The following is a 144179-nucleotide window of genomic DNA, read 5'->3' as shown; positions in this document are numbered from 1 at the left end:
TTGCGTCCCATGTCTGTTTTTGGAAAACTTTATATTTCTGGAAAGCTGGTTCTGTGTACTTTTCAAAACTGTCATCTTTTTTCCTCACTTTTGGCCTTTTCTCTTTCTATCATAGTTTTGGCGTTTTTGCTCTATGGTGGATATTTTGAGTGTTTTAGGCCCGAGGATCGTTTTCCTGGCATGGTTTGCTTTATTTTTGGCTGTACTTTCTTTTGGTTCAGCTCTTTTTCAGTTTTGATCATTGTAGCTATCCTTTTGAAGAAATTTTCTATTTCGCACTGAGATAAAGTGTCACTTTTGCATTCTGGGAGTCATGAACGTTGTTTTGAGTCAGGTGTACTTGCACTATTTTCATAAAGCACCATGGGGGGGATTATTTGTTTGCTATTTTAGGCATTCTCCCTTTGTCAAGTGAGTGTCCCTTCCACGACATTAGCCCATGCAGAGTCAGTTAGACCGTGTCTTTATCGGTGTCTGTACCTCTTTCCCTCTCTCCTCGTTCTTGGTTCGTTTGCAGAAGATTTTGGCTCACCTTCTCAGTTGCCTGTCATCACACCCCATCTGCATTAAGGGGGGATTATGCTGTGTTCTAATGCATCCATGGTTCGATGGTTCGATAGTGTGAACTATGTATTCAGTGGTTGATCCTACATACAAGGCGATTGCAGTGGCTGGCTACCTATGCATTTCGGTGAGATGGATCATCTACCATATAGACATGCTCGGCTCATGCCTTCTTCTTCCATGGAGGTTTCTTCAGATCAGCAGTTTGACAGATTTGCGGCTCTTCATGCTTCAGTGATGCTGCTTCTTCATGATCACTCATTGTTCCTGTTTTAGGGGACATTTTCCCTAGTTGGAGACTTCTTCAGCTCTTCACTGGGTTCTTACCTCTTTTTAGGGGAGGGTTTTTCCCATGTGGTTTTCTCTTTTTCCCTGCTTACAGAGGTTGCATCTTCTTGCATTGTACTTGGGTACCTAAAATGGCCTCGTTGCCGGGACCCATTATGCATTCATCTTAGCTTTGTGAGCTTAAGGCATTTCCCTAAGTTGCACTTAAGGGGGGGTGTTAGAGTAAATAATTAATATTTAATTATTTATTCTATTTCTTAAGCTTACTTAGGTCATGCATTTATTTAATACTTTTGTATTTAATGCATGTAGTGGTTAGTTGTTGACAACTCGAGAGTTTTCTCCTTTTTTAGCATATTCCACTTTTTGTGGATATGTGCTGAGTTGTCATTTTTGTCCTCTACCTCCTTCCAGCTTGTTCTACAAGCTTCCTGGAGCTCTTTATATTCGGGCTCTCTCTCATTGTAATATATCGATCATCATATCATTTCTTATTGTAAATACATTTCTGCTTGTGTTTGCATTATGATGGCTCTCATGTCCGTTTAGGGTTTTTGCCCATGCTCCATGCTCTTCCCTTCTTTGGCTTCTCTTTGACAGGTTCGCATGCAGGTGATCTTGGCGTCTTCGGAGTTGGCTTTCCTCAACTCCAACACTAATAAGTGGGGACACACAAATATCTCCCTCTAAATACTAACCAAACAAAATCCATGAATTTCACAATAAGAGTCAATACCCTTTCTACAAATTTTCTAAACTTGTAAATCAAATATGTCTACACCAAGGCCAACTTTTTTATTTTCCACATCCAAATTCACAATAAAAATGAAGCCAAATCTTGGGAGGACACACCCAGTAACATGAAAAATGCCCCATTAAAATTGGTAAACCAATTCTTGGGTTGGTATGGATTCCAATCAGCCATAAAAAAAAAAACCCAATAGTAATGCAACAAAGACTAACACCTATTATAAGGCATGCATATTATGTGAATGTGAATAGAAAAAAAATGGGCAATTTTCATTCATTTTTCAAGTTATGCACTTCCAATTAAACATATTGTTCTAAGATCAACCACTACTTTTCTTAAATCAAAATATCTTGCATTATATTATAAATGAGTTTTCACTTCTAAGCACTTTCCAATGCTGCCAAAAACAAAATTAGCACATATTATTAACTAAAATGCATAAAACTAAAAAATATCAAAAGAGCAAAACAATCAGCAAGCAACAAATATGTTGGAGACTCTATCAAAATTGATTGTTTTGCTCCAGTATATAGTCACCAGGAGATAGATACAAGGATAAGTACAGGGACAAAGTATGCCATTTCAAATCAATTGTTTTGCTCCAGCATATAGTTACTGGGAGATAGATACGAGGATAGGTACAAGGACAAAGTATGCCATTTCAAACATAGATGGAGCAGGATGCTTGGAGTTGGCAATTATATATATATCAGACACTGGATATCTTCAAAGAAGGCTAGATGTGATATCATAATTTTTTTTCCACAGACCACCTATGGTTCAAACCTACAACCTATCATATGTATGCCAGAATTCCCTACCATTGAGTTTTTGACATTCTTTGTGACCAAGGCTTTTTGTTAGGCTCCTTATCTTAGTTTCAATGTGGAAGAGCTATGAAGAAGGTGCAAGGGAAACTCAACCCCTACAAGCAAGGAATAGTGGAGAAGCACAAGGAAAAGCCACCAAAAGAGAAGGAAGACAGTACAATATGCTTACATCCCCTTCAAACATACATCAAATTTCCATATACGGATAAAAAACTACTCATATCAAATCTTCATATAAATATATCTTAAACACAACAAATGTCAAGGCAATTTAAGCAGATCCATACTATATGTCATGGAAAATTTGCCTTCCTCTATTTAAGTGCAAATAAATGTTCATGATTTGTGGTGCAATTAAGTGCGAGAGTTGTAGTCTTCCCACATTCTTTGAGCTATTTCATCTCAAAAAAAATTCAAATCATCTCTATCTCATTGACTCATCCCATAAGTCTCAAGAATTGGCACATTTATTGGAGCACAACCATCATCGTCTTCTAATTCCACTTCGGATGGAACACTGTCTCCACCGTAATGAAATTGGGTAGTATGGTGCATGCTAATACAATCCTTGTTTGGGTCATAATATTATAAGATGTTGTATTCTTTAGGATAGGAAACCATTGCTTCAAAATACCAAATATATGCTCTATTACATTCCTAAGGGAGGAGTGTCGGTGGTTAAATAACTCTTTAGGATTGTTGATCAGGTTTTCTCTACAAAACTCTTTTAGTTGGTAATGAGTATAGTGATATGGAGCAAGAAACCTAGCTACAATTGGATATTCGACATCAACTAAATAAAATTTCCCTACATAAATAGAAAAAAAGTTATAGTCAAAATATTTCATAGAAGTTTAGATATCATAGAATCATATAAAATATGAATTAATATACCAAGAGGAAACACAAGTGGATCCGCTCTAGAGAGAGCTAAAGCAAGCACCTGACTATCTACAACAGACCCTTCCCAACCAATAAGAATGTATTGAAACTTATAGTCAAATGAAAAAACACCTAAAACATTCTGTGACAAGTTGCCTTTTCTATCGTGATATTTTGCTTGGTTTTCCACTTCTACGATAATTGGCACATGGGTTCCATCAAGTGCACCAATATAATCCTGTAAAAATTAATAATATTATCAAATAAATATTAATATTATTGATTATATAGCAAAGAAATACATGTCATTACAATGTTTACTTTGAAGAAAGTATCAAAACAGTCCTTCCCAATGATTTCCAGAGGAGTGGTCGGAGCAGAGGGTAACAGATACTCTTTATGTAGTGCTAAGATAGCCTTCAAGACCTTGTGGAAGTATCAACTCATTTTCTCTCCCAAGTGACCAAAGTTATGGCCAATCATACAGTTCCTTAAATTGTGGCCAAGTGTATGCAAGAACATCACAAATTGTTCTTCTAATGTTATGTTTACTGTATCTTGAATGCTCCCTTTTTCTCTTAGAATTTTAGCCAAGTGAAAGAAGGCTATTCTAGACATGCGTATTTGGTCATGGAAATCTATGTGATTAGAATGAATAATACACTTATAAAAAGGACATGTGGCTCTTCTTCGCTTACGCCCTTGTCTTCTACCTTCTTCATAAGATGCCACTATGTACATAGCAAGGGTTGCAAGCAAAATAGAAAGCAAGCACATGACCTTCAACCTCCTAACAATGGCTCCTTGAACTTGAACATCATCTTCAACATCATATACCTAGAACCACAATATGGACTACATATTTGAGAAATATACAACACAAACAGAGAAAGATTATGACAGTAAGGAAGCATAACTTCTTCTCCCAACATCCAACATCCACTATGACTTATTCTAAGATGGAAGGTAAAACTATGAATTTATGAAGTTACATGATCAAATGGAATGATAAACAAGATAAAATGATGCAATTCAACTAGAATGATGATCTTTAAATGTAAGTCTCATAGTAGCCTAATCTCCTTAATAAAAAATGTTGTATACAAATGACTTGGTTTTAATGTGGATTTATAGATTCTCAAGGCTTCAAAGAGTTGTGTTTGTAGATCAATGGTCAAGATCATTCATTTAAAAGGAATGGTAGAGATAGAAAAGGCACATGAGTGATCATTTTGCTTTGCTCTTTTAGTTTATACTCATTTACTTCAATTTCTTTTTGGATTTGAAGACACATCATGCATCTTTGTTTTCATTTTCTATGTGGTGTACAATAAAAAAGTAGATGTATTTATCCCATCTCTATACCTGTTTGATATGTAGGTTTAAAATAAAATACATACAAGAATGATTAGATATATTATTTCTTATGTCCACTCATTGTCCTATTATAAGTTGCAGTCATCGATATAAAATGTTATCATTAAAAATGTTATCCCTAGAATGCACTAGAATGAAGTAAACAATTTTAATGTCAAAATCTTTGAAGCCCTAGAAAGAGGGAAAACATGGCATCTAACAATTAAAACTAAAATGTTTAAAATAATTTAATGTCAAACCGTAGAGGTCCTAGAATGATGTTATGTCTATGATTCCATAAATTGAACCTTGGCTTGTCTACTCAAGAATCTAGATTAATCAATTGAAACCTAAAGGCTACATATGTTCTTGTGGGAGAGGATTTTGAAGCTTTCAATATAGATTATTTGTTGACAAACAAAGCTATTGCTAGAGAAAACTAGTCTTTTTTTTGGAAAAAACAAAAAAACATATTGTTTTAGATTGATGTTGTTGGAAATAAGTGGTCTGCCTCACAATAGGTGTTTCATAGTCATGCTCTAGGCCATGCTTAGGAATAATATATTCAAACTAAGGACTATTTTTCCACTATGAGGTGCATTTAATCTTGTCAATCCAGGGACATATACTTGAAATGGTTGGCACAGTATGTGCACTAGGTCTCTTAATGAGTCACTAAGCTTATGCTGCAGGAAAGTAAAATGCAAGGAAAAGAACTTACACTATTGCTACAGGAAACTAACACACTTAACTCTATGAATACTAGAATTAAAATGAAAGGATAACAAATATTTCAACTCAGTTCATCCACTATAACTATTCTCACATATGCTGCAGGAACATTCACAAAGTGCGATGCTATAGGAAGGAACTTACAACTTCTACTTATGAAACTAAAAATGCTTGGAAATAAATCTATTCTATCCTAATCTAATCCACCTTCCAAGTGGGCCCCCTTGGTTGGATTCACTAAACTACTAACATAAAAGAGAAGCCAAAAACTATTTCATTAGATTTCAGAAATTCATTACATAACACAAAACTGTAAAAACACAACTGTAAAAGTTAATAGTCTGTTCTCATAAACTCTTTCTTTTAACTAGCTAAACTAACACACTTGGGTGGATTCTTATATATAGGAGATCAACACTTATTCCATAACAAAAAAGTAAATAACCTAGCTTTAAATCTGCAAGGGAAAAAATAGGAGGATAACAACTAAGAAGGAATAACATCTTAAGGCAGGAATAATAAAGTCTAAACATCCACTCACCATAGAATAAATGCAGAGAAGGAAATAAGTCTTCATAGTTCCTCCTTACTTTTTGTCATGTCTTCTAGAATCGTTACAACTTTCCTCCACCGTGGTTGCTCCTTAGCATTCTCTTCTGCTTGAATGTTGTTGGCGGTCAACTTTTGAATTCCTCCAATCATCTTTCAGTCTTCATCAATAGGTTAGTTTCAATACAAAGACATGTTTGCAAATAAACATTTATCCAATTAAATTCAAATAGAATAAAATACATTTTGATAACTATATGAAATATTGCATAATATATATAATACTAGCAAAAGATGGCATAGTTTCTACATATAGGTTTATCATAGGTTCAGTAAACATAGGTCCACAAATGTTTCAACAAAGATAAAATATAGTATCAACAAAGTATCTTAAAACTATCATGAAATAAAGGCAAATTTTGGTCTCATCAATAAGAACAAGGAGCAAAACCCTATTGGAGCTCTTGTGAATCAACATGAAGAAAATAACATTGAGTAGCCCAAATCCATTAGATCTAGCCAAGCACTTCTATGTGTGGACATGGTAGTCTTATTATAGCCACAACTTTTGGAATTGGAAATATTGTCACTGCTATTAACAACATGGTCAGATTGGGCAATCTTTGGAAAATAGTCCTACGAATATCAACCATTTATTTCTCTCATCAACATATGGAACTTTATAGGATGTATAGTATATGGATACATGTTGAAATGTATCTTGCATAAGTATAAATTTCCAAGACCTTTGTTGTTTACAATAATAATGTTTATTTCTTGTATTGGGCATACTTTTACATTTACCATTCCTAGATCACTGTATGTAGCCTTAATCATTATAGTTCTGAGGTTTTGCTAACATTTTTAACACTAAAATTTCCTAACATGGACCAAACCTTCATGAATGGAAACAGTCCCTACTATTTTTCATTTCCAAAATTTTATTTTCTAATTTAAAATAACTTTTCATATATTAATGTCTAGTACTCCATTATTTCAGATTCATGAGCAATGTAGTAGTTGTGATCTTCTTGAGGCTTTCTACTATCATCCTTACCACCTAGACATTCTATTGAAATAGGATCTCTATGTGTATCCATAGAAGTAGGCCATCCACCTATTCATTCTAAAACATATTGTTGTGGTGTCTCTCTTTATGCAAGCATATGACCTAGTCAATGAAAGATTCTTCCATTCATTGTATCCAACAAAACTAACAAGTTAAGTATTGAATTTGATCCTCATATCACTCGAGATTCCCCCTAAACAAGCTCAATCAAAAGCTAGAAAGCAAAAATCACCTCACAGCTGCTAATTAAAAACAATCAGAAGCTAGAAAATCTTGTTAAAAGAAGTACTTAAAATAGAGTTTAAAGTTTATTTTCTTCAAAGCATTACTTAGAGTAGATTTTCTTCAGAGCATTACTTAGAGCTGCAAAACAAAATCCTATTAAAAAGAAGTGCTTAAAGAAATATATGGCCTCTTTAACGAAGTCAAAACATATGAGGAACAAGGTAAGTTTCATGATTAGCAATATAAACTATATAGCAAACAAGGTCTTGATTTAGATTGCAATGTCAAGTAGATTTGTGAGACAGTAATCTCTCAAGTAGCTAAGGAAAGTTCATTTTATGGTTTCATGATATTAGTCATGTGTTATTGAGCTTACATATTGTACATACCCTACTCTCTAGAAGGGTTTGAATTAATAATATTTTCTTTTCTGTAACTTTAGATAGAAAAAAAAAAGTTTCAAGAGAGATTCAACCTCTTTTAAAATATTAAAAAATACGATCATCATTATACTTTAAATATGAAGATAGCCACAAGTATCTCCCTATTTCATCACTACAAATCATTATATGTCCTCGGTACTACCAAGTAAAGGATTTATGTAGACTTTAGGACATCTTCTACTTATTCTTCACAAGTAAACAGTCTAACATTCCATATTTCAACTACTTCATAATGCCCTCACATTTTTAGCAAAAAATAAATTGGTCTTCTAAACACTTACAATCTTTAAAATGAAAATAGATATGCATCTGTGAGCAATTGTGAACTAACAATGAAATTTCTTTTGCAATGATACTTTGGTAGACTTCATAAATGCCCACAACCCTGTTTATTACACCTTACAGAAATTCCAAAGCAGTGAACTCCAGAATTCAAGTTCCAACATTCTAAAAAGAAAAATTTATAAACTTAAGGCCTTAAATAAACATACAAAACCCTGCCTCTAACTTGATAGTATAGTACAGTATAGCACAGCAGAGGAGAGTTTCAAAATAATGTATTTGCTAAAGCGGTATAGTTAAGTGAGCCAAAAAGCCCTCTTTGGTATGAAGAGGTTATAGAGACAAACCAAAACTTAATGAAAACTACATCCAACAAAAAATATATAATCATCATGGAATAAGAACCCTTGAAGCTAACAAATGTATCTTCTCAAAAATTGATGTAGAAATAAACAAAGCTTGTCAAAGAGAGATTGTAATTATAGAAGCATTGGGCTTCTGTTTTTGATAGCAAAATCCTGATCAGAAAGCCCAATACATTTAATTGATGCTTGACTAATATAATGTTTTTGTTGGATGGTGTTTAGAAAAAGTAAAATTAGTTTAGAAGGCTGGGTGAGCTTTCAAGTTGGATACGAGATTAGGATAGTTTGACCAGAGTGGCAAAAGCTTCTCCCTTTCTTTTACTTTACAAAAGGAATATCAATTTTGATTTTTTTTTGGCAATGATGCTTTATCCAATGTATACTAGAATTTAGTACCTCCCTTAATAGCCCCCATAAAAGCGACAGCTTTAGACTTATCCAATCTAGAATCCTTGAAGCTGGCATATTCATCTTCTTGAAAATCATTTATCTGCAAACGTACAAAAAAGCGAAGTAGGAAAAAGAAAGATTGTAGTTTACAAAAATTGATCTTCTTCTTCTACAAACAATTATTTGATCGGAAACACAGCATATCAATTTTTTGGTTTTTTGTGGTAATGATCCTTGACCCAATATATACTAGACCCAATGTAATCTACACCCATGCTTTTGATTCTGTTTTATTTGGAAATGCATCACAAGGAAAATGCATAAACAAGTGAAGCATCAACACCCATGGATACAGTACTTTACTAGAGCTAATGCACAAAGAATAAAGGCAATAAAATAGCATACACACTAGCATAAGCCATGAAAATAGCAAAGAGATATTAAAATAGCATACATACCAGCATAAGCCATCCTCCACAACATGACCAAAGCAAAAATCCTCCTCCACAAACTCAGCGGGAACTGTGAAAATAATGGCATCGACCGTCCTCCATAATGCGAGCACAACAAAAACCCTCCTCCAAAAAATTGGCGGAAACTGTGAAAATAATGGTTCTCGAGTGCTAAAATGAAAATGACAGATTCTAAATAATTGTCAAATTTTGAAAAGTATTATGTGGAATAGGAATGGGCCATTCCAATAATAGCTTTTTTTTGGAATGGACATATCCTTGTTTTTGGATTAAAATTGGAATAGAATTCTGTATTCCCTATTTTGATTTGGTAGAGCAAACAGAGAATATCGAATCAATTCTAATTCTCCTATTCCTATTCCCATAAACAAATGGGCCCTTAAAGAAAAAATTGAATCCAGTTTGTAGATTCCACATAAATAAGGAATATCCAAACTAAAATATAAGAACTTTGTTTCCATATATAATATATAAATGCACTCTAATTTAAGGTTTTCCATGGTTACTGTTGGTGTTTTAAAATGTCAGGTTTCAAAAACCTAATGATGAGAATAGAATACATCTAGGGGTAGATAATTCCCTTCTATAACATACCCATTCAGACACTAAGGCCAACTATAAGGCTATACTCCTTCTTCAAGCTCCATAAGACCTAGGCAGGTAAACCTTAGATTCTTCACATGGTACTAGTATCAAAGCATTAAACTAAATCTTATAAAGCAGATAATACCCCTGAATCTTCTATGCTTATGCAAACAACATAGACATGAAATAGCTAATGACATGACCTATGAAGCTGATAAGTTAAGTGAGGGAAACTCTTTTCAGCTCCTAAATTATAAATTTGATTTCAGAATAACCAAGACATGAACAACACAACACATGGATCATGTAGTTGATCAGTGCCTTATCTATTGGGAAATTCCACAAATCACTAACACGCATCCTTGCAAATCATTGAGACATTTCATGTATGAGGACTTCTAGATCTATCCATTCACCTTGTGAATCAAACATCTGCATCTTTCTGAATCTCATACTCAACCTGTCCCTTCATGAAATCTACAACCCTATTGATGCAGAGTCTATAGCCTTAATCCACCAAAACCTTCTTAAGTGCCTAGTAGCACCCAACCCACTGCAAGATGCCAAGAAAGGTCACCAGCCTTTACCCAATGCTGAACTCTATCTCTCCAAGTGGACTCCACTTCTCCAAGGTCTTACCCCCTCACCAGGACTCTTAGCAAACTTGGGTCAAATTAAGGCTTTACAGACACTAGCCCTCAACTAGGCCAAATAAGGAAAATTAGGCCAAATGCTTTCAAGGGTTCAAAAAAAGACTTTTTTTGTCATTCCTAGTCCTATCCCACTAGGATTCATCCACTTTCAAGGTTCCAACACCTTCAATAGACCTATTTTCCAAATCTAGGCCTAGAAATCCTAGTAGGTCTATTTTTAGTTTTTCAAGGTTAACTCTCAAACTCACCAAACAATGTGGAAAAATAAACAAATTTCCAAATAACCTTTACCAGGTTCTTGAAGATTCCAAAGTCTCATGGGCTGATCCTACTCTAGCATATCCAAACACCAACTAGGTTCATAGACCTAATAGGCCTAATTAGGTTGGCTTTCCAAAGCAAGTGTCAAGCAATGGGTTCATAGAATTAGCACAACCACCTGGGACTCTTCCTCACCATACCAACATTCCATTCCACCCTTCACCTTGGTCATTACAGCAAGTTTGGGATTTTAACACCAATTCTTCTTCAAAACTAGCCTGAACACATGAGGATGTTTAGCCTAGGGCTTGCAAGAAAAAATAGAAAACCATCTTTTTTGCCCCTAAAACTCTACCATCTAAAATACTACACCCCTAACTTTCTTCCCTCCAAAATACATCAAGGTCCCACCATTGGGTTGCAAGTTAAAGGCCCATATGTGCAAACTAGTCAAATTTCAGACTTAACCAGGTAGCCCTTAGTAAAATGGCAATATCTCAAACAAATGAATAGATAAAACCCTCAAACCAAATGAAATTGAAAGATACTTCAAATATCTATCTAACCATCTCAATTTTTTACATGTTCCAATCTGTACACATCTATACAATACCAAAAATAGTAAAAATGGTAGAAAATTAGGTTTTTATTGCTCCAAATGATCTCAAATACATACAACCATCTCCCCCTCTGGCTTGTACGGTGATTAGATACATATATTATTCCATTCCAATGGTTATAACCACATTTTAAATGGTGGTTGCAATGTTCACTTGTTTTTGCAACTAAATTGCAAAGTTGTCAACATTTTTGCAATTTTTAACATTTGACCTCCTAGACACCTAGGACTTGACCAAATGACCCCAAGGATCATTAAAACTTCCTAAGAAACACAAAAATCCTATTTGAAATGAAAAATCACCTAAATTTTCTCAATTTGGACCCCTTAGTCCAATTGACCTTACAATTTGGGTCTTATTACATCATTTTGCAACCATGTTCCTAATCTACAACTAGGATCCCTATACATTTTCCTTGGTGCCTTGCACCACACTCCTCAGGCCAAGAAAACTCAAGTCTCTTGAGTTGGAAAATCCTCCACTCTAGGTCCTAGTTTGAGCAAATTAGCCTCAATTAGCCATGCTGCATCTTCCACATGCTGGTTTCTCCACTTGATAAGATACTAATATGTGGTCTTTCTCCTAGTCTACCTCAATAACTTGGTGTCTAGGATGCATTCAACTTCTAGTTGAGGTTGTTTAGAAAGCTTTGCAGGTACTTCTACTTCATGGCTCTGACCTATATCACAAGCAATAGATCCCTTATAGGGATAAAGACCAACAACATTAAATGTATTAGACAAACCAATGTCAACAGGTAGCTCTAGTTTGTAGTCATTTGTGCCACATTTTTGCAAAGCTTTGAAAAGTCCCTTTTTTTTCATCATCAACTTAGTATATTTTCCTTTATGCAACCTTTCAGCCTTGAGATGAACCATAACCATGTCTCCTTCTTTAAATTACAGATCCCTTCTAGTTTTATCTGCATTTTCTTTGTATTTTTTAGTAGTCTTCACCAACCTATGTTTGACCTCTTGATGTAACTCCTTTATGACTGCAGCAAAATCCTCTGCTTGTGCATTTTTCTTGGATTGACTCTCTCAACTCCAATACACCCCTGGGATGAGTTCCATAAACAATTTGGAAAGGGCTGAAACTAGTGCTCCTATTGACTAAATCATTATAGGCAAACTCTGCCTATGCCAAAACCACATCCCATGTAACACCATAGTCTTTTGTAAGACATCTTAATAGGTCCCCCAAGAACCTATTTATGACCTCTATTTGGCCATCTGACTGAAGGTGGTATGCTGATGAATAAGCCAAATTTGTTCCTAACTTCCTCCACAATGTTCTTCAAAAGTGTCCTAAAAATGTAGGATCCCTATCTGATATTATGGATAATGGAAAACCATGTAACCTTACTATTTCCTTGAAGAATATCCCTACAATATGTGAAGCATCATTGCTTATGTTGCAAGGAAGAAAATGGTCCATTTAAGAAAACCTTTCCACTACAACAAAAATGCAATCATAACCTTGTCTAGTCTTGGGTAGTCCAAATACAAAATCCATGCTGATGGAATCCCATGGCTTGTTTGGAATAGGAAATGATGTGTATAGACCCGCATTAGATGTTGTTGCTTTTTATTTTTGGCATACCATGCACCTTTCAACAAACTTTCTAACCTCTAACTGCATTCTTAGCCAGTAATAAAATCTTTTGACCAACTCCAAGGTCTTGTCCAGACCAAAATGTCCTCCAAGCCCCCCACAATGATTCTCCTTTATTATATTCTCTCTTATGGACCCCTTTGGGACACACAATTGGCTGCCTTTGAAGAGAAAACCTTCTTGTAGTATAAAGTCTACAAAATCAGTATGGTAACGATCAGTCATTTCTTTGCATACATGAAATGCTTCAGAGAAATCATCATCTCCTTCATACATATCCTTTATTGCATTTATCCCCATGCTTTCCAATCTAGTTTATTGAATGGTTAAACTCCTCTTGCTAAGGGAATTTGCTACTTTGTTAGCAACTCCCTTCTTGTTCTTGATAATGAAATTGTATGCTTGGATGTACTCCACCCACTTGGCATGTCTATGGTTCAGTGTATCTTGTCTATTGAGAAAACTTAAAGCATGGTTATCTGAATAAAGTACAAACTCTTTAGGCAACAAATAATACATCCACTTCCTTAAAGACTGAACCAATGCATACATTTCTAAATCATATGTTGAATATTTTTGTTTTGCCTCATTCAATTTTTCACTAAAGAAGGCCATTGGTTTACCTTCTTGGCTTAGGACCCCTCCTATGGCCCTATTGCTTGCATCACATTCAATGGTGAACACCTTGTTAAAGTCAGGAAAAACAAGGATAGGTGCCTCTACAACCTTCTTCTTCAAATAGTCAAAGGACTGATCTACTTCTCTAGTCCATGCAAACTTGCATTTTATTCCTCCCTTGATGGTATCAATCATAGGGGCACACATTACTGAAACCCTTAATGAACTTTCTATAAAAAATTGCTAAGCCATGAAAACTCTTTACCTCACTTGCATTCTTTGGTGTAGGCCAGTTAAGAATGGCTTCCACTTTTGTTGGATCCATATTGAGATTTCCTTTGGAGATGACAAAGCCTAGGAACACCAACTCTTCCTTCATGAAGTCACATTTGTCCAAGTTGATCCTTAACACCTTCTCCTTGAGTTTCTTCAATACCATTTCCAAATGTGTGAGATTCTCCTCCCTAGAATGATCGAAAATCAATATATCATTAAGATAAACAACAACAAAATGGTTAATAAAAAGCTTTAGGACCTCATTCATGAGTCTCATGAATGTACTTAGGGCATTTGAAAGGCCAAAAGGCATCACCATCCATTCATAAAGTCCCTCATTAGTTTTAAAGGTTGTTTTCCATTCATCTCCTTCCCTTATTCTGATTTGATGGTATCCACTTTTCAAATCAATCTTGGAATAGAATTTTGCTCCTCCTAAGTGATCCATCAAGTCCTCCATCCTAGGCATTGGAAACCTATACCTGATAGTTATCTCATTTATGGCCCTAGAGTTAATACATAACCTCCATGTACCGTCTTTCTTAGGTGTCAACAAAGTAGGGACTGCACAAGGGTTGATACTCCTTCTTATGAACCCCTTTACAAGCAATTCTTCAACTTGTCTTGCTAATTATTTGTTTTGTTCTATAGTTAACCTATATGCAGGCTTGTTAGGAAATGTAGAACCAGGTATAAAATCAATACAATGACTTACCTCTCTAAATGGTGGCAAAGTATCAGTAGTACAGTCTAAAATAACTTCCTTGTACTTGTCCAATAGTTGTCATACTTCCCAGGGTTCCACATTCCTTTCATCAGGTCTGCCTTCCTTCTTTTTGTCTTCAAGTTTTGGCATCACTACAATGGCAAAGCATGGTGTATTCTTCACCTTGAGGGTCTTCAAAAACTCCTTCTCTCCAACCACCATCACACTATATGCATGTTGGATCTCCTTCCCATCCTCTGGCAATGGTCTCATAGTGTACTCCTTCCCATTTTTTGAGATGATTTAGACATTGCTCCTTCCATCATGCTTGGAATTGACATCATATTGCCATGGCCTACCTAACAACAAATGAAAAGCATCCATCTCTGCAACATCACAAATAATTTTGTCCTTGTACTCCCCAATTTGAAATTCAACATTAACTTGATCATTAACTACAACTTGTTGCTCCTTATTTAACCATTAAACTTTGTAAGGGTTAGGATGAGGTAACCTCTTAAATCCAGGCTTCTCTACCATCTCTACTTGTGTTATGTTATCAATTGAACCAGAATCAACAATTATCTTGCAAACTTTACCTTTTACCTTGCATAAAGTTCTAAATAAGGTCTTTCTTTGGGGAGGTTCCTGCTCTACTATAGTCTTCAGCAGGGTCCTATTGAACATCAAAGATTCTCCTCTCTCTGGATCAGCATTCCCTCTTTCCCCTTGTTCACTTTGTGCATCCTCCTCTTGTGCCAAGTGAATTCTTGTTTCTCCATCTTTGTTGTTGCTGCCCATTTTCTTTGGACATCTTGAAGACCTATGCCCAATCTGATTACAATTAAAACATTTGCCAGCGAAGACCCCTGGAGTTCTCCCTCCAAATCTACCTCTTCCATTAGGGCTTCTTCCTCTAAATCCCCTTCTTGGATTTGCTTCTCCTTCTAATTTTTCTTGACTGCTGCTAGGTTCACCTTGGCATCTATTTGATGAACCTCTATCCCCAAATCTTCCTTCACTTTTTTTATTTCATCCTTTCCTTCTACCATGGGAATCATTTTTCCTCTTGAGTTTTTCCTCAGTCTTGAGGGTCATTTGATCAAATTGATGGACAATCTTAGGATTGAACAAAACTAGTTCATCCTTGATAGAATACTTAAGCCCATTCAAGTATCTTACCAACTTTTGCTTTTCATTCTTAGGAACTTGAGCCCTTAGAGTGAGTTTATGAAACTCCTCTGTATATGCCCCCACATACAAGTCTTTTTGCCTTAGAGTTTGCAACTTTTGATGCATTAGGACCTCATTGTCCTCTGGTATAAATTGTTTCTTGACCTCTAATTTCATCCTCTTCCAAGTGGCTATGGTCTCCTTTGCTTCCTCTATCCTCTCATTTCGAAGAAAATTCCAGCAACTAAGGGCAGATCCTTTCATTTTAGACTTACCACCTTTACCCTTTGGCTCTCAGGCACATTATCACACACAAAGTGATTTTCAAGTGCTTCAATCCAATCCATGCATTCCTCTTATTCGATTTGCCACTAAACATAGGTGGGTCTAATCTCTGATCCTTTCTTCCTACCCTTTCTAGGGCCTCTAACATGACTCTTTGATCTGCAGGCATCCTGTCTCCCTCCTGCCTTGGTTCTCTTTCATAATTCCTGTCTTCTTCTCCTTTAGAGTCCTCTATAACTCCTCTAGCCATCTTGCCCTTCAACTTTTCCAATTCTCTCTTCATGCTTCTATTCTTCTCTCTTACTACTCTACTCTCTACCATTTGCTCCTTGACCAACTTGGCCAACTCCACATTAGTGATTCTAAGAGGTATCTCCCTCTCTCCATCTTCATTTTCAGACATCTCATTGCCTCAAAAGGTTCTTAGTGGCTCTGATACCACTTGATGCAGAGTCTACAACCTTAATCCACCAAAACCTTCTAAGTGCCTAGTAGCACCCAACCCACTGCAAGATGCCAAGAAAGGTCACCAACCTTTACCCAATGTTGACCTCTATCTCTCCAAGTGGACTCCACTTCTCCAAAGTCTTACCCCCTCACTAGTACTCTTAGCAAACTTGGGTCAAATTAAGGCTTTAGGGACATTAGCCCTCAACTAGGCTAAATAGGGAAAATTAGGCCAAATGCTTTCAAGGGTTCAAAAAAAGACTTTTTTTTTCATTCCCAGTCCTATCCCACCAAGATTCATCCACTTTCAAGGTTCCAACACCTTCAATAGACCTATTTTTCAAATCTAGGCCTAGAAATCCTAGTAGGTCTATTTTTAGTTTTTCAAGGTTAACTCCCAAACTCCCCAAACAATGTGGAAAAATAAAAACCTTTCCAAATACCCTTTACCAGGTTCTTGAAGATTCCAAAGTCTCATGGGTTGATCCTACTCTAGCATGTCCAAACACCAACTAGGTTCACAGATCTAATAGGTTTAATTACGCTGGCTTTCCAAAGCAAGTGCCAAGAAATGGGTTCATAGAATCAAAACAACCACTTGGACTCTTCTTCACCATACCAACATTCCATTCCACCCTTCACCTTGGTCATTACAAAAAAATTGGGAGTTTAACACCAATTCTTCTTCAAAAATGGGTTGAACACATGAGGATGTTCAACCTAGGGCCTGCAAGAAAAAATAGCAAACCATCTTTTCTACCCCTAAAACTCTACCATCTGAAAGACTACACCCCTAACTTTCTTCCCTCCAAAATACATCAAGGTCCCACCGTTGGGTTGCAAGTTAGAGGCCCATATGTGCAAACTAGTCAAAATTCATACTTAACCAGGCAACCCTCAGTCAAATTGTAATATCTCACACAAATGAATAAATAAAACCCTCAAACCAAATGCAATTGAAAGATAATTCAAATACCTATCCAACCATGTCAATTTTTTACATGTTCCAATTTGTACACATCCATACAATACCAAAAAATAGTAAAAATGGTACAAAATCAAGTTTTTATTGCTCCAAATGATCTCAAATTCGTACAACCATCTCCCCCTCTGGCCTATACAGTCATTACATACACATATGATTCCATTCCAATGGTTATAACCACATTTTAAATGGTGGTTGCAACGTTCACTTTTTTTTGCAAATAAATTGCAAAGTTGTCAGCATTTTTGCAATTTTGCTTGACAACTTTTGCATTTTTTTATAATTTTTAACATTTGACCTCCTAGACACCTAGGACTTGACCCAATGACCCTAAGGATCATTAAAACTTCCTAAGAAACACAAAAATCCTATTTGAAATAAAAAATCACCCAAATTTTCTCAATTTGGACCCCTTGGTTCAATTTGGCACTCTGGCTTATAATGGCACCTAGAGTCCAATTGACCTTACAATTTGGGTCTTATTACATCATTTTGCAACCATGTTCCTAATCTAAAACTAGGATCCCTATACATTTTCCTTGGTGCCCTGCACCAGAAAATTAGGCCAAATGCTTTCAAGGGTTCAAAAAAAGACTTGTTTTGTCATTCCTAGTCCTATCCCACCAAGATTCATCCACTTTCAAGGTTCCAACACCTTCAATAGACTTATTTTCCAAATCTAGGCCTAGAAATCCTAGTAGGTTCATTTTTAGTCTTTCAAGGTTAACTCCCCAAATAATGTGGCAAACTAAACACCTTTCCAAATACCCTTTACCAGGTTCTTAAAGATTCCAAAGTCTCATGGGTTGATCCTACTCCAACATGTCCAAACACCAACTAGGTTCACAAACCTAATAGGCCCAATTAGGCTAGATTTCCAAAGAAAGTGCCAAGAAATGGGTTCATAGAATCAGCACAAGCACCTGGGGCTCTTCCTCACCATACCAACATTCCATTCCACCCTTCACCTTGGTCATTATAGCAAGTTTGGGAGTTAAACACTAATTCTTCTTCAAAACTAGGCTTTGATTTCAGCATAACCAAGACATGAACAACACAACACATGGATCATGTAGTTGATCAATGCCTTATCTATTGGGAAATTCCACAAATCACTAACACGCATCCTTGGAAATCATAGAGACATTTCATGTATGAGGACTTCTAGATCTATCCATTCACCTTGTGAATTAGACATCTGCATCTTTTTGAATCTCATACTCAACCTGTCCCTTCATGAAATCTACAACCCTATGATGATAAAATAAGCATTTACATGACTCCTTGAATCACAAGAAAAATAAATCAACACATACAACCCAAAATAGGATGCAACTGAGTTGTCTGCTCTTTGTTCACAAAACACAAAAGATTACACACAACACGAATAGGATACAAGATTCAGACTGAAGATAAACTTGTTGTTGCACTTTTATTTACTTCCTTGAAACAAATACATAAAGCATGCATGAAAATAACTTCTGAAATTGTTGAATAAACTAGAACTATCTGTATTTTCATTAAATATTGTTCATTACATTAAAAAAATGTTGAATAATGGTGGAACCACATCCATGAAAGGAATTTCAACCAAAATGGAACCATCTTTGTGGTATCACAGCAGTGAAAAATGTCCAATAATTGGAACCAACCCTAAAGAAAAATAAGAGATGAGAATATAAAGATAGGAAGCAATCCCAAATGAGATTAAATGTTGCCATTTGTCCACTTGAAAAGCTTTCATTTGTTGATATAGAACTTCTCTCTACTCTCTCTATAACTAAAAATCAAATCTTTTTCTTGTTGTTGAAGAATACTTTGAAAATATCTCCAAAATGATGGAACATGTAACTGATTAAGATGCTAGCTCTAATTTTAAGACAAGGGCAAAAACACCTGCCAAATGACCCTTAGAGTCAAAAAGAAATTCTCAAAAATATTTTCCTCCATATGTGGAGCCAAAAAACTTCCATGTCTTCCTTCTAACTAATTTTTATGCTCAAACATCAAAATTTCTCATTCTACTAAGAGTTCCCCAGAAATCACAAAATTGCTTATAGCCCTTACCACTGAATACATGTGCATTTTTTGACTACATATCTGGAAAGCTTGTCTTCTCTTGATTCCAATGGTATCCTGCACTCTATCTTTTTGATAAAAAATTCCCCTCTGGCATGCATTTTAAATTTCTAGGCCTAGCTCATGTTTAGACATTTAATTGAAATTTTTAAAAATTGAAAAAGTTTGAACTATGGAAAATCTTTGAAATTAATTAAATTTTTTAATCTATGGTTTGCACGCTCAAAATAAGGAAAAATAATAATAAAATATATTTTTTGTCATTCCATATTTTTCCTTTATCTCTAAATTTGGGTCAAACCCTAGTTGACCACCACATGGGTGCCATGTGTCAATCTCTGACTGGCCAGCTCCTCTGCACAGCCATACCACCTCAATGATCCTTGTCACATGTCACTTTCTTGCATCATCAGACCTCTTAACCTTAACCATAACTTAATCCTAGCAACCTCACAATTAACTCCATTTTGCAACTTCAAAACCCTCTTGCCACAATCGTGGTTAAGTCGTGTGACCATGTGAAATGAAGCTTTTCACAATGTCGGGGCAATTTTCTCAGACTAGCATTTGATGTTGCGACCTCGCAAAGTGGTTAACGTTAGCATTTTCATGCCATCGTGTGGTTATCCTCTAACTATGCATTTTTCATTGTGACTATGTGATTTGGCACTATGTGGTACTACTGATGTCATCATCTCCATGTCTGGTTGTTGATGGGTTTGGTCAAAATTAGATTTGACTTTGTGCCATTTCTTTGTCCTCGGGTGGGCCCCCACATGAGGCTTGGGCTTCCAAAAGCCCTTGTATCTTTATGATATTTAGTATTAGAGTGTGTGTATAAAATTAATAGCAAACAAAACACTCCTAGCATCAAAGTGGGACAACACAATTTTCATATATTCTGCAAGAATACCCCTTACTTGCACACGGCCTCTCATAGAAATGGTGGTGCCTTGCTATCCAAGCAGATAGTGGGCTTTTTTAATCTATTTGATGCAGTTATTGTAGTCAACCCTTTTGTAGGTTCATTATCTATTAATTTTGCATCATTTTGTCTTGATTTGTGCATATAGCACCATTCAGCGCCATCATGGCTCGTTACTTGAGTCAAGATTGAAAGAAACATATTGGAGTTATTGATACCAACTACAAACACGCATACACACCTTTCTTCCACTAATGGCACTAGCTCCTCTGACCTCTTTGAATGAACAATGCTTGCCTTGTAATAATTAGAACCAAGCGAACTTGCGAAAATAATTCTTTATATCTCCAATGTGACATAAATCAGAAAGTTACCCTCTAGACCTTGTCAAAACTTTTGATCTATTCTACACCTAGCGTGGAAATTTCTTTCATATTAGGATTACAACTGTGCAAAGGCAACTTTTCAACAACACTGGATGAGAAGAGTTAATGTGTAAGCATGGCATGTTACCTTTTAGGGGCATACCAACACTAGAATGCCAACAAAGTCACCAAAAAAAAAAAATCCACTCATCCACACAATTTTTGGCTCTTTCATAGTATCTAGCATACTACTAATGATGTTTCATCCTTTCCTCTTCAGCTTGGGTAGGCATCAATCCCCAGTTAGCAAAGAAAAACAAATATCCAAAAATATTCCTTGTGTAAACGACTCCAGCTTCTTATACACAGAAGTAATCAAGATGTTGCCTCATTCATGGTGCAGACTCTCTATACAAGCAATGATAGATTGACTTTCATTGTAAAAAAAATCCTTACTCTCGCCTCAAAAATAGGGCACCTATGCTCCATTCGCAATGCCTTCCAATGGTTTACTTCATATTTGGAAACATCAAGTCCATTTCCCCTCCATCTTATCTTCCCTTAAAACTTTAGTTCCCATCATGAATGTAGATACTTTTAATTAAATGACCATTTAAAAATAGTGAATATTCTTTAGACATTATTTGTGAGAGGCCAAAAATTTTGTGAAGAAGGAACCTCATGACATTCTCGTAAAAGATGCATTTATAATATGTGGAGTGATTGGGTAATCACTCTAAAGCCTTCTCTCTATATACCATTCTTCAATCAGGCTTTCTAACAAATCAAGATGATGAGACTTCACTGGAATTCTTTTGAGCAACTACAAGATACTCTAACCTAGAAAGAAGATCATGTCCAACCCTTCTAGTGAACATTAATGCAAGGACATCCTTCTGAGAAACATTGGAATGTCACTTATACTCCCATTTTCTTTCTTCATATTTGAGCATATCTACTTATTTCATTTGATCTCCAATAATGATATATCCACATGAAAACATTATATTTATTTGGATTATTATAATCACCTATGTTTAGCATTCTCAATTCCCATTGTCTTGTCTATCAAGAAACTTCAGTTGGGCCCCAAAGTGGGTCTAATTTAAAAAAATCTGCATTTGAAATAATAGATTCTCCCAAACTAATCCAATTTACATGACATATTGATGTGATTCAAATTTTACCACTGATTCAACCCTTAAATCTCATTTTTAACCATTCAAGAAAACTACCAATTTTGTGCCAAGGGGTCATCTGAGTGGCCTTAAAAGCTGATTGAAAAAACCTAACTGAGCTCTAAATCAGACATACCGATTCTGTGTTCGACATCTCTTACCCTGAAAAATCTTGTGTCATGACAACACCTGGGTCAATGTATATTGACCGTTAAAGTTTCCTTTATGAAAGTGCCTACAAGAAAACATGTCAGAAAACAATAAAATGTGTCTAGTTTTGGCTTTGAAAATAGGTCAAACTAGCAATTGGGGGTGCAAAAAGTGGGGCATTAGTTTACTGTAATGCCCCACCCGGAGATCCTTGGAAACAAGGATTCAAATCAAGCCAAGATATTTTTTTTTTTACAAGTATGAATGCACATGACAACATCATACAAGGATCACAACGATCACAACGGAAGACTTCACCACCATCCTGGCAACCAACGAATCTCCAAACGCCACCACCAAACTGACACACACAACCAAAGCCAACAACAACAACACACATGATGAGGGCACAAGAAACAACCACTCATCAACAAAACACCAAGCTGGGGTAATATGCAGAATCCCGAAATTTGACTAAGCCTGAAATCCTGAAGCTCTAAAAATTGGCTAAGTCTGGATTTCTGAAGCCCTGAAATTTCCTAGAATCCATAACTTATCTCTAAGAGGTCTGAAACCTATCTCAAACGATTTGTCGCATATATTAAAATATATCTTAAGTATAAGGAATTACGATATATTTTAAACCCCTAGGAAATCTGTTTTGAACCAGGAAGGTGTAAAAACCAAAAGGGTGTCCAAAACCAACTTCCGAACTTTCATCCGACAAGCCTAGATAGCCCCTATTTCTCGTGCGAGAAAGAAAATTGGTCTCGAGTTTCGCGCGAGATCTTTCATCGCTTCGTGCGAGAAAGTGCGCACTTCGCGCGAGGACTACTAAGCTTCGCGCGAGGACTACTGAGCTTCACGCAAGGATTCACATTCTCGCGTGAGGATTCCCTATGCGCCGTGCGAAGATCTACATTCTCGCGCGGGAAGTGTATTCTTTCGCGCGAGGAAGAAATCGTCTCGCGCGAGGAGAAAACAGTCTCGCACGAGGAAGAAACAGTCTCGCGCGAGGAAAATATAATCTCGCGCGAGGAAACAAATCAACGCAGCACAAAACACAATCAAAAAGCTAAACAAACAAGGAAACCTCCACACTGGGGAGTACCGGATCCACGTAAATCGATGAATGAACACTCGAGAGCACTAACAGCAAGGAAAGAGGAACATCTAACCATCTAAAACATAAAAGCAAAGCACATACTGAAATAAACATCGCAATGAACAAAATACATTTCAGAACTAAACAACCAAATAAATGCGCAGTTCCTCCCAACCGTCAATAGCATCATAAGACCATCGTGGGTCCTAGCCATCCCCCGCACGTAACATCCCAAGCCACCGACCAGATCGTCAGTACTATCGTAATAGGGACGTCACTACTAAAACATGCATAATAACAGCATAAGAAAATCTAACATGCTAGTGATAACACATAAGATAATCTTGCAGTAGATAACATCACCTATCACACGCTAAACAGCAGTAAGCAATAGATATACTACTAAAGAAAATCACATCATCTAATCATATGCTAAACATCATAATAAGGGAATGCGCCAAATAAAATAACATCATCTAAACATGATATACAAGCATCCCACTGAAAGCATAAATCACAAGAAAGCATACTCCGGAACCCAAAGTACCAAGTGAAGACATCCAGCAACGGTCGCACTAGGACAAAAGATCGTCTCTGTACACCGATCCTTAGCAGTGGTGAAGGTAGCTACACCTCCCAACCACGTGGCACCCGTAGGTCCACACCCATCGTGCTGATGGAGATAATGATCCAACCACAAACACACATAAAGCACAACATCCAAGGCTAACACTCACGCCAGACAGTATGATGGCTGCAACCAAGAACCTAAGACAATGCAAGGAGTACAGGTCCTGGTCAGACACTCAATAGGCTACTAAGTAGGGGCTGACATCATGGAGAGTCGCTTGGCATCGACAAGCCCAAGCTAGTATAGGCAGCTACTCTTCTCAATAGAAGGCGCACAACCTAGGGCAGCTACTCTTCACGACGAAAGGCGCACAACCCAAGGCAGCTACTCTTCTCAACAGAAGGCGCACAACCTAGGGCAGCAACTCTTCCCGACAGAAGGTGCACAACCCACACATTTTAATTATCTTGTATTTATTACCACCCAAAGTTTTAATTTAATTATCACTTATTTAAAACTTCCTCTGCCAACCCTATGGGACTAAGGTCACCAGGCTGCAAGATAGAAGCCCCCTCCATATGCTACCCTACCCTACCCATGCTCATCCTACGACAAGTGCCCGTGGGCATGCATACTCCCATCCCAACCCCAATGATCATAACTTTTGGCAAATCCACGGAAGATCGGGCCTCGCAAGTCACCCAACAAACGTACGTGTACGTACTCGTGTGTGGCGCACCACCATCACAAAGATCATAACACAAGGACAGGAATGAGAACACAATGCAAAGAAAACACCCAACTGAAAGCAACATGGGAAGGACGGATTCTACAGGAATCCCAAAGCCAATAAAATCATACATCATTAAATCACTCAATCGGCCTCAATCCAAGAGTATGGATTCTACACGAATCCCAATGATGCAACAAGACCAAACTTCATGAACTCACTCAACCGGCCTCAATCCGAGAGTATGGATTCTACACGAATCCTAGCGTTCACAAACAAAGGCAAAGGTCTAAAGGAAACCATAACACCAGGTACAAAATCACTCAACCAAGCACAACGTCGGGAGTACAGATGCGACATGCATACCAATGCAACATAATAGTGCAAAAGTGGTCTGACTGATATCCAAACGGATCATCAAGGTCCACGACCCACATTGTGCCAAGAAAACTCGAGAAAACAGGGCGGCACGCAAAACGAGGTAAAAACCCCAAAAATTTAAAAAACTTCAAAATTAAAACCCATTTGGCCTTTGGGTTCAAAAACTCCAAAAATCCAAAAATAAATGGAATCGGACACCGTATGCAAAAACGGCCAGCATAACAGTGCAAAATCCCAAACCCTCATCCCAAAAATCAGGGAAATGTTCATACCCGCCCAACCAGGTAGAACTAACATACAGAAACAGAGGGGAACACTAGTTCTCAGCCTCCAAACAAACAGCTTCCAAAAACAGAAGCAGAAACGGAGCAGAAACAATAAAACAGGAAAGCCCTACCTCACAGCCAAAAGGGCAAAATGGGAATCTGAACCATAAAATAAATATCTTGCAGAAGTAGCTGAAAATTGCGGCAATCCAAGGTTTTCTCGAGCTGGATCCAACGAGCTCAACCTCGCGACGATACCACGCCCGTACCTCCCACAATGAACAAAACAGTAAATCCTCATGAAGAGGATTTTTGGGTTTTACTCTCCAACTTTCCAATGTGAAAGTGAGAAGTGAGGAATTAAATTCCTCTTTGGATACTTATTCACTTTTTGGGTGAATAATCGATTAGGTCATTTAACCAGCCAATCTAGTTAAACCCCGAATCGACCCAAACGAAAATAGGCTATTCCTATAAATAGGAATTCATCTATGGCAAAGCTGCCAGAAATTAAAATAAATCAATTAAAAAGCTCGAAAACCCAAAAACACATAAATCTCCTAAACAACTTTCGTGACAAAGCGAAACTCTAAATGCACAAACACGCTTACTGGTCTAATCACATAATGCAAATGAGTTCGGATTTAATAATCACCGATAAGTTTAAATTAAACATTTAATTAAGGATATGTCGACCATACAAAGGCGACATTGGTAAAATATGAATAGTTGAATCACTAACTCCAAGTGCCACTGCCAGGGATATAATCCTGCACACTAAACAACACGATCAAGTGCAATTGCATATAATAACATAGCCGAAGCAATAAATGCATTAAATCACCTAATTTAACCATTTATTTAATTATATTAAAATAATCTATTTACATCACTCACGTTCGCAAAAGGCATAGCAATGCAGGAATGAAGTAAATAACCATAGCATTAAATCCATCACATAACATAATTAGAGGTATGTCCAAATACCAGATAATCAGATAACATCATAAAACACACTATCATCTCAAAATGGCATCATCATGCAATATGATTAACTGAACAGCATAGTAGTCTAATATCTATGATACTGGAATCAAAGAGTAACATTTGGCCCTCAGGTCATCTCAAATGTAAAACATCACATAAGAACAGATACCTCTCAGATCAAAATAAAACAAGGTAAATGTCCGCAGCACATAACCAAATAATCCAACAAGAACAATCTATTCTAATTACTTAAGCATTTAATAATGATTGATTACTTTGCATTAGAAAGGCATTTAAAACACATAAGCAAACACAATCATAAACATGACTAACCATTGCTACAGGAACCCAGTCCAGTGTAGCATGGTAATAGTACACAGTGCAATCTCTGCACACATCTCAGGGTAATCATAGAACAACCTCATGATACCACATCGATCCTGGTAACCACTGGCACAAACCTCAATGAACCAAAAATCACATCATAATCTCAAAGATCAGTCAAAAGAATAATCAAAGAAACTGATAAAGAAACATAAATCCAAACACCTCAACGGTGTAGACCACTCAGGGTCACAATCATGATCCCATCACAACAAAAGATCATCAAGGTTGCATCCATCAGGACGACTTACAAAAGTCAAATGGGAGAGGCACTACATTTACCGTCATGAGGAGAGTATAAGTCTATGATTTGGGCTCATGATGAATAACAATGCGCATTTGGCAAGTGGTCACAATGAGGTACATGGATTTGTAGAACTAGGAACACTAGTAGGACATTGATTTTTGCAAACAGAATAGACCTGGAAAACTGCGCATATGGATTTGCCAAGACTCCAAAAGTGGCACACTTTAAAAAAATTGGAGTAGAACACAGTAGTACAATCCATTTGATCTCATCTATCATGGATTCAGAGTTATGACATCCCAAACAAGGGTACTAATCAATCTACACTTTATGACACAGGTAAAATTTCACAAATTGCATTTGGAATCACATTTGAAAACTAGTCAAATAGATTTTTCATAGGCTCAAATTTGAAACATAATAAGTGTCTGACCTCTAGAATATAATGCAAAAGGAAAATTCTCATATCAGTCAACATGGTCAAAGTTACAATTGCTCAAACAAGACCTCCTTGAATTCTGAACAATTTACATCATCATGACACCAACAAACAACCAACTTTGAGAGATTCAAAACCTAATCAAAACATATCAAAACAACTTGAAAATGGAAAAATAGGTTCTTTGATATGCATATTAAACTCTCCCAAAGCAGCAAGACATGAATCATAGCTAGGTGCAATGTATTCAATTGTAAACTAGACCTCATGTCAGTTTTTGACACTTAAGCAAAAATGCAGATCTGAACATTGCTCAAAATGAAACTTCGCGGAATGACTCGAAATGAAAATTTATCATCATGGGATGCATAGATATACTAAATGCAAATTTTTAGAAACATGAATCACCTCATAGGCCTCAAAATGAAAGCTGAGAACATATGCATTAAATGCACTTATAGGGGCTCAAATTGACTTAAAAGTTTAAAATGGTACTCAAATCGAGGATGCAATTTTGAGTCCCATCAGTTGCAATGATTATCTTGTAATTGGGTAATTATATGTAAATGCACTTTATATGAAAGGATCTAGTTTTCCATGAATTTGATATATATGTAAAATCAACTAGCTTGTTATCTATTATCAAGGTATGTTTAAGTTTTTATTAGTTAATTTGATTCTAGATTTAGTAAGAAAGTTTTATGGTTCCAAGAAATTGAATGCAAACATACAATGCTTTTGTTCAATTATTAGATAACTCGCCTAAAGAGAAAAATAATGTTATTCATTTAAGATGTTGTCCATAGCTTTTATTACACTACTCTATATACATGGTTTATTTCTATAGTTTTCTCATATTTATTACCATTTGTATTAGGAATCCTATTAATTATATTTAAAGTGTTTTATGTGAAGACAAAAACATTTTTTATTTCACTTCATATTGACACATGGTACTAGAATATATATTCATGAACTGAAAACCTAGACATGTTAATTTCTTATAAACACATAATTGAGTTTATGTATTACATTTTTACTAGGTAACCTATTAATTGGATTGAACCATAGTCAATGCTAAATGTCTCACTCATTTAGATAGAAGAACCATACTCAATTCTTATGTATCTAGAAATGATTGTGATAGGAAGTCATAACTCAATTGGCATTACTTCAAAATTATAAAATTAATCTTCTACACAATCTTAGATTAGAGTATAATGCATGGGCTTCACTTTGGATTCTTGAATAGCTCTTAGATCTATAGATTTGGCATGTTTGAGTGCATTCTTCTTACGGTGAAATATCTAGATCATTAAATGTCCCAATTGTTCTTTCACTATCACTTGACTATCTTGTACACTTAAATAGTATTCTTTGTCTTCGGATCATTTGTTTATGCATCAATATCACATTACACTCATAGGATGCACTTGTATTGGCATTCACTAGATCTAATCAATGAATCAGTTGTACCAAAAGAATAACCAAACACACCCAAAATACATAGAAAAATTATTGCTGAGATTATTATTATTTTTAAATTCTTCAAATAACATTTTTTTAGTACACATTGTTGGGTGTTTTTTTTATTTTCTTGTGTTGCATTACACGGATCCCATGAAAACATCAATTGGTAATTCCATTAGTCCTAATTTTAGATAAATTAGTATTTAAGAGCCCTACATGGCTATAATTTATTGGTTCATCGCTAGTCTATTCAGTGTTGGATATGGAGATATCCATTCACAGAATACGTAAGAAATGATTTTTGGCACAGTTTATATGGTGCTCAAATTGGATCTTATTGCTTAACTGATTGGGAACATGACAAGAAAACTTGTAAGCTCCCAATTATCACTGCTCTCCATGTGGTCCTATAAAAAGGTAATCAATGATTATCGACCTTTTTAATAAATTTAAATTGTGTTCTTTTATGTTATAAATGTAGAGAAACATGATTATACAAAAGATTCAAGTTGTGCCTCTAGAAATCAATTTTTGAACGAATTGAAAAACCCATAAAATCTTCATCTTCGAAGTAGCCAATCTTTGTAAGAAATCTATGAAATAGGTATAGCTGGAAAAATTATAAAATTATTTATAATCTTCCCAAGTCTATGCAAACCATGTTGAAAGTGTAAAACTAATGTTGTACCAGCATATTTTATTTGACTGACCAAAGTTAACTTACACAAAACTCCACATTCTCTCAGCTCCCCAGAATAGTTTCATATCATAATCCCCAATTTGTAGCATGCCTAGTAGAATGTTTATTTGGGCTCACCTAAACCTATTGAATTTAAATATATGAAATATGTAACAACCTTTAAAAGGTCCAACAAATTAGATTTCAAGATTCAAATTCTCAATAGCAATTATATTAGATTTCATGTGATTATAATGTATTAATGTTTAAAATTCCCAACTTGAAGTATTTAAGTGTATTATAATAATATATTGTACAACATATTAATCATAAGACATGTGATGATCCAAGCCTTCACTTGAAATCTTATAATTGAGCTCAAAACATAAATAATCTCTACAAGAAATAAAATAAAGTTAAATAAATTTGTAAAAATAAAATAAAAATAATAAAGAAAGAATTTTAAAATTTTAAAATCAATAGAAATCAATTATTTTAATTTTTTGAATTTTTTTTGTAAATGTACATAGATTTATATCCATAAATTTAATTTACAACAATAGAGCACATAACTAAACATGAACTAATCTCAATGGGCTTAAAGGTTGCAGGATCTTGCAAAAAGAGTAGGAACCAAATGAGGAAAGAGAATATTTGTTTCACATGTCACAAGGCATGGACACTTGTTCATATTTGTGAATTAATAAGGGAAAAACTATATTGCATCTAAGTCCTGATGAGGGAAAAGATATGTGAGAGAATGATGCCATGACTCATGAGGAAAAAATAAAATATATAGCTTTGAATGCATCTCTTACTAGGTGTGTTGAAAGAAAACATATAATGGTTTTCAATCAATTAAGGTGACTAATGTGGAGGAAGGAACACTCAACATAAGTGTGGAGTAATCAGAACTCTTTGTTGGTGACTTTCGAATCTATATTAATAGAATATGTGACAAGAGAAGATTATTTGATGAATCCATGTATGATCATAATGTTATCCCATTTGTGCTACATGAGGAGTGCATGACATCTTCTAGACAGACAACATAGTGTAACAGAGATAATTTTCTCGCAATTGATAACTAATTGGAAAATTAAATGTGTGATAGCTCATTTACCCTAGATAATTTTGTACATGGGCCCTTAATAGTGCAAGATTTGGAGGATTTATTACTGCCATCATAGAAAAGGGTTGTGCAAGTAATAAAAAGTGTATATGAATCTCACATTTATCCATTGAAGATCTTATTTGGAAAATTCATATTGATGAGATGCAAAAAAAATGCATGTGGTGTTATTAGTAGTCAAGTGTACACATTCAAAGAATCAAGTATGAAAGGATGAATTTGTATTACTTGTAGTTATATCAATAAATAGGGATCTTGTTATCAAGTTTGGAAAATGTAAGTAAAAAGAGGTTTCTTCTCTTGGCTAACTAGTATGGACCATTTACCTCTATACAAAGCAGAAAATTAAAAATCTACTTTAACAGATTAGGAAGTTACTCCTAAGACTGTAGAGATCATGCAAATTATTGAAGGGGTCATTTCTCTTAGTAAGGATGCAATGATACACGATGTTTCAAAATATTGTTTTTTAAATGATAGCAACAAAGAGCAACACTAGAAAAAATCATACTCATGAATGATCCAGTTTGCAACAATAAAATAGTATACATGGTAGATTCTATTGGTAATTTTCAAAGAAGTTTTATTCATGGGGCAGAAAGGATTAATGATCTTTCAAAGTTATTAAGATTCTCAAACAAGAAAAAGACAATAAGAGCTACATCATTTAAAATAATAGTGTATCAGTTGGTTTTGATAAGCATAAGGAGATGCAAGTATCTTGGTAGGAAGAGCCACTTATATAAAGAATTTATTGGTATATATGAAGTTGTAAGTATGAATTCATTTGCTTCAATGGTTTTTTCAATGAATTTAGCAATTGATGGCATGATGGTGAGTGTTAAATAAAGTCATTTTTAAGGGAAGTGAATGTTGACGAGCTCTTTAAAATGGGTGATAGGAAATGTATTCTTGAAGAGGTTAAAAATTAGATTATTTGGTTTTATAAGTTGATACCATCTATCATAGTAGGTTTGAAAACTTGTTTTTATGTGATAACAGGCTTCCAAATTGTATTTTTGATAGAGTAGAGCAGTGAAAGCATGATGGGTATGAATATAATAGATGTGAGTGCCATTTTTTTTAAAAAGGAAGGTGATAATTATAATCTTGAATATATTCTTAGGAGTGCATATCATTTCTCTTTAATCCCACAATTTGATGAGTTGAATATGCTTATGAAGAGAAATAAGAAGAAATTGAATGTTGGTATAAATACGGTCATGCTTCATCATGGTTTCAGATGCACTCTCCTTTGAGAAGAGGATTTTTGGCATATAGGATTTCTAGATTGTATTTTATTAGTGAAATTTACGATGGATTACAAATATGTAAAACTAAGAATGAGTTGAAGACTTTAGGTGATGGGAGTGATAGTTCTTCAAATTGGCCTTGGGATCCAAAGGTTAGATTCATGAATGAGTTGTATTTGAACATATTACTCCATAGTGTGGAAACTTTTGATTTCAGTTTTTCATAATGTTTTATAGAGTCACTTGTAGATTTATATGGGATCTCAATATTGGTATGTAGATTCATGTTTTCCTAAGGACAAGTAATCTCTAAGGAGGAAGGACTATAATGTCCCTTTTTGGGGGACATCAGAAGTTAAATGATAATTTAATAAAGTAGTAAAGTTACTTTAATGGATATTTATCAATATTAATAAATTTATTTTAATTTCAAAGAAGGTGTTAATAAAAAGACAAAGAAAAGGAATTCCAAGAAATGGGCATAGGGAAAACGAAAAGTCACAAGGATGTGCTTTTAAAGAACATGGTAAGCTCATTTTGATTATGCTTGGTATATATTTGGTTAGTATTCTTGTGGATAATTTTGGGAAGCTTTGGATTTTAGTTCTAAAACCTTAGGATGAAAACTTTCAAGATTTCTCAATTGATTGAGCAAAAACATGTTTCACTTCTTGGTGCATTTGCAATAGAGTTAACAACTAGGTAGATTTTTTATAGAGTTATTTTGCATCCATAAAAATATTTTAATGGTTCATATTCTTAATTAATTTTTAGATCTTATTAGAGCCTAATTTTATAAGATTTCATATAATTTGTTAAATAAAGTGAATTTGGTTTGCATACATATTGTTTTCTTAAATTTATGTAAAATATTTGGGAACATTCTAAGATATCACAAAATATCTACTTCATCCACATGACCTAAGTGTAGCAAAAAAAATTATTAGTGTACTTTGTTTGTGTAGTAAGGATAGTGAGCCTTGTTTCTCACTCAACCAAGAAACTAATCTATCTCCTTAAAAGAATGCACCTTGAATTGTATATTTTCTATCATCAATGCTTCATACCTAGTCAATATCTAAGTAAGCACTAAGATTAAAGTCTGCATATTTCTTATACCATAAATCATAATCTTTCATTCCCTTGAGATACGTGAAGATGTTCTTTACTACCTCAACATGGGATTCCTCAAATTAGCCTAAAATATTGTAACCTCCAATCATACATTTATACTTATTTTGATTAAAAGATGGATTTACCATCTCTTCTTAATTTATAGTTATTAGTCATACGAGTTGCAATTGGATTAATATTTTCTATCTCATGAATCTCCAACATTTCTTTGAAATATTTAGCTTGAGAAGTAAACATTTCATCTTTCAACTGACTTGCTTACAAACCAAGAAAGTAAGGCATCTCCCTTATCATTGACATCTCAAATCCATTCAGCATTTCTTCTTCAAACTTTTTACTTAGATCATCACATCCTCCAAATAGGATATCATCAACATACACAAAAATAATTAACAACTTATCATTTTCCGTTTTGAAATAAAGATTGATATCAATGATACCTTTTCTAAAACCTTGTTATATCAAGTACATGTCCAATCATGCGTACCATGCCCTAGGGCTTTCTTGAGACCATAAAGTGCCTTTTTCAACTTGCAAATTATATCTAAATCTTTTGAAAAATTGAACCCAACTAGCTACTCAATGTATACTTCTTCTATTCTCCATTTAGAAAGGTTGATTAAACATATGTCTAATAGACCTTGTAGTCTTTGTAGGCAAAAAAGGAAAGAAAAAATAGACCTTGTAGTCTTTGTAGGCAAAAAAGGAAAGAAAAATTTTTATAGATTCCAATCCTTCAACTAGAGAAAATACCTCCTCAAAATAATACATGCAGCTTGTAAATATCCTTTGCATACCAATCTTTCCTTGTTTCTTGTCACAAGTCCATCCATATTTAGTGTTTTCTAGAATACCCACTTATTTTTTATTACATTTTTTTCTTTGTTTGTGGGTACTAGTTTGCATGTCTATTTTTTTCTTGTATCTAATTCAATTCTTCTTTCATAGCATTTACCAAATTTTCATTTTCGTTAGCTTCTTCAAAGAATTTAGGTTAAACCTATAACACGAAGAAGTTTACTTGTTCTTTAGCCTCAACATCTCTTCTTCTTCTTTATGTTCTTTTTCTTTGTCCTTTAGATTTATTATTTTCCTTCTTATCTACACACATTTTTTTCTCTTATCATCTAGTCTTCAAACTATTTTTTCCATGCAAAGCTAGTTAATATTTTAGGTGAATTTTCAACTTCTTCTTTCTCTTCTTCATTTGGCATATTCTCTTCCTTTTTTTGGATCATCTTATCTTTCTACAACCATTGGAGTGACTTCTATCTTAGACTTAATCATATATTCTAAAGAAATCATGTCTCATTTCTCATGGATCTTCACATTATCACTCTCAACTACACCAATCTTTTGCTGTGGCATCAACAAGCCTTATTATTTGCAACAAATCCTTTTAAAAAAATCATTAGCTCTTTCCTCAAATCTTCCTAGATTATCCTTATCCTTTTTAACGTACCACTTTCTTCCAAAAATCCTAAATTATCTCACAGTATGTGGTCTTACAAACCAAAGTTCATAGTGTGTTTTAGTGTGATTTCTTCTTATTTGTGTTTTATTAAGAATATGCATAGCAATACGCATAGCATATTCCTAATATACAAGTACATCAGCATCATTCAACATTATTTTGTTAATCAAACCATGGTCATATTCTCTCTTCTAGCCCCTCCATTCTATTATGTAGGCCTAGTTGCAAATCAATGTCTTATACTTCCATGTTCTTCAAAAAAGTCAAAAATTCATTTAAAGTAAACTTACCTCATCTATAAGACCTCAAACATTTGATTTTAGTATCTATTTAATTTTCAAACAATTATTCGACAACTTTAAACCTATCAAAGCTTCATATTTTTCTTTCAAAAACATAACCCAAGTCATTTTAGAGTTTATCATCAATGAGAAACATAAAGTACCTCTCTTCATTTATTCAAATGTCATATTGGGTCAGCATAAATCTACATGAATGAGTTCTAATGGTATCTGTTTTGAATATTCCTTGTTCTTGATTTTGCTTCTTGTTTTATGCTTAACATTATTTTAATATTTTATCAACTCATTTAGTAATTGTTGGTAAATCTCTCACAACCTTAGTGGTCCTAATCTTAACCATATTATCAAATTTTGATTCATCCCAATCTATTATGGGACAACCTAGTCTTGTTTCTCTAATTTCGTGATCATTTTTTTTCATTGCTTTCTTTGATATTGAAAATATTTCATTTGTTCTAAATTTCATCAATAATTTGCCTCCTATTGTTACCTTTTTAAAAAAAATTGTGTCCATATTTGTGAAAAATAACTTCATAATCTTTTTTGTGCATCTGAGTGATACTTAGAAATTTATGTCTTGGTCCTTTTAGATAAAAGATACCATTAGTTTATGATTACCATCAACTAAGACACATAATATCGCACATGTAGAGGCAACTTCTTCTCATGCAAATCTCACAAATCCTCATCATGCTTCTCAAGATTCATAAACCTCTTTTTATCCCTTTCCATATGGTTTGAACATCCAAAATCAATCATTTGTGTAGTACATTCCACTTAGCATGTGGTGCAATCATCTTTACTTCATGTCTTCTAGATCCTTCTAGAAAAACTTCCTTTATGGCAAAAAAAAGGGCTTCATTTTTTAGTTATTGTCATCCACATATTTTGAAGAGTATTCCCCCATAGTCCATAGACTTCTCTTTTATTACATTTTATTTTTTTATTATCAAAATCTTTAAATTCATCTTGGTAAGGACACTTAGAAGCAAAATGATAAATTCTATCACAATTTAATCATTTTAAAGGCAACTTACATTTTGTTTGTCAATTCCTCTCACCATTCTTCTTAAAATGTTTCTTTCGATATCATCCATTTCTTCTTTAGCTCTAGCTTTAGGTTTGACTATTACTTTGAATTTTCCTTCCTTCCTCTTTGTCTTGATCTCGTCCATTTCAACGGTATCAAAAGTGAATAGTGAACCAAGAAGTTAATCCAAGGTGTAGAAATTCAAGTCATGACTTTCTTCAATTCCTTGTTTCTTTGACATATAGTGTTTAGGTAGAGTTGTTAATAATTTTCTTACCACTTTCTTTTCTACTATTGTTCCACCAGCACCCTTAATGACATTCAAAATTTTATATATCCTATGAATATATGCTTCAATAAACTCATCATCACCCATCTTCATATTTTTAGCTTGAGCTTTTTTTCTCTTTTATTTTTAGATCTCCTTTATAGACATTGAATAGTTATCCCAAACCTCTTATGATATCTTCAATCTAATGAATTTCCCAAACATCTCATCACTCAAACAACTAGCAATAGAAACCCTATCCTTCAATTTTTTCTTCATCCTTTCTTTCATCTAGAATTTGTAGTCTGCCCTTAGGTGCAATATAACATTTTTTCATTCTACTTTTGGAAGAGACTACAATGAAACTTCATTTTTTTTCTTCCATTGGACATAATTTTTACCTTCAATTTCAGAACCTTGAACCTAAAATCATATGCCCTAATGGATCTCCCTTGAGAAGTTAAGCTTCCCAAGAAGGGGACATTATCTAATACCAATTGTTGAAAGCACAAAAGGATTGAGAGGGGGATGAATGAATCCAAACTGCAAAACCACTTAAACAATATCTCATCAAATTAATATAAGCAACATACTTCAATGGGACCACAAAATACAAAGAACATTCAACACAAGAATACCATATTTGCATGGAAAACTCAAAACTAGGAAAAACTACAGTGAGATATATCTCTCAATATATGTATTAGGTCTCCAATTACAAAGAGCTCTCTACTTGAGAGCTCATTTTTTTGGACTTGCCACTAAGTCTCACTACCTTTAGGAAAGATGCAAAAGAAATGTAAGTTTACCAAAAGATTCATTGTCATCCGGCAATAGCATGAATCTCAGAATAAGAAGAATCTCTTGAACATGAATTTTGACCTTGAATATCTGCATCAAGCAACCAAAATCATGGAATACATCTACCATTATCTCAATACATTTTCTTCGAATGTATTTCTTTTAAGATGTAATTTTCACACATTCACCCACACACTTTGCTTCTTTATTTTCTTTACACCACAAACCACTTTGTATTCATTTCTTTAAAAGGTTGAATGCACTCCTTAAATAAGAGATAAATATTTAAAATTTGTATTGAATTTCAGACCTAACCAAAAAAATTATAAAGGTCAGTTGCAACAAATTATTATTATTATTATTATTATTATTACTTAAAATAGGTCATCGAGATCAAAAATACATGACATGGTCCACTCTAGGAGAAAAGGGGACCCAAATATACAACACATTCTCCTAAGAAGGATTTAATGTTATGTAATCAACCAATCCTGACCAGAATGAAAATATAGATAGGAATTAAATCTTTTTGAATAGTCGGTCAAGAAACAACTTCTAAAGCAATTTTAAACTGTGTGGATATCCACACACCAATGTGAGACCCAGATCAACTTCTCAACATTAAATGTAAAGTATATATGAACCAAAGAATGATTCTAATCAATATAGCATATATCGACACACACAAAATAGTGCAACTAAATACATCATGTAATGCCCCCGTCAAGGAACCTAATAAAATTAAGGTAACCTTCCTCAATTTTTCTCAATTTTTTTTAAGGTTCCCTTATTATTTCCACTTATTCTAAATAAAAACATAAAACTTAAGAAAGGTATATATTAACCATAGCATGAATAAACTTAAGAGCATAAGATCACCGAAGTAAGATGGCATAAAACTTATAAAGAAACATATCATTACTTCATGTTCACAAGGAATTATAATTATTCATATACCAAAATTGCCTACACAAAAGATATATAATAACATTTCCCTTTTAGGATACAAAATCTCATCTCTAACTACCCAACCATTTTACATGTATTTTCATTTAAATAAATAAATATTTTCCCTCTTACATTATACATCATAGATTTTCAACAAGATACATTTATCCAAATTTACATCATATTAATTGCATCCATCATTCATCTAGCATAAGCATCAAGCACATCATTAGTCTTCTTCACACTATCCAAGTATCTCTCTCAAAAGGACTCTAATATCAAGCCAAGAGCAAGCCTCAAGTTTTGTCACCAAACCATGTGGACCCTAAGGAACCACCCCACGAGCTATGAGGAAAACAATGATCCAACATGCTTAAGATAGATCTAAGGTTTAACCCCAAGAAATATATGATAAACAATAAAGCATAAAGGATCAACAGAGATTTCAAGATAACAAGAACAAGAGTGAAGGGTGTATCAGCCACCAGGTGAGTGTCATTGTACATCCCTATATGTTGGGATCTACCCTCTTGGCTTAAGATTGCCCTGCCACATAGAACATGTTTTTGTCAAGTACTCCAACAGTGATAGGCACGGCCAAGTAATGTTGGGATCAACCACATGAGCTTACGGACCTATAGAATGTGCAGTGAGTCCCTACTCTGAGTACTCCAACAAGACTTCCACAATTATCTTATTAAGTGTGAATACCCATGTGCACCCAACCCATAGTTAATTTGTTAATTATGTTATCAAGTATTTACTTACTCGCATTGGAGCCAGCTTGCATAGGGCTCTGATCTCTTAGCATATGATTTCCTAGCCACCACTTCCGAGCCCCAGCACCTATGGTGATCCAATCACCTAGGGTTTCTACCCTACTCAACATTTACACTCAAAGAATGTTCATACAAGAAGTGTCCTCACATTAAAAAACATGTACTAGAATAACAAGTATGAACCAAAAAACAATCAGAAGATCCACTTCAAAATATGCCCAAATGACAAATCAACTATAAAATTGTGCATCTATTATCTATATTTGCGCATTTGTTGCATTTTGTCACGCATTCATTAAACATGTGCATGTATTCAGCAGAAACTCGCATTGGTACCATAAGTCTGTGCAAATATTTCATTTTCACCAGACTTGCACATCCATTCAACAAAACCGTGCATATGTGACGCTTAATTGTGCTTCAGTTATAATCGCGCTTTGGTTCAATATAATTACATGCATACATTAAACAGGGTTGCACATTTGTTTAACCAGGCTACAGAAAGGTTGATAGGTTGTGAGTTGCAGTGCTTCACATATAAACAGTATAACAGTGCATATGTGCAATATACTGGCACATTTATTCCAATGGACTCAAAAATATAAAATGAAGGCTATGAATTGAAATTTGAGACCTGTTAGGATGAGGGAGGGTTTCTAGTACTATCTGGGCTGAGATCCCAGGCCAGGGAACCCCACAACTATCCTCACTTAAGGAATTCAGTTCCTAGCATTATTAATTACATAAGACTCCCATAATTTCACTCCATTAAGAAAGCATAGAGGCATTCATTGCATGGGTCTAAACACAACATACAGGAACACATTTGATACTATTTAATAAGAAATGTATTATTCTTCACGAATTATATAGTTCCTAAAAGAGATAATTAGAAAAACCTCCTTGGCTTCATGTGTCGAATGAAGATGAGGCCTTGAATATATGAGGGGATGGGAGATTTGAGCCTTCAACTTTGATCTCGGTGTCCATGTTCTCCCTTTTTCTGAGTACCTAGTGTCCTTTGTGCAGGTTCCCTTCTGAGTTTTCACAGACATCTATTTTCTAGATAAATTTCACTATAGTTTTTTCCAATCTTTCCTATGTTTTTGGTTGTCAGAAAAGTACCTATTTTATAGGAGGTTGAAGTCATTCATTAATGGTTGCGCCCATTCGAAATGGCTTGTCTAACGTTTGATTAGATAAATCTATTTTATTTGTGTAATTTATTGCGTAAATTAATCAAAGTCTCACATAGTTTCCTAGTTAATAAACTTGTGTGTGTGAGAGAGAGACTCAAGAAGGTTGTGTGATGTAGTAATTGATTTGTGATGTTCTCCTTTCAAAATCTTGAGTTCAAATCTTTTGCCATTCATGTTTTACCCTTTTTGAAGTCTATTGTGGATTCATCTCTTTATCATAAAGGAACCTTTCGAAGAGTTAAGTAGAAGAGTTGGTTGACGATGGGTTTGATGAGTGATAGGTTTGAGGTTCAAATCCTCAAATAGATTTTTATTTTATTTTAGCTATTTCTTTACACAAAAGCTCACAATAACACACACATATAATATATATATATTTATTAGGGCATCTACGTATGTACCCGTATATACTCAGATAACTTTATACATAAGAACCAAGACAACATTCAAATAAAGACCCAAAATAAACATGAATCTTCCCTAAACTCCCAAAACAGGGTAATCAACTCTCTTATGAGGAATTTTCCTAGTCTCGAGGTGCCCAAATGGATCATGGTTCTATCTTTGAATCAATAATTATTACTGAGGCTTTGTACCTATACCTGCACACACTGACATCAAAACCCTAAAGTACAAACCTTTCCATATGACCACATGATAATCACCATACAATATTGTAAGTATCGAATGGGTTAGCAGTGTTAGAATCTGTAAATCTAGTAACACAAGATAAATCACATCTATATATGTGCATGAATAAAAATAATGTATCTCTAGTACCATATGTAAGGTGACATCGCATCTCCTATCTGTAGTGCAAAATAGGAATCCAGTACATAATAAATCAAGTCACTAGGGTGGGCACTACACATCACATGTAGATCATTAAAGCTCACTTTCAAACCATAAATATCACCATATAATATATTGTATGATCAAGCATGAGTAATATAATTATTCAGTAGCTTGAAATAATATCCAAAGGACATCAAATATATTTTGAACTAGGCTAGCAATACCCCTTACAATATTTGAAGCATTGCTAACCAATCTAACAAGTTTGTCATTAATGACAACAAAAATCATACATATTTGCAACATAATTCTAATAAGGCTTTATACATACCACATAAGAAGTCATGTGCAAAGAAGTGTTGAGCTTCTCCCATCTCTAAGGAATGATTGCCAAATGTTCTCATTGAAAGATGCTAATGTGGATTCCTCTCGCACAACCTTCATTTGGTCTTATATAGTATCAATGCACTTGTACATTTCTCCAAGGCCAGGTGCATTGACATCCTCATATCTATTCACGTAGAAGACTAGAGTATGATGGAGATAATAAATTTTGCATCACGCCAAAACAAATCTATTCACTACATCCCTCACCCTCTTTTACATCATTATAACCATTAGTTGGGATACCTTTTGTAACTAAAGCATCCTCTCCAAGAGAATGAAATCTAATACATATCTTGTTTTGACTTGTTTCAAGAATTCATTCTTAGAGAGTTTCTAAAGAGTGCATGTTAAGTGTGGTGGTTGCACATAAACTACAAATCTCTAGTACTATTGACCACTAATTTGATCCAATCAATATTTCTCATGTCTTTGAATGCATTATTCATGAAATGCATACAACAAGAAGTCCACAAAATATGTGTGTAAGCTACCTCAATTACCTTATCTACAACTTTGTACACATGGGTCACATCTATCACTACTAAGAGGACACTTTTTGGCCCAACCTCCTCTATATATCTTTGAGCATTTGAAACTAAAACTTGGAAGAAAAGAAAATTGATACCCTAAACAATCAACTACTTTATGAAAATAAGAACCCTCTAAACATTTAACAATGGTATTAATGCATGGACAATGTGTAACCCATCCATGTTTCTATTGCTTCCACTTGTGACACTATAGTCTCCACTAAAATGTTTATCTTGGAACAATTTTCATCCTAGATTATGGCCCTCATTTAGGTCTCTTTTAGTGGCACATATGATGGTCTTGACCTCACAACCTTTATCATGAACTCCTTACAATAAAGAAAGAAAGACACATGAAGTGGAATTTCACTGGTAGGGAAAAATATGCTAATGGTATTATTTGCCTCATTTTTCAAATGCACATTAACTAATTCTGATAATAGGTTGTGAGCCTCACTTGCATCTTGTATTTTCCCCTAACCTCTATTTCTCGTAAAGTGGATGAAATTGGCATATGTGCAACTAACCTCAATAAAGAAGTACAAGTAAAACCTTTTTCTCTTTATTAACCCCTCAATCTTTGAGAAAATGAAGTAGATATGAGTATATTGCCTTCCTCACCTAGGCCACTCCATATCTTACATATCTCAGCCCTATAGTTAAATTGTTTGCCAAGGTCTCACACAATTTTACACATTTTACTTATATATAAAGGAGGTGGGTATTAACTTAAGCTTACGAAAGTGCCACAATCACTGCCTAGTTCCCTCAAATTTCCTAGATTAGACTAGTAAATTTATTGCAAATTATCTTAGAGGAGACTTAAGGTCAAAGGGAACCTTGAGAAATTTTCCCAATACTTCACAAAGGTGGTTAATATTCACACTTGCAATCAAACTAGTTCTATTGGTTACAATCATCCTCTTTACATTTTCACTTTCATCCTCATTTGTACCATGAGAGCTCAAAGTGGTAGTCTAATAAATAATATAGAATTTATACATTTATAATTTTATAATTAAAATTCATACAATACATAATTAAAAGAATTAAGCCTTTGTTTTTGTTTTTCTTCAAGTCACACAAAGCATGAAGCACATGGTACACACAATAAAAAATGATCTTAATATTTGTCAATCAACAATTTCATGTTTTCATTTTTACTTAGGTTGCACGAAGCCTAGAAGCAAAAGGATACAAAAAAGTTGTAATCTTAGTTTGACAACATAAATAAATAAAAATTGATCATTTAAATGTATATTATTAAACTTTAAAAAAATGTCAACTTACTGTTGTATAATTATTTGGAAAAAATTGTAAAAATTAAAATTCAAAACTAAACTAATAATTATTGAACTTAAAATTTAAACTAAAATTTGCAATTTGACTTATGATTTACTTTCAATGTTAATGACAATATGCTACCATTGTAGATCAACACTAATGAATATATAGATTCCATCAACAGAAATCATGAAACTAATTTCAAAAAAATAAAATTCAATCATAGAAGCCCACCTCCTACTTTAAAAGTGTGCGCAACTTATCAATATTTTTGTTCCTCAACCTTCTTACTCTTCACTCACTCTTTAATATATTTAATATTAAACTCTCTATCCAACCATCAAACACTTAAATTTTACCAAGGGGAGAAATACTAAATTTAATATATTGAAATCCTGTGCTTATTCAAGCTACAACATGAGAATTACAAATTTATTCAAGTTCCTTTCGAGCAAAATACTTAAATTTTAACAAAATGAGAGTTAGAAAAATAAGAGTGGGTCCCCATGTTGTTGCTTAGCTTATTTTTGCTTGTTGTGGTACAAATTGTCTAACTATTGGCCCCTAATGTCAATGTTTAATGGTGAAGATATGTCTCTTTTGTCAATATGCAATTGTTACTTATTTCTAGCTCTCCCTTTTTTTGCACAACTTAGGGGTGGTCTCGTGAAGGAGGGCTTCCTAAAAGAATTATCGTGTTGTTAACAATTTTTAAAATTATTCTAAAATAGGAGATCCCATAAAAAAATTTAAAGCCCACGATTTTTGAAAGCAGATGGTCTTATGACTTATTTGATTTAACATATTCAATTCACTTGACTAAACGAAAAAAATTCTAAGTCTTTGTCAGCGCTCTGTTTGGAACAATAGCTTAAATGGTAGCAGTGGAAAATATTAAAAAGTACAAAACCCTCCAAGTAAAATTATAGAACTATAAAATTAAAGAAACACAAATTTGAATTTTAAGTTTTATATATAATTTTGTCATTCACATTAAAATTGACTTTTATCAAAATCAAATATAATATACATTGAAACTTCATTTTCTATTTAATTTCAATATATCAATTAATTCATTACTTGAATGTAAAATATCATTTGACTTAAACAAATAAAAAGTTGAATGTACATATTATTATATTTAACCTAAACATATTACTATTATAAAAAAATTAAAAATATTATAAAATTCTATAACATTTTTCACTTTCAAAATTATATTATAAATTTAATCTTCTGAAATTCAATAATTATCTTTTATTGTAATTTTATGAGTACTTAGTCATTTTATTAATAGTTTTTATTAAAATTTTAAAATATAAAATCATTAACAACTAATAGAAGTTATCATCTTTAGATAAAAGAAATATTATATTCAAAATATTATTTAATTTTATGATAAAGGTATTAATTTTATTCAATTTCTTTATTCTTATTTTTTTAAGATAAATGAATAACTTTAATTTTGGAGAAATATTATTCTTAGTAAAATAGTTTTTATATGGTTAGAGAAATTAAATTGACTTCTCTAATTAATTAATTTGGTTTAAGTAACAATTTTGGTAGTTTTTAAGTGAACTATTGATATAAGAACATAGTGGGTCTCAAACATATAAAGACATAAGAATTTTTTTTGCTAAAATCTAACATATTGTTTAGAATCTACATGTGCAAGAAGTTAGGGTGTGAGGGTACATGTCCTTTTCCCTAGCACTTTTTGTTTCTTTCTAATTTAAAAGTTAACACTCCCTTACAAGCTCCATGGAAAGATTTCAAGGGGTGATTAAAACATACTATATGTTTTCAAACTTGATTTGTTTCTTTCTAATTTAAAAGTTAACACTCCCTTACAAGCTCTATGGAAAGATTTCAAGGGGTGATTAAAACATACTATATGTTTTCAAACTTGATTTGTTTCAACCTTCATCATCTATTATCATTATCACTCTCTTTCTATTTGTGAAAGAATATATACTACCATCATCTTTCTTATTTCTTTATTTTCTTTGAATTTAATAATATAATCTTTTAACTCTTCTAGGTTCAAATATTGATAGATTGTTCTTATAAAGAATTAAAAGATTAAATTATTAAATCTAAATAAACAATAATTAAGTTATTTAATATTAAATTATCTAACTTTATTTAACAACATGAAAACTGCAAAAATCAAAATCACAGATATTTACTACGTGGAAGGCATGGAGTTTATTTTATGACCAGCGTTTTTTATTAATCAATTCTCATTATAATCATAATTTTAGAAAGTGCATGATAGTTGTTACACCAATTTGTATTGGACGGTAATTCAAGGGCCCACACAAGCCATCTTAGAACTTTAACCGTACAATCTGTTTATTCTAACAAAAACACATATGTATAGGCATAGGCATGGGATACGCGGACTGTAGAAGACCTGCGTTTTATATTCGGCTATTTAGCCGATGCCTTTAACAATAAAAAAGAAGAAAGGAGAGTATGTAAATAAGAGAAGAATCGAGTTGATTAATCTTGGTAAAAACAACCCCAGAAAGTTTTGGAAAGAACTTCAGCAGAGAAAAACTCAATTAGAAAACAACATAACAGGAACCAAATGTTTGGAATATGCCAAGACTCTCTACAAGTGTGATCTAGGAGAACGTAGAACCATGGAAACAGGGCCTATAGGGGAGTTATTCAGCGAAAATGATATTATCCAAGGCATAAGGAGGTTAGCTGCCGGTAAAGCGCAAGATATAGATGGGCTTCAAGCTGAATATTTAAAATGGGGTGTTGAAACCCTCACACCACACATCACTAAAATTTTCAACAGTGTCAATAGAAAAGGTTTCCCTGTAAAATGGACAAGTGTGGTGATCCCACTCCACAAAAGTGGATATATAAATAATCCTTCTAATTACCAAACCATCATGATCAATCCACTTTTTGGCAAGTTATTTGGCAGCTTGGTAGAACAAAAAATCAGCAACTGGGCTAAAACAGAAGGCAAACGTGCAATAGGGTAAACAGACTTTAGACCGAAGCACTCTACTATAGATCATGGCATCACTCTTAGATACTTGATTGAGAAAGTTTGGGACACTCCGGGGAACGAGGCTTTTTGTTGTTTCGTGGACTTTAAAAAAGCATTCGACACAATGCCACGTAATAAATTATGGGATAGAATGGAAGAGTTGGAAGTTCCTAAAGAACTTAGGTCAGCAGTTTACAGATTATATGAGTAGGTCAAAGGTAAAATCAGAACGACAGAAGGGCTATCAGAAAACTTTGACAGCAACATCGGAGTTAAGCAAGGGTGTCCGCTATCTCCAACTTTATTCGGGCTCTATATTGACAAATTAGAAGAGGGGATAAACAAAACCAATAGTGAGGGAGTGCAGCTAGCCCACTTTGTGATAGGATTGCTCTTATATGCGGATGATCTCATAATTCTTGCTAGAACAGCTAAAGGTTTGAAAGAGCACTTGACAGCACTAGAAAATTTTTGTCATGAAGTTGGAATGCAAGTTAACACTAGTAAAACCAAAATTATGATCTTCTCGCTGAAGAAGAATAGGAGCATACAAGACGAGTTTCTATTGGAAAATAGCCCACTTGAGATTGTGGAAGAGTACAAATACTTGGGCATCGATTTTCATAACAAACTCAATTGGGATACTTGCAGATCAAAAAGGATCCAAGGGGGATGGAAGGCGTTATACTCTTTACAAAACAAGTGCAGGAACGCGGAATTATGGGATTGGATGACCATGAAAACTCTTTTTGGTTTGCTGGTCACTCCGATTATTTTATACGGATGTGAAGTGTGGGGAAGTAGTATGTCCAAACAAAAATGACAGCAAGTAGAAAGAATTCAAAAACACTTCATCACATGCAATCTTAAAGTCAAGACCACAGTTCCGTATGAGATCCTTTTGGCGGAGGTGGGTTCCTATCCATTAGAAGCCGTTGCTTTGGTCCGAATGATAAGCTACTTAAAGAAAACCCAAGGTCTGGAAACACATCGTTGGCCCAAGTTGATCATAAAGGAAAAACTTGTGAGGCGGAAAAGCACATGGATGAAGCAAAATGACAAATGAATGCGAAAATGGGATATCAACATCCAAACTTGCCCAGATAACATTATAGAAATAAAAAAGTTTGTTAATAAAAAATTTCACAATATTCTGTGGACAAGACGCATAGGGCGGAAAAAATCCTATTACATTAAAGAATTTAATCCCACTTATAGTCATGATGAAAAGGCCTATATAAGAGCACCTATTAACTGGAAAGCAAAAATGTTGATGGCACAACTTAGAACTAGTTCACATCAGCTGCGATGTGAAACTGGTAGGTGGCAAGTTCCAAAAGAAGAGTGGGCAGACAGAACATGTTTATTTTGTAATATGGGAATAGTTGAGAAAGAGCAGCACTTTGTCAAAGAATGCCTGGCTTACAATGACATCAGATCTGGTTATACAAAAATGTTGCAAAACAAAGACTTCAAATATTTATTCGAGGAAGATCAAGTGAAAAGAGCAGCGGATTTGATTACCAAACTTCAGAGAAGGAGAGACAAGTTATCCAAAACTTTACAACTGACTAGTTCCACTCCTGACTCGGGAGGGTGATTGCATGGGTCCCATAGACTACTTTAGTCTCGTGGACATCATTAAAATCTATCATATCATATCATATCAATAACAAACAAACAATGGTTTTCGTGCATTGCTATTACATAGATTGATAGATAGATAAAAATATAATGTCCGCAAAACTAAAAATAGTCTCTGGGACAGAACATGCTAATCTATTATAATTGACGAGAACATATAATGTACACCTATATTTTTTCAAGAATTTGGAGTTTATGAATGAATGGGTTAATGAATGAAAGAAAGATTTTAATGACTTCAACAGACCAACCTCTTATGGGACCACCAGCCAAAGAGACCTAAACTAACTCCATGTTCTTTTTTAGCTCAGATCTCCTGCTATTTTGATAATCAAACTGGCAGTCAGCCTCACTTATCCTCTTTAAATAAACTATGAAAGTCATATTATTTGCCCATAGACTTTGAATATATGTTGAGTCCAAAAAACATTACGCCAGAGAAATGTATTATCAATTATGCGAGGGAAAACAAATGGGTGGATCGCTATTAATCCAATCTCTTACAAGATTTTGCGGCACTAGTAACAACAGAAAGGAAAATTCTCTTTTCAAGCGTGCATTCTCTTTGGAAGATGTAACTCTGTATGAGCGTAATCGATTGGAACCCCTAACTGAAAAAAAGGGACTGGAAATAATGATGTTACATGATACGAGGCCAAATAATTGGCTCAGCTTCTTGAACAAATCTACTTGCTAGAAGAATTGTTTATCAAAATCTCTCCAAAGCGTTTCTCTGCCTGGGATTACTCAACGTGATTAAAAATATTGACATTTTTAGCTGCATGAAATCTGCAGCTTTAACAGAAACATGAATATACAGGATGATCTTTTTTTGTCACGTATCTTGAGAGGCTGTCTGCAACTCTCAACTTGGAAGCTGAATTACGCTTTAAAATTGGAACAAGTATTTGTGTCTTTCCTGATGCTATACGCTCCCCAGCACTAACTGAGTAGAACATGCCTGGAATCACTGGAATAAAAATATCACTCTGGCTGCAGATGTAAAAGTCCAGAGCTTTCTCAAATTGAGTTTTGCCTGTGTAAAGAATTTGCCTTTCTTCATTGAAAGGCATGCTATACTCCTGCGAGCACAAAATTTAACGAAAATAAATGATTCTGAACAGACTTGAGTTTTTGTAAATGCCAATCAAGGATTGCAATTTGAAAATTCAAAACTAAAAATTATTACACCAATAGCAGTCTGCCTCTGCATTTATGCAAGGGTGTTCTTATACATCTAAGCCTTCACTAAAATGCTAGGAGACAACAAAACAAGATAAATATATAAATAACCTGCCCTCAAGGCTCAAAGTAACCATGCTTCACAAGCATACCTATACCTATACCCACTCAGACCTCAACACTATTCCACATTTCTTTTTTATGCAAATCTCATGGATGATTTTCATGTCCCATCTCTTAAGGATGTAATTAACTCTTGGACAGGTCTTGGGAATCGATTTACCATCAGTGAACAAACTTTTCTTAAATAAGGTTAAATAAGGAGCTGTTGACCATTCTGTTATTAATCAGCAATAAACACAGGCAGCATTATTGATTTAGATTGTACCCAATGCACATTAACTCAAACAAATCCATAAAGATGAGGATGATGACATGTTCAGAGGTCATCATTTTTTAAATATGATGCTGATGAAGCTGAGAACTCGACCTCTATCAAGCACTTATTAGGAAGTTTGATCAAAGTTGGATTACAAAAAAATTCCCAGCAGATGATACATGTCAGTTAACTATGGGCATGCAATACAATTAATCCAGGGAATAACGATAATTATAGGAAGAATCAACTAAGCCCTGTTCATGGTAACAGACCAATTATCTTACCTTTGAGTACCCAAAAAGAGAGGGTCTTGCCTATCTGATTAGCCTTGGCTTGAAAATACATCCCATTAACTATTGTATTGGTTCCTCATGACGATTAAGGTTTTACAGTATTTATAATTGAAAGTTTTCATACTCGGTACCAGCATATAATGCTACATTCAGTATTGTCAGATATTAATGCAATCCTGCAATGATCTTCTGCAGCTGTCCCAAGAATCTCCAGGCATTAAAACAGAAAAATAATATTCAGGACGCATTATGGCTTTGATGTGATATGACATCAAATGAGTATTTTAGTCTTATGTGCAAACCAGGTGATCAAGAAGTTGCCACTCCAAGGTGTTTGTAGTCAGAAAGAAAGCAATCATAAGTAAAATAGAATACACATCTAAGAAAGCTAACAAGAATTGTACAGTTTACCATAACATTCTATGAAAGCTAAACCATACATGCAAATTTGTATCGAAGCTATGTTGTATTGGTCCTAAAAAGAGGAAGGGGAAGGTGACTTTTTTTTTTTTAAGTATACTCGTTCAGAGCTAACAGATATAGTCATGGAAGCAATATGCTTACTCAAAAGACTAGATGCCAAGGATTTGGTATCATCAAACTGTATCATTTAATACTTATTAAAAAAACATGTGTTCAAAGAAGAATGAAGAAAAAACATACCTTGGTGTATATATTTGGAAAAAGCTCTCTTAATGGATCCAGGGTAGGATCCCATCGGGATTGTGTCAAATATATCGCTGTATTAGTTGGGAAGCCGAGCTCTTTCAGAAATTGCGCGAATTCTAAAGGATTGACACACTTGATTTTCACTTTATTAGGCTCACTAATGTTGCTATTGCAACCTTTCCGCTGTAGCACTCCAACTCGTAGATCCACGGCAATGAAACGCCCATCTGACATATCACCTGCTTCTCTCATACGGTTAAGTATCCTACCTCCAAGCTTAATAAGCTGGGAATGGAATCGCAAAGCTTTGTACATAACTAAACACCTGACTGCATCGAGCCCGGCATCTTCTCCTTCATTTTCTTTTGAATTGGTATTTTGAGAAAAACTCTCTAGAATAACAACTGGTTTCTGGTTGAAAATGGGGCGAATATGTTTATCAATGTAATCAAGAGTTACCTTGTAAGGTACACGTATTAGTTCTGGACTTGTAGAAGTCATCTCATCAGGTAGTCGGCCAACAACTCGCACTATGTTCTGTAAACTTGTAATGAAATTGCTTATATCATAAATCTTCTCAAACTGTCTGCAATACAAAACTTTAAATAGTCAGGAAAGAACTTCCACTCAAATATATGAAAACAAACATGATTTACACGAGAAATGAAGAGAAAATCCTCAATAAAAAGATATATGTAGAACCAGCGTCAAAATGCAACCATCATAAAGTCTACAAAAAGATATCCACGTGAATATTATTAAATACAAAGTTAAAACATTACGGCAACATAATGAAATTATAAGCTTTAACATTAATTTCACTGTCTTGGTTAATGCGTAAAGGAAGACTTCCAGACTGATGAAAACTGCTATAATTAATTGTACAGGAAAAAAATTCAAACAAAAGAAGCCAATGAGGTGCACGAAATTTCATTAGCCAATTCAGAGTCTGTCTACTTTTTCTCCATTTTTCTGTGAGTGTCAAAGTATTAATTTATGCCATGTTACTGTTAATTATGTTCTGCTGTGTACATTGTTTGCATACTCCACAAGTACTTATTACTTACTCGCTGAGTTACTTTTCCTGAGGAATGTAATATCCTTGTCAACTCTGATCTCAAAATGCTGATTAAGAGGCTCAAGGATTATCATCAAAAAATTTACGTACAACTTCTTTACTTTCTGTTTCAAAGTTTCAATCTAATAATGATTGCTTGAAATGATATCAAATGTGATTTAAAAGTTTACAAATGGTTACAATATGTCTGGGCAAAGAAACATAATGCAGATGCAATTCTTTTTGTCTTTTTGAATGCATATAAATGTCCCCCACAATGTAAATATGCACCTACAGCAGCTAGACATTAATACAAACAATTGGCATGCAAATTAAATATGAGAGAGAGAACTCTTGACATTCAGCTCCTTCTGGCTCCAAGGATATTAGAATGTAGTGAGATTGATTACAAACCGAAATGTCAAACAAGGCCAAAATTCTTGGCTTACAATGCTGTATCTAATGCAAGTACCAAATGGATATGAATGTGCATGTACAGCTGCTTACGACGGTGACTAATATAACTGAAGATGATGTCAACTGATAAGTAGGAGATTATTGATTGATGAGCTTAAGGGGCTTAGTAATGAATGGTTCATAAGGCACAACACTTGGTGAAGGTTTTGCAAATGGAGTGCAAGCAAAGTGGGTTTAACCATGGAGGGAACTCCGTAGTTAAGCGCACTCAAGCTGGAGTAGTACTGGGATGGGTGACCTCCTAGGAAGTCCCGGTGCTTCACCTCTGTGAGCATCACCTAGATCCAATGAGTGTTTTAAGTGTTCCATTTATTCTCATGAGAGATGGATTCATGTTGAATCACTACTCATGAACCATGGGTCAATGAGTTTGACTCAAAAATTACACAGTTAAATCCTGATAGCATTATCACAATATCACAATGATGTCAACTACACTAGAAATAAACATGAACAAACCTGTGGCAAACAAATGTCTGAAGCCCTTCATGATTTCCTTCAATCCACTCAAACTTTAACAGCAGATGAAGAATTTACTTCAATGAAACCCTTCAGCCGAAGTATTGTAGCGTTTTACTGTTCATACATTGATAAGTAGGAGATAATGTCCACAGTTAGTCAAATTGTGATATTGCAATCAAGATTTAATTGTGTGATTTTGAGTCAAACTCATTGACCCATGTTTCATGAGTAGTGATTCAGCATGAATCCATCTCTCATGAGAATAAATGTAACACTTAGCACTCAATGGATCTAGGTGATGTTCATATGTTACTATAGCAGCAAGATTAAGGCTTGAAATCTGAACAAAAATGGTTGCCAATGATAACCCACGGGACTCCAATGAATAAGCATCAAGTATATGCATGAACCCTTGATATTTCTTTCACAAATCTGCACAGTTCAGACCTCTAAATGAAGTCTTTCTTTAAGCAATAATTCAGTTGCTCGCTTACAACCTCAAAACTGTTAAACAATGAAGATTGGACAATCTCCAATACCTCGGTACAGCTAAAACCCTTGTTTCAATTGCACAAACTCCAAGACACCAATTTGCAAAGACAAATGATCATCCTTAATGAGTTTGACTTTCTTTTTTTGAAACCCTTTATATCCTCTCAACTCTTAACTACCTTTCATTCCCTTTTGAAAATCACTTTTAGGGTTTCAATAAAACATTATAATAAATCTCCAAAGAGGGCGTCCAAACCAAAGTCATAATAAATGCTCCATAATATCATTAATGACATTTGCTTGGTCACTAAAGTGGGCACTCATTCCAACTTAAATGTACCTTATAATAACTTGACTTTATAATCAATAAATGTCCTTTTATAATAAAGTCATTAAATGCTCTCACTTTATAATTTGACTCTATGATATTAAATCCCCTTTAATTATAAAATCACATAATAATTATTATTACACTTTGATAATAATTAAATGTCATAACTCCATTAACCATTATATAATAATTATGACATCATCACTCGTTGACCCATTGCTCCCATTGTCAATCTAGATGCCTTGTTAAATATAATAAGAGTCCCTCTTAACACCCACTCGAATTGGATTCCTTACTAAAAATAGTAATGACCCCTCTTTAACATACACCAACTTACTATAAATAGTAAGTCCATCAAAATGGAACCAGAAATCTCTGAATATCAATGTCTCAAAACAAATGAAAGATCTAGTGAGGTAAACACTTACAACAGCCACCAGAAGAGCTCCAGATTTCCCAAACTCAACCCTCTAATCCACCATACTTGCCTATGAGGGTCAAAATAATAGGATAATCCCTTGAACTTTGATGATCACGAAAATGGGACATTACAAGGAACTCGCCAGGTGTTTGGCAAGTACTAGCCAAGACTCGCCAAAAAATCTGAGGTATTTTCATTTACCTCAGCAACATGTCAAAATTGAGGGAAACAAATGCATTAGACACTTGAAGAATAATTTTTTTGTTTGATAAGCATTGGTTTTTGTCTTTCGAAAAATTATGACAATGGTGTGCATCAAGGTGTGTGATTTTGAAGGTCTTCATTTGGACTTGGTGGTCAAGGCTCTGCCCATCAACCTCACCTCATATCATAGTAGGAAACATACCAAGGGAACATGTCAAGGGCACTACCCCTCAACCAATTAATGCATTGCCCCCGATCCTTGCAAGTACACTGCCCCTTGACCTCATAGGAGGCATTGCTCCCAAGGCCCCATTAATCCCATTTGGCACATACTGTAGCTACATTTTGAGTAAAATTTATAGTATATCTTCAAAAAAGAAAAAATATTTTTTTTAAATATGTTTTCTAAGATGCTGTGCTTTGCAAGTGTTTCTCAAGTACCCTCCAAAATATGAGTTTGCAATCTATGTCTATGCATACTCTTCTAAAGTAAACATGGTGTCAAAGACAAGCTAGCTTCTAGAGGGACTCTGCAATAGTTGATTGAGAGAAGACCATGTTTTCTAAGTATTTATGTTTGTTGAGGAACAATTCAGGGGAAAGAGAGGACCATGTTTGGCTTTTTTATGACTAAGACATTGTTATGATTGTTACCATGGAGGTCTCCGTTGCAGTAGCAGCTAGAGCGCTGATTCTCTTCTTGATATGGAGAACTAAAAATACATGGAATTGAGAAAAAAGGTAGTATGCATCATAGTTGATGACACCATGTGTAATGCCCACCTTAGACAATACTTGATATTCTTGCACAATGGTATCATTTAGATCTATGATTATTAATTTGTTGAAAATATATCAGTACAAGTGACTATTAATTTATTCTGGATAATATTATAGTTAGGATAATTGTACCTTTATTACACGCCTTGATATAGATAAAGTAACTATTTTTTTGTTATTGAAGCACAACATTATCTAGGATATGTTATTAAAATATATTTCAGATATATTAATTTTTGTATTGGGAAGAACTTTGGAAGGAAACAAATTTGTTCCTTTTAAACAAAAGAGAATTTTGGAAATTGGATAAAATCGTAATTATATAATATCCCCAACAATATGAATAGAAGACTGGTTGCATGTATTTCGTCAAGGAAAATTAGACAATAATGTAAAAAGAAATATTTTCTAGTAAAATTAAGAAAGATCTATGATTAAACAACATGTGTTTTTAAAAGAGAACTGAAAGAGAACTATTAAATGATTAATAATTCAAAAACATATATCTTTAGTAGAAAAGTTGTATGATAATTTATAAAAATAAAATTAAGATTGTATATTGGTGATCCAGATTTGATAAGAACTACACTCCTACTAGAATGGAAAATATTGAAAAGAAGCATGGTGGTGAACTGCATTAAAATAGAATATAGCCAATATTAAAAGACACCTAGGAGTTGTGCTCCATCGGGACACATCCCTTGTGAAATTCCACCCGCACCTGTCCCAGGGATAGTACGGGAACGGGAATTCACCATCCACAAAGGCGTCCCACTTCTACCAAATCAGGTACTGTCCCCAAAATGCCATTCTTAGTGCACTAAGAAACTTGGGGATGGCACTCCGCAACATAGACGGCTTTGTTATCCCTCATCTGTCCACGTGACAGAATGTCATCCCCGAAAGGCCAGCCAAAATGGCAGTCTCCAAACTTTTTATAAAAAGGTTTTTTTTATTTGTTCTTGACCACGCAGGCCCTATGTGGGTTGAAAAAGACAATAAAAATTTATGAAACTCTATTTAGGCCATTAAAAGACCAAAAGAGATGAACACTTGCTCATTTTAGCCATACTTGCCAAGAAGAAAACATTGAGTTGCAGGAGCAGTGAAGAAAATTTTCATTTTAGAGTTGCAAGAAGAGCTTTTGCCATCAAATCTTCTTCATTCCAGGTATGTTTTTCATTTTCCATTTGCTTATTTTAATTCTGTGGCCTTTGTTTTCCATTTTTCATTTGTTTTATAACACACAAGGAGGGCATTTTGAGAGGAAAAAAAATTTACTTGCAGCACTTTATTACATTGCATAATCGTGAGCAGCAGTGAGAATGAGGAGTGTAGTGGTAGCATGGATGTTTTAATGCAAGAAGCTCAAACATCTGAAAGAAAGGCCTAGTACTAGAGCAGCCATAGGGGTCTTCAACTGATGTGAATGTAGTAGAGGCAGCAACCTTTGACCCATTTAAGTGCCCTTTCCAAGCCCTCAAAAAGTTTGCAAAAGGCCCATTCGACCCCAAAAAACCTCTCCTACAATTTGCCACAAGAGTAGACAGGGATAACAAATGACATTCCAGGGCTAGTAGGGAATGGGAGTGTCATTTGTGCCACAAACATTATTTTGGGAGCTATACTAGAGTCTATTGTCATTTATTGTGGATAGGTGATCAAGGGGTCAAAGATTGCAAAAAAATTAACACAAGAACAAAAACTTGAGGCAACTAAACTGCACACAGAGGGGTAGGCATTAAGATCAGGGACTTCCATAGAGAATGTGCAAGCTAGTATGCCTTTGACTCATCCTTTTCATAGGGAAGAAAGTAGCACACGCACACCCACTCCCATTCCTACTAAAGGAAAGGGAAAGAAGCCCAAAGGGATAACAATATTGCTGATTCAGTGATTTGTTTAATTTGCAAGCAAAAGAGGTGGTTAAATCGCCTGTTGCCAAATTTCATTTTGCTTATACTAGACCATTCCATGGGTCACATCCTTTGTATTTTAAACAGATGTGCAAAGATGTCTATGTTGTTGGTCCCTCATTTGTACTACCTAGAGAAACAAAACTACACACCACTCTTCTTGAAAGGGAGTGCTCAAAAGTGAACATTTTGGAGGATCTGAGACAGACATGGTTGAGGGATGGATGCTCCATCATCAAGGAGAGATGGACCGAAATCAAACATCGGTCACTCATCAATCTTATTGTCACTGGTACAGCTAGCTCTTATTTTCTTAGAGATATAGATTGTTCAGGGAAAAGGAAGGATGCTGCCTTCCAATTTCAGATTTTGAAAGATGCTATAGAAGAGGTTGGACTTGCTAATGTTGTGCAAGTAGTCATTGATTCAGCCCAGGTGTGTCAGTTGGATTGATGGTGGAGAGTGCTTATAAGCACGTTTTTTGGACTCCATGTTGTGTACATGCATTGAACAACACGCTGAAGGACATTGTAAAAATTTGGATAAAGGCAATGGTATCTAAGGCTAGAGATGTGCAAATGTTTATTTGCAACCATTACGCATCTCTTGCATTATTCAGATAATTTTCTAAGAACGAATTCGTCAAGCTCGAGGCCGAGGAGACTAGATATGCTATCTACTTCATTCAGTTGAAGGGAATGCTTGAGGTTCAAGAGAGCCTACAATCCATGGTGGTCAATGCAAAGTGGTAGATGGCATGAGTCCAGCACGCCAAATGGAAGAAGTGTGAAGCAAAGAGTTCTTGATGATGACTAGTGGTCCACAATGAGGTAAGAAATTGTTATTGCTGATTTAATAAAATTCAGTGTCACCCCAAGTTTCCAGGATGGAGATGGCAAGGGACGGGGGGACGAGTTTCCAGCATGGCAAGGGGACAGCAAAGGGAATAGCTATATAAAAATAGGGAAATTTGCATGTATACATTACATTCATATGAAAAAAAGGATAAAAAAATTTAATTTAAACATCATAGAACCTTAACATACAACAATTCAATAGTCAAACTTAATAATCGATATGCATTCATAATTCGGAATTCACTGTCAATATGCTTGTAATATTATTATAACATAGAAATAAAATACACCCATCGAAATTCATTGTCAATAGCAACAAAACAATAACCCACCTTCCAAACTCAAGCATACTACTATAATTTAAGTCTGATCTAAATTATCAGTGTACACATTATAGGCATAGTGTTATAATTGCTTTCTAAGATAATCATTTGCACATTAGCATTTGTACATGAAATAACATTCTTATTAAATAATAACATGAAAAACCTTGGAAATCGTGTTGGAGTTGATTGCTACAGGTTTGACATTAACTCTAGAGCACATTCGCCAATGATCTAAATTGGGACTACACCATTACACCAGTAAAACTACACCTCCAGTTCATTGTAAGTGGAATGATGTTAATACAAACAGGTCTGCTATATAGTTCTGAATCCTGATCATGAGATAGGTTTTTACAGCAAGATAGCACCTTGATGCAACCTTCAACATTCACCAAATCTTCCATAATGGACCCAAATCACACTGGTGTATTGCCACAAAATGACATAAAGATATGTGTTCCAGCTCTGTAATGCACTTTCCATACCTTCTGCAAACCTTGCAAACAGTATGCTATATGATTTTGAGCATGTTGCATGATTGTAAGTTGTAACAGCATTCTTCATTTCATGATTCTTAAAGTAATGCTGTTAAATACTAATCAGAGGACCCCAAATAGCAAGAATTAACTACCAAACAATTATATGCATAATCGGGCAAACTAGGAAGAAGGGGCCCACTTTAATATTAAAAAAGAAAAAGTTTCATAAAAGAGAAATGTGTTTTTTTAAGCTTAGATACAGTCTATCCTATTGGTGACGCCTATAGTCCCATAGACTTCCAAGGCATCCCCAGCTATCTCTAGGACGTACGAACCTCCACACAATTTTGGGCGTCACCAAGTTTCCGAGACATCCCCTGTCACTTTTTGAAAATCAGGAACGGGGTGGGGTCGTTCCCCCGTCCCAAAAATGTCCTGAGTATGGGGACGAGGGAATTTGGGCTCGAGAAGTGTCCTCAAATAACATTGATAAACTTCTGATTTTGGCACTTTTTAATTTTATTATTTAAGCTTTTAAGCTTTAAGATGTTTCTAACATGTAACTTGCTTGCACTTGCAAATACATTCGCTCCTTCATTGAGCCTAGTATGGGGGTCATTTGATATGTTGATACAGACTGTCCTAGCCTTGGAGAGATTTATGAGACCTTTGGTAGCATGCTTGAGCGATCAAACCCTCTTAGGCCCATGTTGACATGACAATGGATTATTATGAACACCCTACTTTACATGGCAGCCTATGCTCTCAATCAAAATGTATGCACTAAGACCTGGGAGAGTGGCTCCATCTGTTGATGAGGAGGTGAGGCTCCAATCTGAAATCTCAAGTTTTCAATTTAAATTTCCAATAGCAAAGTAGATATCTTATGATTATCTCTTCATTTTGATTTAACATTATTTAACGTTTTTTTTTGTGTTCAACTCAAGTGAGGGAGGTCTTCTTTGAGGCCCTTGATAAAATGTATTTTGGAGATTATGCTACTAAACTTTGGAGTTAGTGGATTGCAATCACCAATCTTCATGCTCCAACTTTTGGTAGACCAGAGGTGAGGACAAATATTGCTATGTTAGCTCAAACTAACCCTACTGGATGGTAGACATGGCATGGTGGGGATGTGTTTGAGCCAAGAATACTTAGCATTAATCATCTTCTTTCAAAAGTTACTAGTTCCTCTATTGCAGAGAGAAATTAATCCGCATATAGCTTCCTCAAATCAAACAACAGAAACGATCTTACCTCTAGATGAGTCATAGAAGTTAGTGCCTATTCACAATGCATTGCGGCCATAGGATCGACAAACTAGTATCTGTTAGAAATAGATAATACTGAGAGGGGGGGTGAATCAATATTCTACAAACTTTTGCCCACAACTAGATATTATTAATTACTTTACAACATGCATATGTAAGTAAACCAATAATGTTGAACAGTAAATAAGAACCATACACATAGACAACTCATAACATCATTATTTGTTAACTAGGGAAACCCTGGCCAAGAGAAAACCCCGGTAGGGATGGTACCCACAAAATGATCCACTAAACAATAGAATCCAGTTAAGGATATTGACCTTGTTAGGAGTCTATCAAATACATATAGTGTCTCGAGTCCTTGTTAGAGGACTAGGCCTTGTTAAAAGCCTCAACCTTGTTAGGAGGTGGTAGAACAATTACAATGTATGCAAGAAGAGCCCACCGCCCTAACATGCAATATACAAATAAGTTTCTTCAACAAGAATAGATGCACATACAATATTGTCTTACTGTTGTATTTCACACTTCCTATGATCATACACTAGATTTTGCATTATACAAAGCTCACATATCACATATACTTCCTTCACAATAATTCGCATCAATATTCACTTCTCTTTAGCCGCGCAAGATATGATCTTTACTTATACCTTGCAAATTATCAAAACTCTTGATCAGTCGGCCTTGAAGCTTCCACACGCTTGGCTAATTATAAAAATAACTCGAAGTTAACATCTAGGATGTCATCCATCATAGTTAAGTAGTTATTTTGTTACCAAAATAATTCCTTAAGCTGTACAATTCATTTTACTGCCGTGCCCTGTTTTGTTCTGTTAATTACTTGTACTGGTAATTCATCTGTAACTATCGTCATATTGTCTGTACAAATCTGCGTACTAACATACGTCCTCATGACACAATCAACTATCAGTCCTCAACTACGCATGAGCTAACTCGGACTCTGTCATCCATATATACGAATCTATCTCTGTGCTGCTGCAAACTGTCCAATACTTAGACAATTTTTTGTCTCCGATTTCACAATGAAATACCAAAATATATATGTTGCCATAAATGAGAACACTCATTTATCTACCTAGCCATATTGCCAACAGTATCGTCAAACTCCAACCTTATGGTTGGATGATAATCTTGAGGATGCTAGCAAGTGGAGGAGTATGACACACCTCCAAGATGCTTGGAGTTCCATTGGATGAGGAAGACCCTCATCCTACCAATCAGAGGCTGACTCTGATAATGATTTGGATTTAGATTCCTAGATCTACCATGTGCTGCTTATGGACAGACATATATTTGCAAATACATTATTGATTTTGATTATTATGGACAGCTGATTATGACTTATATGTTATTATTTACTGTTTAGTATTTTAGTTATAGACTTATAATAGTATGTCCATTGTTTACATTTCAATATTTTATGTCATTTCATGTGTAAGAACACCCCTTGTTCTAGGCCTTATTTTCTGCTCTTTGTCCTAATGTAATCTTTTCAAACTGTTGGCTAGCAAGCTGGTCTACTGGTTCTTGTTTTTTCGTTTAATCTGATGTAGAAATAATAATGCAATATATTCAACAAGACATGGCTGGTAACTAACAATTGAGAAAATATTGCAAGCAGCTACACAAACTGAATCAACAATAAACTCATTCCCACTAACTTGATAGTCTTTCATAGAACAAGAAAAACTGATCATTCACTTGAGCAACCAATAAGATGAGAAATCTGCAACAAAATCAAAAAATCAGGAACTTGATGGTGCCCTTCCTTAGCTGAAACCTGAAACTTGTAAGACCAATATGATTTTTAGAGGAATTTGCTCAATAATTCTTCTATGTCTTTCAACAGAGAGAAGAATGCTATTTGTGAGGGTTTACGTCCTCACAAACCTTTGAAGAAAATTTCACCAATTTAATATATTATCCAAGCATGCTGAAAGAGGGCAATACCATCTCTTTTATAGCATGCTGAAAGTTTGAGCTTGATTACTCGTGCCTATACAAGATTTTTTCAATGTGCTCCTGTCTACAACCTCCCGTCTCCTACGACCACCATTACCCACGCGAATTTGGCTTCCTCTTCCTCGCATGGCTTCTTCTTTGATCTCTTCGCGCTTAGGTGTCCTTCATCCTTCATTTCACATTTTTACTGGTGTGTCTTCTCACGCGTTTGTGCTCAAGCGTCCTCCATTTCGTGATTGTTGGTGTGTCAAGTCGTGCATTGTCAGGTTTGTTTGCTTGTTGCAGTGGCTCGTTCATGCAAATCTATGCTTGTTGTGTCGAGATGAATAAGACACGAGCCTGTGTGTTTCAAGTTGTAGCAGCTCTCTCATGCGAGGTCCTCTCTATCCCAGTGATTGCTCCGGCTCTCTCACGCAGGATTCGTTCTGGCCTCCTTCACTACTACTTGGTATCTGTTCACATTGATCAAGGGTTTTTGCTCCGACCCCCATCCGTAGTTAATTGTTCGAGCCTCCTCTGCAACTATTCAATGTTTGGTTTTGCTAGAGGGTTTATTTTGCCTCAAATTCAGGTTATTGTTTGAAGATGACTGCAAATGGAGATGCAAGCACATCACAATCACAACCTCTAACCTACCAAAGGCTCTACGACGGGGTTACTAAGCTGGAAATGGATAATTAAATGCTCAAAGAGAAAGTACTATCATTGACCGAGACAATTACAGAACTCAAACATGCCACAGGCTCGAATACCTCTCAGATCAAAGTCTTCTCTGATAATTTTACTTCTGAAATTGCAAGCTTAAAAACCATCTAGAATCCATTACCAAGCAGCTTGAGGGATTAGATACAATCAAAGTACAGCAATCAGAAATTGTAGCAAAGCACTCCTCTTTGATTTCGGAAACTGAACAGAAAGTGAAATCATAGGCCTCTCTCTGCAACACCTCAACTACTACTGCCTTTACCGAATCTGGATAAGATTGTTCAAGGGAAGATTGAGGATGAACATGTGAGACGTGCTTGTGATCTCAACCTGCAAGTCCGTGGTCTCCCTCCCACTTCCAACCCTCTCTCTACTGGACGTTCTTTCCTTAGTGATCAGCTTGGTCTCTACGACATCACGCTGGATAAATGTTGGATTGGTCACAAACATCCTTTTCATCCAGTTTCACACAATCTCAGATAGGCTTCGTGCTCTCAGAGCGAAGAGGAAGTCGTTCTCTCCCTTTTAAGATTTTTCTAGATGAAGATCTCATGAAGGCTCAGGTTGCAAAGTTGAAACATGCTCGTGGTATTGTGGCGGAGGCTAGACGGGCTGGGAAATGGGCCGTTATTATGAATCTCAAAGCAGTTATTTGGGATTCCCCCCCCCAGTGGATGGGAAGCGAGATAGACCCCAAGACCAAATAACGGTCTTGCTAGCAATCGAACAAGAGGGAGACCCCACTTGCTCTCTTCTTGTTACTTGTTGGAATGGTAATGGTTCTCTATGGTCATTACCCGATCTATTCCACGATGTGGTGGGGTCCGCTGATATACTTGTCATCACTGAGACCCACGAGAGTCCCATACATCCTCTTCCAGGGTTTACAAGTTATCAGTGGTTATCTGTTTGTGGAGAGGAGGTTCGTGCTTCTAGTGGGGTCCGTGGGTCTAGTGGTTTGCTTGTTTGATTAGAAATGATATTTTCAGCTTTACTTCTGTTGTCCACTCTGATACATATGCCAGATTCATGTGGGTCAGTATTGACCATAAGAGTCACCATTAGAGGGATATCTTTATTGTTGTTTGCTATTTCCTGCCAGCTTCCTCTCTTTATGCTATCCATGGTATCGAGGACGGAGACCCATATGTTGACCTTTGTGAGAGTGTCTCTCAGTTCGCTGTTTTGGGAGACATCATCATTCTTGGTGATTTCAATGCGTGGACCAGAGAACTCCAGACTCTGCTTTATGACCGATGCTTTGATTCCATCTGCACCACAGAGATTGATCCAACTACTTTGGGACTTCAATGTATTTCTGATGATGCTCTCGAGCCGATTTCCTGTTATGGTCGCCACCTTCTACAGCTTTGTGAGTCCTCTGGACTTGTGATCTTGAATGGTCTTTCATGCTTTTTGGGTTCCGAGCTCTTTACCTGTTGGCCTCATTGTGGGGGTGCTAGCATTGTAGACTATGCCCCCACCTCTCCCTCCTTCATCCCCTTCATTCACAGCTTCATCATCTTACGCCTTCCTCTTGCAAACCATGCTCTCAGTATTCGCATTTCTCCTCCCTCATCGCCTCCTCTCCAATCTCCTCACCTCTTACCTCCCGCTAGCCACCCCCCTACTTGTTTCTGCTTCCTTGACAGCAACAATGAGCTCTTTTCCTCTCATCTTGCGAGGCTCCTTAATATTGCTTGTTTTAGAGATTCTTGAGAGGCCTCCTCCATGTTTGATTTGCTTGTTGCAGCCATTTGGAAGTTCGCCATCCTTTCCATTCCTCACCACTCTTCGCTCTCCCTCAGAACCAAATGTTGTAATACATGCCCTATGAACCAATGGTTTGATGTTGACTACAAAGCCTTCCATTGCTCAATGTGTTATGCTTTTGAGGCTCATTCCCCCGCTTTTTCTCACCTTCGTTTTTCTTACCTTTGTTTTCTTCGCTATAAGAAACTATCCTTTATCGCATCCCAGTGTAAAGCCCTATGCTCCACGCTTATGTGCAATCCTCGGCTTTTCTGGTACACCTTGTTCCCTTATTGTCCCCCTCCGCCTTCCATCCTTGACTTTCGCCCCCTAACCTCTCATGCCGCAACTCTTTATGGCATTCTTAGGCAGGCATCTATCCAACCCATTCCACCTCCTTATTGTCACTTGTTCACCCCTTCTAACATTTACGAGGCCATCAGATCCATGAGATGCAGCAAAGCGGTTGATGAGGAGGGGTTCCAGGTTGAACTCTTCAAATTTGGTGCCCTAGTTCTTGGCCCCAATCTCTTTATACTCTTTAATAGAGTGGTTTGTACTGGTTTTCCTGTTTCTTCGCCAAGGCATCAAATTTATCCGATTCACAAGACTGGTCATGTTTCTGACCCTGGTAACTATAGGACCATTATTATTGGTCACACGTTTGCCAAACTATATGCTACAGCCCTGAATGTTATGTTATCCAAAGAGCTTGACAGGAGAGGTTGTAGAGCTAGAGGGTAGGCTGGTTTTTGGGCTGACTACCAGACCATGGATCACACTTTCACTTTACGGGCTATTATTAAGGCTAGACACAGATCGACAAAAGTATACTATTGCTTTGTTGATTTTCGCAAGGCTTTTGATTTTGTTCCTAGGATGGCTCTATTTCAGAGGCTTCATGTGATTGGGATTTCAAAGATGCTACTAATTGCTCTCATGAGATTATATGAAACTGTGGTGGGTAGATTCAGGACTCCTGAGGGATTCTCAATTCCAATCCATAGCACCATTGGGGTTAAACAAGGTTGCCCTTTGTCCACCACTTTGTTCGGTTTGTATATTGACGAGCTTGACGACTTCCTTTTGAAGTCCTCACTCCGAGGAGGTGGATGCTACCTACATCAGCTTTTGATCTTCATTCTTCTTTTTGCGGATGACGTGGTTCTTCTTGCTTCTTCTCGAGAGAGTTTACAGAGGCTTCTTGATGGTTTGGCTTCCTTTAGTGAGCAGCGACAACTTGTGGTTAACCTGGGTAAGACTCAGGTTATGGTCTTTAATTGCTTAAAGAGCTCTCATCTTCACTTCTTTCAGGGACAGAAGATTGAGATTACTTCTTATATTTATCTATGAGTGAAGTTTTCTGGACCCCGCTTCAGTATGAGACCGACGATTCAATCTAGAGTTAGTAAGGGTATGGGATCTCTTGCTATGCTTGAGAAACAGTGTTTCAAACACCATTTTCAAGATACCTCATCCAAGTTATCCCTCTTGGACTCCCTTGTTTGGCCGATTGTTCTTTATGGCTCAGTGGTTTGGGGGCCTTCTCTCCTTGTCTCTGATCGGGCCTCGATCGGACGAGTGTAGGCATTGCTTCTACGACATATCATTAGATGTCACAGGTTCACTTCTCATAGTATCATTCTTGCTAAATTCAGTGCTCATCCCTTCAGACTTGTGGCCATATTTGACCTAATTTGATTCCTTCATCGCCTTCATGGTTTTGCGGATTTGGTTGGAGAACGAGATAGATACTCCTACCTGGTGTACTGCTCTTCTGTTGCTACTGCAACTTCTGATTACTAGTGCTCATGCTCGTTGCCGGTATACGCAAGCATCCTCTCTAATGAGCTCAATTGGGATTGATATTGACCACCACTCTCCATATCAGTTCTCACTGAATACCCTTGCTCATCTCCTCCCCTCATGTCAAGAGTTAAATGAGCATGTCAGATAGGATATCTACAAACAGTACATTATCACCACCTGGACGAACCCTCCTGGTGGATTATATCCGAGGATGGCCTTCTATGCTTAGCACTTTCCGAAGATCTGTAATGGGATTATTGTTCGTCCTAGTTACCTATATCGATGTTGGTGCCATGCCCTGCGTATCTCTCTGGGGTCCTTCAGAGTTGGTTATCACCGTCTTCAAGCTCAAACCGACCATCATATTGATTGTGGAGAACGGATTTGTAAGTTGTGTACTTTAGCAAAGGTCGAGACAGACTCATTTTATTTTCCGTTATGAGATCAGAGGGAGATTTTATTGTCTATTTCGAAACTATTTTTCTCTTACAGCTTTCTTCAGTTACATTGACCAACGGTGTCTCGCGCTTTATCTTCAAGAGGCTACTTTGCTCCGCGATAGTACCTTACAATCACTACTTCCTTACCGGCATACCTCTGATTAGCTCATTACTGTCTTTTTCTCACCCTTATATCTATTACGTGGTGTGAAAAGGTCGTCCACTTCTACCAATTCTACCTGTCATTCTAGGTTTGCTAGACCCCATAGCAATTTCTTCCATCAACAACACTCCTCGAGGAGCTCACAGAGACAAATCGGGGCTCATGTCCACCCGCAGCCTTATCCTTCTGTGACTGATTTCTTTTCGCCAACAAAGGGCTCCTAATCTTTGCCTTGGCATTTCTCTGTGCTTCTCTTTTCCTCTTCTTATTTCTTGTTGTTTTCTTTTCTCGAACACCGTTTGGTGCTCTTGCTTTTGTCAGTTGTCTTGATGTAAACTCTCAGTCCCATAGACCTTTTGTGGTTTTTTGTTGGACATTAATATTATTATCTTATCTTATCTTATCTTATCTTATAGCATTTTCTAAGAGATTTTTCACTCACTTTAACAATGCGGGATAAACAAAAAAAAATTGCCCTTTCCTATAAGTTTAGTATCTTTTCTTTTTCAGCCCTATTTTCTAGCGGCTGCTTTTCCAACCCTTATTTTATTGTGAATGTTTTTTATTTAATATTTCCATGCCATATAACAAGACTTTCCTTCACTTAAGTCCCCACTAACTTTTATTTATGCTTCCAATGTATAATAGAATATTTCCCACAACTATAGACTATACATTAGGAAAGCTAAACTATTTAAAATTAACTTTATTAATGCATAATAAAATATTTCAATGATAAATAGATGAACTTATTAATATTAAACAATTCATCATCAACACGTCTACCAATGGATGTCTAATTATTCTCATAATGACTTACTATAAATATTGAATGTGCCCAAAACTGCCTTTAAACACCTCAAAATGAACTGCAACTAAAACTACCTAGGCCAAATGGTCTCTACATCCCTTTCATTAACTGGTTAGCCTATAGGGCCAAGGGAAAATAGGCTAGCAACAAACTCATACAACTTGTGCTAGAAAAGGGGGCATTACATCATGCATGAAACTTGGGACCTTTGGGTATTTTTTCTATCTATACGTCATATTTTTACAATGACAGTATTGGAATTTTGTTAATTTGCTATGTATTGTGCTTCTAAAATGTCTATGGCGAATGATTTATCAATGTTATGATAAGCATATTTGAAATCTCTCTCTCTCTCTCTCTCTCTCTCTCTCTCTCTCTCTCTCTCTCTCTCCTGTATATATATATATATATATATATATATATATATACATTCCCTTGTTATTTTTAATACTCGTCCCTTATCATCCCCTAAAAATTGGCCCTGAACCATACTTGTATGAGAAACATGTCCATGTCCCATAAAACATCCTCATACTCTAAAATATCCTCGTCCCTCAAACTCCGTGAAGCATAGAAAAGGAGCATTTTTTAAGACATACAAGCATGGAGGGTTTATTGAATACTAAGGAACTCAAAACAAAGATTAAGGATTTAAAGCTTTTGAACAAGTCTAAACAAGCTTTTGAAAAGTGTCAAGATATATGGTCATAAGTTCTAATCCAAAAGAGATCTTTGCTCATAGGAATCTTGTGCTAAATATATAATAAGTTGAATAAATCAAAATTTATAGAAGAGCAAAATTGGTGAACTCTTCAAAACAAAAGCATTCTAGGAAAGTGACAACTTCAAAATGTAGTGGAGCAAATCAAATTTATAGAAACTATGAATATCAGAGTAAATTTATTTCAGCTAATTGAAGTAAGAATTTAAGCAATATCTGAAAAACCTAAAGACTAATAAAACTTGGGAAAGCCGAAAACCTAAACCCTAGTTTCAACACTAAAGATTTTATTTTTCAACAATATACGATTAACTGAATCAAATGTACATCCACATCAAAATTGACTTGTTAAGCATTGTGTGAGCTGGTTAATTGTCTAGATTCAACCAATTTCAATATTTTTACCTGGGAAATATGCTTTTATGATGTTTTATGTGATCTTGTATCTTGGTACCAAATGCGAGTGAATGGAATTACTTTCATGATTGTCAAATTTCTGTCTGTTACAGTGCTTGTTTGTGATCAGTTCCTGTCTCCACCTTGACGATTATGCTTTGTACACTTGTTGAAACTTGTTTTTCTTATTTCCATTCTGTTTGATGTCAAGTACATATTCTGGGTTGACCAGTTTATAGTGGAATCCTTCAGGAAGTGATCTGAGAAGCTATCTTGCAAGACTACCTTACAATATCCCTATTGCACTTTGTACGCCTTTGATTGTGGCCTTCAATTCAGTATTACACTTTGTAGTTTCTCCTGTAGAAGAAATTACTTTAATTATATCTTAAAATTGATGATCTGGCTGTTTGAGATCTTTCCATATGCAGTCCTAAACTACTGGTAGAACATTCTCGCCAAGAACTAGCCCTGCCCATTTTGGAGATTTTCGACAATTAAGCAAAAAATAGGTTGTGTTTTATAGGTCGTCAGGGCCACAACATATAGGTCAAGACTTTGCTATTCAGGTCATCACTATAATTTTTTGTATTATTGTCTGAAAATGCATGTTTTTAAGTCCCAAAGTGATTTTTTTTGGATTTTAGGTTATATTTGTCATAAAAAAAGAGCTTCCCTTACTAGAATTAACCTGAAAATATGGATAAGCTTCGCTGTATCTATTTAATCTGAAAATATGGATAAGCTTACACTGATTTCCATTGAGACGGAATTTGAAATTTATCAACCAGAGTTCATTGACCAACTTTCTCTGAGTTTAGAGAGTAGAATAGATACTTGATAGAAAAGTGGAATTGATAATCTTTGAACACTTTTTTGAAATTCTAATTACGAACCATCATATTTAATCAACAGGGAAACAGAATGGGAGAATTACATGTGGTCTTTATGACAAAGGATGTCTAGATCAAATCAATATACTAGTGATTCAAGATTCTTCCATCTTAAAATTAACATGGTTTGATAATCTTGAGTAAAAGGGAATGTTTTCCTTAAAGATAAAATAATGTATTTATAAACTATGACATGACATAGCAAAACTACAAATCATGAAGAGAGAGGTTTGAACCAAATGTAATGGATGGAACCTTGCTTGTGTTTAGCTGATAGAGTAACAGTTATTTGATAACTGATAGAGATATGTTCTCCTAATTTATCTAATCCTACTATATATTTTCTATCACACATTTAATTGAGAATCTCAATTCAGTAAAGCTTGAGTAGGATTATATACATGATCATTTACATTGATTTAGGGTTCGTTAAAAGTAGCATGGTATGACAATCTTGAGTAAAAAGTAATGTGTGCTTCTTAAAGATAAGAAATGTACTTATAAATTATGATATAACACAACAAAATTAAAATCATAAAAACAGATATAATTGAACCAAATGTATTGGATAGAATCTTACTCTTCTGTTTGGCAGATTGATAGAGTGAAAGATACATGATACATGATAGAGATGTGTGCTCTACAAAAATAAGTTTGTTCAATTATATATTTTAATGTTTATCACACATTATTGAGAATTGCAATTCAGTATAGCTGGTATAGAATTATATACACGGCCATTTATGTATTGATAGTTGCATTTAGACAAAGACTAGGTACTCGGTCCATTATAGAAGCAGATCCTATCATATTTCCTTTATTAGTAGACATAAAATCCAGAGCAAGAAATGCTTGACTACATATCATGAAGAGATAAGATCTCAACATAATCTGTCAAACATATATACTTAGTGTTGCACATGAATGCATTTCCACCCCCCACCCATATCCATCCACTCAGCTGTTTCAAAGGCAACAGAATGTTAGGAGATGTTCCCTTGCCGTCCCTCCTCATCTGCCAAATATCAGGAACATTTTGAAATGTGTCCCCAAAATTGAGAATGTCAGGAAACACAAAAGGAGCACTTGGTCATCCCCGAGGCAGTCTGGTACATCTGAGACATCCCAAGAATGTCTCAGGGATGACCAAGTGTCCCCCATAAAAAAGAAAAAGTTTTGCATTGTTAAAACAATTATCTTTATAATCCTTTTCATTGGATTGTAAAGGCGTATGGGAGTCCTAAAAGACCTCCCATGATTTATGCCCCCTATCAATGACAAGTTAAAAAAATTATGTTTATAACATTTAATAGTGAGTGTTGCAGCACTGCTAAATGCTATGCCATTGGTATTGCCAGTTACAAATGAAGGGGATTCAATGGATGCAGACACCTCCCCATGTGACACAATTACAAAATATGCCCCTAAAACTTGAGCCTGGATAATAGTTGAAAACTTGAAGCCTAGCTACTAAAGTTCAAAGAGTATATAACAATATCAAGGTATGTTAGTTCACCTTTTTTAGCTTTTAGCTTGTTGGAGAGGGTTTGTAATTAGGTTGATTTAAACTTTTAAAAGGTTCTGGTTTCAATTCGTTATCACAAAGAAATGCCACAAAATAGACACTCTGTTATCACAAGGAAATGCCACAAAATAGACACTCGCAGTACTGATGCCAACATGAATGAGGGCAATGAAGAAAATGAATTAAACAAGATAAACCTCTCATCTCATTCGAACTCCAAAGGACTGTTTTGCATGCCCTTCACACTCTCTTGAAAGTTTGGAAAAGGCCATTTCAACTCCAAATAATCCTTGCTTCAATTTTTCATCAATTTAATTAAACATCAATAAGGGTAAAAAATACATTGGGGCAGCAAGCATTGGTATGTCATACTTACAAAAATAATTTCCATTGAAGCTATGGCGTGGTTACACACCATCTATTGGATGAAAGTGGACATGGGGTTAGAGTTTGTGTAGATATAACATTGATACAATAGGTTAAAATGGCCCCACTGGTTGGAGTGAGAGGAAAAAATAATAGTACTACTCAAACTAAGAAATGGTCATCCAAAACAATGCAATCTATTGATTGCTGTGACTATTTTAATGTATCAATTGGAGAGTGTTGCGATAGAGGAAAGCAGGTCACTTCACTGCAAGTGAAAACTCAATAGCCAATTTATTCTATGCACATGCTATACCACTTCATGAAACTTTAAAAAGTGGAATAGATTGTATTAACAATACACACTTAAGTAGATTTTTACAAATGCTTAAAAAAGTGTTAACTAAGAAGCAAAGTTGCCTATATAAAGACAAGGTCTAGAAATGGACCAAATTTTTTTTTTAAACTAAAAATAAGAATAAATGACCATTAACTAAGGTTCTAGAATAATGAGCAAAATATTGCAAGAACTAGGATACTAAAACTATTCTAATACCCTCACTTAATGGTCATTCTATCAAGTTATCAACTACCCTGCAGATGACAGTACATGTCTTGTTGTCATAAACCCTTCAGAACATGCTGCTACTACTAAGACCCTCCCTGGATCTGCAGAATATCAATGACCAAGAGTAGCCAAAAAAGAAAGAGAAGGTTGTCCTCTTCTTCGAAATGGTCTGCAACAACAGAGAATAGCCTACCATTAATTTGCCACTGAGATGAGTATGTCATGTCACAAACCTTCCCAAAATCTACAAAACCACTAACCAGAAATAATCACAGAACATCTAACTTGATGTTGTATAATTGAACTGTCCTTCCCTATAAACAAAGATACAGACTGAGGACAGTTATCACGATTTTGAGGAAAAGTCAGCAAACCCTCCAAACTTTTGCAGATGAGTTGAATGCCCCGAAACAGACTGCAAGGTACCATGATTTAAAGATAACAAAGCATCATTTTTCAGAAAAAACAACAAAACTCCAAAAATAGGAACACCTAACGAAAAAACTCATATGAACTTCATGAATGACAAAAACCAGAAATGATTTTTGAGGAGAAAAATCAACCAAAACCAAGCACGTTTTTTGAGAAAAATTGACCAAAATTAAAATCATTTTTTTGAGGAAAAAAAAAAGAAAAGTTCAAAACTCAAAGATAAATTTTGACGAAAAAAATATTAAAACCCTCCCATGAGTCATACCCAGACCGGCTCCCGCTCTGATACCATGAAAGTTTGAAACTTTAAAAAATGGAATAGATTGTATTAACAATACACGCACTTGAGTTTACAAATGCTAAAAATGTGTTAACTAAGAAAAAGCAAAGTTTTCTAAATAAAGACATCTAAAAATAGACCAAATTAAGAAAACTAAAAATAGACCTAAATGATCATTAACTAAGGTTCTAGAATAATGAGCAAAATATAGTGAGAACCTAAGATACTATAAATATTCTAATAGTTTCAGCGGTGTGTTCAGAGATGGAATGGCAGCTGGGCCCTCTTATACTCCCCTAGAGAACATAGACCATGTACACCACCCCCCCCCCCCCCCCGCCCACCAAAAACTATTCAAAGGTGAACATGTTAACAGGGTAGATGAGTAAAACATAGATTAGAACAAGTTGTTCCATTGTCATGGAAAGGTGGACTGTTATTCAACATCAACCATTCCAATTCAGTCAGATATTATTATTACATGCCCTACCAATTCATACTTTCTTAGAGTTATTGATTGTTCTAGCAAACATAATGATATTGATGACCAGTTTGTCATTTTGAAGGAGGCCATTGAGATGGTTGGATCTTCTAATACTGTTCATATTGTGAGAAATTTAGCCTGTGTTTGTGAGTTAGTCTGTGTGATAGTTGAGAACGTTTCAAACATACTTTTTAGACTCCATGCTATGTACAAGCTTTGAATAATTCTTTGGAAGACATTGGCAAAATAGATTAGGTGAAGATAGCAGTGAACAAAGCTAGAAACATATAAATGTTTGTGTGTAACCGTCAAACCTCACTTCCAATATTCCTACATTATTCCAATAAAGGAATTTCTCAAACCAATTAAGATTAGATATGTTAACTATTTTATTTTTCTAGGGAGGATGTTGGAGGTGTGGAATACACAATCCATGATGATTTGTGAAGAGTGGAAGAAGTGGGCTCAATCAAAGACAAAGGGGAAGATGGTGAAAGAAAGGGTGCTTAATGACACCCGATTGTCCAATATTAGGTAAGAAGACATTATTTAATAATGTAAATTAATAAGTTTATTAGTTTTTAATTTGTTTTACTTTTTATTTCCAAATTTTAATTTACAAATGTCATGGTTTATGAATTTTGCTTACAAATATATTTACTGTCATATCAACTGTTGTAGGCATAATCAGCTACGCAAATATAAACTCTACTTTCCTTGAAGAGATTTCTAAGAGTTTTGATAACATGCTTGATCAAATGAACCAATCAATTCTTCATGACAATGATCCTAGATTGCAATTCTATGGGGAGCGGATTAGGCCTATCGTTACAAAAAGGTGAAACACAATGGGCACCCTGTTCAAATGGCTATTGCTACCAATAGTTCACATACTCAGACTCGGAGAGTACTCAGCAAGCCCAAAAATTTTAACTCAGTAAAATTTAAGAACAAAATGTATTAAATTAAAAATTGACATCTCAAGAGAAAATGCATAGTTTTATAGCAAAAACAAAGTGTGAAAAATGTGTTTTAACCAGCAATTTGCGCACGTAGGCCTTTTACCCAAACTTTGCTTGTGGCAATAAAACTCATAGAACAACCAAATAGAGTACTTAACATCTTGGAGAGTACTCAAAGAGTTTGTAAACTATGGTCCATACAATTGAACAGCCTAGTAAAAAACATTCTAAACCTCCTAAACCTTCTAAATACCGTGTCCATCTAAACAAAAAACAAAGATTAAATTTTCATTATGGACTTACAAAGAACCAATTACTTGAATATTCCTACCACTAGAATCAACAGGTCAAGTTCTATTGCAATTACTTGAAATGCACTTGGATAACACCTTTTATATCGATAAGGTATGGCACTTATCATTCCAAACACCAAACAATTAGTCAACCATTGGCATATCCTAGTCAATGATCATATAGGAGATGTGCCAAGTTTCATTGCAAACACCAAGATTTGATCTCTATAAAAGATAAACAAAGATTGAGGAATAAAATTAATAAAAAAATAGATATTTTTCAAAAAGAATAAAATGAGGGTGCCACCCCATTGAAATCGTATAAAATAAAAGTCCTAATATTGTGGATTATTTGTAAAAAGAAGAGTAGCAACTATAACAGTTTGAAGAATAATGAATTATTGGTTCAGCTATCTATGCTCTTAATCCCAAGTGGAATGCAACTTGAGTTGACCTAGTTCTTCCTTCTAAATATGATGAGGTAATGGAGGGTTTTTTAAAGGCTTCATAAGATGTATAGCAATGAGAAGGCAACCATGTTCCGAGAGTAGTAGCATCAATTTCCCTATCTTGAGGATCCTATGTCATTCAACTAGAGGCTAGGATGGACAGAGCCACCATTGTACAAAATACCCATTGTATGGTGAACATTTCATGGGAAGGACACTATAGCTTAGACAACTTGCTATTTATCTACTCTCACAAACTGCTACTTCCTCTATTGCAAAGAAGAGTTGATCCATCTATGGTTTCATCCACTCAATCCAAGAGAACAAGCTTTATGAATGAGTGGAAAAGCTAGTCACAATTCATAGAGCCTTGAGACTTCAAGTCGACATACTCCCTAGAATTGACAAATTCCAGCAACACATTGGGATGTTAATCCTAAGATGTTAGGTGGATTGATCAGCGAGAAGGTAAGTTGCATTTTAAAGGTTGACTATTTGAGACTTGAATTTAAACTCCAAGTTTTGCTTCTAATTTCTAAACTTTAAAATTTAGTTATGCTATTGTCATTATTGAACTGCTTTTATACTACTGCATGATTAGATTTTAATATTTATTGCTATCATACTGCCAGTATATGGCTGTTTTTCTATCGTCATCATTGAACTGCTGCTATATTGCTGATATTTTGTTGCCATAAATAAATTTTATGCTGGTATACTGTTGTCATGAATAAATTTTAATAATTATTGGTATCATACTGCTGGCATAGTGTTGTTTGTACTCTTTCTTTATGCTGCTGTCATCATTGAACTGATGTTATACACCTGGTATATTGTTGTGACGATTAAATTTTATTGCTGTCAGGATTAAATTTGAGTAGCTCCTCTCCATCTCTGCTGCTACAATGCTGTTATTGCTTGATATTATTATATTTTGAAATTATTGTATATATTGTCATCCCCTCAGCATCCCAAGAAAATTTCCCTTGGACTGCTATTGCAGAAATGCATCCATTGTTGTACCCCCATCCCTATCCCCGAAATGCCATGGAACATATCTTGTATTAGTTTTATTTCGGACGATGACTAATGAACAAACTTAGAAGCAAACTCTAGTTTACAACTCTCTGGCCAAAACATTGTCATGACTCATACCAACCCACTACTACTGAGAGGAGATCCTGCAAAGAAATCCTTGGTCCTGACACATCAGTAGCTAACACTGTTATTCCCTGTGTGTACCGAAGTCTTAAGATTGCATGCTTAGCGTTGGTTACAAATATTTCTATATGAGTGACATGATGAGGTATATCATTGGATGATGTTGGTTTGATTTGCATCTAGTTTTGAGTATATGGATTTGTGGAGAAGTCAACAGAAGAAACTTATATCTTATTATTTATCATCAAATCTGCACTTGACATGATTATATGGGAATTTGACAATTTGTTTATACAAATCAATGAATGGCATGACTTGACACATAATATGTAGGATATACAATGGAATCATTCATTTAGTTAAAGCATTGTAAATCTTATATGGAACTAAATTATTTGAGCATATGTGATGTTTATCATATTTTGATAATGCCCGTAACAAATATGTTCAATTGAAATACTAGAGAACAACTAAAATTCTTATAAGATTTTTTTGGGGTGGTGGTTTTTGTATTTCTAATAGCCAAGCAGAGGGTTTGGATGGAGCCCTTATTTTTGCAGAATCTAAGGCCTCATTTTATGAAGTAATGTTGGAGATAATGAAAAGGACAAAACATTACAGCAAAGATGGATTTTCAAGAGTGAAAAGTTTTCCATAACAAATACGAGTGAATCACACAAGATTCACATTGGAGCTGGAATTCTTGGATGCCCATTCCTCCTTATCTTTACGCACATGGGTTTGTGCATGAAAAGGAAACATAATGCTAGTGATAATCTACATTGAAGCATGTGAGATTGGAAGTGTTTTGAAGGTCTGAATATATATGCTACAGCAACAGCAGGTGCTGACAAGAATAGTTGAGAGACATATTGTCCCAGAATGGAGCTTTATCCTCTTTCAGGATATGATACATGTCTTAGAGATATTTATAATTTTGTCTCGATCAAAAACAATGAGATGAACAATTTAAATAAGGAGCCCTTGAAACATTAGCATAACCTTGTGAAGCACAGAACCTACAAGCACAACACATATGTGTATAGCTCATATTTTATGCAATATGGAGATGTCACCATCAGCAAAGAGCAGTTATATTTATTATATGGGATATATGAGTTGGCAAACAATTGCATAAACCATTGGAACACACAAAATGGATTTGATCAATGAGAATGATTGCAGACGGTATAATTACTGAAACTAGTAACTGGACCATCAGATTATGGTCTATTTCTTGTGGAACCTATGATGCTGCAATAGCATACCATGCTAGTCCAGTCACTTGTGTTGAATACTCAAGTCTCTGCGAGGGATAATCACTGATTTTACAAAGCTGTGAAATCTGGAAATGATTAAAGTATTTTTTAACATATTCATGATGGTGATTCTCTACAATATATATTGACAAAGAAATGGCATGTATTTGAGATTAGAGATTTTGTGAAGTGTTTCAAGATCACTGATATAATGAAACTGCATTTCCAACAAATTAGTCATTGATTGAAATAAAGGAATAATAATAAGATAATGACTACACATATCCAGCGATTCTGAAGAATATTTCAAGCTTGAACATAAGATAGGAACTCATATGCGCATGAGGATATTCAATTCATTGTCACAAGCATTTAATGTCACGACATATTTCACAAAACCTTATTGCCGTGCACAAAACAAGATATTGAATTGATTCCAGATTAAATCAGGGCTTCCATATTTCACAAAACCCTGATCACTATTTGACAACCTATATCTAACAATAATTCTTATTTTTTGCAGGTATGAATAAACGCGCTGGTGGCAGTATTAAGGACATAGACAGGCATCTACATGTTATGTCGAATGACAATTGAAAGCAGCAGCATCTTTGTATTGCCACAATTAAGTTAATTGTGTGTTGGCATCACCAAATATTTGGTTTACAAGATGAACAGATTTTGCAGATATAACTCAATCATGAGAAGATGAGCGATTCAGAGGATACGCGTGGACATGGGCGCCCTCGAAGGCATTTCTATGAGGAAAAGGCGAATTCAGGAGAATATTTTATTAACATTGACGAGATGCCCCTGTTCGACTTATATAATCCAATTCACAACCAGTTATTAAGAAGTTTATATTTTGAATAAATATTCGAAATGTTTGAAAGGAGCTAATGATTAGTTTTTAGTTATGAAGAGGTGTGGTGCTTGAAGTGGCAACCAATGTCCCTTCTGCTCTATAAATATGTGATGAAAGATCAAAAGAAATACAATAATTACAATATACATGATCTATATACAATATTTTTGAGAACTCTCAGCATATTGAATTTATACACTCCTTGTGATATATTACTTTATTGGCAAAGATCGGATGATTGAACCAAGCTGGTGGATTTTTGAAGCATTGGCAAATATTTTTATGTGTTGTTTGGAGTTCAATAGCAATGAATAAAGCATCATTGTTGAGTGCCTTCATTCCATTCAATTTCAGGCATATCAGTAAGGATTTTTTATTTTATTTATTTGCAAAGTTTAAGATGTCAAACATTATATAATTCTGTCTTTTATGATCATTTTATATTTTCTATAAGTAATTTAATGCCGGATAAGTGGATTGAATTGGCAATACCTTTTCAAATTTGATAATCACAAATATTGTGAAATACTAAATTATTTCTGTATTTGTCTATTTTGTCTCTGTATGAATTAAAAACAATATAGAATAGTTTGAAAGTGCATAAGTATAGCTAATCGTCGCGTCTTGGTAATTGAATTATTTATAGTTTGATACATTAAATTTCATAAAGTTGTACATTGACTTTCATGATATTGACTCTATTACCCTCTTTCAAAGTTCTGACAATGGTCATTAATTTGCTTATAACTCCTAATCCATATGCTGGCAACCATTTCGTGTCTTTCCACTGAAAGTTAATATATTCACTAGATTTAAAATCCATCATATGTTTTCATTTCAAACATTCTAAAATTTATTTAATCATTAACTTTGTTCTTATTTCAGCATTTACAAGTTTAAGTAATCATATCTTGAAGTCATCATTCAAGTTATACTTATTTACGCAAGTTAGAAGTTTCTTAGAAGCTCTTGGCATTTCTGGAGACTCTCATTGCATTTAAACCTTTTTTTTTTGCGTAATCTTGGACTCAAGTGATTGGTTCAGGATCAGGTGCACCCGCCTTGGCCTTGCAGAGCCAAAAGTGCAGGGAACTCGAATTACATTATTCAGTTCCGTCAAGTTGGCCATAGCCAGTTGGATATCCCAGCATCAAGTTGGCAAGACTCATAGGATTCCAATCTGCGGTTTTGGGAACCAACGGGTTCATTACTTGTTGGAAGATCAAACAACCTTGATGCTAGAAAAAATGTGAAATCAAATAGGCAGAAGATGGATAAAATAATGCCCATGATAGCATTTGCACTTTTTAATCATATTTTCAGTGAAAATATCTGCAAAAATACCAGAGGCCATGAGACCATCTTTTCTAGAATAATGAAAGTTCAAAAATCTTTGTTGTGGATTCAAGAATCAAGATGAACGGCAATCAAGAGAATTCAATTAGAAAATGAACATATAGCACATGATCCAATAAAGATTGAATTTGAGCTAAGAAAATTATGTTTTGAGAAAGGTCATATGCTTGTGAGTATTGAGGAGCTTCCAAACTCAAAATAAGTAACAATGCTTTAAATGTTTGAAAGGCTTTCAAAAATATGATCAACAGAAAACCGGCCATCATTGTCAGAAAAGGGTCTGCATTCAAATTTTGCATAATTCTATTAATCTAGCTTCCAAAACCATTATATAGGTCTTCAGGACATTACACAATTCACTCACGGTATGGACAAGGTAACAAATGCTCATTACCAGTTCAAGTGTTGTGAAATAATTGTCCATTTCAATGATATCTATTCTCTGGCAATTTAGGTTTCAAAGGAATTCATCAAATTTTACGTACATTTTCTTTCAAGAATCTTGTACTTAAAATGATCACTTGTAATATTTTAGTGAAGCCACAGAGGAAAGTATGCATTACCAGATTTTTCTCTACCAGCAGAAGTTCGTCAGTTGCGAATTTTTAGAGGGATCCATTCTTGCTTGCTCAGCTCTAGACTTTTTCCTGTGAGCATTATCAGATACATTGTCCCTTTTTAGGCGATAGCTGATGATATTGTTCAAGATTCATACATCTGGATTAAGCATTGCTTTACACATAAGACATTATTGGTTTCCTTCAAGCTTTTCATGTGTCTTGTGTCAAAAAGCCACTTGGCCTGCAGATTGCATCACCAATTGATTTGCCACCCTTGGATAATGAGGGAAAACTTATAATGGTTCCAAAGGTCACCATTGCATACAGAAGAAGAAACTTGGTTTATTGGATGGAGAAAATCCTTAAGAACCTACTTGCCGAGGATGCTACTTAGGAGGTTTCATCTTTGCAGCTGCCTGCTTTTTCTTGAGGAGTACTTCTCTCACAGGACTATTTTACATTTCTCGTGATTTGGGATTTTATTTTTACATCACCCTTGATTTGGAATTTAACTATCTCACCCAATTGTTTGATTTATATTTCTTTGATACTGAATCCGTAATTATTTTGTAGTCTGTAGCCCTTAATCATTGCACTTCTTTGCTGAAACTGGGTCTACTTTTGGAAACCCATGAACATCCCATTGGCTGTTCAAAGAATGGCAGAGATGCACATGCAATAAAATAAGCTTTCAAATTACAATTTAGAATTTATTGTATCCCTAGCAAAGATATATTCCCTTTAAAAAGTAGCGTCATGAAGATCCCACAATTTACTCTATATATCATATTCACTGAAAAGTTATCTTATCCATCTTGATTCTATATCCAAAGGCTGAAGCACGATGGTGAAGCAGTTTGGTAGGCCCTACAAAGTGTAACAACTGTTTTTTCATTTCTCTCTTTTGCTCTCTTACTTTGTGATGATATGTCTTGCTGCTATATTTCAAATTGTGTTCTTTGTTCCCTCTCAAGTTTGGAGACTACCATACTTTTAGCATTCAAATACCATGCCTTCGAATTGCCATGCAAACCTTAAAAGATCTGTTGTGACTACGCTAATAAAGCCAGTAGGAAAAGCAACAAAAAATAACTTTAAATATATTCCTACCAAAAAAATGGTCTAGGAGCAATATCAAAGCAATTTGGTCAAGGCCACAAAATAAGAGTTCCTAACTTCCTACCACCTATCCTGAGGGTACATGAATACCATCACAGCAATATTTTCAGCTGTCTTATCTTACTTAAGCACCCCATTAAGAAAAATATGCCACAAAGCAATGTGAATGAAATACATGCCAACATGATACTGAATTTTGCCAAACAAATATTTCATTGATAGTATGCAAACAGATTTAAAATGCCATGTAAATGGCACATTACTAATTTGTGCAACTAAACACATGCAATTAACATCCATATGTCAATACAAAAGTAAGAATATCTTTATTTCATACACACACACAAGAGTACTCTCTCCATGTATTTTCCGAACTCCAACTTAAAATATGGCAACAGAATATAAGTTGGTTTTGATGCTAAACTCACCCATTTGGTTCCTTGTAGCCATCTTTAATGGTCGGTAATAGTAATGTAGCCCCCAGATTTTTGGCTATCACCACAGCATCTGCAATCTATCAGAGAAAGCAGGTTAGTAAAAAGGTTCAGGAATGAAGCTCCATATTTTCCTTGTTTTCTTCTTTCACTCAAATATACAAAAATGAGTTGGTGCCTTAATTTATGTAGCCCAGGGTAGATACCCATCAATTAGACTTTAGTAGTAGCATTCTTTATGATTTCAGATCCCCTGGATACGGGTTTTCAAAAAGTTAAAACTTGGTACAAGTTTCATTAAAAAAGGAATGAAAACATAGAACTAACTAGAAACACAAATTAAGATATGGAAGGTATTGTTCATAAATGGAAATTGGATATGGAGAAAAAATCTCTATGAGATAACACTGTAAACTTACCAGTCTCAAAGAAATCCACAAATATATATTAAATGGTAAACCACAAAAAGTAGATAAACTACAATAGGAGATATTCAAGATTTTTAGGAAGTAAGCAAATGTCTTGTGTTAGGAACAATGAACACACAGAATCTTCCAGCGAGACGAGAATTCCATACTATCAAACTAAAACCCTGGTAGGACTAGCAACTTAACACTAACAGTGCAAATAGGGGGGAAAAGGTATTTTGAAAAGGAATAAAGAAACACAGTTCCTTAAAAATAAACAAAAGATGCTTATAAAGATTTAATTTACTTATTAGATACCATGAAAATTAAAACTCGGATGAGGCAGTTCTGCTTTATAAAGAGGAATTCTCAGCAATAGAAAGTTGTTAATAGTCAACCCTAAAGATCAGTAATGAGACCTTAAAAACAGCTATCTGTGGCATAAGTGCAAGTTCAAGCTACTACCCATTCCAGGTTGATCCTCAGCCCAGCGGAAACAAAAAAAAAACTGAAAATAAGGAAGGAAACTTAAACCAGTGTCAAGGTCATTCCCCTGCCTTGACCTATGTTCATGATCTAAGGATGTGCTAAGGCATCAAACAGCACCTCAAGGGATTGTAAAAACAATACACAAAAAACATTCCACTCACACAAACTCGAGAATGCATTGGATTAGGTGATGAGTAAGAGATGGATTTAATTGATTAGGACTACAAAAATGTTTAGGTGTTTATAACTGCACTTCCAATGCCTATCTACATGAATCTTCTACTGATTATGGGCACCCTAAATCATGACAATGGATCAAGAATACAGCACAACCATAGTATCATGATTTATGGCTCATTCACGGACAACAATTTAATCTAGTCAATCATGATACATTTTGTCAACATGATTACCGGCACATTCCAAGACAACAACTTAATGAAGTCTATCATGATAACACGGTCAAGCTATTGCTAAGATCATCACCTTACAATAACAACCTCACACATATATCAAATGAAAGATCGTCACCTTTCATGACATAAATTACAACATCATCATGTAGTAGCTCGCATATATCCACCATGAACCAAGTCAGAGGGTGGATCCACCATTGTTGTTCCTAGAGGGTGGAACAAGGGTTTTCACCTTAAAATTCTCTATCACAGAGGAAAGTACATTACAAAGAATTTCACTTTGAACTTCTCCCTCATAGAGAAGAGATCATTAACAAGGGATCTCACCTCAAATTTCTCCCTCCAAACAACAATCCTGGGAAGTCAGGTCCTCTAATTACTCTCTTGGAGGCTCTCTTCGCCCAAGGATACCTATTGGACTCCCTTTGAATCTGATATCAATCTTTTGACTTTCTAATGACAAGTCATTACTTCCTCATGATGTATATAGGGGTGGGCCCATCAAAATCATGCAGTCACACAAATGTATTTTAGACTCCCTCTAAATATCAATCTTCCTACATTGCCTTTGAAGAAGTGTCAGACTCCCTCTTAATGTAGAAGAATACTCATAGTCTCAATCATCAAAGATATTTGCTTCAAGAGCCTTACTTTATCTAGCCTTATCAATACTTCTTTAGAGCTACTGTCAAAAGATTGAGTCTACACAATATTTGGTAGCATGTGTAAAGTACCAACCTTCTTTTTCTGCAAGAACATCCTTAGACATTAAGGGAAAGTCAAGGGAAATAACTCTTTTAGTATGTATAGAATTATAAATAGGAGAGAGACTACAATGAGTAGATAAATGTAAAATATAAGAATGCTTATTTACACATGAGGGTCCATAGACATTTGAGAGTGGAACATCTCCTTTCTAAGTGGGAATGAAACATTTGTTATTATTCCCCCTACAATGTCAATTCCCACTTGTTCCATTGTTTAGAATTTCCATTCACTTATTCATCTTCCCTTTACTTCTATTTGATGGTATTACATATGGACTTGTAAATTCATCTAATATTATTTTTACATGACATAATTGTTGGCTGTCCAACTCTATTGCTGATGTCTACCTGCCAAAGAGTAAGCTGATGAGTTGAGTTGACTTGTGTCTATTCAGGTTGATGCTAACCGCATGAGTCGTTTCTAATTTGCTGCACATTTTTCTCAAATAAGGTGAATCCAATATGTCACCCAATGATGGATATCATGAAAGTAACATAACTGGTTCAGATATTACTTGCAACCATATATGCTCACTGGCATACTCATAGTCTCAATCATCGAAGATATTTGCTTCAAGAGCCTTACTTTATCCAGCCTTATCACTACTTCTTTAGAGCTACTATCAATAGATTGAGCCTGCACAATATTTGGTAGCATGTGTAAAGTACCAACCTTCTTTTCCTGCAAGAACATCCTTAGACATAAATGAAAAAATCGAGGGAAATAACTCTTTTAGTATGTATAGAATTACAAATAGGAGAGAGACTACAATGAGTAGATAAATGTAAAATATAAAAATGCTTATCCGCACATGAGGGTCCATAGACATTTGAGAGTGGAACATCGCCTTTCTAAGTGGGAATGAAACATTTGTTATTATTCCCCCCACAATGTAAATTCTAGTGTAACCCAACTACGCGCACCCGAGTCAAAAACCCGAAGCACCCGGTGCGGGTGTATCATGCACCCGAGTACCCCCATGGCCGAAATTGCGCTGCCACACCTCGGCTACACTAGTCAAGCACCCGGGTGGTTCGCGGGTGCTTGGGTGCGGGGTTTCTCCTCAGGTCCTTGCAGGGTGCTTCCAAGGTACTCTAAGGGTGCTCGCGGGGTGCGGCCAGCTAAATGGCCCAAAAATTCTTTTTTAAAATATTTTTTTCTTTTCTTTTTCAATTTGTTTTTTATGCATGCTTAGAGAGTATTTGGGATGATTCTATTCTCATTATTGACATTTTGTCATTTTGTTGATTGTACTCACTTTGATATGGCTACGATACATTATTTCATTTCACTGTTTCATGCTACTCGGATCATTGTCATCATGAGCATCTTTGATCTTTATGATATATCATATATGATATTCATATTTGAACAATAAATTTTGAATCTTGCATCTTGAACTAGGTTAATTTGTTAAATGGTCATTGGTAATGGTTATGAAGTTTCAAGTTTCAAGTTTCAATTATGATTTGTGAATCGCATTTCAATTTTCTCTATTCAACTATATTTGGTATGTTATTTAATATATTGAAGTATCATTTCATAATTAGCATTTTCAATTATATATATTATATATATACACTATGCAACCACCTCCCCCTCCTCACCCCGCCGTCTCCCCACCTTCCCCAAATTGAGGCCATTTTTTTCCCGCACCCGAAACTTGTCCCAACATCCCCCCACACCCCCGTGCCAGGGTAACACTGGTAAATTCCCACTTATTCCATTGTTTAGAATTTCAATTCACTTACTCATCTTCCCTTTACTTCTATTCGATGGTATTCCATATGGATTTGTAAATTCATCTAATATTATTTTTACTTGACGTAATTGTTGGCTGTCCAACTCTATTGCTGATGTCTACCTGCCAAAGAGTAAGCTGATGAGTTGAGTTGACTTGTGTCTATTCAGGTTGATGCTAACCGTATGACTCATTTCTGATTTGCTGCACATTTTTCTCAAATAAGGTGAATCCAATATGTCACCCAATGATGGATATCATGAACGTAACATAACTGGTTCAGAAATTAGTTGCAACCATATACGCTCACTGGCATACTCTTTGCCAAAGTCTTCAAACATTGCAAATGGTTTACACATTCTTTAAGCTCATTACATGTGAAGGTTATGTAATTTCAAGGTCACAGAAGTATAAGTTGATGGCCATCTCCATAGCTGTAGTTGGAATAGGCCTGAAAACATGCCAAGACACTAAGATTGAGATTTCCTCCTCTCCATTTGTTGTAAACATTGAAGATAGATTTGCACTAAAATCAGACAACACGGTCGCTTTCTCAAGTAGCTCCACCATTACCAATTTCGGCAATAAGCTTTCCTCACGACCATAGATTTTGGAGCTGAGATTACTCCAGTCAGACTTGAATTTCCAGAGATTGAATTTCTTACCAAGAGGTCAAATGAGATTCATCTTGTGTCCTCCAGCCCTCCACAAGTATATTCATTTTCAGCTCAAGTAACTGCAAGAGGATTTTATCTCCTTTAATGTGCAGAAGCCACAGGAAAACATGACTTCAAATCTGTCTTCATTGAAATATTAGGCCATAGGCACAAGTTCTAATGCAAGAATGGATACACTAGCAATTCTTTGTCAATGGAAATCATCTTCACACAGAAATTGTATTTGGTGGATCAGGGAATGTAGTTCACGGCAGGAATAAGTTCATGTATTATCAAGAAAGCACCCCCATCATGTAATGACCCCATTCAGGGATCACTTAATTTATCTTCCTTCTGAAGTCAAATTTGTCACCATCTTCTCTCTATCAATATGCTTGGGTGGAAATGTTTCATATATTGTTAAATGTTTGTATCGAATATGACTGATGTATGACTATATGTATAACATTTTTCCAAGTAATCGATATTATGCCCACGAGAAATTCTTTTCCCTCTCTCTAATGCTATTCTCCGTAGTTTTTCTATTCCCTGATAAAGTTGATTGTATGTTGATGATCTTTGATTCAATGGGTATAGTTATCAGTAGTATAATTGCTTGATATAATTTCCTTGGGACTATGATGTTTATCAAATTCCCTTAGTAAATTGCTTCAGTGTTTAATTATCCTCCCTTGTGTACGATTGCTCCTTCTCTGAAACTTAATTCTTTAAAATGTGTAGATAGCGATCGCAATTCAAACTGTTATCACTGTTGATGTCCAAATGATATTTTGTATTGAATATTGCAAACAATTGGATTCTCTCTCTCTATGTCGTAACTATCCTCCTATGTAGATGATTATCATTCTCCCAAAATGAACTTCTGTGATTTCATTTCATAATGCGGTGAGGGTGTAGTATCTTGTTCTTTCTCCAATCATGGGTGCTCTATCATATACTGCAAGTTGCATAGAGTCCCCAAAGTGTATGATTATATGATGTTCGATGTTACATCCCAAATTTTGACCTGATTTGAAATATAGCTGTTGAGGTTCACATGAAGTCAATTGGCAGGTTAATTTGTTATAATCTAGCGAAATGGTAAGATAGTTAATCGTTATGATTTCAAGTGAAGATAACATGTTAGTTGATCATTAATCATGAATTCATGGAATTGAGAAGATGGTTAACCGTTATGATTAATTATGATCAAATAATTCATTATGATAATATAATTTAACGGCAGGGAATTTCCTTGCAGAAAACATATCGAAGGGGGTGGAAGCATTGTCAGAAAAGAATTAGGCAGGAGCATCACCATCACTGGGTAGATGGGTAGAGGATCTAGCGACTTGAAATAGGATACATCTATGGAACCACATGAGTTATTTAAATAATTAATTTAATTAATATAATTGAGTTAAAATATAAAACATATCTCAAAGGATTTTAATTTATCTTTCATCATATTATTTTAATAAACATTTATAAATGTGCATATATAAAAATGATTTGGCACCATTATAATTTAATAATTATAAAGTGATGTTACACGTACATTTAAGATTATAATAATGTTCGAATTATAATAACATTTGAATTATTATAATTTTCGAATTATAATCTTCCAATTCTATTCTTTATTTTTAATATTTTTGCTTTTAATCGATTAACACTTGGCATAATTAACTGATTCTATATTTGGCAATTCGAATTGTCTTAATCTTTCCAACTTCTCTTCCAACCTCTTTATTTTCTTTTCCCTCTTTATTTTTCTCCTTTTTCAATTCGAATTTATGTTGTATTCGAAGAGTCTTCTTGAAAACTGAAGGTAGCCGAAGAACCAAGCCAACCATTTAATAGAATCTCATTGATCATATTTGAAATAACTTTTTTCTCTCTGCATTTTGGTGACCCTTCTATTCATTTGCTAATGATTTTGAGCAATGTCGAGAGTTTTTTGAGATTAATATCGGCCTCATAAGCTTGCCCTTCCGTTTCTTCTCACTCTCACGTCATTATCCATCCGCGAATCAGAGTAAGGGAAGTGCGGAGTTCATTATTTCTAGCCACAGGAGGAAGGAACAATCTGTTACAAGCCACGTGATTCTTGCTAAGTCCAATCTGATGCTTGTTTGATCTTTCTTTACTTTCTTTTCTCATTGTTATACCAGAAGTTAGTGCTTTGCTTTGTACGTTTATTTTTAATGATAGTTCATGAAAGTACAATGCTAATTTTATTGTCCCATGTCTTTTACATATGAGTGCATCAGTTTTTGGTATTGTCATGCTACTAGGGTTGTTTGGACGATTTCTAAAGCCAGGTAAAGCATTGTGTAGAGCTGAATTCATGAAAGTCACTCTGTCAACTCCATTACAGTGTTTGCTCTTCACATATATTTAGCTCTAAACCTTTGAAACATTTACATTTCCTCATGTTTCAATTTCAATTCACTTTGCATTTGTAGCAATGAGGTCTTTCTTTGAAAGCAATTGGCGAAAAGTGTATTTGCAAATTGTGTACATCAAAATAATCTGTTGCTATTACAAAAACATGCTATCCATAGATTTTTTGTCAGATTATAGTATTAGCTTATTGGCATATTCCATTTATTATCATACTCGTGTATATTGGCTTCTAGAATATTGATGCTTGTATTTTTTTGGGTTAACATGATGTGACAAAGACATTAAATTTAACTGTTCCAATATTTGTGAAGAACGAGGAAAATTGGTTTAGCACTTATTGGGTAAAAAAAAATTAACTTAAATGAATTACATGAATCAACTTTAATGCATGTATTATCACAATTTTTCCAAACATATTCAGAGTACTTGAAACACCGGCAAAGAAGCCATGGAAGGTGAAGAGGTGTAAAATAAATAGAATGATCATAATCTTTCAAGCACCTAAGATTCAAGAATGCCATGAAATGGTGAAAAGGTGGAGTTAATTTGCAACAACGTGGAAGAGAAATCAGTTATGATTAAATTAATTAATTAAACATTCAATTTTGAAATCTTTGAAGAACATAATTATGTAGTCATAGATTGTGAAATGTTGGAGAAATGTAATCTTCCTGAATATTTGACAGAGTTGTTTACTCTGGGATTTCGAACACTTGAGGCTCACCCACCTGTAAAGCCAAGGAAAAGGGTGGAGAGGTGAGAGAAAGAAATCTACAATAACAAAAAAACTGAATCAGTTAAGGCATACAATGTTTATCTTTTTAAATTAATTAATAGCTCATGCATGATTTCGTTAAATGTAATTCTTGCTATCAAGTCGAGAAATGTGTCTAAATACCAGGATGCTCAGCCGATGACAAGATGACCTCTGTCTATTCCGAGTAGGGAGGGCCTTTCTCGTTAGAGATTGTGTGGGGATAAGATTTGGTCCAAGGTTGGGTGGCTAAGCCCCTAACAATGTTCACCTCTCCATAAGTTACTAGACATGCAACGGGCAAAGATAAGTCATACATTCAATTCGTTGTCGGAAACAGGTATTATCACTTTTATGATTAATATGCAAGAAGGTAAGATTAATTGAGTTATTTCATCGTTACACCTAGATGCAAGAGATAGATTTATGGATTTTTTTCATTTATATGAATATCGAATATAAGTATATTTTCTAATCATGAGTTACTGTCACAGTTAAGTAATCGGAAGGAAAGGAATCTGAAATTGATTGAGGATAACTGGAACCCTAAATGATACAGCGGTATTGGAGGCCCTATTTGAATCCATCGTATCGGAAGCCCTATTGAATCAATGGTATCGGAAGCCCTAATTGAATTTGTGGTATCGGAAGCCCTAAAAGATTCCAATCTTAATCGATGCCCTTATGATTACAATGGTAAGTGATGCCCTAATTTTATATAGTGGTATTTAATGATAATCGTTATTTGATTTTGATTTAACAATGTTGGATAGAAATCGTTTTGTGATATTGTTATAAAGGTATTTGTGGACTAACCCAGGTGGTTGGAGAAGCATTCCTACATTGATTAATCGATTCAAATTCCAAGGTACATGGATATTATTTTCTATATTAAATTCCTTGATGGTGTTTTAAGTTCTTAGTTAAGAAATTTTGTCCAATTGATTTTAACGGTAAATCTTATTCACATGAACATGAATGATATAATTGTCTTCCTATGAAAATGAAGCTATAACTATATTTCTTTGAGTATGTTAGTTGTTAATTGTTAATTAAGACCCGAGAAGAAGTGTATGTTACATTCGATGACTAACCTCTAACAGCTTTTCCTTCTGATGTAATTGGATGACCTCCTTCCACATTCTTTGGTATTATGTTACCATACTTTTCAATGTTGAATATTCCATATCTTTTATTCCAAATATCTACCCTTTCCTCATTCTGTTTGTCTCAATAACTTCCTTTGATATTGAACTAGTCGCATATGCATTACCAAAGCATCAACCAATGCTCCTAATAGACTCCTTATGCGATGACCCGTATAGTTGCCGGTGCATGAGTATCGTAACAACTTATCATAGCCATTATGTAGGTTTGGAATTTGCAATGATATCCATTTTTTACCATGTGATGACATGACCAAGTCCCACCAAATATATTACGGTCTAACTTTACAACCTGTCTAGTTGATTGCTGGTCATAGGGGTTTATACCATTATGGTTTACTAGATTGTCTGATATGTGTGCCATGGAGGAATGAGACTTCTCTAACTGTCTTTCTATATCCATTCTTTGCATTCTCTTTTGTGCTTGTTGTACGAAACTCGCTAGGTAATGCATCCTCTTAATGAGTATGTCACTGACTTCTCATTTTGCCTCTCAAGAGATTAATATTCGAATCGTATCGCATTCCATTGATTCACAGTTCATTCTGAGTCGATGTCTTCTCTCCTTCATTATTCTTTTTCCTAGAGCATTCGATGAGCCTCCCTTCTCCATCAATGAATAGTTATTAACATGATATTGATGTACGAATATGTCTTCCATATTGATTATTGATCAAGAGCTCCAATGTGCATCAGGATTTGCAAGGTTAATACTATTTGCAGCCTTTCTCTGATACCATACTAAGTAACAAGGATTGCTTTTGCAAATGTAATAACACTACCATAATTGATTGGTGTTTTCCAAATGCAGATATGAACGACTTATAAATATGAGGAGACATGTCTCATGAAGAGACATGTCACTATGGTTAATCATCATTAGATAATATATTAACAATAATATATATAACCATACCTATATATATAATATAATATATAAGTATATATATTTGTCTAAATGATGATTTCCCAATAATCATATAACAATTATCTTCAGGTCAATTCAATCCAACTTAAGCTACAATCTTAACACAAAATAGAAAACTTAGTACTTCGACCTCTAACAATGTAGAAGGAAGTTGAATTCACGGAAAATTAATATACCAATTTTCTGGCTAACAACAAACCGAAAGAAGGCTCAAACAGTTCCTACACTAATTCCTCACGGTGCTACATGTCTGCCAGGGAAGACTCCTCAAGCCACCAAGCTCAACTCATCCTCAATGTATAGTTTCACACTAAGTTACCCTTTTGGATTCGGATTAGTGGGTTCGAGGCAATTTTTTTTTTCCCATTTGGGTTCCTGGATGAGTTCATGAGAGTGTGTGTGTGTGTGTGTGCGTTTGCGTGTGTGCGTGCGTGTGCGTGCGTGTGCGTGCGTGTGTGCGTGTGCGTGCGTGCGTGTGTGCGTGTGCGTGCGTGTGTGTGTGCGTGCGTGCGTGCGTGTGTGTGTGCGTGTGCGTGTGTGTGTGTGCGTGTGTGCGTGTGCGCGTGTGCACGTGTGCGTGTGCGTGTGTGTGCATGTGTGTGCGTGTGTGCGTGTGCGTGTGCATGCGTGTGTGTGCGTGCGTGTGCGTGTGTGTGTGTGCGTGTGTGTGTGTGTGTGCGTGCGTGTGTGTGTGCGCGCGTGTGTGTGTGTGTGTGTGCATTATATATACAAAAAGATAAGAGAAACATGCATAATTGCAAAACTTAAGTCATTTCATAGTATGAATATATGTTGATTGATCATTGATCAATGCCAAATGTCAAAGATAAACATTAAATACCTGCACACCAAAATGAGAGAGCAAATGTTTTCTATTAGGCTCATTTTAGGGTTACATTAAAAAATATTAAAAACATTAATTTGCTGCGGGTCCTCCTGGGTTCTCTCAGATTCGTTCCAGCAAGGAACCTACCCGAACCCACAGCAAACCCAGACGTTAATCCAAACTCACACGAACACGGACCCAAACCCAGGCTACAGGGTGCGAAGCCGGTAACAAAGGTTTCACTAGGATAAAGTAATGCCACAACTAAGTATGGCACCTCACGTTCCTTAACCAAGAAGACAGCCATGTCCCATCACAGAGTTATTTGTGCAAACAATAGGAATAATCCCACACCTAGCAAACACACCTTACAATACTTCTTCACACCATGTCACCTATCTCTATTGGCCAAAAATGAAATAGCAAGGCACTACATCCAAGTTTGTGAGAACCATCACCGTTCACTATTCCAAAACTCATGCCTCACTACTACAATGATATTCCCCATATAGAAGAAAGTATCATGCCTACCAAGAAAGAGGATGCCTATTGCCCAAATTTACAGCAGCAGAAGTCCAGCATTGGATGTCAGACTCCAATCTCTGGCATCCAGAACTCTATCTATAATCCTTGCATGTTTCAAACAAATTGTCTTGCTTGTAGGACTTCACATTTTGTACTTTCAATCAATTGTTTCAAGCATTAAATCTGAGTGGCTTCACCTGCAACTAGCTAGGATAGATCTTCCACCACCGAAACTGATTTGTCATAGGGTTTCCATCCTAGGGTTTGGCTCCACAAGAAGCTCTCCCAATTCACAAAAACAAAACAAGCATGCACAAATAAGCATCTAATTCCACTTTTCTATTCCCCTTTAGAACTTACCTGAAAGCCTTTTCGACTTCCCACTTGGAATATTTCATTAAAGCTCAATAATAAAAATATCTTCGAATATTTCTTTTGTTTTTCACTTTAATTGCTTCATTAAATTAATTAAAATGAAGTGTCTGTAAAATGTTACTTTATTGGAGAACCTTATATAATTCATTTATTTGTTCCTCTATAATTCAATATTAACCCACGGGAATAAAATAGGCTAAATGGTTAACTATGGCTACTCCTCAAAAAGGGACATTACAATTGATAAAAGTGAAGAAATCAGAATGCACTTGCTAATAGACAAACAATGAGTTGGATATCATTCAGCAGTCACAAGTTAAGTAGAAACTATAAATCCTGAACTTAACAGTATCAGATTATGAACATTTTATGAGTCTTAAGTCGAATCTGGGACAATTTTATATTGTCCGTTACTGTAACAAACATAATGCAAAATGATAACCTAAAAACTTACTTTGTGTGACTTATTACTTTGAGTGACTTACACAGAATGAAAACAACCTGACATTTGAATGCTTATCTTCTGCGAGAAAAAATAAGACTAGTTTAACTTTACTATGATAGCCAATATTATTCACCATGTAAATGTAATCTGCAACTTTTGTTATAATATTTGTATGTTTTTTATGCATCATGAATTGTTTCTAGCTGCATTTGAAAGTCTCTAAATTGCCAGTCAAAAATTTCATCCCAAATAATACTTTAAGCAAAAGTACACTCCACAAAACACAATATGTCTGCAGTTCGTTGAACAATACAGGGTTTTTTCAAACAATAGTATTCTCTTTAATATAATCATAAACATAAAGCAGTCAAATCATGTATCTGTGGTGTCAAAGGAATATAGATTTTCTTTTGAATGAAACTCAACAAGCCAATTCTGGTTGTTTCTAGATGAATGGAAACATTATAGACCATACAAGTTGCTGCTGTTATATTTTGACACGAATAGGAAGACAACTTCTGCTTTCATTTCTCAATGTTAATATTTTCAATTAACTTGAGAAATTGAGTCAGCATCCTTGAGTCTTGGAATTTTATAATTCATCAATTAGCATGAAAAATTTACAAATGGGGTTGCAAGCAGAGTGGGTTTATCCATGGAGGGAACTCTGTAGTTAAGCGCACTCGAACTGGAATAGTACTGGGATGGGTGACCTCCCGGGAAATCCTGGTGCTTTACCTCTATGTGCATCACCTAGATCCAATGAGTGCTAAGTGTTTCATTTATTCTCATTAGAGATGGATTCATTTGTGAATCACTACTCATGATATATGGGTCAAGGAGTTTGACTCAAAACTACACAGTTAAATCCTGATAGCAATATCACAATTTGACTTGCTGTGGAAAATATCTCCTACTTATTAACTTACAAACATGTCAACAAGAAGCAGTGAGACTCCAAAAAGATCAAGCTTTTGAATTAAGCTACAATATTTCATAACATTAAAAAAAAAATTAAAAAACCAAATGTAATAGCAACATGAGAAGGGTTTTAAAACTGCTAAATATCACCCTGCATCCCAAAATCTGCCAGCATCCACAAACATTTGTGTAAAAGGCACTATTTACCTGCACTCGATGATAGTGAGCACCATTGGAAAGTGTGACTCCGATATATCCCCATGTTTTCCCCTTAAGGTCTGTCAGAAAAGTCAAATTAATCATTCCGAGGCAAATGCACAAATAGACAAATTTCAATCTAGCAACATCTGATATCAAACAAAAAGTTTAGAGAGGTCAAATTTCTTTGTCAAAAGTTTAATCAAATACACAGGAATTTCCTCATTGATGACAAACCTTAATAAAAGAATATGCTGAAAAAGGCATACAAAATCAATTTTGACTCAAGTAACACCTAGCTGCTTGCTCTTAAATGCCCACTTGCCTTGTATATTGGATCATATATTTCTAAAAAACCTAAAACTTTTATCCACTTTATTGTTTGTCGTGCCTTTAAGAAACAGTATGTGAGAACAAAGAAGTTCCTCATAGGCTATGAACATCTTAAGGAATCTTCTTTCCATTTCCTACTCCGTAGGCAGCATGCTATTCTACTTTCCTTATTATGTCTATGGATCACCAATTTATCACTAATGCTGTGGGAATAGATTTACCTCCTACCTCAGCCTCTCCTGGCAGATTTCTGAAAAGATATCCACTCTTTTGGCCCTTGAGCAAGATACACCTTTAAGTTCTCACAAGATCTTCCTCCAAAAAATATAGTTACAGTCTCCTCTCAACATTTATCCAGACTTGGCATCCAGAGAAAGCGTTTTACACCTCCACATCTAGAATATTAATAAGACCAGTTTCTAGAATTTAACTGCACCTCGTATTTTTATCTGAGCCTCTTATGGGTTAAAATAAAGATATATCACCGCGCTTTTGGTAGACAAGAAACTAAAAATGGTTGGTAATTTACTTGAGAACCTGGTAACCATAGTTTATATAGATAATCACAGGCTCATCTCAAGCTTTGGATGAAAATGTGTTAAAATGGGCATAAGAAAGCATCTGGCAACTGCAAATTTGGAATTCAAAAGGAAGATATGGCATCACAAGACAAAATATTTAAATGTTGTATTCAAATGCCACTGTTGTCACATGCCCATTCACATAATGTTTCATCATATCTCTTGAATCAAATTTCATTTTACCTCTATCAGAGAAAGCACTTGCGAAATTGGTATGTAAAGATGAAATTTATCGAGATATTTGAATTAAACGACAGTGAGTGAGAATATCCATCTGTGCAATATCAAATTAGAATGCATGGTGTAAAAGATATTGACTCATTGTTTAGGAAATTTATTTTATTAAATACAAATAACTCCACACTTGAGAATGTAAACCTAACTTGGCTTCACCCATGTTTTTGTAGTAAGAAGAAATATGACCACAATAGAGACATATGGTATGAAAGAATAGGAGTTAAAACATATAAATAGTTCCATGTGAATCTAGCTCCACCCAACAGAACTCACAATTCCACGACTTAGAAATATAATCATTTATACAAATTGCTGGCTAAAAAATTTGCCAGCAACTGAGACCACAACTTACAAAATTGTGATTTTAAGCAACATGTAGAGAGATTGCTCTCTCTTCTCAAAAATAGGGGTGGCTCCCTTCTTACCCGAGGTGGCTTCAATAGGAACTTAACTAAAATTACAAAAAAAGTTGGTTCTTTTAATCAACTCCTTTTCTTCAAGAATGATTTACAAACAACTCCAACTTTCCAACTTAATAAAAGGTGCCTATTGCTTTGATAATATTGGTGACTCGGTGGTTGATGTATAAAACACTCCTAAGACAGAAATTTACTATTTTATTTTGGTAGACTAAGAACAGGAACCCCAAGCCTCATGTGATTCATCTGAATTACTAAACAATTCGAACAACTAGTAAAGCACATCTCTTACTAATTATCCTTTAATAAAATACTTCAAATTGAAGCCCAAAGTCTTAAACTCTTAGTAGTTGCAGTCACTTTTTAATTATAGCAATTTATGTTGATTTTAGGAGGATCGCTTGCAGATGTATTAGGACTGCCTTCTTGGTATGTGTGTTCCAAGTGCAGTAATCTCTCTTTATATTGTGGATGAGATATGGATAGGCATATCCCTTCATGAGACATGTCCCTTTATTAATATTTATTTAATATAATAGTTTATTATTTAAGTACAGACACACACACACACACATCTCACATATATAATATATATAATTTCAGTTTAGTCTCATTAATTTATCCAACGAAAGCTACCAAACATTAACACTCCCTCTTAGCTAGGGAGGATAAACACATGACCATATATTATCTCAATTTAATATAAGAATATCTTTAATCAAAAGATATTCAACATTTTGATATCACATTTGATATCATGAGTATTGGCCTCCAAAATATCATGAGACATGTCCCTTTATTAATATTTATTTAATATAATAGTTTATTATTTAACCACACACACACACACACACACACATATCACACATATATAATATATATAATTTTAGTTTAGTCTCATAAATTTATCCAACTAAAGCTACCAAACATTAACACTCCCTCTTAGCTAGGGAGGATAAACACGGCCATATATTATCTCAATGTAATATAAGAATGTCTTTAATCAGAAGATATTCAACATTTTGATATCACATTTGATATCATGAGTATTGGCCTCCAAAATATCAACATATGATACTCACCAAATACTCTGAGTAACATTTTGATATCACATTTGATATCATGAGTATTGGCCCGCAAAATATCAACATATGATATTCACCAAATACTCTGAGTAATGGCCTATAGAATATCAACATATGATATTCTCCAAGTACTCAATAGGATTTGATATCACATCTGATATCATGAGTATTGGTCTCCAAAATATCAACACTTGATATTCACCAAGTACTCAATAAGGTTAGATATCACATTTGATATCATGAGTATAGGTCTCCAAAATATCAACTTAAGATATTCACCAAGTACTCAATAAGGTAATGGCCTGCTGAATATCAACATATGATATTCACCAATTACCTATTATATATCCATAAAAACAACTCATAGACCGTCAAGTGAATGAGATCTAACACTAAGTTGTTGATTTAAAAGATATAGTTCATCATAATCTGTTTCAACATTTACATAAAATCTATATCATGACTTAAGTTATTGTAAGATTGTCACCTTCCAATAGCTTATGCAAATACAAGTGATAATCATTTGAAAGTTGTTACTTCCTTGTGATGTATACAAGGGGTAGGCCCATTAAATCATGCAATCACACGCATGATACCAAAAGTTCACATGAAGTCAAAACTCTCTTTGATTCTGATATGATCAATATCTTCAAAGATCAACTAAAACGTATCCTCTATCTACTCCTTTGGATGGATATGTCAAACTCCCTTTGAATCTCTATCTCCATCTAAATCTGATATCAATCTTCCTTCTCTTGCAAAAGCATCCTCAGAAAAGTTCAAGGCAAATAGCTCTTATAATATAAAAATATTTTCAACATTTTATTTCCTTATAAATGCCACATATAAAATCTAAGGTGATTAATTTCACTTATATTTTATGGAAGTCTTATTCAAATAAGGAAGCATTACAAATGTAGTTATTAATTTACATAATAGAATAATAAATTATTCACCATAATGATAATAGAATTTACATAATATTGTTCTTTTCCTTAGGAATAATATGTATTGAAGTTTAGCATTAGTCAAAGTAATACTAAGTTTTTGAATCTGTTATGTTGTATGTATATATATATATACACACACACACGCGCGCATGATTATATGCATACGTATATATATATATATGGATATGTGTGTATACAAGTTACATGGTCATGATTCAGATCAGGCTTCTCTTACTACTGTTGCCGATTCATATCAGGTTGCTTCAATATTGATATTATAACATTTGTTATCTCTGATCAAGGATCGAGCTCCAAACTGTATTGCCATCGATATACATTAAGTGTTGTTCAAGTTAATATTGAACATGTCTTATCGGGCATGATTAGTTTGGATCATCGTTTGATTATAATGACTAACGGGTATGACCACATAGGGTCATGACCCTACGTAGAGCCATGCCCCCCGGGGACATGGCCCTTCACCTTGTATAAGTATTAACTCTCATCAGTGGACAAGGCAATATCAATACACAACATAGTTGCAGTCCCAGTATCGACAGACTAATATTGCAGATTGTTAAATACATTCACATCAGCACTCAGCATACTAGACAAAGAACATTGGAGCATTGAAGACCATCTGAAGGTACACACCTGTTGCACACAAACAATAAGAAGTAAGTAAAGTCTGATATAATCTGATATTCTTTCTATCAGAGATCCTGTAAACTAACATGGTATCAGAGCCATTCTGATAAGAAATTTTATTCAGAACTCGTATATATATAATTTCAGACTTTACCATTTTTTTGAATTTCATTTTCTTTCAAAATCAAAATGGTCAACCACGTAAGTTTAGAGGATAGATTGGAGGGGGCATCAAACTTTTCTTCATGGAAAATTCGTGTCATGATAGTTCTAAGAGAAATGAAATTAGAAGAGTATGTAGAATCAAATAAAACTATTCCGAAAAATGATCCAGACAAAACAACATGGAAAAGGCACAACAATAAAGCCTTGAAAATAATTATAGACTCCGTTAAGGATCATATTCTCCCTTCTATTTCCAGCCTTTCTACAGCATTTGAAATGTTCTCCACTATCAAGAACACCTTTGAAATCAATAATACTAGCAAGTTGTTGACCTTAAAGCGGGATTTATTATACATAGAATGAACAATGGGGAAACTATCATTTCCTATTTTCTAAGAATCTCTGAACTAAAAGATCAACTTGCTACAATTGGAAGTCAAGTTGATGAAAAAGAACTTACCATGATTGCCCTAAGGGGACTCCCACTATCTTGGGAAACTTTTATTCGAGGACTAAGCTCTCGACTTGAGCTTCCTAAATTTGAATTACTCAAGAATGAATGCACTCAAGAGGAATTAAGATTAGTTTCAAGGGGGATAAGCTTAAATCAAGAGGGAGACATTCATGCACTTCAAGTAAGCTCCAACAGGAAAGAAAAATTCAATCGAAATAAGAAAGAATCCAACAAACCATATAAGAAAAGAGATTGGTCAAAAGTGAGATGTTTTAAATGTGACAAAATTGGTCACTCTCATAATGTTTGTCCTGAACGGAAAAGAATTCACGCTGCACTAGCAGAAATAAAAGAAGAAAAGGAGGAAGTAGAAGAAAATCATGCATTTTATCTAGCACTCTCCAATGAGTTAAACTCAAACAAAAACACTTGGATCATAGATAGTGGAGCATCTCAACATATAACAGGTTTTAAAGACAAATTCGAAAGCTTCTCAAAATACAACTCAAAAGAGGTAACCATCGGGGATAACTCCACTCATCCAATTAAAGGTATTGGATCTTGCTCCATTCATTTAAATTCAAGTATTACTCTTCAACTTAACAATGTTTTATATGTACTTGGGATTAAAAGAAATCTAGTCTCTATATCTGGCCTTTCTAATCAAGGATACAGAATCGCTTTTCAAGAAGACAGAGTTCTGTCTTGACCTAAAAATGCTAACATCAAAAAAGCTATCTCTATTGGAGTTAGAGATGGGAGTTTATATAACTTTGTAATCAACAAAATTTTGCACTAAGTCATGAAATTTCAAAGTCTACAAAAATCTAGCATAGGAGATTAGGTCACCTACATTTCCAAGCATTGTCATCTATAGGAAAAATTGTCAAAGGATTACCTAATCTAAAATCAGATCACTTAGGTGTTTACAAAGGATGTGCCCTAGGTAAAAATATCAAGCAATCCTTCCCCAAGAGTGTTCATAAATCAAAAGCAATACTTGAACTCATTCATACTGACCTATGTGGTCCTCTGTTTGTACCCTCTCTAAATGGGTGCCTCTATTATGTAATCTTTATTGGTGATTATTCTAGGAGAACTTGGATCTACTTCCTGAAACAAATGGAATCTAGTGAGGTACTCTCAAAATTCAAAGAATTCAAAGCCCTAGTAGAAAATCAGTCAGGAAAGAAAATTAAAATTTTAAGATCAGATAATGGAGATGAGTACATCTTGAAATTTTTAAAGATTTTTGCATTACTGTTGGGATTAAGAGGGAGTTTTCTGTACCTTATAATCCTCAACAGAATGGAGTTGCAGAACGTAAGAATAGATCAATTGTCGAATCAGCCAAATCTATGATGCACGATCAAAACCTTCATACTTCGTTCTGGGTTGAAGCATCTAACACTGCAGTTTACATTCAAAATCGATGCCTACACTCAGTTTTAAAAAATACCACTCCAGAAGAAGTATTTACAGGCATCAAACTAGCTCTAAGTCACCCAAGGATATTTGGGTGTCTAGTCTATGTTCACATTTCGGGAAGAGAACAAAGCTAGAACCATCTAGGAAGAAAGGAATTCTCATTGGGTTCAATGAAAATTCCAAAGGTTACAGGGTCTATATTCCAAGTCAGAGAACAATTGAAATCAGCAAGGATGTTAAATTTGAAGGAGACATTGCCTTCAACCTTTCTAAAAATAATGATGAGTCATTCACGGAACCTAGCACCAAAACAAGTGAAGATCACCCGGTAGAGAATGAGAGGGAGGATGATACTGAGTCTCCTTCATCTCTTGTACCTAATTCTAAAGATGTTGAAAATAACAACAATAAAAAGAGACCACTTTGGGCCAGAAAATTCATAGAAGAAAATCATGGTGAACCTGATAAAGTATTAAAAGAAAGCAACAAAACAAGAACTCAGTCTTGTTACATTGCATTAGTAACAGAACTTATCAAATCAAAACCTTCTAACACTAAAGAAGCCTCATCAAGTCAACCTTGGAAAAAGAAGCTAAGATTGAAGAATACAATTCAATATTAAAAAATGATGTATGGGGTGTTGTACATAGACCTAAAAACAAATTAGTAGTTTCTTCCAAGTAATTGTACAAAATCAAGCATGCACTTGATGGCAGCATTGAGAAATACAATGCAAGATTCGTAGCACGAGGTTTTTCACAAAAGGAAGGTATTGATTATGAGGAAACCTTTGCTCCGGTTGCTAAGTATACATCAGTCAGAACCATCTTGGCCATTGCAGCATGTAAAGGATGGAAAGTCCATCAAATGGATGTTAAGACAACTTTTTTAAATGGTGAAATTGAAGAAGTGTATATTGAGCAACCAAAAGGGTTTATTACTCACAACAAGAATACTCATGTATGTAAGTTAAAGAAAGCACTATATGGCCTCAAACAAGCTCCCAGAGTGTAGTACGAAAGACTAGACAGTTATCTTACAAAGCTAAGGTATTTTAAGAATGAAGTTGATCCTAACCCATATTTCAAAATAGATAGAAATGACATGATTATTCTTGTGTTATATGTTGATGACTTATTAATTATAGGCGAAGAACATCTGATAAGCAAATGCAAACAAAAATTGACAGCTGAATTTGACATGAAAGACTTAGGTCTTCTTCACTACTTTCTAGGACTGGAAGTTTGGCAAAAAGAAAACTACATCTTTCTAAATCAAGGAAAATATTCTATTGATATTCTAACAAAGTTTGGAATGATGGACTACAGACCAACTTCTACTCCTATGGAATTTAATCTACATAAATTGAAGGATGACGTGGATAAATCTGAACCTGATGACCCTACTCTCTACAGACAAATCATTGGTTCGTTGATGTATTTAGTGAATACTCGTCCTAACATATGTTATGCTACTAACACCTTGAGTCAATTCATGGTTACTCCAAAGAAGATTCACCTTATGGTAGCTAAACATATCATAAGATATCTAAGAGGAACTATTAGCATGGGAATCATATATGATCAAGTTGAGATCAATTTTCATGGTTTTTCAGATTCAGATTGGGCAAGCAGTTCTACTTAGCGTAAGAGTACTTCAGGATGTTGCTTCAGTCTTGGATCTGGGATGATTTCCTGGTTCAACAAGAAACAGTCCTCAGTTGCATTGAGCTCTACTGAAGTAGAATACATAGCCTCTTCCTTAGGAGCCAAAGAAGTTGTATGGTTACGAAAGCTTTTATTTGATCTATTTAAGAAACCTTTGAAGCCTACTATCGTTCATTGTGATAACCAGAGTTGTATCAAACTTTCAGCTAACCCAGCTTTTCACAATCGGTCTAAGCATATTGAAATTCCCTACCACTAGATCAGAGATATGGTAGATCAAGATATCATCAAGCTAGAGTACATCAATACTAAAGAACAAACAGCTGATATTTTTACCAAGCCTCTTGCTAGAGTAAAGTTGGTATACTTCTAAGATAAACTTGGTATGATTAAATTGTAAATTTGAACATTGAATTTAATTTCAATTTATATGTGTTTATGCTTCTATAATTGTTGCTTCAGATATGTAATGAAAGGTGACGATCTTTCATTAGACATATATATTCAGAAGGTAATCTTTGTAAGGTGAAAATCTTACAAATGATAGCCCTATTATTATGACTGTTGGTTCGGACATTCCGGAAGTCATGAATAAAAAATGCATTATGATTACTCTAGATATTGTTTTGGACAATTAGAGATCATAATTTATGTTGTGATAGTGTTCACAGCATGGTGATTTATATTATTTGACGAGTCTCTATTTCGTAGAGTGGTAGTGTCAAATAATGTATTATGTGTAGATATTTTAATATCTGAAATCTTTGTTACTTCTCCTTTGCTAAGGAGGGAGTGTTGAAGTTTAGCATTAGTCAAAGTAATACTGAGCATTTGAATTTGTTATGTTACACACACACACACACACACACACACACACACACACACACATGATTATATGCATACACACACACACACACACACACACACATATATATATGGATATGTATGTATACAAGCTACATAGTCATGATTCAGATCGGGCTTCTCTTACTACTATTGCCAATTCATATCGGGTTGCTTCAATATTGATATTATAACATTTGTTATCTCCGATCAAGGATCGGGCTCCAAACTGTATTGCCATCGATATATATTAGGTGTTGTTCAAGTTAATATCGAACATGTCTTATCGGGTATGATTAGTTTGGATCACCGTTTGATTACAATTACTAACGGGTATGACCATGTAGGGTCATGACCCTACGTGGCCTTTGGCTGCATAGAGTCATGCCCCTACAGGAACATGGCCCTTCACCTTGTATAAGTATTAACTCTCATCGGTGGACAAGGCAATATCAATACACAACATACTTACAGTCCAAGTATTGGCAGAGTAATATTGTAGATTGTTAAATACATTCACATCAGCACTCAGCATTCTAGACAAAGAACATTGGAGCATCGAAGACCATCTGAAGGTACACACCTGCTGCACACAAACAAGAAGTAAAGTCTGATATAATCTGATATTCTTTCTATCAGAGATCCTGTAAACTAACAATATGATCACGTTTCGATTTCATAAAGATAAACAATTTAGATTGTTAAATAAAGATAAACATTCACATAATTTTACTTACCTTGATTATGTTAAGTTTGGAGGGAATTAGGTGAATATTCCGCTAAGACACGTGACTCCCCTTTCACTTTATATTATGTAAGATACCTTGTTCATGTTTATAAACTCTGCCTATGTATGTCTTCGACTACTCATTAGTCCCATAGTTTGGTGTTGATCTCGTACTAATTTGGCACAATATTCACATTCATGCTTGGCAAAGATACATGTATCTCTGTTATTTTAATCGCTACTTTCTCGTTCCTCTCTATCATGTATTCTTGGTGGAGACACATCATGCCAATCAGAGGTTCTTTGGTACATGGGACTCTTTGATTGTCAGGTCGGACCAATGGGGTTTCCCTTAGATAACTTAGCCCGTGATCAATTTAAGATTTTTGTAATCCTTCCTCTTGTGTGATGCAAGGGTTATTAATATATATACTCTCCTTAGTCTTTGCAATAGCTACCCCTCCTATCTACTCGTTAAATTATTGCCCACCAATAACAAATGGGTGTGTACCATCCCTTCACCTCATTGGGTGGAAATATAGTTAATGTTAAGTTGTTCGCCTTTTGTATTGGGAGTGGGCTCCTACGTATTGTACGTTCATTGTGTTTAGTCAGTGGGTTGATAATATTATTTGGCCCACATCAACTGTTGTAATTGGAGTTAGATATTTCCAATGTATGTATTATCCCCCGATTTTTTGATGAGTACCCGAAAGCTCCAAATTATTACTTCTTCCTTATTTGTTTTTAGAAATGTCTCCTACTACATGGCATCCACGTCCTCTTCTTCTGCTGGTGGTTTTGTACATGTATAGTACAGAGTGACTAACCATATCACAAATTCCTTCCCATTTAATCCGTATCTCCTCATTCGTTGCCCTTTACATTGGTTGTTTATATACAATGTTCTTCGTTATTTGACTATATGACCAAGAGTATGGGATCTTACCTTCCACACAGTAACTTCCCCTATCTCTCAATTTGTTCATATTGCAAGCCACGCAAACTCCAATATTACACTCTCACTTAGCCCTCCTTGGCAATTGTCGATCTGCAAATGTAGAAAACAGAAGCCCGAGCTATGAAGTCTATGTAAGGCACGAGTAAATGAATGTCTCAGCGTAAATGAATGTCTCAGCGTAAACCATCCGCCAAATACATATTTAAGCTATTGATAAATAGCCACAAAGTCACCAATATTGAATTGTTTGCGCATGATCCAAAGGAATTGACTTTCTTATCTTCAAACAAAAAATTGCAGTGCCATACCCTACATAAGGAAATTTCCTATTTGTACTAAGGTTTGATGACATACACTACATAAGGATCGATGACATCATCTGTAAATACAGTTTGTTCATTTGTACTAACTCTTTATTTTCATTAAATCTCAAGCCTCACAGGCAGGTAAGGAACCTGCTCTGATACAATGTTGATTTTAGGAGCAGTGATCTCTCTTTATATTGCGGATAAGACATGGATAGACATGTCCCTTCATGGGACGTGTCTATTCATTCATATTTATTTAATATAATAGTCTATTACTTAACTACACATACACCAATATATTATATATATAATATCACATATAAAATATATTTAACTTCAGTTTAGTCTCATGAGTTTATCCAACTGAAGCTACCAAACATTAACAATTTATTCCCTTAAAGCACAAAGTCTTGAAGAAACTAAATTGAACACCTCAAATGATTCACACGAGGTAAGCTAAAGCTGAATTCAAGAAAGATTAACTAATGCAACGTAAGAATACATTAATAAATCTCAAGATCTACAAAACAAATTTTGGGAAATCTTGCTTCTTTTATTCAATCTAGCAGTTGCACCAAGAAACTCAAAGTCTTCAAGATACTAGATATCCAAGCATAGCTTTCTAGCCCAAAACAAAAGCTGAGATATTTACAAGGAGCTCCCTCCTTTATATAGGAAAAGTGGACAAAAAAGGGGCAACCCTTAACCGCCTTGACTTATTCTCTAACAAACTAACTAAATTTTGACTTATTCATTGCTACAAGACCTAAAGCACTTGCAACCTGATTACATGAAGCTACTATACAAGCACGAGTTTTCCCACATTTATAAAGTGTTCATGCTGTGCATGTAATCTGTCACAAAACTGCAATTACTCTATGAAAGTGTGTAAAAAGAAGTTAGAAGTCCACGACACTTGGGAGCCATTTTCAGAGAGAGTTTATAAGGCCTCGAATCAACTGAGAGTTTCATGTACAATAGTTGAATTTGGTGCTCCTAAGTTCTGTGTAATAACAGTTGTTTTATACACTGTTTGCATCTTTTGAAAATTCCTCAGCAGGACCTTATAATCTGTCAGCTTGTCAATAGTATTGCAACGAAGTCATTTTCTTCAAGCTGTGGACAAATCACCTCTGCGACCTCTGTCATTACTGCTTCTTCATCCACTAGATAGTCATCCTCAGTAACCAATGTACATGGTAAATTCTGAAAGTGCCTTCCCTGATCATGCAGTTTTGTTTGTCACACAAGTCAACTGCTGTCCTTAGTTCTGCTATCAGCCTTTGGATAACATGGTGTTTGTTGCCCATCAAATACAAGTAGTCATAGTACATCTCTACCGAAGGAATGGCATCACATTCCCATAATTGAAACAGTAGTAAAATACAAATCCTAAAGCCAGTGCAGGGGACATCCTGCTGCCCCTGGGATGTCAATATACCATTTGACTGTCTGAAGGACTATCAAACATCCCTGGAGATCATATGTGCCTTTTTTTATGAAAGTGAAAATTAAACAAGAAGAAATTATGTTAGACTTCATTGGACCAATAGTAACATTACTCGAACAAGTATTCCTGTGGCTTCTAAATCTCATGAACTAATAACACTATGTTAATGGTTGTAGACGTGAGACAGACGGAGCAAATGACTGGAGAATATAATAGTTTACTTCTATTTTCATATCAAGATCAAACAATTCCGATCTGCCTGTTTAGAGTCATTTTAACCAAAAAATTAATGAAAGGTAACCCAATATTTGGTTGAAGGTTAGGTCACAAGATGTAAAGGTTAACTGTAGACCTAAATAGGCTTCAACTGTAATACATAAACCATGACCACTTTGCTGGTATTTTCTTCTTGAGTTCACTTTCTTTCTTTAACAATGTATAGTTGATTTTATAATTTAATCAGCTGTAAAACTGTTTGACACTCGTGAATGAACAAAACAAAATGAGTTGGAATAAACTTGAATGGGTTTTACATGGAATTATAAATTTAGGAAGAAAACTAGTGCATTGGATAAGGGAACATTACAGATCTGAGCTTCAACGCCTACAGCAATGTCTGAAAACTTCACGGCCACTGTTCCACAGTAAGATTTCCCTGATAATGAATCTAACATGAGGTATCAAAAATAGCCAGCAATCTAATAAGTTGTGTCATGCATTCATACAGCTCTTCCAAGTCTCTACTAGCAGAAAAAAATATCCAAAATGCTTAGATGTGAACTGAAATGCCAAAGATCCTTCAATTTTCCATCTTGGCCAAACTGGATAAATGACAAGTCATTAAGAGACTATTATGCAATTGAATTTGTCAGGATGATTGAAAAACTGATGCCTTGTTGAAATAGATGATTTCAAAACCACCAAGGCAAAGATGAAATCGCCTCCTGTTGTGCAGTTTTTATTTTAAATTTCACTTAGTTTCAATGTCTTAACCCTATCTTCTGACCTCTTTGTGATGCCCCATATCACTTGAAGGATCCAACCTGAGTACTAACATTCTGGATTCAAAATCACTGAACTCCACTCTCGTAAACGACATTAAGCCCTCATAAAATCTCCTGACTAATATCAACAATAAATGACCCCTTGGACATGTTTTCTAATATCCGTATTATGGATCAGGTTCCAAGATTCCAAAATGTATTGGATCAGAGGACTCAAAAAGACTATTATGCAGAGTTACCAGAAACTCCTCTGTCCTTCCTTGGGCGCTCGTATCCCCGTATCCAATTTGGGAACGTATCTGATACTGCCTGGATACACGTCAAACATTGTACCCATGTCTGCCTAAAAAAACTTGATTTTCCAACCATGCCAAATACTATGGGATTTGATTTATTTAATGATTTGATGTAAATCTTCCCAAATCTGATTTCAAAAAAGGTTTATTAAAACAATTTTTTAAAAATGGTTTAAGCAAAACCTGTACCAAATGAGAAAGACAAATAATATGTTTTTCTATTTCAGCAACCCATTTTTTCAGTTATCTTCTAATGCAACTCTACTATGTTTACAAATTGTGGAGTGTAAACTTAACTTATAAGTGTCAATATTGCTTTTGAAGTAATGAAAATCTCCTATAATAACTTAAAAACTATGTTAAATATGTGTATGTTTTATTTATCAATTTTGTGTCCAGCCGTATCCATATTGGTGGTCTTAAAAAAATGGCCGTATCCGTACCCAATACCGTATCCGTATTTGCATCTGTATCCATATCCATGCAACTTTGCTATTATGCTTACATGACTCAATGATCTTCAAATCAAATTTCAAAAGAACAAAGGTCCAACACCACAAAGAAAGTAACAGATTGTTATACTCTAATTTGGACAAAACCAACAAAAGCTCCAAAAGAATGTTGAGGAACTAGAACTGGTCAAAAAACTTCTAAAGAAGAACAAATAAGGATAAAAGGCATCCAAGTGGAGGTGAACAACCTAAAGAAGAAAGTCCTAAATGTACAAAACACGCTGAGCCGAGACGAACATAAGGAAAAGCTGGCTCAAGAGTTGAGCTGACATGCAAGTGGTCTAATAGACAGCCTCCAGACTAGACTAAGCAAAGCAAAGAAAATGGCATTTAACTTGGCGGCTAAATTGAAAAGGTAGACTATAAGATAAAGGCCCCTCAAAATTAGGCAGTTTTCACCAACCTCATCAAAGATGTTTATAGGTCTTACTGGGACAAAATCAGAAGCACCATAATCAACCTGAACAAGGCCCTAAATTTCATTGACTGCCACACAGAACTCATCAATAATACACAAGCAGAAGTGGACAAAGCAGTTTACGAATTGCCACCAAAGATTCTCAAACAGCTGTTCTGAGAAGCTTGTCATATCATTTCCAGAGGGTAGATTGCTTGTGACTAGTATAAATACATGCCCAATTACACGGAGATGCCAATTAGAATCTTGTATTGGTAAATAAATGCTTACGAATCCTCTTTATGATGCCACCATCAAGCTCTTTACAAGGTATTACATGCTGTAGAAAATCAAGCTCCCCTCACAAACTACAGAGGATTGCCTAGGAAATTATTTTCAAGTAACTCTTCCTAACCCTAAATATTTTTTCTATTAGCCTAACTCCATTCTCGTATTTCTTTGAAATATATTTTGACCGCATATCCAATTAACAAGGTTGGGTTATTCATTCTTGTGGGTAAGAACTCCTGTATCAATAGAATGTGATGTTCAAAGTTGAAACATTTCACCATGAACCATGGCCTTTAAAAATATAATATTAAGGATCACAATAAGACATAAGTCTCAATTTAAAGGAATGTGCAGTAAATCTTCAATCCAATGGCCTACAAGCTTTCCAAAAGATCTCAGCACTTTGCCTTACAAAATAAAATGGAATGGACACTTACTGACACATCACTCCCTCAAGGTTTCAAAGAGTACAAAAAAAACCTGATAAAACTCCAAAGTTTGACACTTTATAGCATGGAATAAAGGATCCATGACAAAGGAGTGTACCCTTAAATAGTTAAAAGAAAAGACAAAGGGAGAGACACATGGCATATCTGCATAAATTCAAAAGACTTAGAGGTGTAGAAGTTTTCACAAGCAGTGCCGTGATAGCATGATCCAATGGCAGAAATGCTTGTAAGAGATCCCCATGACACATTTGTCACAGATACTTTGTGCCATGTGGTTTCCATTCTACGGTCCCAAAGGAAACTAGAGATCTATCAGATCTCCTTTTGAGAATTATGATTCTATTTTCAGATCTAGAGAGCTTAGGTTGTACTCAAAATCCTTGTTACCAGAAATTTTAATGATGTACAAATCCGTCAACAACACAACCACATCAAACAATCTGTATAACAATTGACCAGCTCTAACTTAATTGCATGCATCCATAGCTCACAGCATTGTACCACAAATGTGCATCTCAAGGCCAGCCTAACATCCAGGACATCTGCAATGCCATGAGATATGATAATGGATACAAAATGTCTCCTTCCCTCCACGTTCACCTTCAGAAATCCGGGGACACCCACAGGATGTTCCCCAACTGCATCCTGCTGTCCCAGTGATGTCAGTATATCATTTGACTGTCTGAAGTGGACATTAAACATCCCTGAAGATCATATGCACCTTTTTTTTTAAATAAGGTAAACATTAAACAAGAAGGAATGCTATCATAACACATAATTGAACCAGCAGTAAAATCCCAATCCTGCAGGGGAAGTTCTGCCGCCCCCAGGATGTTAATATATCATTTGACTGTCTCAAGGAGTATCAAACATCCCTGGAGATCATATGCTTCTTTATTATTGAAGTGAAAATTAAACAAGAAGAAATTCTGTCAGACTTCATTTGACCAATAGTAACATTACCCAAACAGGTATTCGTGTGGCTTCTAAATCTGATGAACTAATACCACTACGTTGAGGATTGTAGATATAACAAGGCCAAAGGAAAAGACTAGAGAATCTAATAGTTTACTTTTATTCCAATATCAAGATCAAACAATTGCTATCTGCCTGTTTACAGTCATTTGAACCAAAAATTTAATGAAAGGTAACCCAATATTTAATTGAAGGTTTGCTCACAAGATGTAAACTGTAGACCTAAATAGGCTTTAACTGTAATACATAAACCATGACCACTTGCTGGTATTTTCTTCTTGAGTTCTCTTTCTTTCTTTAACAATGCATAGTTGATTTTATAACTTAATCAGCCGCAAAACGGTTTGGTGCTTGTGATTGAACAAAACAAAATGAGATGGAATAAACTTGAATATTTTAGCCAAATTCTACAGAAAAGTCAGTATCTTATTGGAAATAGATTAACAGTTTATATAATTATATGGATGCATTGTCACTGTGAAAAAATTAAGACTCGGTTAACAAACTGTTAGACCTAAGTTCACATCTTCCACTGTCTATGCAATCATATTCTACCCCTATTTCAATCGTTCTATGGTCCATGTAAACTAGTCTTACAAAACAAACTTTCCACCAATATTCATTGAAGCCAGTACACCGTACAAGTACTGATTATTTTCCTCGATAATAAGTTTGTGATAAAATTTAAAACAGAAGTCGAGATGAATTTCCCTCAACAATATAAACTGAAAACTAGACTGTCAACATTTCTATAACAATGCTGATGGGTATGATACTTGATCCTGAACATATTAATTGACATTAATGCTAATTTGTTGAAACATGAATTGTCAGTGGAAGACGTTTGATTGTCACCATTATCCTCTGTGGTAAGGGATATGGTCTCAGGCCTCCATGGTGAATTTGGAAAGAGATCATCATTACTGTAACTTCAGCCTCTCGTGATCAATATTAAGTTGCCACCATTAAAGATTAATACAACAATGTCACGACATGTTATATCGTGAATTGTGTGATTTCATTCATTTTCAGACTCTTGCAGTTTGTTTAAGCTTTGTATACATTTTGTTTGGATCTGAATCCACTCCTTGAGCAGCTTCTGGTAACTTATTCAAAGGGCACATTTGAGGTGACGAGCGCATGCAACCTGCCACTGTTATTTGATAGTGTGCTGCATTATTCTGTCCGGAAAAGTGAAGTACCAATGGTGTAAATTTTCCTCCAATTGCAAATTCTGGGAAACCGAGCTTCAAAAGGGAAAAATGTGACTATGTGTTGGTCCCTAACATGAGCTCCTCTACCGGGTGCAGTGGAGGCTTGGATCATTGGGATGTTTCTTCCCTGCCTTAGTCTCTCGGTGTTGTTTACTATATGTTCTTTTATGGTTTGCTTGTTTTTCCGGCACTGTGGTTTAAATGGGTGACAATTGAAAGGCCTTTTATTTGGCCTCGGTTTTGTATGCTTGATGGGGTACATGCCCTTCCTATTCATTGTTTTGTATTTTGCTTGTGTTCTTAAGGGTAATGGCTCTATAGAGTCCCTCTGTAAATCATTTTAGAAAGTTAACTGCAGAACAGAAACAGTACACAGAATGTGATTAAAATCTTAAACAGTTCATTTTAAAAAACTGAGTTACTTACTAGTAATGTGCTTGTCCCAGCAAGGTTGTAAAACAGGTCCAGGACGTCCCCACAGTTCCTTTGATCTTGAGTCTGTTCGGTTACTTGCCTTGGAACTTCGGTGGAGTTCCGCTTCTTTTAGATAAGTTCCCTTCAAAGCAAGATCTGTTATAATTCATCCCTCTCGTATAAAGAAATGTTTCCCAATAAGAGACATTACAAGCAGGTGAATAAACAAATACCTGGGATGATAGCTGATCTGCGTCAAGAAATGGTCCATTATTGATCATATTGATAAGCATTGCAAACATTCCTAATGTTAAAACTGCCGCAACTATCTGCTTCAAATCGACCATGATTCCCCTATTGAAAAAAAAATTAAAAAGCGCAATGATGCCTGCAGATCGGACTCCTTCCAGAGCTAGGTTCTCATCGTGTTCACGCAAAGGCCTTGGTAAGTTGAAAATGGCGCCACAAATATAAAATTGTCAAATTGGCAACCTTGTAAGGTTGCATTTCAAGTAAGGACCTGGGCCAACGCCATTGTTGCCCCTAAAGTGCCCAACTCCGATCATATCAACGCCACACACATGAGTTTGCATGCCACGTCAGCGCGTAGGAAATGCTTTGGACTGACGTAGCGAAATTGGGTCAGGACCGCATTCCAAACTTGCATTCTAAGGATTTGCTCCATTTAAGGGAGATTGATTAACCGCAATTTCTGATAATTTATTCAGATGCGACGTTCTACTCAACGAATGGAATTTCCATCATTCAAATGGATTTCAAGTCTTACCACCACTCATACAAAAATAGTAAAGAAGTTGAATGATTTCGAAGTGAAGGAATGGAACAAAATGGAATTTAAGTGTAACATAGTGTCAATTCTCATTTTTAACAAGGTTACACAATAGTTTTTTAATTGAATGGATAATTTAGCGGATAGACTATTTGTGGGAACTTTGAATGAATGAATGATTTTTAATGATGTCCACGAGGCCATAAGTCTAAAGGACCCACAAAAACTCCTAGTCGGTCTGATGCGATCTCTCCAACCTGTCTCTTTTGTTGTGAATCTGCATAAGTAAAATGGCCCCTTTGGTCCTTCACAAAGGTCTTTTATGTTGCTCACTTTTAACGTTTCTTTGTGTTGGTTGTGAATGTCTTCGTATGTCGTACAATCCTTCAGATAGTGCCACTCTGTTTCCACCACACCCTTGTTGCAAAATCTACAAATTTTGTCCTCCCACTCTTCCTTAGGGACCTTCCATCTACCAATTTCACATCTCAAATAGTTGGAACCAGATCTCAATTGAGTGATTAGGATTTTTGCCTTTCCTTTGATCTCAACTCCTAAATATTCTTTGTCGTCATGTTCGCATGTGGGATTAAATTCTTTGATATAGTAGACTTTTTTTCTACCTAACTAGTTTGCCCACATGATAGATCATATTTTTCCTGCCACCCATTTTTTTATCAGAATTATTTTTCAGGCACTCTTGGTAATCTATGTTCCACTTGTTGAACCATTTATCATTTTGTTTCTTTCATGTCTTCTTCTGACGAGCTAGTTCTTCGTCAACCACCCTACTAGGCCAGTGTTGTGCATCCATTTTACTCACTTTTTTTAGATAGCTCAACAATCTAACAATTGTCGAGGCCTCCACTAGGAACATGCCTACCTCTGCTAAACTAATCCCGTATGGAACTGTGGATTTGATTTTGAGATTAGTTGTGATGAAGTGCTTCTGAATTATTTCAATTTGTTGTCATTTATGGTTTTATACGTTGCTCCCCCATACCTCACTGTGATATAAAATAACTGGTATCACCAGCAACCCAAAGAGGGTTTTCTTAGACTTCCAATCCCATAACTATGTTGTCCTGCACCTATTTTAAAGAAGATAAGAAGCCTTCCATCCTCCCTATATCCTTTTTGATCTGCATGTTTCTCAACTAAGCCGGTAATGGAAATCTATCCCCAAATACTTGTATTTTTCTACAATTTCTAACGCTTTGTCATTAAATATGAAAGTGCATTGTTGTTTTCTCTTCTTCAAGGAAAAGACCATAACCTTGGTCTTAGAAGTGTTGACCTCCATCCCTAATTTCGTGCAAAAGGTTTCTAAGTTCTTCAAATGTTCCCTCAACCTCAAAGTTGTTTTAGCAATGAGAATGAGGTCATCAGCATACAAAAGCAATTTGATCACATATTCAGCCAATTGAATTCCCTCTCCATTGGCTTTGTTTAGCCATTCCTCTAACTTATCAATATAGAGGCCAAACAAGGTAGAATATAACAAGCACCCTTGTTTGACCCCTATGTCACTACCAAAACATTCTAACATGCCCACTTTGATTCTGATTTTCACTTTAACCTGTTCATAAAGTTTATAAACAACAACTCTATACTATGTTGGGACCTCCAATTCTTCCATCCTATTCCATAACTTATCCCTAGGGACGATGTCAAAAGCTTTCTTAAAGTCAACATAGCAGCAAAAGGTCTATTCCCCCTATTTATCCCACGCTTTTTTGATGAGGAACCTTAGGTAATGCAGTGATCAATGGTGGAATGTTTTGCTCTGAAACCCGCATGTCCCATAGCTCTTTTCCCTTCTTTTTCTACACATATGTTGATTCTCTGCTCTACCATACTCCTATAGAGTTTGCTTAATAGGGGGTTCACCATGATGGTGCGGTAGTTGGAAGGGTTGTTGACATCCCCACTCTTATGGAGAGGAATGACTACACTGGTGGTCCATTCTATGGGAAAGCAGCCTTGCGTGACCATATTAAAATGTTCCTAATGTGTGGAGTCAACAAATTTGTCCCCCGCTTTAAAAATTCAATCTACAACCCATCTAAATCTCGAGCTTTTCCACTCACTACTCTCCTTATCCCTAGAATAATGCCTTCATTAGAAAATAGTTCATCTAAATTGTTGCTTGTGGGGAGTGAAGCTTTGTCCTCCGATCTCTCATAAAAAGACTTTGCATACTCTAACCATTGAGACTCTGTGATTTTATTTTCAATATGTTTCCTAGCTTGTTATAACTTCCTCCAAAAATCTTTAGGATTGTGCTTTCCTAACATGATTAGCACCTTCCCCCAATTAATCACATATTCTTCTTTTTTTGATTTGATCAATTGTTTGTATTCTCTTATGATTGTTTTGTTTTTCTTTCTCCCTTGAAATTATTTTTTTGCAGCCTTGCATTCTTCGTCATACCATGGGTTAGCTAGAAAGGTGTTTGAGATGCTCTTCTTTGTCTTTGTTCTCTGACAACCCTATAGTGCTTCCTGAATTAATGGGATTAGCGAGCTACTGCTGATATGACTTTTCTTATCATTGTTTTCCTTGGTATACGCAATGTCATGATGCATTTGGATCTGTTGTTCAAGAGTGGTGCAAATTATCTTTTTATTTTCATTGTTTATAAGAATTTTTCCCTCTTTATGTCCTTTTGTGCTTTCATCTAGGACGTGATCACTTTTCAATCTTTTAACCTTCATATTGTATTTAATACAAGGAGGCATATGGTCTAAATTTAGCTCTATAGGACATTGTTTAATTCTAAAATCAACTACTTTGGTGACAATTAATTGCAAACATATCATATAGTCTACCACACTTTGTCCATTATATGTTTTACAAGTAAATTTGTTTGATTTTGGCCACATCTTCATATCATTACACACAACTAACCCGTGGAGGCTGCATAGCCCTTAGAGTACAACCCCAAAGTGAGACACACCACCTTTTTCATCCTAAGAAGTTTTTTTGCTAATATTGTCATCATCTTCTTTTAGCCACAAGGGATTGCTATCCTATGTTAGATCGTTGCCCAGCTGAATAGCCTGGTTACTTGTTGTCCCAGCATTAAAATTTCCTAGAAGGATTGTGTTACCAGTTTGATTAAAGGAAAGCACATCTTTCTTTAGAGCTACAAATGGATCTTCATTATCTAGACGCCTCTTTTTGTAGAATTTAGAGCTTTTTGGCACGAAATAGCACGTTGCTAGCGATGTGATCTCATCATCCTCAATCTTCAGCCATATATATTGCTTATTTGGGTCCACTTTCTCCAATTGTATGTTTTTGTTTCACATATCTTTTATCAAAATAGTAATCCCTCCATGTCCTTTACCTGTCTTTGTTTCTTCATTCCACACAGACACTTTATTGTACCTTTTGAAATCTGGAATCCCACACCCCTCATGTTCATGCATTTCTATGAGACAAATTTTGTCTTACCCCTCGGCCATGGGCCCCAACCCTAGTCTTCTTCTCCATGGATATCCTCTACAATTCCAACTCACCATGCTTATATACTCTTGTAGGGCCGTAAGTTCCTATTTCTTATTCATTGATTTGTTAGCAAACTATGCTTCACCATTTTTCATCCAAGCCCATTTGTCGGCAACCCTTGTTGATTTTACTTTCTCCCACTCCTTCCTCCTTTCCTCTTGTTGGTTAATGGTTAAATCCTCGTCTATGTATATTTGGGTGTCTTTGAGTAGCCCCCTGTTCTTCAAGATTGTGCTCTTATCTTCTATGTTGTTGAAAGTAACTCTCACATGTCTATTTTTCTCCATTCCCATACTTCTCCCAATTCTATTTGCTTGTTGAATTTTACCCATCCATTTTAATTTATCCCTAGGAAAGTCATATATCAAAATCTATGTTTTCTCACATTCCCCATAGTCTTTTAAGCCCTTGATAATGATATTTACAACCTTTTCTTGTATTTCCTTCTCCTCTTTGATTTGTCTCCTGACTTGTTTTTGAATGACTTATTTTTGTTCCATGGATAGTTCATTGACCACTTGTGCCCATGATTTGGCTTCTTTTATTTACTCTTTTATTTTATTTTCTCTTAGCACCATGCCTGCTAATGTTTCTTGAACTTCCTTCATTTTTGTTGTGGTATCTAATTTAGTTAATTTTACCAAGTTATTTTCTATTGTCACTTTCCCTTCATTCAAAGCCTATTTTATAGTGATTATTTTTTGTTGCCCTCTCTCGATATCGTCTTGTAGATTCAAGGCCTACTTTTTCAACCATTTTTTTTCTCTTTCAAGTTCCCAACTAGTTATTGTGACCTCTTGCAACCTTTCTCTATCCTATTGTCCTTTCTCCTCCAAGTCCTCTATCCTTCTTTTCATGTCCATAAGGTCATTCGCATACATTTCCAAATACCAAAGCAAAGGAGAGGATGAAGAGTTGTAAGGTTATTGTAGAAAGCCCCCCTCACAAGTTCCTTTGTCCACCCCATCTTTTATTGTAGGCATCCTTGTCATAGTTTCCTAAGTTTCCTTTTCTACTGGAGAAACATCATTTGCTTGTTCCTTTGTATCAGTTACTAAGAGGTTTTTAGCTGTCCTTGGTAAAATCATGATAAGTTTCCTCTTCTGCAATTTTCTTTTCTTCTTTTGGATATGTCTCGATTTAAGTATCCCTAGGTATTGCTTTTCATTGACGAAAATGAATTTGGTGTTCACCTCATGATGCTCTTCTTGTTGCGTTTCTAGCAAGATGTATTGACGATCTGTGATAGCCCTTGGATGTGATCACATTTGAGGACTATAGAGAAACCACTGTGCCATCTTGAGATTGTTCATACACTAATTAAGGTTCCCATATTGTTGCTTGTCATGATCCTGAATTTTCAGTGTAGGGCCTCCTATTCTTAGTTTCACCATATTCTGCATTGTTAACCTGGGTGTAGAATCTTCATGTGTTTGTGTTCATTGTGTGTTTAGTTGTGGTTCTTGTTTTGTTGTAAGTGAAAAGCTGAATGTAGTTTTTCGGGTTTCAAATAGTTATAAACAAATGCAGTAGAACAAAAAATGGAGAACAAAGGAGAGTTTATAGAATCCAACCTAGAAATCTCAATGTTGGTAAAATAATAGTGGACCTGACCTGTCTCCTTTCTTGTGCTCAATCTCTATGTGGTCCTAGCCTGTTATCTTTGCTCTAATTGTCATTGCAGATCCTGTCGTTACCCTTGATCTGCTAAACTTGTCATTGTTTGCAAAAAATACTCGTTGCTATTACTATCATTGTCCTTGTCACTGCCCTTATCGTTACAAAAAATAAACCAGTCGCTGCCCTTGTGGAATTTGAACCACGTGCTTTGCCTTCACCACTCTCTATGGACCGTTCGATTCAAACCACTACATTGGTCCCTTGCGTTGGTACCTTCTCTCTAGTGATTCCAAAAATGTATTTTGAGAAAATAAGGAGAACATGTATTTGTTTCTGGAAATTGAAATTTTGACGGAAAAGTTGTTAGTTCACTGGAAAAGTTGTCAATTGGCCGAAAAAATTGTCAGTTCGATTGGAAAATTGTAAATCTTTCACGTTAATTATTTACCAGCCAGTTTTTATCTCACTCCACTTTTAACTCTTGTTTTGATATTTATTACTTGTTATCTCCACTTTTAACTTTTGTTTTCTCTTTTCTCTAGTTATTTAAAAAATTAATTACTTGTGATCTCCAATTAGCTCATGTTGTGATCTCTATTTATTTAACTTTTGATTTTTTAAATTGATTTAGATTTTAGTTTTTGAATTATTTTAATTTATTATTTATATTAATTGTTCTTTAAATATTATTTTTTAGTTTCTATGATTAATTTAGTCAATAGAATATTTGTTAGAGACATCGTTATTTTTCATATCTCTCTTATTAATTTTTCTTGATGGGGTTATTTTAAATTTTTTTTTCATATTTGATAAATTGAAATTAAATAAATAATATTTATTAATCTATTTAAAAGATTTTAGTAAATATTATGTTATTTAAATTGAAAATTATTAATAATCTAATTTGTTCACATAAGATTATATTTTAAATCTTCACTTTTAACTATTATTTTACATTAGCTCATGTTGTGATTTGTATTTATTTAACTTTTGATTTTTTAAATTGATTAGGTTTTAGTTTTTAAATTATTTTAATTTATTTTATATTAGTTTATATATATATATATATATTTAGTTTCTATAAATTATTTAGTCAAATATAATATTTGTTGAAGATGTTATTTTTTCATATTATTATTTTGTATTCTTTTTATTAATCTTTCATAATAGATTTTTTTGATGGGGTTTTTTTAAATGATTTTTTTGAAAAAAAATTTGATCGGTAAATGACCGAGGCCTTGATTGATTTTATTAATAAAATAAAAGTCACATCAGCTTGACTCAATTCAAACGGGCACTGGTAGGAAAGAACAGAGAAGAAAACCTCCAGTCTAGCCCGGGACAAAAGGTCCTATATAATTGCATCTTAAAAGGGGCATACCCCGATGAGAACATGACCTATTAGATACATTATCAAAGTTACAACATAGCGAGGGGCATACCCCTGTTGAAATAGTATTCGTTGTGGATACAAGTTATCAATATGTTTATCAAAGTTCACATAATCTAATGCCAAGAACTGCCTTTATGTGCGTAAACCTCTTGATCAGAGCAAAAGTCCTTCCTTTTAAGCTTGATTGATCAACAAGGTTAGAAGATGATATAAAAAACATTAAAGTGACCACCATTCATGAATTTTGAGGATTGGAAAATCCTATACTTAAAATAATGGTTAGTATTATTAAAAAATAGAATGCTCAATATTTAAAGTTCATCTGAAACTATGCCTTTAAACAAAAAAGGATTACTTATATTATCAAGAAGTATTAACAATAGAGCCTAGTCTAAATAGTACCATAAACCCTAAGATCCTGTGGGATGCTTCGTAAGCCTACAGATAAGATTCAAATTAAACTCAAATTACCATCAACACCAGTTTTATGTTCAGAATCAACTACCAGCAAAAGCTAAATCACCATATCAAATCTACTTAGTTTTAAATAGATAACAAACAATCTTAACAACCTCCTCTTTTCCATACTTAAACTTGATAACAAGGTAGCTCGATAGAGACTTTAATCTAAGCGTTGATCTATAATGACACTCTAAAGCCATTACCAAACCCTAATCTAAAGGAGAAGATCCCTAAACTAAGACTTTAGCCAAAGTATAACGGATTTTCCATCAAGCAAGGGAGGAATGGGACTATAGATGAAGTTGCATCACATCCTCTAGTCAAGTACAGAGCTTAGTAAATATACTAGACACCATCCAACACCACAAAATCAAATGTTCACATCATAGTAAAAATCTTAAGCTTTCTCATAAATTGCCCTAGATGCAAAGCATCATGAATTCGAGACAAAATATATTGAAATGCATTAAAATCCTAACTCCAACAAATGATTATTAAAGAGAGCATGCTGATAAAGCCTTAGACAAACTAAGAATTATGATTAGATTATGTAGCCCCAAATTCAAATTTTAAAACCAATCAAACATAAAAGAGAATTATGCATTAGTGTTTGAAAAATCTTAAACATAAATCCAAACAACTTTAAACCCGTGGGCATCCATGATAAATTCTTAACAAGCAAACAATAGTATTAAACATTCATCTTATATTCAAAAAAGTATCTGTACATGATTATAGAAGTGGGTATTACTACAATCGTTTGTGATACAGAACTACATACAAAATTTGATAACATACATTATAATTCATATATATAAGCCATTGCTAATCATATAATATCTATGGATTAGACTATATACCACCTAGACTATACATAATTCATTATCTATCAGCTTATAGACTAAACCCTAACATAACTCGAGCGAAATCCCAAAAAGGACAATAGAGACCACACCTTACTTCCAGACCACCATAATAACTTTAGGTATTTTGTTAGGGCTCTCAACATGATAGTTAGGAGGGAATTTGAAACCAGTCTTAGCCCTGTTGGACTTTTCTGAATTCGGCATGCAAAACTCTAGGGCATCAAGATTGTCAAAGTTTACATACGACTGAATGTAGGCCTTGGATAGAGTAAGGTAATTTAGTAACCATTCCCTGCTATCATCAGCTATGATACCTCTCCAACAAAGCAGAAAATGGATGCTTGCCTCCATTTTGGGCCATTCATGATAAAAGGCCAAGCTCTCCCAAATTACCAATGACGGACATCAGAAGGCAATTTCCAATCTAGGGGCTCCCAGAGGCAATTTCATATACTTCTCTGGCAAAGGAATTCAAAATTTTTTGTCAATACTTTTTATGGCTTTCTCCAATCCCTTCCTCCAAGTCGAGACCAATATATTCAAGCAAAGTTTGATAATGGCCTCTGCCTCCACCTTTTCCCTCACCATGCATCCGATGAAGGAACTGATGATGTCGCTGTTGGTCCTCCATGTGAATTGATAATCGAAGACCCCTTTTTCGATGGTTCTTCTTATAGCGATCTAAGACATATCATCCACCGGGTTGAGAATTATGTTCCATCTCTCCAATTTTACGTTTCCACAAAAGGTCATTGTTTGATTTTCGGATGCATGATAGAGACAAATATTCATTTCCATGTTTAAGAAAGGAGGTTGACAGCTGATAGTGAAAGTAGGAGATACCCAAATAAAGACATAGGAAGCCTCTAGAAAGATCTTAGAAGTGATGTCATCCAATGATGTAACATGCTAAAACTCAGCATGAGCTAGCCTTAGCATCTACATGATAGAAACATCACTGAAGTGACCGAAGCCAGCAATGCAGATAAAGGCTAATAAAGAGGCTAGATGTCCCATTTCATGATGGAAGTTAACAAACTTTACATGAAGACCATTGCAACAAATGAGATATCATGAAAACTATGAAACAACCAAGACACTCCGATTGGAAGCAAATCGGAAAAGTCAACATCAAGAAGATAGAAGAAAAGCGAGAGGATATATATATACACTTTTATATATATATATATATATATATTTATATATATATATATATATATATATATATATATATATTTATATATATATATATATATATATACCTTTATATATATATATAAATATATATATATATATATATATATATACATATATATACTCTTATATATATTTATATTTATATATTTATATATATATATATACATATATATATATATACATACATATATATATATATACATATAGATATATATACATACATATACATATTTATATATATGCATACATATACATATTTATATATATGCATACATATACATATTTATATATATGCATACATATACATATTTATATATATGCATACATATACATATACATATATATATATATATATATATATATATATATATATATATATATATATATATATCCATAGATATACATATATATACATACATATATATACATACATATATACATATATATACATACATATATACATATATATACATACATATATATACATATATATACATACATATATATACATACATATACATACATATATATACATATATATACATACATATATATACATACATATACATACATATATATACATACATATATATACATACATATATATACATACATATACATACATATACATATATATATACATACATATATATATATATATATATATATATATATGTATGTATATATATATGTATATGTAGATGTAAATAAAATGAGAGGATAGGGCACGAAAAAATAAGTTGACCACCATTATTCTGACGGAGATGAATAATCCTTTATGATTAACGAATTGACCCCATCTACCCCCAAATTTGCTAAATTATCTGCTATCTGATTGCCTTCCCTATGTATGTGGCAGATCCTACTATTTGTGAACATATTAAGAAGAGCAAGAACTTCTTCTAAATTGGAGTTGAGAACCCAATTAGGAGTTGTTCATTTTCCAATCGCATTTAATATAATCTGTGAATCTCTCTCTATTATAACTTTAGATAATTTTAACTTGTGACACAACTGAAGTCCTTGTTTCAAAGCCTCTAATCTGCAAGATTGTTAGAAGTAGGTTGGATAGACATAGCTTTTTTGGCTATCTAGTGACCAGCCTCATCATTAATGATGCATCTAAACCCAGCTGTGCTAGGATTGCCTCCGGCAGCACCATCGAAGTTTCGTTTAGCCCAACCATTCAGAGGAGGGACCCATCTATAGTTAGCTCTAGCCTCCTTACTATTCTTTACATAGAAAAGTTGGGGTTAATCAATTTTGACCAATTCTTCTTCATTTTCTCATCCCATATGGAGAAGGAGCCTTCCTCTTTCTAGGCATTTATAAGATGCAAATTAGTAGTTTCCACAATGCTAGCTTCGATTTTTATAATTAGCTCTTTAGGTTCCAATTCTAGATTATGGAAGATACATCGATTCCTTTCCTTTCAAATGTCCCACATCAGAATGGAGGGACAAATGTTTCATAGTTTATTATAAACCCCTTTGACTTGGTTAGTGGGCCATCCCTTGAGAAGATTAGACAGAGAATTTGGGAATGGTATCGACCACCCCAGCATACACCTAAGACATTCCTAACATTTTTGGGAAAAGGAACAGTTGAATAGGATGTGGTCAGAGTCTTCAATGTTATGCTTACATAAGACACATCTAGACAGACCTTGCAAACCAAGCTTACGGAGCCTATCCATAGTCATAATTCTGTTTTAGAATGCCAGCCATAAGAAAAATCCCGCTTTAGGGAAACACAAAGAGTCCCAACATAGCTTGAGTGGAATATCCACATTGTCCCATCTATGAGAGACTATTATGGTCCTGTATCCACTTTTCACGCTATAATTACCATAATTAGAAGCTACCCGTATAAGTTCATCTTTCTTCTCTGATTGCCTAATCCTTCTACCTTCTAACAACTTTTCATAAACTTTAATCGATTCAACATCCACATCCAAACCCTGCAAAGATTTCCACACCCATTTAGGTACACCATCTTCATAAACCACAACCTTGTAGTCACATACTTTGTTTCCCCGTAGAGTAATTAATTTATCTTTGAGATCCTTTGATGTGTAGCTAAGGTTTAATGGTGGATGACCATCCCACGAGTCTTCCCAAAACAAGGCCTCTTCACCCTTACCTACAACCCAAGTCAAGTACTTTGAGATCAAATGTCGACATTTTAGCATAAAGTTCCAACATTCTGACCCTTTCGGAGGGTTTTTCATCCTAAAAATTGATAAAAGGTCATCCTCATTAAATATTTATTATATATTATCTTGGCCCATTTGTGATCTCTAGCCTTGTAGAGGTGCCAAATGAGTTTTTCCCCTAGAGCTTCGTTTTGCCATTGTAAATTCTTGATCCCTAAACCACCCAAGTCCTTAGGTTTACAAATTTTCTCCCATTTAATGAGAGCTAATTTTTTGTCCTCTTCACAATCCTTCCAGAGAAAATTTCTCATTTTGGATTCGAATCTAAGGAGGTTTCGTTTGGACAATGGCAGACAAGATAAAGGGAAGGTCGAAATGGCTGATAATATTAATTTGATCTTAGTACATTTTTCAACCTTTGTTAGCCATCTATCCTTCCAACAGACAAGCTTGGCATCCATTTTTTCCAAGGTATTGCACCATATCTTGCTAGATTTTGACCCTTTTTCTAGGGTGATTCCCAGATACTTACAAGGGAATAGACCTTTTTTGTATCCCATGTTTTTACAAATTTGCTATTCCAATGCTGGTTTCATATTTATAAAGTAAATCTTAGATTTAAGCTCATTAACTTTTTGACCGAAGGCTTCCATGTATGCTTTAATGATGGATTTTAGACCAAGAGCCTCATCAACCTTACTTTTGCCCGGCAAGATGGTGTCATCAACATATCGTTGATGAGTGATATTGGGCATGTTTTTAGTGATCGAGATACTTGAGATTTTTTGCCTATTATATGCATCAGTCACTGCTCTCCCAAATGCTTCAACCATGATGATGTAAAGGGAGGGAGATAATGGGTCTCCTTGTCTAATACCTCTTGATATATCAAAATAACCTTCCAATGTTCCGTTAATGAGAATTGAAATTTTGGTAGTGGATATGAATTTATAAATAAGGTTGATCGATTGATGGGAGAAGCCAAAAGCTCACAAAACCTTACAGAGAAATCTCCAATCAACCATGTCGTACACTTTTTGAATATCCAATTTCATGAACATACATGGCTCTTTGTTCATACGTGCTGAATGGATTGTCTCTTGAATGGTAATTATACCATCCAGAATAGATCTGCCCGACACGAAGCCTGTTTGTTCTTCTAATGTTATTTTAGGAAGTATATCCTTTAACTTGTTGGCTAGGATCTTGGAGAAAACTTTATACATTGTGTTGCATAAAGTGATGGATCTGAAGTCTCCCAGGGTTTCAAGTTCTAACTTTTTGGGAATCAAGGTGAGGAACAAACGATTGATTTATGAAAATAGAGCACCCCCATTTCTTGACGCTTCAATTGCTTTCCAGAGGTCTGTGCCTATGATATCCCAACATTTTTGAAAAAAGAAGGCTTGAAAGCCATCTGGGACCAGGGATTTATCCGGATTCATATCAAAATCACCTTCTTGACTTCTTCCAATGAAATAGGTTTGTTTAGAACCTTATTATCTTTCGATGTGACAATTTTTGGAATCACTTTAAGTAGATTAGTTTGTGCTATTCTATTTGACCCTTCATAGTTGTTTAAAGTTTTCTAAAAATATTTAACGAAGGTGTCTGCAATTTCACTCAGTTTATCTATTACAATGCCCAAATGATTTTTGATACTAGTTATTCTACTCTTTGATTTGTTATATAAGGTGGAATTGTGGAAGTATTTCATGTTCTGATCTCCTTCATCTAACCATTTTTATCTAGATTTTTGTCTCTAGAAAATTTCTTCTTTGGTTAGAATATCCTCTTGCCTTGCTAATAGATCTTTTTCTAGCATGTAGCTGGCATTGTCCATCCCTTTCTTAATCACTTATGAGTTTAAGTCCTTTAGTTGCTTTTCTATATCTATTTTTTGTTTAAAAATGTTATTGAAGTGTTCCTTATTCCATCTGAGAATTCATTCCTTGAGCATCTTCATTTTCGCAACAAATACAAACATCTTGGATCCTTCAAAGTTGTCTTGTGCCCACCATTCTTTAATGTTATTAATAAAACCGAGATCTAGAAACCACATTTTCTCACATTTAAATAGATTCCTAATAGGTTTATGTGGCTCTAAAAAATAAAATTTGACCGAAAAGTGATCAGACCTAGCAACTAGTAGCATGGAAGAGTGAAAATTTAGATTATTGGCATCTGAGTCTCATTTTATCATGAGCCTATCAAGTTTTTTAGTGATGTATGCAAAATCTTGTCTCCTATTTTTCCATGTATAAATGCCATTACTAATTGGTATATCAATCAAACTATGAGAATTGCACCATACCTTGAAGTCCTTAGAAGCTTGCGATAATTGCTAATTCCTGCCTACTTTTTCATTAATGTTTAAACTTGTGTTAAAGTCTCCTCCTAATTAACACAGATTATCTTTAAAATTATTCATAAAAGAGCCAATTTCCTCCCAAATTGATTTTTTACCAAGGTTGGTAATAGGTCCATAAACATTAATGAGAATGAATTTGAGATTAGATTTTAAGCTCTAAACCCAACCACTCATCCAATTGTTACTTATATTTAGGATATTTATGTATACCTTCCTGGGGTTTTTAGAGGATCCCTAAACCCCCTAAAGCCCCTATTGATTCTTGAAATACAGAACTCTAGAGACCTAACATTTGATCTAATTTAGAAATTTCTAACTTATTTAGTTCAGTTTCTTGAATGAGAACAATGTCAAAATCAAAGGATTTGAGGTTATGTTTTAATAACCTCTTTCTACTAGGAGCATTAAGACCCCTAACATTCCATGTAGTGATCTTCATACCTCCTCGAGAAGGCACTTCCCCTTCCCAACATTAAAAAATTGGTCTATCTTTTGTTGTTCTCTGATATGCCCATCTGCTTCCCTGAGTTCTTTTAATGATCTTCTGCCTCTTTTGCCTTTTAGTTTGCCACAGATAGGAGATTTAAGCCCTTCTTGGTTCATGTGGATCCCAAGTTGATCTAGGCTTGATTCTGCCATCTTAAAAGCATAAACCTTTTCTTCAGAGTTCCTTTTTGTTTCTTCCTGTACTAGTTCTTTTAGTATCTGATTCAAGAGGCCAGAATGATTCTCTAGGTTTGAGTCTAATCCCACTTTGCTGCCTTTGTTGATATCTTTTTCCTTTTTCTCCAGAGCTAACCCTTGCTCTTTCATCTAAGATTGGCTCAGATTGTTATCCACTTTTCCAATATTTAATAAATCTTTTCTTAGGTCTTCACATGTGTAGTTATTCCCTCATAATTTGAGGATTTTCTAAATTAATTCCTCCTTTTGTGCATCGGTGCTTTCATCAATATTTTCAACAAAAAAACCTAAACCAATTAGTCAGTAAGGTGGTTCAAACTATCTTCTTTTGAATTTTTATATGCTTAATTCCCCCATTACTGGATCCAAGATTCTATCCTTATTCAAGAAATCCTGGAATTCTTTTATCGGTACCTTATCTATTGTCCTTGTGTTCATATCCCTATTCTGTTGACTACTGCTTGGAGTAAATGGAGAGCTCATTGTAGCCATTGGTGTTTTCCAAAACTTGTATAGCTTATTGGTTGCCAAAGATAATATTTTGTCTTCCAGTTCTTGAAGCTAACTATGTTCCAATTTACTTGTTTGCTTCTATATTTTAGATTCCTCTTCATTTTTATCATCTGAGTTGAATAACAAACGATTCTCAATATCCTCTATATTACTCCCTTTATTATCCCTTTTGACTATTTCTTGTTTGGAATTTGATATCTTTCCCTGCTCAACACCTTTATTTGTGAGATTTGAGTTAAGTTTTGGGGGCTTTTCATTGGGTCTATCCTCTTTCTTTTTCAACTTTGCAATATCAGGGTTTCCATTTTCTTTTTCTTCATCTATCCACTGCTACTGAAATAGTTGGGGCTCTCTATCTCCAATCTTACTTGAACCCTTGTTGTTTTTAGATGTTTTTCTTTTCCTTTTTGTATTTTGTTTTTTGAGGGACTGGTCATCAATTATCAATTTTTCTTTCTCGTTGTGATCAACCACTATTACTAATTTAAGCCTTCCTTTGCCTACTGGAGGGTCCTCTTTCCCTTTGGTGTTTGTCTCTTTTGTACAGAACAACTCTGTTTGAAATTCATACTCATCCTAAGAATTTGCAAGAAATTTCTAATCTAGATACCTCTGATTCCTTTTTTTCTTCATTATTCTCATCCAGGGAAACTTACTTCTAAAATTATATGTGAGAGAAAGAGTTTTGAGTCTAATTTTGTTGGTATCATCTATTTTTAAATTTTTTGATATTTTGCCTTCATAGATTTGCAGATTAAGGTCATATGAGGCTTTGTTAGTAATTACTTTCTTTTTCATCTTTGTTGGATGATTGAATTTGGTTTTGATAAGCATTTAAACATTATTGCAGCAATGATATGAAGAATCAATATCGATAATTTCCCCCAATGCCAATCCTATAGACTTAAGAACATCTAATTGAAGTAGCTCTGGAGGAAGAGAAGGCATATTAAACCAAGTTGGAATTTTACATTATAGCTTTTCTATGCAAAAATCATGAGACCATTCTACAAATTTGATGACATGACCATTAAAGAAGCACTCAGAGACTAAAATGAATTCTTTCTTTATAGATTCATCCTTACAGTGTATGTAAAGAATCCTATCAGAGAAATGAAAAATACTTACCTGTTCCTCACAATTTGCTTCAAGCCAATCAGATAGAAGGGGGAAATCTCTCAGGGGGCCATTCCAAATCGTGAATATTCCTCCCTTTTGTCACTTAATCCAAGTCTCTTCGACTTCTTTATTAGTAATAATTATGGGATTATCTGTGGGTTTAATTGGGGAATGCAAACTAGAAGGTACCGTAGGGTTTGGTGAAGGAATGGTATTCAAGGGTGCTTGCCAACAATGTGGGGGGATGTATGAAGTTGGGGAAATCAAATCAGATGCAGACTGACTCCTTGATTTTTCTAGTTGGGGTGATGTAGCATGTATATGCCAGTTTGATTTGGGAGATGTCTCACGAAAATGAGGATTCACGTATTTGGTTGAAGGTTCTAAATTGGTTGTCTAGATGTTCAATAGTGAAGAAAGAATGGGGTTTGTGAGTACCTGGCAGATTTGAGAGAGGGGGAAGAATTTTAGATGTGGCTTCTTGGCAACTGTTTATCTTCTGTTGCGTTCGAATCCCCTCTTTCCATTGATGACTGTGGTGTTTACCCTCAGATTTTTCCAGAATAGTGAAGCTATTTGTTGTTTCTACTGCAAATTTGGCTTTATGTGGATCTTGGACGGTCGTGGGAAACTGCCTTTTGCCTTGATCAATAGATACATTCTACCACAAATTGCCATTTGGGAGCGACCACCTAGGGTTTTTTCTTTTGGTTTTTTGAAAAAAGGATTGCCCTGCATTTTTCGTGGATCTATGGAAATTTGGCATTTTCGCATATTTCGACGCAGAGCAGAATAATAAAATTATCTATTAAATGAACACATTAAATTTTATTTTTTTCATATTCAATAATATGATTTTAAATAAATAATATTTATTAATCTATTTAAATAATTTTAGTAAATATTATTTTATTTAAATTGAAAATTATTAATAATCGAATTCACATAAGATTATATTTTTAAAAATAATTATATTATCGAGTACTTATTAGCTTATCGTTGCAAGCACAAAAGCATGTAACTGCTAGTTAGTGATGTTGTATCTTCACATAACAGTCAATAATTCTTTTAATTATTGTATCATTATAGTGAACCCTCATCTTAGAGGAAATCTTGTGAGTATGTTAGAGCATAGAATTAACGGTTTGGCACAAAAGGAAAAAAGTAGAGCAAGGGGATAGGTTGGATTCAAACCAAAACATTCTACCATTGATCATTACATCACTTTAGGACATTCATTGAAATGGCTTGGAAGAAACGAGGAGGAAAAGTTTGTTGTTGTTTTGTGGACTTTAAGAAAGTTTTGACATTATTTGTAGGGATAAGTTGTGGCACAAAATGGAAGAGTTGGAGGTACCAATAGAGTACAAGGTTAATGAGGAGTGAAAGCTAAAGTCATGTTAAAGGAGGGCATTTGAAAAATTTGGAGCTCTATTGCCAAGAAGTGGGAATGCAAGTAAATACCACCAAGACAAAAGTCATGATCTTTTCTTTGAAAGGAAGAAGCAATACAACACTTTTATATTTGAGTGTAGCTCCTTAGATATTGTGGTGAGTTGGGAGACGTGCAAATCAAATAAAATCCAAGGGGTAGAAAGTCTCATATCTTCTCTAGAATATATGCAAGAAGGTTGAGTAGTGGGATTGCAAGACCAACAAACTCTCTTTGGTCTATTAATGACACCTGATATTTTTTTATAGGTGTGAAGTTCAGGGGTAACGTGTCAAAAAAAAATGAGAAAAAATAGAATTCAAAAACATGTAATCATTGGTAGCCTTGAGGTCAAGTCAATGGTACCTTAGAAAATCATCTTGGTGAAGGGTAGTCTATTTTCAATTGAGCCTTAAATTATGATCATTTGCTATGTTACTTTTGAAAAATTGGAAATATGGATAAACATCGCTAGATAAAGATGGTAGTTGAAGAGGAGTTAAAACATAGGGGGTGGGGGGAATAGAAGAAACAAAACAAGTGGATGGACAAATAGAACATAAAATCTCGATGAGCTCCCAAACACTAGTGATGAGATTAAAAAGTGGGTCAGTTTAAGAATGTCATGTGGACAAAACAACCAGGTAAAAAAAAAAATATTGTGTCAAAGAATTTAACCCCATGCGGGAGCATGATGATAAAGATTATTTAAGATCCACGATCAAAGAAAAGGTGAAACATTAATTGCTCAACTGAGTACCAGCTCTTGAGTCACTTTTTGATCATTGGAGCGAAAGGATGAGTATAGCAGAGTGGGGAAGCAAACTTTTGAATGTGGTTTAGGCGAGAAACCTGCAAAGAATGGACAAGATGATCAGATTGTGGGCTTGGAGTAGGGTAACAACAAAGGAAAGGGGGATGTGATAGAAGATGGGGACCCATAAGCTTTGCAGCCAGATCCAAGAGAAATAGATGGCATTGCTACAAAATCAAGGGCATCTGGAGGGACCCCAGGTGCTTGGGGATGATGGACTAATCTGTTTGGAGTCAAACCATCAGGTAAAACTTCCTCCCTAAGATTATTGATAAATCAAACAAAGAGAAGGGGACTTTTGACTTAGAAGTACCTACAGATTTTATTGATCATAATATTTTGAGTATGGCAACAACTCTAGTGGGTAAGTTCATTGGACCTTAACCAAACATAGATCTAGTTTGAATCTTTTCTAGGAATGTAAGTGGGAATTGAAAGGATAGGTTGAAGTAACGACTATGGCTAAAGGTTTTATGTCATTTGAGTTTTCTTGCCCAAATGATTACTTAAGGATTCTTTGTGTGGGAAACTGGTCGATGGGGAAGTCTACTCTCATTCTTCAAAAGTGGACATCTAACCTTGCCCTCAACAATGATTTCTTGACCTAGGCCCCACTCTGGATAAGACTACTAGAACTTCCCCTAGAATACTAGCACAAAGATGTGTTTGATGAAATTGCCAACTCTTTTGGGGAGTTACTATCTATTGATCTAGTTATAGTAGCCAAGAAAAGACTCACGTATACCAGAATATGCATTGGAGTGGTTGAGGGTTAGGATATGCCTCAAATGATTGAGTTTTAATCAAGATTGGGAAGGCAAGTGCAGTAGATAGATTATGAAAATGTACCTTTTCACCTACTTCCATTGCAAAAAGGCAGGACACAAAGCCCAAATGTGCCCTATTTTCATAAAGAAGAAAAAAGCCCATAAGGCTCAAAGTAAACAAGGGAAAAGAAAATAAACCTAGTATCAACAAAAATCTCTGAATCAAGTCGAAGCTTCCAAGAAGGTGTGGAAGGAGAAAATCCCCCAATGGAAAGACCCTGAGGGGGAAGTTCTAGGAGAGAGAGAGAGAGAGAGAAAATTGTGATCCCTCAAGATCACCATAGCTTTGAAGGAATAATAGAAAATAAGGAGCTCGAGCAACAAAAGGCCCAAATGGCAATAGGCAATAGTGGAATGGAAGTTTTTGAGACTAACCCTAAAATCATAACTCTGGTAGGGGGGAGGATGATGTTGTTTGCAGGGAGAATATAGAGGAAGACAAGATCATAGTGGAGGAAATTGATGAGGAGACCACAATGGAGGAAATAAATGAGGTATCCTTCACTCTTGACACCCAAGATTTTGGGGGGTTTGTAGAGGCGTAGGGACCTTCTCTAACATAGGAATCAAACTATAGTAGAAGCAATTGGGTTTCTCCTATGAAAGTTAAGTAATTTCTTGAGATGGTTTATGCCTCTACTCCTGGCCTTTTTTCTAGGATGGAGGCTCTATTTGATAGCTGTAAAATGCTAATGCGAGACCATGGATAATAGTTAAGAATAAGAAAGAGAAAAATAGCAGGGACCCATCATTGGTCTTGCTTGCAGCCACAAGGAGCAAAGTAAAAGCTAACACAGGAAGTAAATCCAACACTCCAGGTAGGAAGAACAAGCACGAAATTAGAAAGGAAGAAACAAGAAGAAATATTGTGGATGGCACCCAAAGAACCATCCAGGAAACATGCTCCCAAAAAAAACTATGAAGGTCATTTCCTAGAAAATTTGTGGACTTAATGGAATCCACAAATAGGAAATTGTTAGGAATATGACAAGGGATCATAGGCCATATTTTTTCTTGATTTAGGAAACTAAAATGAAGAAGGAGAAAGTTGAAAGGATTTTAAAGGTATGAAGAATGCAGCTACAGATTCTGAAGGGGGATTTTGGAGGTCTGTTAGTGATATGTAAAGATACTTTTAAAGCAGAAATCATTTTGATGAAGGTAATGTTTTGATTGTGCATTTCAAAAATCCCAAGGACCAGGTCAGCTGGACTATTATATATATCTATGCCCTTAATTCTAAGAATGGTAGAAGACTTTATTGGAATAAAATATGTGATTTAATGGCCATGGTGGGAGATCCTAAGGGAATTATTATGGGGGATTTCAATACCCTTCTTTTGGCCATGGAGAAACTAGGTGGGCTCCCACTGGACCTAGAAAGTGTGCAATATTTGGCTGATATGATCAGAGGCCTAGCCCTTCTAGATGTAGAGCTTAGGGGTAGGAAATACACTTGTTCTAACAGGAGAGTTGATATGGACTCCATTCAGGTTAGGCTGGATAGGGCCCTAATCACTTTGGATTGGATGAACCAGTTTCATTGCAAGCTTTCCTCTATGGTGAGACTTGGTTCAGATCATTCTCCTATGTCTCTTACCTTAAAAACTATCAATAGGAAAAAGGCTTTCCCTTTCAGATTTGAGAAGATGTGGCTTGCTCACCCTAGTCTTTTTGACAGAATTAAGGAGTGGTGGAGTATAGAGGTGGAAGGCACTACTATGTATAAAGTGGCTAAAAAACTCATAAACATTAAAATGGAGATTAGAAAGTGGAACAAAATGGACTTCGGTAATATTTTTCAATCAAAATATAGGATTTTAGAGAATCTTTCAGAGGTGCAGGAAGAGATACAGAATATGGGATATAATGAAAGTAGGTTGAACTCTGAAAAGGATATTTTGGCTAACCTTCACAACATCATGGGAAAAGAGGAAATGTTTTGGAAGCAACAGTCTAGATCAGTATGGCTCAAGGAAGGGGATACAAACTATAGATTCTTTCATCTATCTACTATGAAACACATGGTTGTCAATAGAATTAGTGGTATTAAAAAGGGGACCGATACTATAGGGGAAGATAAAGAGATAGTAGAGGAAGCAATTAGATATTTATCTACCATCATTTCCAAAGATTTAAACTTGGGTGAAGAGGACCAAAATGTAATTCTCAATACCATTCCTAGTGTGTTAAATGTTACACAAAATAAGGCACTCATGGCTATCTTGAATGTTAAGGAAAGTAAGGAAGCTATTCTTGCTTTGCCAGCTAAGAAATCCCCAGGCCTTGATGGTTTCCCTACTTTTTTCTTCCAGATGTATTGGGAAGTTATTAAAGATGACCTTGTTAAAGTGGTTCAGAAATTTTTTGGAGCTAGGAACTTGCTTAAAGAGATCAATGCCACTTTTTTGGTTTTGATTCCTAAAGTTACAGTTGCAGACTCGTTTGATAATTTCAGACCTATTTGTCTCTGCAACTCTTTTTACAAGATTTTTACAAAAGTTTTAACTAATAAATTAATCAAATTACTAATGAAGATTATTGCACCTCAGCAATTAGTATTTATTCCTGGTAAAAAAATCCTTGATTCCATCATTGTTGTGCATGAGGTGATCCACTCCTTAGAGGAAGAAAAAAGGAAATATTTTTGCTCAAACTTGATCTTTCAAAGGCTTAAGATAGGATGGATTTGGGGTTCGGGGATAAAATTCTGGAAGCATTTGGTTTCAATAACAAAACTAGAAAGATAATATCTTAATTGATTTCCACCCCCTCCTTTGCGATTATGGTTAATGGGACCCCTCTGATTTCTTTAAATCTTCCAGGGGTCTTAGGCAAGGTGACCCTCTTTCATTGATCCTCTTTATCATTCTAGTAGAACACCTAGAAAGATTTATTCATTAAAAAAGGAGAAGAGGGGAAATCATTGGCTTAAAACCTTTTCTGATCCCCTGATCTTCTCCCATCAACAATTCGTAGATGACACCATTTTAGGGGGGAGAGGCTTTGGTGAAAGAAGCTAGAAATGTGAAGAAAATCCTCAATACTTATCCCAGTGCCATTGGCCAATTCATTAACTAGAGCAAAAATTCAGTCTTCTTTATAAACACCCCAATGGATAAAGAGAGGAAAATTGTAGGCATTTTGGGTTGTAATATTGGTTCTCTTCCTTCCACCTCTTTGGGACTTCCTTTGGGGAACAAACCTCCTAACCTCTTTTGGAATAATCTCATTGATAGATTCAATAGAAAGTTGGCAGGCTCGAAAGGCATCACCCTGAGTCAGGTAGGCAAAGTGCTTTTGATCGAATCTACTTTGCAGAACTTTCCAACTTATGCTTTAAGCCTCTTCTCTATTCCTTCAAAGGTGCTTGATACTTTGGAATCTATTCAAAATAATTTCATGTGGGATGGTACTGATGTAAATAAGAAGTATCCATTGGTGGCTTTGGAGACCATCTGTAGTCCCAAAAAGCAAGCGGGGTTGGGGATTAGGAATTTGAAACAGTTCAATAGAGCCCTCCAAGCTAAACATATATGAAGGATTTTCAACACCACAAGGGAATGAAGGGATATTTTGAAGGACAAGTATGTCGCTAATATCAATTTAAGATAGTTCATTAGTAGGGACCTTGACCCAAGGGGATCTAACATATGGAATGACATTATGGGGACGAAGAGTACAACATTTGAGAAAGCAAAATGGAAACTAGGTAACGGTAAAAACATTAATTTCTGGCATGATGAATAGCTAAGACAAGGGCCATTGTGGAACATAGAGCCATTTAATAGATGGGAAAACTCTTGTATGGAAAGATTTGGGTGCAAAGTAAGTGACTATAGGGAAAATAATGAGTGGGTTAATCTAATTGAGATATCCCAAGAACTAAAGCTGCTAATGGACATGGTTAGGCATACACATTTGTCCCACAACAAGGATGCCATTATACGGGGGGAGATAGGGGATGACAACTATGCCATAGCCTTTGGCTATGAGACCATGCAAATCAAAGGAATTACCCTTGTTTGGGCTAATGCCTGGTATCTAGGTCTTATCCCCAAAATTAACATTTTTCTTTTGGATTATGCTCCAAAACTATATTTTAATGGTGGACAACCTCACTAAGAGGGGAAATATGATGCCCTACAGATGCATTCTATGTAAAAATCATAGCGAGAGTGTGGATCATATCTTTATCCATTGCCACTTCACTAGAGATATTTGGTCTTATTTTCTATCTTTTTTCAATATGACCTAGTGTTTTCCTAACAATGCTACTGATCTTTTTGAACAATGGCACCATGGGTTGTAACAAGGGCTTGTGGAAATGGACTATGCCTCATGTCTATTGGGGAGTGTGGAAAGAGTGGAATAACAAAATTTTTAGGGAGAAACAAACAAATGCTAAAATTATCTTCCACAAAAGCCTTAATGCTTTGTTAGAAAACTACTCTACCAATAAAGGTCTTCTTAGCAGAAAGGATATGGATACTAATAAGAGGAAATACTATAGATGGACTCTCCCACCTGAGGGTTGGCACAAAGAAAATTTTGATGGGGTAGCCAAAGGCAACTCGAGGAAGGCTAGGGTGGGAGGTATCATCAGAAACACACATGGAAAAGGGATTGTTGTTGTGTTAGCACCTCTAGGCATACAAACTAAACATTATGTGAAGGTGATTATGGCTCATCAAACTATCAAACTGGCTCGGGACATGGGAGTCAAAAATCTTTAGCTAGAAGGAGACTCAAATAATATTATAGATTGTCTTAATGAGAAGAATGAGCCTATGTGGATGATCATGAATATCATTGAAGACTGCATTCAACACCTTAATAGTTTTGATAATACTTATGTGGCTCATGAGTATAGGGAAGCCAACCAAGTGGTTGATAGGTTGGCCAACTATGCAGTCAAGAATAATGAAGTGAAAAAGTGGATGATTGGTAATACCTTTCTATCAGAAATCCTTGAGCTGATAGAAAGGGAAAGGATCTTGAGTAGATTAGGAATCATAAAAAGGTACATTATGAAAGTTTACGAGTTATGGGAAATGTGCAAAAATATGATGTGTAAGTACAAAAGCAATTGTACGATTCACATCAATAATATCCATCATCTCACTTTGAGGATTGATTTTAGGCATAAAGTACACAAGGTGAAAAGGAGTTTTACGAAAATGATTAGTGCTTACTATAGTCTGGCTTTGAAGTTTATCAATACCAGAAGAAAAGTTTGCAGAGAGGAAGAAATCATGGTGGGGGAAAGACATTGGAGGGAACTTGAGGATGAAGCTCAGAAGTGGCATAAATGTTCTAAGGTGTGGAGCATTTCGAAAAAAGGAAAAGTTACCACTTTCATTGAATGACTTCATGGGTGGAAACCCTCTGTTAAGCGAAGCATGGTTAGGAGCTAGAATGAGGGGATTGTAAAGAATGATGGAGGATGTTATCTCTACGGTGACTGGCATACCCATCATGGGGAAGAAACTCTACAGAGATAGAAAGATTTCTAGGTAGGCTGTGGTTGAATTCACCAAAGATTTGGAGGAAAAGAAGGCCTTACTAAAGAAAGGTACCTAGTACCTATCGAGCTCTATTAAGCCATTGTGGAGGTTTGTGCTGAGGGTTATAATCAAGTACATTTCCCTCGACATGAGATTTGACCACCTCTGCACCCACCATTTCGTGCTTCTTATCCATTTCAGGTATGGGGTGAAGATATCTATTCCTTTTTCCTTTACTTGTCTATTTATGAGAATATTAATGACTATAAGGAGAAGCACTTAAGTAATCCAACCTTTCATGAGGAGCTCTTGTTGTTAATCTATGAATTTTTTAAGGCTAGGACTATGGGGAAACAAATTAAGAATAGGAAGGTGGGGAAGAAGGGTAGAGATGAATCAGATGAGTTTGAAGAGGACTATACTCCTTCTAAAACTAAGGACAACCAAGAGATGCACTCAAACACGAAGGAGGATGCTACCCCACAACACAAAATTGGAAAAAAGAGTATCAAAATGGAGAGAAAGGAGAAAAAAGTGAATACTAAACCTAAATAGGGCTTTGAGATTTCATCTGACAGGGACTACAAGGAAAGGGTAGAGGGCATGGACATGGAGGGTGACAACGTTGATGGAGAAGAGGAGACCAATCTTAGAGAGGGGGAGGAAAAAATGAGGATGGGTGGTAAGAGAAATATTACCATAAAAATGCCTATCAATAGAGAGGAGGATTACAAGGACAAGACTTTCAGGGGAGTGAAAAGAGGGAGAGATTTTGAATCCAATGAGGAAAATCAAGAGGTGGGAAAGGTTAGTGATGAGGATGATAAGAAGCAGGGGTGTAGGGAAGAGCACAAGCAGAATTATGAGGAATTTGGGTCCAACCATTACAAATGCATGATTTAGGGCAAAGACAGGAATGTGATGTGGAGGAATTTTGATACCGTTTCTACAAGGATGGGGATTAATAGAGAAATTATTAGAACAATGGTCAAGGAGAACAAAGAGGGAAAAATTCAAATGGAGTAACTGATTGACCTGACCCTTGTGATTTTAAGTGATATCACAAAGGAAAACCCTCAAATGGATGTGCTTAACAATGCAAAAAATATTGTAGTAGATAGCTATTGAACCACTAAATGGACTTTCCATGAAATTGAGGAGATCAAATATAGAGTGAGTAAATTTGAAAGGATAATTACAGTTTCCAAAATAGGAAAATAGAGGAGGATAAGGACATGGATAACAGAGTGGAGGAAGTGAAGAGTAGGGTTCAAACCATGAAGGGCTCTATGCAAAATATTGCTGAGCAAAGCTACAACATCCTCAAAGAGACTAATGAGAACATAAAGGTACTCATCAACAAAATTGAAGAACACCAGGTCAGCAAGGAGGATGACCATTCTCCTAACAATGCCAAAGATAGGTCTCTTGAGGATGGCTTGAGGAAGAGAACTAGATCTAGCACAAAGAAGAAGGACATCTAGGAACCTGATAAAGATCTATCTGATATGAAAGAGGTGACTAGAAGAATATCTGAGTTGGAAATTTGAGTTGCGGAAGCACTCAGAGAAATTACCTGAGCAACTTTTCTAGCTTTTGCGCCTCTCCTGGTTTTTTGTTCTGCTCCCCAATTTTTGTCTAGTTTATATCTTGTTTCCCTATGGAGGGCTATTTCAGAATGTTTCTTTTAGTTTGTCTGATACTTTAAGCACTTTATCTATGTTTTACTTTAGAAGTGTAAGGGTTTCACGACACCCTTAAAACCTATTTTTCTTAATAAAAAATTGAGTACCAGCTCTCATCATCTGAGATGTAAAACTAGTAGATGGACAGTACCCAAAGAGGTGTCGGAGCAAAGAACTTGTAATTTTTGCAGCAAAAGGGTGGTGGAAACTTAATAGCATTTTATCAAAGAATGTGCAATATACAAGAATATGTGTAGCTAGTGTGAAGGCAACTTTAAGGTGAATAGTCTAAATGAACCTTTTTGAAGAGGCAAGATTGTAGAAAATGATAACTCTCTTACTTCATATCCACAACATAAGAGTCAAAGCTTATGACTATAATAATAAATATTGTGAATATCTTTTAGTGCCTTGATGCACTCGCAACTATTTAATCTACTCAACCATTAGCTATTTTCCTTTAATGCACTAAATTATAGGCAAATGGTGCACCTTTGTACAAGGGGACAATGAATAATACATTTCTCTAATAGAAACATGAACTATTTGATCTTGTCAATATGAACCTAGTTTCATGGTTAATGGGGCATGTAACTACTCCTTAGTGTTTCTCAACTAAAGTGACACATAATAACTTAACTTTGGTGTTTATGACATCATTTAAGCATTCCAATATAGTTCCACATTTTGGGTACATAATAAGGTTCCTCCACAAGGGAGACTTGATTAGTACAAGGGAAGTACCAGTGCATGGTCTCCTTTTTATGGAAGCCTTTTGAGTTTTCCTCTGCATTTCCCTAAGCGAATGAATCCTGATGTAATGAAAATAGATTGACTTATTAAAAGAAAAACATCAAAACGAAACATATGATAGCTAATCACATTAAAGAATTAGATCTGAAACATCAAAGTAAATGTTATGAAATGAAAAATAAGGAATAAAACTCACCTTGTGAGCCAATAAGATAGGACAATTCTAATCTAGAAACTAATTATCCAAGTGTATCAAAAAATAGAACAAAACTAGATCCAAGACCCGAAAACTCAGATTTACTGATCATGAAAATTTGGCAAACTAGAGGGTCTAAGTCAACTTAAGTTGAGGTCAAGGTTGACTTCAACCCATTCTATAGAAAAAAGCCTAAAATCTAAAAGCTAGACAAAAACCTAAAACTCTAGTTTAGAAATCTAAATTTGATGTTCTAAAAACCTACAGATCTGCTCCTATACACATGGAGAAAAATTGTTGGGACAAAAGAACCTTTTCTTGGTTGATCCCCTATCTAGGAAGTAATTTTGAAATGTGAAAGAATGTAAAAGCAAGATAAATGTAAATATTCTGCTCACTTGGAAAATCTTTGTGGGTGGATTCAAATTCACTATTTATAAAGATGTATAAATGTGTGTGTATGTGTGTAAGATGTAGAATTATTATTTAGGATGTCCCCTCAAATTAAATAGATCTAGAAATGCCAAATCATAAACCTATGGATGTAAATACACTCTTGAATGCTCAAAGGATGAATGCTTGTACAATATTGAAGAATGTAGATTTGCTTCCTTGATGACCAAATCCACTATCTTTAATTAGGAAAGAAGCTATATCTTGAGTTGAAAATTCATGATTGATGACATTAAATTGGGACCTTTATTTAATCCTACATTTATTAGCTTGAACTCCTTGAACACACCTTCAAATATTGCTTGCAAATGATGATTGGAATAAAAGTATTAAATTTTTTTTCAAGTTCTTAGCATGGGTGGACTTTGTGCATATGAATAATGGATGATCAAATGAAGTGATAAGTCCTCCTTTCATAGTGATTTTGGGATGATAATAGAAAGGGTTGACTGCCTTAGGTGGGAAACAAAACCAAATGCCCAAAAATGGGCTCAAAATTCCAAGGCAAAATGCTTCGGATTAAGGTTAACCTCAACCTCAACCCATGATATTTTATGCAATGAGATTCTCTTTGGGATCTTGGGGATAGAGAAAAAAAATAGTAAAAAATGGGCAAAAACTCGAGTAAAAAGCATTATTTGAGCATAAATGCATCCATGCTCTAGGAGATCAGTAAAAGGAGGGCTAAAAGGTCTTACAAAGAAAGTGCACACTTTTTAAGACGATATAATTACATTATATATGATCATTCAGTACTATCTTAGGAGTCAAAGCATTAATCAAATAGGTTCTTCTTCTTAAAATTCAAACTATTAATGTTATGTATAAATTTCTCAAGTAAACATATGTCTTATTAATATTTATGTTAATTACTACACAATGTGTTGCAAAGCCCTATTTTAATTATAAAAAAAGTTATTCAATGTGAGTCTCTTTATTATACATTATTTCATACATTTCAAATTATAACCTACAAGTTTCATTTAGCATTCCTACCCAAATACCACTCCCCTTGCACCATTATAGCCTAACAAGTTCACCTACCTAATATTGGCATGTATAGAGTGGGAAGCTAAAGATCAATTGTTGTGCACTTTTCAAACATTTGAATACTCCAACTACCTACATCAATATCGAGGCATCAAATTTTAGATGGATCTTTCATACCATTGAACATATTTTGGTTAAGAGGGCTTCATCAAAGCATTTTAAAATTTAAAATGTTTGGGAGGGAGTCTCTTTCGTGGAAAGTAAGAGTGCATGTGCACTGATGTGCTTCCTTTAGTTGTAAGAAGTTGTAAGCCAAAATTTATATAAATGAGTTATTTAATCTTATGTGTAAATTATTTCTTTACTTATTTTACAATAAAAAGAGGGAACCTCCATGTATATGTCCAAAGTTAGTGATATTACATTATATGTGGTCATTCAATACTATCTTAAGAGTCAAAGCATTAATCATTTGCTCATTATTCTTAAAATTCAGACTCTTAATATATCCAAATTTCTCAAATACACATATATCTTATTATTATTCATGTTAATTATTGTACTAGGTGTTGCAAAGTTCTATTTTAATTATAAAGAAAAAATACTAAATGTGGTTCCCTATATTTTGTGTTATTTATTCCCCTTTATATTTTTATTTTCCCCCCATAATCATTAAACTTAAGTTAGAATATATATGAAGTTGACCTTTTAATCTAAGAGATTTACTCCCAAATATATCCTACATTAACACATTACAAATGTATAATATAGTTCCCATAGTAATGATAAAACCTTCACAAATGATATTCTCACATTATATGAAGGTTATTGAAATCATAATATTTCAATGGCAATTAGGTTACTAGATAATAATGATTTTTCATTCATATATGAAATAGTTAAGGTAATAAATTAGTATATTCAAGTACCGAATATTTCCCTTAGATCTATGATATCTATCATCATTGCAACTAGTTTCTATCTTAAGTGAATGTTTAAAGATACTATAATCCTCAATCTTGAAGCCTCTCAAGTTATGTTTTAAATTTCTAAAATCTTAGATGAAATGAATAGATTTCTTTAAAAACTATTACTAATAAGTTGAATATCCTCAAAATAAAATGTATGCCTCCTATAAGTCCTACGATAAAAACTGTTGATATAAGATTATTTTGAAGTGAAGAACCTGTAATGGAACAATCATTACTTTGTCAATGATGTCAAACCTACTACCTGATGGTGAGACAATTGCTTTTTGGTCTGAAAGCTATCATTTAGTTGATTGATGAAGAGGATTTGAAAAGTGGAGATGACAATAACACCTAGAGAAAGGTTGAGTTATTTGGTATGTAAAAGAATCACTAATACCAAGTAAGAAATTGATACTACAGTGTATTGTTTATCTACTTAAAGTCTAAAATGAAAGCCTACTCAAGTTATGGCTGGAAGAAGGTTAAGTAAGAAATGTGTCTACCAAGCTTTGCCGAGCAGTCAGTGTAAGCCGAGCAGAAATCAGTGGAAGCCAAGTGAAAATCAAGAGGTGTCGAGAAAAGATGAAAAATAGTGCAAGCCAAGTGATTGTTAGTATATGTCGAGTAAATTTTAGTTGATGTCGGGCATCTGTAAACTTTAGTGTTTGCCAAGTGAACTAGTGTTGGCCGAGTGAAAGAATAGTATAGATGTTGAGTGACAACATATTGATGTCGAGTGCTAGTAAATGTGTTAAATCAAAGATTTGATGAATCTAGGCCAACTATTTTGTTTTCTTGAATTGTGTAAAGTGTGTGGAAGATAACTATGATGAGCTAGTGGCACAAAATTCAAGTTAAACCATTTTGAGGCTAATTCAAGCAAGATTGTAGAAGAAGTTTCTAGAGGAACCAAATGGAAAATTAGGTAGATTCATTGTATCCTACCTAACCCTAAAATGGACAATTCTAGTTAAGCGGCAAAAGATCTTAATTCTCTATTTATAGAGATGACTAGTCAGAAGAAAAGGTTGTCATGTGCAAGAACCTAAGGAAGACAAGAAGTCTAGGGTATTGCTTCATTTAGTGGCCAAACAAAAGAGACTACAATTGGTATGAAAAACAAGAAGGCTTAAGAGTCTGAATGCTTGAAGCGTGAACAAGCTACTAGAGCTGAAGCATGTGAAAGCCAAGCAGAATGGAGGATAGAAACAAAGATTTGTAATTTGTGAGTGAGTTGTAATTTGTTATCAGATCAAGCCTTACTGTTACTTTCTAATCATTGTATCAATCTAGGATAAATCCTTTAGATTAAGGTTGACCTAACAGTCATTTGTAAATCCTTTAACCAGGTGACATTCTAATGGAATGGTCTAAAGTCCTCTAACAAGGCTCACTCTTGACAGGGTGATTGAAATCCTCTAACCATGTCACATTTAACCATGTGTATTGTAACCTCTAATAGGGGTGGCCTTTCACAAGGTATCAGGGTTGGCCTTTCACAGGGCATCACTTGAGAAGAGTGAGAATTAGTAGCATGTTACTAGTGGTTTTTTCCAAATTGGGTTTCCACGTAAAATCCTTGTGTCAAATTGTGTGAATGTTCTTATATTGTTTAATGTTCAAATTTCTACAAAGTTGTTTTGACCTAGGACAATAACCTACAAAGTTTAAGTATTGTATGATCTAATGGATGCATGCATGATAAGGTTTAATGGAAATGGGTCTACTAAGCATTAAAAAGTTTTATTTTTACATCTAGACCTTGGATAGCTGATTCACCCCCCTAGTTATTCTAAAGAATTCCAACAATTGGTATCAGAGCACAATAGTGCTTAAGAGGACCAGTTTGAAGGTACTAGAAGAAAAAGATCAAGATGTCCAAGAGAGAGGTACCCAAGATTAACAAGGAGAACTTCCCTACATGACATATTCCAATGAAACTACACCTAGGAGGTCTTGGAGACCATGTGCAATCTACCATCTCCATTGAGCATGTTGACCCTACGGGAGTCCTAACTGTAGAGGATATGAAAAAGAAGAAAGAACACAATCAAACAATGTTAGAGATTGCATCTACCCCAAGCTACACCAATTTTAATGACATCAAGGGATGTGATAATGCTAAGAAGATGTGGGATGCTATAGAAAAGATCTATGGAGGAGACAAAAATATACTAAGAGCCAAATCTGAAAGTTTAAGAGATAAGTTTGATGACATGAGAATGCAAGAAGGTGAAAATATAGTTCAATACTGTGCTAGAGTAAAAGAAGTAGTGAATGCTATTAGAGGAGCAATTGGT

At 35.1% G+C, this 144179-nt stretch overlaps 1 protein-coding gene across 1 annotated transcript; it reads right to left on the bottom strand.

Annotated features, from left to right (window-relative positions):
- Positions 1–47764: 47764 nt before the first annotated feature.
- On the bottom strand, positions 47765–112389 carry LOC149543058 (protein MANNAN SYNTHESIS-RELATED 1-like). The gene is made up of 6 exons (XM_089797985.1): positions 111802–112389; positions 111581–111710; positions 93770–93840; positions 80731–80816; positions 49869–50460; positions 47765–48433 (listed from the first exon to the last, which is right to left on the bottom strand). Exons 1-6 carry the CDS (start codon positions 111913–111915, stop codon positions 48149–48151), a joined length of 1278 nt encoding a protein of 425 aa, XP_089654111.1. The 5' UTR covers positions 111916–112389; the 3' UTR covers positions 47765–48148.
- Between the last annotated feature and the right edge of the window lie 31790 nt (positions 112390–144179).

Source organism: Cupressus sempervirens, chromosome 8, assembly GCF_028749045.1.
Source record: "Cupressus sempervirens isolate cs-2001-9-10 chromosome 8, ASM2874904v1, whole genome shotgun sequence".
Classification (NCBI taxonomy): domain Eukaryota; kingdom Viridiplantae; phylum Streptophyta; class Pinopsida; order Cupressales; family Cupressaceae; genus Cupressus; species Cupressus sempervirens.
This window is presented reverse-complemented; position numbering and strand designations above follow the sequence as displayed.

What these genes read in the sequence shown, in the direction of transcription:
- LOC149543058 (XM_089797985.1), bottom strand. Translation starts at nt 111,915, where the DNA reads ATGGTCGATTTGAAGCAGATAGTTGCGGCAGTTTTAACATTAGGAATG. An exon ending in CAGATCAGCTATCATCCCAG is followed by an intron (nt 111,711 to 111,801) that starts GTATTTGTTTAT and finishes CTTGCTTTGAAG; the next exon opens with GGAACTTATCTAAAAGAAGC. An exon ending in GGCTACAAGGAACCAAATGG is followed by an intron (nt 50,461 to 80,730) that starts GTGAGTTTAGCA and finishes TTTGTATTGCAG; the next exon opens with ACAGTTTGAGAAGATTTATG.